Below are 144,179 nucleotides of genomic sequence, written 5' to 3'. Positions count from 1 at the left end.
TCTTGTATATGCAACATGGGAAGCAATGTGGTTCTTTCCTGAATGTGGTCAACATTTGGAGTCAACAAATGACCTTTCGCACCGGGACAGCTTACAATGGCATCCATACCCACAATGCTCAGGAGAGAAAGAAGGCTCAGGTAAGACAGCTCAGGTCCTTCAGGATTGCTTAAAGTATGGCCCTTGTTTTCTCTCCAAAAACTGCAGTAGCAACGCGAGCAAACCACTGGAAGGTACTGGAAAACAAAGTCACTATCCACTCTCCCGTGTCTATTGTAGTGTTCCCAAGCCCTTCACAGTTCCAGAATGTTCTACTATCACTGGAACAAAAGATTTTTGATGAGAACTGATGAAATTATGCGGGGCTCTTTTTATGCCCATATACATACAGGCTTTGAGGATGATTAGCTGGCAAACAAGTGAAAACACACACACACACACACACACACACACACATACACACACACCTACACTTGTTGGATGGCTCCCACCAATAAGAATCAGTACTTATTCCTCTGAAGTTAACACAGCTTTCAGCTGTCTGTCTCCTCACTCAGTCTTACAAGTTCTGTCACTTATGGCAGCTGCCAAGGTCCCCACTCCCAGATGGAGAAAAACAAAATTGAATCGAGTTTAGAGAATTTCCGAAAGCCACTATTAATATTAATTGTCTGCTAGTTACTCATTAGCAGGCCATCTGAAGGAGCTTGGACTGCAAAGGTCCCTTCAGTTTGATAAAATGAGATGCAAATATTTTCAGTCAATGCTCAGCTGGAGTAAACATGCACCAGGCAAAACCAAAATAAAACAAAAACAGCACACTCAGGAGCGCAGGCCTCAAGAGTCATGGTTTTTATCTGATTTGGACACACACCATTAAAGAGTGAAAATACAAGGTAAGTGAAACCGTAGGTGAAGTCTGCATCCAGAGGAGTTACATTTTTCCAAGTGCAAAATCTTTGTTTCTAGAAAGTCCCGTCTCTCAAGCCCATCTCATTCAGAAATCACAGGACCAACTAGTTGAATGGCAAACCCATCACCTCTTTGTAAGTCTCCTCTGAGTTCATGGCCCTTTACATGTGGGAAGTAAGAAGGATAAACATTTCTAAAAATAAACCAGAACAGAACATTAATATTGTGTCTTTGTTCATGAAGGGCCTCATGTGGAAACAAATAAATGCATAGGTTGTTTGTTTGTCTTACATAACCATGGGGGTTGACATATTAAAAATACTATTGAACAGCCTGTTGTGTGTTTTATAAATAAAGTTTTATTGGGACATGGCCCATCTATTCATTCATTGGTTTTCACTGTATGATGATATATACCATCTACAATGCAGAAACCCTACTTATTATCTGGCTTTATAGAGCGAGGTTTGCAGACTCATGCTGCATAATGTGCCGCAAACCTCAAGAGAGAGTAGCATCCTGGTTAAAAATATGGATTCGGCAGGTGGTATTCAGTGTGCAATTCCAGTACTCTGTACCCAGTAATGAAACATTTAAGCAAAACCTTAGGCTTCTTTTGGTGGTGTGCCCTTCTACAACAGGAACATGAGCATTGTCTGCCTCAGGGAAGTGTTGTAATGATCAGTTGAGATACTACATCTAAAGGGTTCAGAGTATTTCCTGGTATAGTCACCATTCTCATTGTCACTCTGGCAACGGCTGCATAAAGCAGCGCTCCCCCAGATAAGCTTCAAATGGTTCTAAGCATTCCTTGTAAGGATTTCTAAGACTTGTGGCTGAGCTGTTCAAGGAGACTCTCCACTCGTTTCTAGTGACAAGTGATGGGCTGCCATAAATGACAGCTAAAGGACAACCATTTTCTCCCCTTCCATTGCTTGACTCCCAAACTGTGGCTCTTGATTCCAATAGCTTCTGTCAACATGTGTCCAAAACAGTCTACGCAGATGTTCGAGCTTCAAATTATTTGATTCTCAGTCTTGTCAGTCTCCCTGTTCTCTTTTCTCATCTGAGCTCCGTTATTTGTTTTTAAGTCCCAGCATCTGTTCCTTCCTATTGGTTTTGTAGGATCCCAAAATCCTAGAAGCTGTGGAGAGTGCTAATGGAAAAAAAAAAACAAAAAAAAAAAAAAAAAAAAAAAACCTCTCCAGTGGCCACTGAGCCAATGATACCCAAATGTCAATGCATTGATTGTCCCCAGCAAGTCAACTTAAAATGCAGATGCAGGGGCTGGAAAGACAGCTCAGCAGTTAAGGGCATTGGCTGCTTTTCTAAAGGACCCAAAGTCAATTCCCAGCACCCACAAGATGTCTCACAAAGGTCTGAAACTCCACTCCTAGATGTCTGATGCCCTCTTCTGGTCTTCAGGGGCATGGCACATGTGTGGTGTACAGCTATGCATCAAGGTAAAACACCCATCCTCACAAACAAAATGGAAACTTTCTAAAACATAGGTTCAACTTTCCTACACAGACCTTAATTCCACAGGGCTGGGATCCACATGGCAAAACTACATTAGTAGAAAGCAATAGAATTCCCTCCTGGGCTAAGCGGCTCATGATTTAAAAACTGCTACCTGGCTCCTCCCCTTCCCTATGCTAGTCAAAAAAGTACTTCTCCCCGCACCTGCACTGATATGCCCTTTCTCTACGAAAAGCTGGTTTCTATTGCCACGGACCACTGCAGCCGGGTGTGGGGGTGCCTGGGATGGGGGTCCTAAACCTTAGGTGAGTAAGGATTCAGCGATGACAAACAGAAACAAACACAGACGCAATCTGAATCTGAAACTGGACAGATTGGGAATATGTTCAATATTTTTATGGATTTCCATTCATCCAATACGTATAGAATAAATGGAGTTAGTGAAAAGAGAGTGGGATTTCACCCCTGCATGTAGGGACAGTATAGATTTTTCGGGGATGTGTAGTGATACATTCCATGTACCAGAGAATAAAATTAAGAGAGACCTTGCAACTCTATTTGGTACTTGCAAACATGAGGGTCCTTACAGATCAATTTAAGATATCTGGTTGAACTATTGGCTTTAGGACTTACAGGTAGGTTTTTTTCTTCTTCTTCTTCTGACTTTGCCAATTTCAATTTGTTACTCTGAGTCTGAGGGGAAAAAAAAAAAAAAAAAAAAAAACGCCCCGAGTTAAAGGCTGGTTCTGAAAACCCTTCTGTTCACCACCCCCTCCTTACCCCCTCCTCAGCAATGTAATGAATTATCAATAGTATGCTGAGGGCGTACAACACTGCCAAGATTTACTTCCTGTTTCCACTCGGGTTGGCTTGGTATTATTTTCCAGTGTTCCAAAATTGCATGTCAGGATTTATTTGAAAACATAATAATTTGGAAATGGATATCTTGCTAATTAGAGCATCTGTCTCCAGCTACAGCTCTTTTCTTCCCAGCTCCGTCCTGATTTACAATGATCATCTCACCTTCGCAGATACCGCGCGGTGTTCAGGAACAGCCCGGAGCCCCTTTCTGCCCACAGAATAACAGAAAGTCATCGCGGGCTATGCCACTACTCTGCTACCTATGAATTATCGCCAGGTTTTGTTCCTTATCAGTTTGGTTTCTCGCCAAAGGGTTGATTTACATTCCCCCGGCTCCTAGCCCATGGTACCGCAAAGCTCTCACACCTAGGGTGAGTGATTATGCTTTCTGTAGAAAAGATCAGACGCGTCACTTAACCATGTGTGTTAAACAGTTCCTCAATTGTTTTGCCCTCCTCACGGCTTCCTTCTCTGAAGTGGGATAGGGATCTATGGTCGCTAAAGCAAAGACTTTGACCATACCCTCTGGTTTCTTTTTAAATGAATGCGAAACATTCCTCTGCCACCCGGTAAAGAAAATGCCTGTGACGATTCTGGTGATTGGAGGTGTTAGCTAAACATCTGTAAAAACAAACCTGATTTTGTTTCTGCTCATTGCTAGTATACAGACTTTATTATGTTCAGCAGGACATATACAAGCGATCTTACTCTTATGGGCTTGGGTCCTGTACTTTGCTTGACTTGAGAAAACAGGTCGTGACCCAAAACAAAACAAAACAAAACAAAACAAAACAAAAACCCTCTTCTGGCATTTATTCTCACACAACAAGCCCTTAACCAGCACCCTAACTGAAAGCCACTCAGTGCCCCTCCCTTACCCCCGGGTTACTTTAAGGATGAGAACTTAGAACTTGCAACACAACTGATAGACTGATTAGTGTTTCCAACTACCCCCATCTTCTTCAACAAGATGCTAAGTCTTGCTTGAGACAGCCTCCACACTCTAACATCCCTTTTCTGGATCCTAAAGCAGCCTCTATGCTCTCAATATTTGTGGTCCCACCTCCAGTTCACAGAGCAAAACCTCAGTCCCCAGCATAACCAGGTCCAGGGAAAGGTCTGTAGGAGATGATTGCGTGATCAGGGTGGGGTCCTCAGGATGAGACCCCGCGCCTATAGAGCAGAGCTTCTCAACCCTCCTAATGCAGCAAACCTTTAACACAGTTCCTCGTGTTGTGGTGACACTCCCTCCCCAACCGTAACATTACTTTCGTTGCTACCTTCTTAACTGTAATTTTGCTACTGTCATGAGTCGCCATGTAAATACCTGCTTTCAGATGGTCTTAGGTGACTCCCTGTGAAAGGGCCATTTGACCCCCAAAGGTTTGTGACCCCCAAGGTTGGGAACCACTGCTAGAGAGATAAACCTTAAAAAAGCCTCTTTGTCTTCACTCCTCTTTCCCTAATGAAGATGACACAGGCAGATCTCGCCACACCAAGAGAGGCTCTTCCCCAGTCACTCAACCCTGCTGCCAGGAAGTAACAGTCTTCTAGCATCTAATTTTGTGAGGAATAAATATTTGCCATTTAAACCACCTTGTCTATGCTATTTTGTTGTTGTTATAGCAACCAGAACCACCCAAGACACCACTCATAAATGAATGTTACACAGCAACCTTTAACAAAAAATAAATAAATAAATAAAACTGGCAGGTTAGCAATTCTCTTCTTTCTTCCTTTAAATAAATTGAAACAAACCATCTATTAACTTTGGGAAGTGGGGGGACGAAACTTTGGACAGCAATAGAAAAACAAGGATTATGTAACAAATGATATCCTTCAGCACAGCCTTATACAGATGTAACAATGTGACAGTACCTGCGGCTGTAACCGAAGTCTCTACATAGCTAGGAAATAAACATGGCGGGAAGCAGTTGTGACTGGATGAATGGCAGCTAGGAGCAGAACTTATTTCATTGTAATTGGTCTTTATGCTTAAGAATCTCATGCGCGTACACAGTGAAATATGACCCTATCACTCCCCACCATGAAGCCCCATCCTTGGACCTATGCCAAATATGTCAAACTTTCCCATCATAGCTACAGGTGGGTTTTTTAAAAAGATTTTAATTCTGGGGTTCAGGTTATTGGGGATGGTTTTCCTTTGTTAGTGTCTCTCCTTATGAGCCCCTGGCCAGGAGATGCTGGATCTTTCACTAGTGTCTAGGTTGCATCACAAAAGATGCATGTCCCTAACCTTCTCAGTAAAAAAGTAGAATTCTATACAATAGAGTAAAGCCACAGGGGGAGTGAGGGGAATCCAGTGTAAAAACAAGACAGCAGACAAAGCGCTCCACAGAACTCCACAAAATGAAGAAAACTGTAAATAGCATGTGCACTTTGTGTATAGTTCATATGGAAACTTTTATCTCAATGTAAACACATAAATGCGTGTATAAATATATTTCACAATGATTAATGCCTTGAATTTCCTATTTATTTCCTTAAAGAATGGCCATTAATAATCTTATCTAAAGTTGAAGTGATAGAGCCCAAATGAGACTCATAATTGTTGTAAGGAGATACATGATGGGCAGTACCCGCTGGGTTTGCTTATTTCAAATTTCTATCTTTTCTATCTCTGGTGACCATTGCTTATGCAAGTCTTTGGGGGGGCAGTCATGGCAAGAGCTAATGTTTTTAACTGATAAGTCATCTGATTATGATGTATTATGTTTAAGATTGAAGAAGCTTAAACTCTAGGTATTATAAAACCCGGAAATAATATTAATATTTTACTACCATTTAGTACAAAAGACTGCCATGACTGAAGGAAAATCCTAAGAACTTATCTTTGACCCTCCAGTAAGGGAGGGTTAGAACAAAAAAGTCTCTCTCTCTCTCTCTCTCTCTCTCTCTCTCTCTCTCTCTCTCTCTCTCTCTCTCCCTCCCTCCCCCCCCCTCTCTCTCTGTGTGTGCTTGTGTGTGTGTGTGTGTGTGTGTGTGTGTGTGTGTGTGTGTTTGCGCACGCGTGGATGTGGGCAGGCATACAGAGGTCAGAGGACAACTTGAAGGAGTTGGTTCTCTCTTTTCCTCTAACTGGTCCTGGGGATTGACCTTAGGCTGCCTGTCCTGGCAGCCAATGCCCTTTTCTGCTTAGCCGTCTATTTCCTATTTTCTTGCTGACCCTAAATCTAATTCCTGTGGAACACGAAAGCAGAAGATAGCCCCGTACAGAGATGTTAGGCCAGGAAAGTGTAGCATTCAGCTTGCCATCGTTGCAAGCATCCTCGGGTACAATTGCCAAAAGTAGCTGCTTGAATTGAGAAGTGGGAAATAAAGGCACTGTGGATTGACCCTGGCTAACTGCCTGTGATGTTGGCAATTTGCTGTTCATTTTCTTCAGTACCTTTTCAGAGGACTACGGTATTTAAAAACTAAATTGCTGACACATTGGAATCTGAGAAAAAAGAAATGCCTCAACTACCCAGATTACTTGAGGGAAAAGTTGCCTGTAGTCTCCAACCAAATTAGAATCTCAGTGTCGTGGCAAAGTTCTGCAGGGTCGTCCGTTATGCATTGTGTGTGAATTTACTATCTGAGTATGCAAATGATCCATATTATTCTGAGATAGTTGCCTGCTGGACAGGAGCTTCTGCAAACATTGATTTCTCACAGTTAACCTCCTAACGTCCCCAGACGATTCTTGCTCTCTCACAGTTTATCTCTTCACCCAGAAGCAGACAGGTGAGTTAATATCCAGCGTGTGTGGCTGTATCTGCTGACACAATGCACAGACCATCAGTGGAGAGTCGGGACAGGGCACAGGGTATGCAAGGTGCAACCGCAGTAAAACGGTGCAAAGAATATGACGATGGATCCTTTTCCGCAGCAGTTGGGTGTGCTCACGTACCTTCAATTACCTGCAGAAAACCGCTAAGCCACTTCAGATGTGTCACCGTTGGCGCTGTGTGCGACTTAGCCCTGTCGTTCTTTTCATGTGCGTGCTAAATGAAAATCATCATCAGAGGAGGAGAAAAAAAGAATTCTGCATTCCAACCTATAGAAGAGAGTGGACAGTGTGTGCTTGCCCTTTAGTCAATTTCTTTTACCATCCTCCCAGAAAATTCTTCTATAAAGTATGCTTTATTTGTCAATAGAAACAAAAATCTTGCCAGATGCCATTTCTAGTTATAGATTTTTGAGACCTGTGAAGACTACATTATCTCTTTCTGTTAGAGACAGACAGATGACAGAGACAGAAAGACAGAGAAACACATGAAAATGCCAGCTTATACAGAACCTGGTCCCCTGTGAAATTCCTCGTCTTAGAGGGGTTTTGTTGTTGTTTTGTTTATAAAATGGAATGTTCTAGAATCTGACACAATAGAGGGACGTCTTTTCAGAAGAAAATTGAGGAGATGTTAAACTGTGTTCAGGCTGATGTTCAAGCAAAGGCCAATAAGAAAATAAAGGGGGCCCTTTATTTTATTTTATTTACCACCTTAATGGCCAGATTCAAATCAACTACTCTTTTTCCTTTTTCAGTTTGATATGCATGCTCATGTGTGTCATGTGTGCACATGGGCATGTGTGTTTATGTGTGGTGTGTGTATATGTGTATATATGCATGTACATGGGTTGTGTTTTGAGTGTGGTGTGTGTGTGTTTGTGTGTGTGTGTGTGTGTGTGTGTGTAAGTGTAAGATACACTTTGTATGTGCATGTGAAGGGCAGAACTGATGCCAGGAATTATCCATAGTAACTCATATGCCTTCTTCATTGAAGCAGGGTCTCTCAGTGAAACCCGTGTTAGCCCAGTATGACTTGTCTCCACAGCCTGCTTGCTCTGCGGAATCCCTCGTTTCTGTCTTCCCTCAGAGACTGAGCTACCATGTCCACCAGGCCTCAGAAATAGTCATCTTCATTGTGTGAAATGTCTCAAAAAAAAGGGAAGAATCTTTCAAATTGTGCCTTAAAAATAAGTCTCTCTCCCTCACTTTTATTTAGCTCATAGGTGATATATTAAAAAAGAAACCAAACAGAAATGTGCATCGGACTGGCTACAGATAATCAGAAGGCAATGGGCTGAATTTCTCGTGAGAGACCCCAAGCTTCAGTTTATTACGGTTTGGGGGTATCTAGTAGATGTGGGGGTGACCTTATCAAGCCATTCGATATGAGGAAGGATGAAAAGGGTTTAGGAATGATAATAATATAAAATAAATAATAATAATAATTCATGTCATCACACCCTGAATAGCAGAGTAGGCCTTCTAATATTAAAAATCATACCAAGGGCCAGTGAGATGGCTCAGCGGATGAAGGCCCTTGCAGCTGACATTAGCCCTGTCTGCTGGATTCACATGATTGAAGGAGAGCACTGACTGTCACAAGCTGTCCTCTGACATCCACTCTCACCATGAGATGCGCATGGCCACATACAAATATATATATAAATAAATTAAAATGTAGTAGAAAAATTCAAGAATCATGTTGAAAATAATAACTAACCCTTTCCTTATGCCCACAAAACAAATGGAAGATGACTAAGGTTCTAGACCAGGAAGTTAGGTAATTTATTTGTGGAGAGCTGGGATTAAAATATTTAATAAATCCTACACTTCTTTCCTGTTGGGAGCTTGGACAAACTCCCCATATGAGCAGCAATTAATATAAACTAGTATTATGCTTGGGAAAAAAATCACCACAAGCATTGTTGAAAGTCCCTACAAGAAATCGCTTCTTTTAGATAGGGTTGAGAACAAAGGTGTGACTGAAAGTGTTGTCATGGGTCTTTGTGTCTGCCTGACCTTCCTGAAGAAGAGAGAGCAATGCCAGATGTAGCTACAAACAGAAAAGAGATTGCTTCCGGTACTGTGTGTCTTGCATGCTCCCCAGTCACAGTGCTTTCTTTCCAGAGGCTTTTTTTGTTCACCAGTTTCAAAGCTGAGAGGCAAGAAGTGCCAATTGGAGGGGAAAAAACAACAACAACAAAGGAGCAAGGTGTGCCCTGCTTCACCTGCAGGGCTTGGTTTGTGGTCCATGAATTAGGCTTTTCCCTCAGTCAAATGAAGTGCGCCCGAGTCACAAGGAAAAGGCTTCTCAGGTGGAACAGGTTTCGGGTCCCAGTTCTAGCAATAAGAGTTTGCAACACAAGGCCTGAGTTTCAGGTTTTTATTAGGAATGGAGCCGGTGTCCACTGCCAGCGGTAGATCATGTGAACTGGCAAACATTTCATGTTTCCAAAGTGGTGTAGAGATCCCAGGAAAACTTCCTTTCAAGTGTATATCTGAATATATACTTTCAAGCAAGTCAGAAACACCACTGGCCTGAGTTCAAGTCTCTCCTCTTTGGCTCTTCTCTCTTCTGTCCACTTCTCTATCTCTTCTTCTCCCCGTGCTTCGTTCTCTCTCCTCTTTCTTTCCCTCACTCTCCCTTTCTTTTTCCCTCCATCTCATTATTTACCTTGCCAAGTCCTTTCCAGAACTTAAAGTGGCATGAGCAAACAGCTCCTCCTTTGTGTCTCTTAGTCCTCCTCCTCTCCCTTTGAACTCGCTTGCCGAGCATCCCATGTGCAAACTCCCTCCAGTACGGAACATTTATGTAGTCCGTCTAAGTGGCGTTTTGAATGAACAAAATTTTAAAGCTAGAGTTTGGGGAGCTGACTCTATAGTTAAGAGCAAGACCTAGGTGCAGCTCTCAACATTCACGCGGTAGCTCACAAGGAACTGTAACTACCTAACTACCGTTAGAGGGAACCTGGCACCCACACATGACCTCCTCGGCGGGTACTAAAAAAGCACAGGAAGAGCCATTAAGACTGGAAAACCATAGTGGCCAGCTATGCTCATGCCTCACCTCCCCACCAAGGGGTAATGGCTCCAGCCATTGGCTTCTGAGATGAAAAGGAACCACGTATAAACTTCTCTCTGGCCACTCTAAAGAATGACACAAGAACTTCTCGCTCTTGTCGCTTCTGGAACAGAGAACAGTAACACGAGGAATGGTTAATGCCTTAGCTCCATTAAAAACATCACAGGTCACACAGAAGCATGCAAGTGGAGTGAGCAAGTGAACTCTGGGAGCGTAGCATGGAGAGAATTCTAGAATCTCATTCTTGAACATCGTTCCTGAAACCAAGACCCAGAGTGTCCTGAGCACACTGTTCACACATGCGTTCATACTCAGGCCTGCACGCACCCGACCGCCTGCAAAGTGTCTGGTGCCAGGAGTAAGTCTTTGTCTTTATTGATGAAAGGCTCGCGGGGCCTGAGAGCTAGACGTTCACCGCATGAATGATCCCACGCTAGCACTCGTTATACAAACCCTTCCTGTCAGTAGCTAAAAAAAAAAAACATTCATTGTCACACCTGAAAATAGCAACAATATTATAACTAGTCGTCAAGAGGGGGGCAGGGGAAAGAAATAAACAGATTTCAGCAGCCCTTCTGCATCCAAACCATTGCACATCCGGGACCTCCCACTCTCTGTTTCTAAACAGATCCCAAGCATGGCCTTGCTGCTCCACCATCTCAGTCCAAACCTCACCGTTTCTCCCCTGCTCTCTCCAACACTTCTCTTCTGTCTTTTAAGTCTCTGCTCTACACAGCAGTGAAAGACCTGTCTTCAGCAAAGTCCTGCCTTTAGTTTTCTCCATCTTCCTACACACTGCCTGGGTGAGCTCCCAAGCATCCTAAGACTTTTGTCCTCTCTCTTGCCTTTACTCCCTTAGGCAGACCCTTGATCCCCCAGCAGGTCCTTCACACACCTGACACACTTGCTACAGGCTTTCTTTGGTCTTCTGCCATTTGGGGGGGGTCACAACCTAGGGTGACATTCCCCACAGAGTCCTTTGATGGGTTCTCTGATTGCTCCTCAGTCATCCATCACATTGGACACCATCCTGATCAGACATTTCTTCTTCTTCTTTTTTTTTTTAACCTACTTACTCTCTGCACCCTACACCTCCCCCCCCCCCACACACATATAGAATAAAGTGTCTGTGAGAACAGAGAGCTCTTTTTACTTGCCTCCAACAGCACCACCTCAATCTCTTGTTCTGTGTGGACAAATGTGATGGTGGTGTCTTTAAATGGTGTGTCTGATTTAATACTTCTCAAAAGTTATGAGATTGGTACAAATAGTATCTCCATGTACCCAGAAGACATGGAGTTAGTTCGTTTGCCCAGCCATGCAGCAAGTGGATGGTGGTAGCCCTGCTTTAAAAGTGCAGCCTACTGATGCACGCCTTAGCAAAGTGTTCCCACTTTAAGCGTGAAGGTGACTTCAGACAAATGTGTGCACCTGTAGGGCCACCATACCTATTAAGCGGAAAGACAGCTCAGTCACCCACAGAGGTCACTGTATGCCTTTCGCACAGTAACCTCCCACCTTCAGAACCCTAAACCTAGTACTAATGATGGAAAACAGTGTGCACTTCCTTGTAGTCCATATTTAAGTTCACGTAAAGAACTGTGCTTAGATACTTGGTCCCTAAGGCCATCTTGGTTTCTCCAATTTTGCTGGTACACGAGATTCATAAATGGATGACAAATTGCTAGATCTTCCAAAACGTTTACAATAAAGGTCAGTTATGAACATAAATGCATAAAAGATAATTTCACTTAAAAAATATTCAGCAGCTGGGCCAACTAGTTTCGAATTCTTGCTCTCTGCCTCGGTTTTGTGACTTTGGGTTAATTTCTCATATGCTGATGTCAAAAGGAAGAGAAGCAACTGTAAACATGTGCCGGAGGGAGGGAGAAAACAATGTCCTTTCAAAGGTCGGCATTGCCTAGGGACACCCTGGCAAGCTATGCTTCCAGTCGTTGTGCAGGATGCAAGGGGAGGAGGATTCAGAACTCAAGGCTGTCAATAATAATAATAATCTCAAAGTAGTTCATGTCTATTTTCCATTTGCCTCTATACTCCCTCCAAGCCGGTATGATTGGAAACTGCCACAATCACGTTGGTGTTGGTAAGTGGGCGTGTCTGAGACATGGATGTGTTACACGCCCTGCCAGATCACTCATGCTGAACAATGACAGCGGTGAGAATTACTTTTGCTAGTTCCTGGACTCATGGCTTTTTTTTTTTTTTTTTTTTTTTTTTTTTTTTTTTTTTTAACCACACGAGTTGAAGCTGGAGCTTGCTAAACATGAATTGCTGGTCCTCACACTAAAGGAGGGGAAGAGAAGAACAGGCCAGAAGAAGAAGAAGAAGAAGAAGAAGAAGAAGAAGAAGAAGAAGAAGAAGAAGAAGAAGAAGAAAAGGAGGAGGAGGAGGAGGAGGAGGAGGAAAGAACTCTTCAGAAATCTGATGATGGTTCATGGATAAAGGGGAGCGACAGGAATTCTGAGCTCTGCCTGCTATGTTCTGCAGGAGTCAGAAATTACCCAGATGAATCGGTGGGACTCTGCTGCTGAAAGACAGGGCAATATTCCAGAAGCATCCTTGATAGATCTGGTGAACAGAGAGTTATCAAGAAATTTGTCTCTGGGATTGTGAAAATGTTACTACTCCCACCGTGATTCAATGATTACCAAATTCTTCCTTTGAAGCTACACACATAGAGAGAGTTACTGGCTTGGTTAGGAGCAGAGAATACAAACTCAGAAGGCAGAGGAAATCTTTGTTCCTTTTTAGCTAGCTCCGGGCTTGCAAAAGAGTGTTATGGTCGTTGGCGAAGAAGCGCATCCTAGAAAAAGGAACATCTGCTGGCAGTGCAGGACAGCTAGTGATATTTCCGTGTCTAAAAAGCAGCGTTTTCCAGCACTGTTTAAACATTAATGGAGTAGTTATGTTCTGGAATTCTGAGCTCTGAAGACTGAAGTGCAGAGGAGGGGAGAGCTGGCGTCCTGGGGTGTGTGTGAAGCACCCCCTGAATGTGTGCACTAACTTACTTCCTTCGCACCTTAAGAAACAACAAGATAAAGGCTCCATCTCCTTGACCGAGATCTAGAACTCCATTTTTCAGAGAGCTATGCTGGGTGTTGCTCAGAGACCGGCTTCCCAGGAGGGTTAATGAGCACCACAGGTGCACCCGTGTCAGGGCAACTGAAGCACAGCCTGCTGGAGGCAGAATGGCAAATCTTCTGGGGAAGGATATGAATTGGGCTGGAATTCAGAGTAGTCAATGATTCACTGGAATGCCTGACTCAGTCCCTTCCTGCCCCAACCTCTCAGAAATATTGAGTGGAGTCAGTCAGCCGCCATGTTTGTCCCTGCTTGAATTGTGTGGGCTCCTGAGCCTGTGTCTGCCTTCAACATGAAGACTCTGTTCACTCATAAGTGAAACAACACTCTCGGTGTTCATACTCTCATGTTTAATTTTTAATCATTGGTTTAAAATAGAACTTAGGCCTTCAGCTAAATCTGAGAAGCCAGCTAATGTATTTTTATGGGACTACAGCTATACTCTTTCCTTAATGTGTGGCCACAAGATCTCTTATTAGTGTTTAATTTTCCTCATCCTGACTATGATAAATACCCTTTCCACTTTACCTATATAGTATGGCATCCCACCCAAGAGCCATATGCCAAAACTTTCCTGTGCTTTTACCAAAGTATTGACAGAGTCCTTTCCCCTTCAAGGCTCAATAGCATGTGACTGATGAAAGATTTATATTGCTCAAAAAGAGAAACAGTTGACAAAGTTTCATAAAAACCGAAGCTTTTAATCCCTTTATAAGTGTTTGCTCCTCTCCTTCTGCTCCTGGGTGACACTCGAGACTTAGAGTCACTGGGTAGTGGAAAAACCATATTATTAAAACTCTGTGTTTGAGGCATCAGATCGACTCAAGTTTCATTCCTTCTTGATTAATAGTTGGCCTTGTTACCTTTGGTGATGGTGTCATTTAATCCAATAAGCAACACCAACCTGATCAAGAACACATAATAGGGGTTCAAGAGATAGATCTTGGTTGCTCTTTTGGAGCTCAACCAAAATTCCATTCACGGCATCCACATGTCAGCTTACAACCATCTGTAACTCCAGTTCTAGGATACCTGACACCTTCTTCTGGCTTTTTTGAGCCACATGGTTCATAGACATACATGCAGGCAAACACATAATAAGATAGTAAACTTAATTGAAGGCGGATAAATAAATAAAAAGAGCACAGAGTGAAGTGTCCTGCAGAGAAGTCTGCTCAGAGGTCTGCAGGTCCATGTTCAATAAATTTGCTGGAGAAATAAGCAACAAAAACTTTGGCTAACCAGCTAATGGTTTCATTCTAGCAAGCATGTGAATTTAATATGTTCTCTGTTCTTTTTACTTTGAATTTCAAAAGGGGGGGGGGTTCTTGTGGGTTGGTCTCCTGCTGGTAACACTGTTTTGAAAGGCTACGGAAACTTAAGGAGGTGGAGCCTCACTAGAGGAAGTGACTAATTGGAGAGGGCTTTTATAGCCAGGGGCCATTCCCTGTCTTCCCTCTGATTGTTGACTGTAGATGCGATGCCATCATTGCTTTACATTCCTGCTGGGATGGACAGTATCCCTTCTGTAGCATCTGAGATAAGATACCCTTCCTCTCTTGAGTTGCTTCTTGCTGGGTGTGTGGTCACAGCAGCAAGAAAAGCAACTGATTCAGCAGGTTTCATTTAGCTGCTTAATCATTTAGATCTTAATCATGTCCTGCATATATCTCTCCAGTTCAGAACTTCCTGCTTAGGGAATGGCGCCACCCACTGTGGGCTGGGCCATCCCACATCAATTAGTTCAATTAAGACAATCCCTTCACACATATTCTCACAGGCCAATGCAATGTAGACAACCGTCTGCTGAGACCCTCTTTCCGGGTGATTCTAAATTGCATCAAGTTGACAATTAAAACTACCCAGCACCAGGCATTACCTTACTTAACAGTAGTACAACCTGAATTCTCCCTCTTCCCTATTTCTCAAGGAACACAAAATAAATTATCTATTATTTAAAGTAATATGCAGCCTTAAACATTCCATCGGGTGACTTTTTAAACTTCCTAGCTGTTCTTTATAAAACCAGGTAGATACGCAGTGATAAAAGAGATTTTAGGAGGAGAGTTCATTGATGTAATTTTTCTCCTAAATAATAACAGAAGAGCTATATCGTCTTTTATCTGAAATTTGGCTGTCTTCATTTTCTCCACGACACAGGGCCCAAGATCCACATTATTGCATTATGTTTTTGCAAAGCCATTGAAATGCCCTTGAGTAAGATTCATCATCTTGTCCTAAATTCTCTGCAAACTCCACTCAAAGCCTGGTGGCAGACAGAACGGATTGTCAGAAAACATAAAAGACAAAATAAAAAACTGTATGCTCTTTCAGGCAAGTGAGGATTCGCCCTGTAGCATTTTCTGATATTAACTCATTAATCCTCGCAAGCAATCCAAAGGAAAGGTTTAAAGGAAGAGAGCCCTTAGCTTTGCATTCACTGAGAAGACTTACATCAGAACAGGATCCCACCCTAGGCATAGACTAAACCTCTTCTCAGGGACTAGGGCAAGCAGGAGACAGGGATGGATGGATTCAGAAACATCTCTGTAGTTCTCTCCCTCCTAGGTCATCAGGACAGAAAACCACAGGGCCAGCCCTGAGTTCCAAGAGATGAGGTCACCATTTTGAAGATCATAGGGAGTGTGGACCAAACATTCTTGAATGCTCAGTCAGGTTTCCAGTCCTACCTGGCAAACATCTTAGCAGGAAAGACCTCGATGGTGTGTAGTGTGTGAGTCAAGACGCATCTTTGTAGTCATAAGCTGATTCCAGTTACGCCATCATGAAAGTCCACATTTCTCTCATTATTGCATGAGATTTTCCATATTTGTATAAAAATAAACTAACCAGGTACTTAGGATTGTACCTAAAGAATATCACTGTCAACTGGACTCTTCGGTCTATTTATACCACACTCAGTTCATGTGGGCTTGTCTGTAGACCCTACTAATTGTCACCATATTACCCCATACCTTCTTCAAAAGATGCATCTCAGAAATGTGCAATTTCTAATAGTCAGTATGAAATCATAACTTAGGAAAACATTGCTGAGCTAATTACAACAGACTATCAAAATAAATCCACATCTTTTCTGGGCCACAATCCATATCCAAATCATAGTAAGTGCAAAAATGTTTACAAATCATTACAAATTTTCCACATAGTTTTACTGGGAGTTAGCAACAATGGCGTCTTCTTCATCATTTTTGCTGACATGCTGGATCATCTCCAGTGGGAGCTCTGATTTTAGAAACACTCACTTTATTAGCAATTAAATACAAACACAAATAAAAAGACAGAACTAAAATAGACTTTAAAGTGTAGAATATAAGGAACAGTCTTCAGGAAAGTATTTGAATTCTTTCATAAACATAATATGTTATTTATTTTGAGGGAAACATTTCTTGACATTTTAAAGACAAGAAACTGAAGGATACATGCCAAGAATTTAAATTGTTTTGCATATTCTAATAGTTTACATATTAAGCAAACTAGGATGTAGCCTAAAAATTGTAGTGAAGCAATTTGTTTATAACAAAAGAAAGAGGGGGGATTTGCCTAGTCTGTTCATGTGTTAGCATGGGGCTGTTCTCTCTGCATATAAGGCTATTGGTGCCCCTGTGCACACAGGATTGGAAGAGTGAGTTAATACTTTGCCCGTCTTACCCCTCCTGGAGGCCTGTCTCCCTTGTCTTACTAGAAATATATTCTGAGAAACAATGGAACCAGCTCTTTCAAGTCCCTAAAATTATGCTTGTGGCAAGCCAAATACCACATCTTAAAATTCAAGGAAGACATATTCAAATTTGCATTGTGATAAGACTACTATTCTTGTAGATGCCTATATGGATGTCTATACAAGTAAATTCTAGGAGTCTGTGAATCCGTAAAATGATGGAGGGGTATTATTCTTCTGTGAGCTTTTTTTTATCATCCCGCTCTCAAAGAACTGACAACTAAAGGAGTGGCCCACGTGCTCCATTCTTTGAGGCTACAAATCTGCAAACTGGGGATTCTTTGTAAGCTCAGAATTCATCCTATTCCAAAGAAGTCAAATGTCTTACTGCAAAAGTTTCTTGACTCTGAAGCCACTGTTGGCCTGTGCACACTACATCCCATGATGATCTTTTTCTTTGGTTGAGATGTGTATTCTTCACTGGGAGGCCAACTACTTTGAAACTGTGATTATTTTCAGCCTACCACAAGTTGGATGCCTTCTGTGCCCTCAGAAACCCATATGTGACTCACACATGGTGTCAAAATAGAGAACACAATCTTTCTTAATAAGATTTTTTTCCTAAAGAAAATTCAGTTATGTGTTCATACAAAATACTGCCAATAGTCTCTTGTCTTTGGATTTGAGGCTTCAAACACATCCCTTCAGATTCAGAATCCCAAGATGTTCTAAATAGCATTCAATGTAACTCATCTGGATCTCCTCCTCCTCAACAGTACTAGAATCTTCCACGATTCACTTCTTCTGGAAGAAACTGAGAAAACATGAACAAAAATATAAGCAACTCCTTTGGCGTATTATAATAGGTTGGTTGTGACCCTAATGATGATTTTAACCCTTGCAAAAGCAATGTGCGTCATGATGTATAAAATAATGGAAGAGCTGTAGTCACCACTAAGTGTGGTTTTTTTCACTTTTATTGAATATCTATGATTTACATGTCATGCACCAAAATCCCTCTCCTCCCCCCAGTAAAATAAAACAAACAGACAAACAAAAAGTCTTGTCACAGAAGCTGTAATGTATCACACAGTATAGCCTTTTGTCCACATATGTTTACTTTCAACTGTTCACTGTTAGAAGTCATGGGTCAGGTTTGAGGCCTACACCAGCATTACTAGGTCCTCACTGGGACTGCTATCGGATATCCTGTTGTTGCCATGTGTCAAGGATATTCTTAATCTTTTAATCTGCAGGTCTAGCCCCTTCATGTGTTTCAGTAGGTCATACATGGGGTAGATGTTGGGGTGAGGTTCTCTCAGAGCCCTGGATCAGGGCCCACTCCCTTGTCCTCAGGGCAGGGCTTACTCACCTGCTCCCATGTTATCAGGGCAGGGCAGGCTCTCCCACTCCCATGTCCTCAGGGTGGGGCTGGTTCTCCTGCTCCTGTGTTCTCAGGGCAGGGCCAGCTCTCAGGCTCCCATGTCCCCAGGGTTGGCTCACCTATTCCCCTGTCCTCAGGGCCAGCTCTCCTGTTCTTGTGTCCTCAGGGTCAGCTCTCCTGCTTCCATGTCCTCAGGGCCAGCTCTCCTGCTCCCGTTCAATTCACCATATTGTTGCTGGACATCAAGGCCTGGATGGCCTTCTACTCCTGTGGGTACTGCATCTTGTGGGCCATCAAGCAGGTGGCAAGTGGAGGCCCTTCAAAGTCTTCATTGAGTAGCTCACAGAAACTATTGACGTTGGCCCAGCTCAGCTTCTTGTCCTGAGGAACTTGTGGCTCTGTTGATTCGCGCCTCCTGAATCTCTGGTTCCATCGCATGCTCCATTTGCCATGGGCCTCTGCCTCGGCGCTGTCCCTAGTATCCACTCCTGCACAATCCAGCTCTGTAGGTGGTGCAGTCTCGCTCAGGCTTGACTTGAATAGCATCCCGTCCTCAAAAGCCATCTCCTTGGCCCACACTGAGCCAGGGCTGCCTGAGAACTCACCAGGGTGTGGTCCCATGCTCCTGTGGCAGGAGGGCATGGACAATGCACATGACAGGATTTCCTTCTTTCTGGGAAACAGCAGCACTGTGTTTTGGAGCTCTCAGTATGGTCCTTTGGTGGCTGTGCTGTCACTGCTATTCTGCGGATCAGACACAGTGTGCAATTGATGCCATCATGGATGATCTTGGCTTGGGTATTTCTAATACATTGCGCTAAGTGTTTCCTCCCAATCAGACCACTCTCAGGGGTGAACATTTCTGTGTAACTCTGGAACATAATCATCCTCCTCAGAATGCATTGATGACCTCATCTTTTGAACTCTGCGGACCCATGCCCACCACCACTAAGTGTGATCTTAAGACGGATATACTTTGGAGAGATAAGTGGGCCACTTTGTTCTACCTACTGTGCTGATCGTCTCTTGATAAGCATGCCCTAAATTTTTTTTTGTGATCCTGTACTTCCCAACATAGCACTCTCAGCTCAGGAGAAGTTGGGAGGACACCGTCCCAACCTAAACGTGGTTCCTGACTGACATATCAGCACACCCTTTCTCCCACTGAATGGCCAGAGGGAACCCAGTGAGAGGAAAACACAGAGAGACCTTTGAAGGGAGTTTCTAAAGGAATTGGTTTCCATCTTACTCTCTGATAGCTGAGAGGAGAGAGCTTCTCTTTTTCATTGCTTGGTAAGAATTCGGAACCAAGTTTTCCCTCTCCAAACCATTATTGCAATGAAGCACACACACACTGCTGGAAGACAGGAAAGATGGGGAAAAATAAACAGAACCATGAGTAACATGGTTTCTGGGTGGCCAGTCAGTCAACTAATTACTTTTGGGTTCCAGGTTTTCTGTCCCATTCCCAGGTGCTCATCACAGAAAGCTCCTGGTCTATAAATCTAGAAGTGTTACAATTATAAAATACGTGGTTGGGTGTAGTAACAAACTGTATCTCTGACTACTATAACTATCAGTGTTTTTGTTATATGAGATGAAAAATGCTTTTGAAAGTGGTAATTAAGCCCAAAATTCCTTTCCATATTGAACTGTTCAATGATGGTTTATTTGACAATATTAACAGCAGTATTGACTGACCACTCACTTTGCTCACAGAGATGAACAAATGCTACCTTCCTCAGCAGGAAACTGAGATGTGTGGTAATTGACCTGCCAACTGTCACTGGGCATCTGGCAGAACCAGGAGGGCAGTCCACACTCAGCACATAGCAAAGCTCATGCTCTGAACCCAACCTTTACCCAAACTTTAACAGATGGTCAATAACTGATCAAAATTGACAAAGTGATTGGATGCTTTGAGACCTATGTAGGTACAGCATGGCTAAGGCAAACTGGCAAACATATATTTATTTACATAATTATTATAGATTTGTGGTAAGAATATGAAAAATCCAGGCTGGAGAGGTGGCTCAGAGGTTAAGAACATCAGCTACTCTTCCAAAGGTCCTGAGTTTAATACCCAGCAACCACATGGTGGCTCACAACCATCTATAAGATCTGGTGCCTGCTTCTGACTTGCAAGTGTGCAGACAGAACACTGTATACATAATAAATCTTTATTTTAAAAAAATATAAAAAATCTACTCTCATGGAAAATTTCCCATATTACAAATTGTTATGTATGATTGTCACTGTGTTTGGAAACAGATCCTAAAGATCCTAAAGACCTCCCAGCCAACCCAAGTCTTTTGGCCACCACCCCAGGTGGTGTACACTTCTGTAAATGCAAGATATTGGTTTCGACACATGTGAAGCCATCTAATATTTGTTTTTCTTCCTACTTTATGTCATTTAACTCAATGCCCACCTGGTTGATCCACATCATTGCAATGGCACACTCTCCTTTTATTAAGGCTGGATGATGTTCTATTCCGACAAACACTTAAGTTAATTCTTATGTTGGCTGAACTGAGAAAGGCTAAATCGAATATTGGCATATTAACTACTTTTTCCATTGCTGTGGTAAAATACCCTTATAAAAATTAAATCAAGATGAAAAAGCTCTTAAGACTGCAGAGAACTAGAGTCCATAATGGAGGGGACATCATATAGGCAGGAGCAGGAAGTTGGTGATCACATTTTGTCCACACACAGGAAGCAGGGAGAAGGACCTGGAAATTGGAGGGAGAAGCTCTAAGCCCTCAAGGCTCTCCTCCAAGTGACATATGTTCTTCAGCCAGGCCTCCTCTAAAGGTTCTATAGCCTTCCCAGTAGCGCCACCAACTGAGTGCTATTTTCAAGCACATGAGCTTATGGGGGAACATTTCTCACCCAAAGCGTTACAATAGATATGCCAGAGCTCTCCAAACCATTTGTTTCCTTTAGATATCCATACGGTTCTCAACCTGTATGTCGTGACTCCTTTGACCATTAACCATCTCCAAAAATATTTACATTATGATCCATAACAGTATCATAATAACAGTTATGAAGTAGCAACATAAATGATTTCATGTGTGGGGAGGGGAGTCACCACAACATGAGGAACTGTATTGAAAGGTTACAACATTAGGAAGGGTGTGAATCATTGCTCTAGAGAGACCAGTGAATCACATGATGGTTCTTCTTGTAAGTTTCTGAGGAATTTCCTCGACATTTTCATAATATCTGTTACTACAGAACAATATATCCTCAACAACAGTATGCAAAAATTTTTTCCTCCTCATGTCTTTACCAACATATTTCTAATCTTTCATCTTATCTGTAATAACTATTTAAATCAGGAAGGAATCATACCTATATGATTTAGTTGGATTCAAATTCTAACGGTTAATGATGGTGAGTATTGGAACCTAGAAATTCTTAATGTCCTTCCCATTTCTCAAAATCTGGTGATGTTTACCATGGAAAGTTACATGTTCAGTCTCTAAATATGCAACTGAAGGCATCTCCTTTGGATGAAAATTAACTATATCTTTATTTTGCAATTTCACCATAGAATATTCTGAACCCTAGTTAGGTCATTTCAATCCCCAGTTAAGTTAGCCTACAAAATAATACAAACAGGGGCAAAACTAAGATTCTGTACAAATGAAAATAACCAATTTTCCTCCAAATGTGTCCCACTATGTTGTCTAATTCTGATTTTCTGATCGGTTGCTAGTTGGCCCTGGTATGTTACATTATGGAGATTGTTTAAATATGTTGACTCTAAGGCTGGGAGTTTCCCTGCCATCTCGTGGCTTTTGAATTTCCAATAGGAAAATCAGGAAAAGGATGATTAACGATCACTGAACCTTGTTATTGTAGTTTTAATTCACTGTTACCAAATTGACTCAGCAGGTATAGGTCAAACTCAGACATTAAAGAGAAACTGTCCCCTGATTGATTGCTTTCAAAGGATGAGAATTGAATACTCCTTCCCTGTGTCCCTCTGCAGCTGATTTTCAGATGAAAAGCTAATTCAAAGTCACCGAATTAAGACCGAACTCAATGTTTGTAATCACAATAATAGTCTATCTCCTTTAGGTGCCTAGCAATTTGGAATGAAAAATGTAAAAATGCATTGTCTATACACCCTCTGCTCCCCAGATCTCATGCCCCGACCCCCCTCACCCTCCTGAAAAATACCAGTGGGTGGCCAGTCTACAAACACTCAAAAGGAACATCGATCTTCAGGAGGGAAAACAAATCTGAAATATTTTTACATCATCACACAGAATGACACAATCTGACAAATTGGCCATAGATGTTAATAAAATGTTTCCATGAGGCAGTAAATAAGCACATTAAGTCTGTGAGTGGTTGGAAGTCACTTGAGTAACTTCTAGTCTCTAGCTTCCTTTTGTCCTTTCAAGAGAACAGAAACAGTCTTTCACTAAATGGATCTTTGACACATGGGTTCAAGCAACAAGCACCATAGTGAGAAAGGTGAGCTAGCTGAGCCCTATTCATGCCAATTTAATGAACTTTGTAGAATTCAAAGATGACCCAGTGAATAGGAGATCTCTAGCAATGTACAAGCATGATATAATTCCTCTCTAAGTTAATTTTCCTCAAAAAAAAGTACCATGTAACACAGAGATATGTTGAGGTAATTAATAGTAAGAAAAAAATTGTATCGGCCTAAGTGGCGTTCACATATGTACAGAAATAATATCAGAATGAGAGCAACCTATTGTACTGCACACACAGTTGTGTGTTCATTATGCAAGTTAGATGGCAGTTGCTGGATAATTACCTCCGCAGAAGAGACTAGCCCCTACCCCCACCCCATGACCTGGGAAAGCATTCGTGCAATTGTCTTATTTATGCTAAGGTAAACTTGGCAACTGTAAGAGCCTAGTTACTTGGCATCCATTCTGATGAGAAAGCTAGTTACCATATATTTTGAAAAAAAAAATATAGCTAAATACATGTGTCCTCTCTGGGAAAACACTTACTGAATAAAGCGCAAACCAGATGGTTTTCTGTGCGTTTCTGTGTTTACTTGTACAGCTCTCCCTTAAGAATAGTCTTTCTTGGTCGTATTGTTTCTGTCAGGCAGATTTTACCTCTGTCCATTGTTCACCTACAATACGCTAATCTCTCCCTGGCAGCTGTAGCTCAGCCTCACCGCGTTGGCGCCAGCCTCGAAGCACAGCTCTCATCTTGCAAACCAGCCTTCTTCCAACCACAGGAATCTGCCTTTCACCCTAGCAGTCATCATCCCAGTGACCCCAGGAGCCTGGATGACATCAGCAGTGCTTCCACAGGTACTGCTGAGCCGGTTTTATTGGACTCTATAACATGTGTTACATCTCAGAGGCACCTCAGCGGGCCTCCATGCCAATTATTTTTCTATATGTGGACTCTTCTCTTCAAGTCATTCGTAGTCAACTTGAAGATCAAAACCAGGACAAACTTGTCTTGGCGACCTCCATAGTATATAAGATCATTATTATTATTATTATTATTATTATTATTATTATTATTATTACTATTATTATTATTATTTTGCAATCTTGTATTATGATTTAGGTATTGGGAGACCAGCATAGAGAAACAATAACTTCTCTTTTCTAATTGATTCTCAATTGCAAGTTGCATATATCTCGAGACTGTATATGTCAACAAAGTGACGGTCATTCTACCATGCTATGGTCTTTAAATTAGACAGGTGCAGTCAATGAAACGGCCCTGTTAAAAAGTGTGGATATGAAAACAAAACAAACAGAATTGCTTAGTGAGTAAGCTGGATGAAGGAAAACTTCTATGTCTTAGGGACAAGGCTTGAAGGTGCATGAGAGAATTCATAGGATACAGATAAGAGGGCAGTGGAGCAGGAGACGGTGTGGAGTGGGGCAGACTCGTCCTGTTGGATATACTCTAGAGAATATAAAAAGGGGTGGGATCAATTAAAGGGGTCTTGTGAACCTTTTAAAATTCATATTTTTTACCTTGGGTGCAATCCACATTTTCATGAAAAAAAATTATACGTGGGTGCCCATTTGCGCTATAACACTCCATACAGAGATGGTTGATAGCCAATGCAGTCATTGGTGGGTATTTAAGCACGTGTTGAGTGATCCACACCTGCCAGACACCATGTCAAAATATTCTTATGTACAATGTTGAATTTGACTGCCACCATAACAAAATTTATGGTGTGTTTTTAACCACAGATGTTATTGAATAAGCACGAGAGGCTCAACGCTTATGGAAAAGTTCTGTCATGTGGCAGTATGCTTCAACTTATTCTCATCAATGTCCCCAGCGCCACTTAGAGGAACTGAAGAGATGTGTTTATATGGTGACTGCCTCCAGAGTCACTCTCTCCATGGAAGCTCCCATGAGGCATTTACGGTGCTGTGCTGAAGTTGTACTAAAGCAAATGAATCAGTACATTCAATTCTTCCATTGTGTGATTAACAGAGGCACAGAACATTACACACAGAACATCACACTGTAGCGTGCACAGCACCAGGAACCACAGCCTTCTCTCACCCCAACATACAGGGGCCAGAAGTGTCCTGCTGTTTAGGGGGAACCAGGGTGGGCTGGAACAAGAGTAACAAACACAAGTTCCCATCTTGATGTATGCAAAGCAAAACGGACCAAGAAATAAGGGCGCGGAATGAAGTCTCATCGGCCATAGGTAGGAACACAGACAGTGCTGTTTCCAAGGAGATGCTCCCTTCTTCTTCTTCTTCTTCTTCTTCTTCTTCTTCTTCTTCTTCTTCTCCTCCTCCTCCTCCTCCTCCTCCTCCTCCTCCTCCTCTTCCTCCTCCTTCTCCTCTTTATCCTCCTCCTCTCTCTTCTCCTTCTCCTCTTCTTCTTCAAAAACAATTCTGTATTACTGTACTTGAAATGATGCTAAGACACAAAATTTAGATTTGTTTTCTAAATGTATGTAGTCATGGTCAATGTCAAATATTTTTCATATCCATGAAAGTGCTCATGAGAAAAACCTCCTTCTTCTATTTTGAGCTTCTGATATTCTATTTGTTTGTTTTGTTTTGTTTTTTAATTTTTATTACAGTTTTTATTATAATTTATTCACATTACATCTCGATTATAATCCTCTCACTCTTATCTTCCTGTTTCCACCCTCCTTCCTTCCCTCTTCATTCCTATTCTTGCCCCTAGACATCTGCCTGCTGGGGTCCTCCTCCCCCACTGTCTGACCACAGCCTATCATGTCTCATCTGGATAGCCTGCATCCCCTTCCTCTGTGTTTCCACAGGGCCTCTCTGTCAAGGGGCAGAGGTTTGTGTCAGAGGCAGCCGCCTCTACGGCCCCGTCTCCCCCATCCCCTCCTCTTCTCCATGTGGAGAATGAGCTGTCCATCGGCTACATCTGAACAGGGGATCTAGGTTTTCTGCTTGCAATGTCCTTGGTTGGTGCATCAGTTTGTGCAGACCCCCTTGGGTCCAGATCCCCCAGCCTATTAGGAATAATGCTATCTAAAGACCCAGCCATACCACTCCTGGGCATATACTTAAAAGATGCTCCACCATACAACAAGGACATTTGCTCAACTATGGACTCACTTTGTAGATCAGGCTGTCCTTGAATGCACAGCAATCTGCCTGCCTCTGTCTCCCTCCCGAGTGCTGGGATTAAAGGCATGCGCCACCACCACCCAGCTAGCCTTTTTTGTAATAGCCAGAATCTGGAAACAACCTGATGTCCCGCAACCAAAAAGTGGATAAAGAAACTGTGGTACATTTATACAATGGAATACTATTCAGCTAAAAGTAACAAGGAAATCTTGAAATTGTCAGGCAAGTGGATGGAACTAGAGACAATCATCCTGAGTGAGGTAACCCAGACCCAGAAAGACATCTACAGTATATAACTCACTTATAAGTGGATATTAGCCCAACATAGATATCCTCTGAGAGGCTCCACCCAGTGGGGGATCAGGACAGATACTAGAACTCACAGCTGGACTCTGTGTTAAGAGCTGCAAATTGTATGGAAGAGTTGGGGGATGGAAGGGGGAAAGTGCCAGGTAATGCCTTCTTAAACAAGGTGCTGAGATTTTATCTGGGATCATACATGCTCATATTCAAAAGGGCATTTTAAAGATAGGGACGGAAGGATGGTGTGTGTGTGTGTGTATACATGTGTGTGTGTATGTGTGTGTGTGCATTTCTCATGCTTTTTGCTTCTTTTTTCTCCTTTTTTTTTTTTTTTTTTTTTTGTTAGTTTGATTTTTTTTTAAGTTGTCCTTTTTTAACTTGCCTGTTTGGTTTCTTAGGAGAGAAAAGAAAGTGTGAAGTGGGAATAGTGGGCTGGTGGGAGGATCTGGGTAGAGATAGGGTAGTGGAAACCAAGATCAGAATATATTATATGAAAAAACTTTATTTGTATTTAAAAATAAAAACAACTATCATGTTATATATTAACGTTTTCTATACTAAGCACTACCCGTGTTTTTATAGGTTGATAGAATGATGAATGTTTAAGGACATATTATGCATGTGGGTCTAGACGTACATATATATAAATGTATCTACATGCATGTACCTACACACAAATGGTGATGTCATAATGGCGTCCCAAACTTCAATATACTAATGATTGTTAAAATTTCAGAAAATGTGTGGGTCAACGGTTTCAAAATATATAACATTACAGTTAAATTATACTGAAAATAAAGGAAATAAACGGCATTTATTCCTCAATTTAAAAAAGTGCTGTCCTCACCTACATTGAAATTAACTGTATATCTTTGGCTCAGTGATCACAAGCATTTGCATTGTAAAATCACAACTCAGAAGTATTAGTCATACTTGAGTGCTTACACCTGGAAATGAAGCAAAACAGATCTTCTTAGGAAGACAATCTATGATGTATTCCATATTGTGCAAATGGGGAATAGAAACACATGAGAAGGCCGTCTAAAGTCAAAGAATCATGCCTGAAATGGACAGTGTCTCATCAAAAGTACTGTCCTCATGTGCATCGCTGACCAGTCAAACACCCTAGATTCTCCCCAGGTCATGAACAGCAAACCCTGTCTCGCTTCACACCTCACACACATGGGCCAGACTCCTTGAGCGAGAACCAGGGCCTGGAGAAGACTGAACAAGGCAAAAGACAGGAGTCTTCACATGGACAATTGCTGGAAAGCATTCCAAAAAAAAAAAAAAAGAAAAAAAAAAAAGGAAAAGGAAGAAAAAGAAGAAAGATGATGATGGATGTAACCAAAAAAAAAAAAAAAGTGTGTGTGCATGCATTTTGCTTTAACTCACAGAGATTAAGTTACAGCCAGATTTTATATTCTGTTCTGCATGCACAGATTATTGAGGCACTGTATCTACCCCACATCCATAAATAAGCGTAAATGAAACAAGGCAGATTCATAGCTGACATAAATTATTCCTGGATTACTGCTTCTCTGGACATTGCTGCCTTAGTTTTTGCTCTCTGAAAGCAACACACATACACATAGAGACAGAGAAAGAGAGAGAGAGAGAGAGAGAGAGAGAGAGAGAGAGAGAGAGAGAGAGAGAGAGAGAGAGAGAGAGAGAGAGAGAGAGAGAGATCATAACCGTAAACTTAATGGCTACATACTTGCGGTAGACGGACGTTAAAAAATACTCACGCTAATTGATATAGACATCATGCTGTTATGTGCATTACAATGTAAAGAAGGTTCCCGGACTCATTTATAGCTCTTTTATTCAAACTTTAGTACTAATACTGTTTTTTTTTTTTCTTCTTCTTCTTTCTTTCATGCTTTGGAAGGTTCTTCTTAAGGCTGTGGGATTAGTTTTTTTACTGCTGATTTTACCCCCCTTGGAATTGGACCAAGGGTACCAATTTTTAACTGAATTTTTAAACACGTGCTCTGCAGGCAGAATGGGGAGGGATAATGGGAACCACATTACCAAAAGAAAACATGTAGAGGAAACTGATTAACAAATGTATGCAGCCAGATATTTGGCCTTATTAAAAATTGAATGATCCTTTGCATTAAATATATACTATCACTCTTCCGGTGCTTTTGTCTGAGGGTACGAAGGAAGGGTATCCAACTTAACACCTTTCTCTGCTGATGTGTTTTTGAAAGGTGGGGAAACATCCATCTCGAAGGCATCTGTAAGCTTAAGCAATTTTTCGGGTCATAGGAAAGATCCAGGAATCCGACGCAGAAACTCTGAACTTCCCCTGCAGTGTTTGGAAAACGCAGCCAGAGTTAGCAAAACCTGGAAGGGAAACAGGGCCTTGATACTCTGCCCAGCTTTTCTTTGGCTCGTATTTATGATGATTCACAGCAAGACCACATGGTTTCCCTGTGTCTCAGCTCCTTCCTTTTCTAAGAACTCATGTTTCTAGAAAGCCTCCATTTCTCTGTTGGACACTGGAGAATGCAGAGGGGGAAAAAAGGGGGAAAATGCAGAATTAGGGTCTTGATGGAAATGTGAGGAATTGCTTCTCTTTCTTTTCCTTTTAATTTTTTTTCTTTAGAAGTGACATTGAAGAAGGTCAATCAATAATATAGTTCAGTGGTAGACTCTTAAGCTGGAGAAGGCTAATTTTTCCCTGAGTTTAGCTCACTGGGTAGAACATTTTATGCACAGCAGAATTGTGCATGCCGATCATAAAGCCTACTGTGTAGCTCACGGCCTGGATGCTGGCCATAGTGAGGGATAGAGGGATAGAGCAAATGGATGGTGGGTTTTAAACCAACAATAATGTAGCCTCCAGCAGAGCAAAGAAGCAATTCTCGCTACAACTTTGCTACTGAAAATGAATTTCTCAGGTGTTACGTTCAGATCAGGAATAACGGAAGCATTAGCACAAGAAGTCTGCTGTGATGACCTCACCCAGTGACATCACCACAGCCTTTTTTTTTTTTTTTTTCCCTCAGTGCAGTAGTAATTTGGCAGGGGGTCTCCTGTTGACAGGAGCTCCACAGGCTGCTTTGCTGTGTGCTCCCCTTGGAATCCGCATGGACAGTGCTAGGCTTTGTGTCCTAGTTCAGCCCAGGTGGAGGAAGGGCCACCCAGCTATTAATATCATTGTCTAAATTACCCTGCCTGTTTAAAGTTTACAGTACAAAATAGCTGCTAATGTCCCCAAACTCGGCTCTTATTTACCATTTACTCCCTGGAAGCAGAGGAAAAAAAAAAAAAAGCTAACAGACCATTCTCTAAGGGAATCCAAGAAGTAAAAAAAAAAAAAAAAAAAAAAAAGCTTTCTTAACAGCTGGTAACCGTACACATGTCTAGAGTGCTCACCCTGTAACCACGGTCGGCAAACCACCTCAGCAGAATTTTTAACCTACCTTCCCACCATTATCAAGACTCTCCAGCACATATGCTCCAGCTTGGTTCTGAGCCGGGCATGGTGGCACACGCCTTTAATCCCAGCACTTGGGGGGGGGGGGGGAGGGGCCAGAGGCAAGCTGATCGCTGTGAGTTCGAGGTCAGCCGTCCAGCTTGCTTCTGAACTAGCCAATCCCAATCTCTTAACATGATGAGGGCGGGGTCATAGGTTATTTCCAGCACATAGATTTTTGTCAGAGTTAAGGCTCATGAGAATGAATCACCCCTGCCAGAACTTTCCGATCCCCGTGAAGTCATCTGTTTATTTAACTGGTAGTGCTGGTCTTCAGGTCCGAGCACTGGGGCGCATTGAAGGGGCTTTGTTCAGGGTGATGTGACAAATGCTAAGTAAAGTGTGTTCGCTCATTTGTTGTTTTGTTTTGTTTTGTTTTGTTCTTTTCGGGGCTTTGAAAGGGTTTACTTTTTATAATATTGCAAGACCTTTTGAAGAAACCAGTATGCTAAGCAAATTCATGGGCTGAGGACAGAAAGGCTAAAAGTCAGATGTGAGCTATGATCTGCTCATAAACACAATGTTAAGATAACACATTGTATCCTGTGTGTTTTATAGGTGAGAGTGACCCCAGGATGAAGGAGCACTTACCTAATATATCTTCATGTGTGTGCATGCCTGTGTGTGTGTGTGCGTGCATGCTTGTGTACATGTATGCATGTGTGCCTGCCTGTTAGATCTTTTTCTCTCCACCTTATTTTTTCTGTCACGATCTGCAGCTGTACTTGAAGTTCACCGCTTAGGCACAACTAGTTCGATAGAAAACTCCAGGATCCCTCCCATCCCCATCTCCCTGCACCAGCTTTGTGTGCAGGTCATGTGGATGTGAACTCAACTCTTGATGGCCCTGCAGTAGCACTTTTTCAATGGAACCATCCCTCCACCAATCCTTTTGGCAGTTCTTAGTAGGATTTTCCACAGGGTGAACGTTATTGTCAACAAATTACTGAAACATTGTTTAAAATACAGTCACAAGCTAATTTGCCCATTTTCCTGCCCTGTAAGCACGGTCTCTCGTTGTCCTGTCTGCGTGGGCTTAATTTGTATGTCCACAGCGATGACTATTCCCTCTGCTGCCCGCATTTCTACCAACCAAGAAGCGTAAGAGTCCAGACCCCTGACACAGCTCATGGCTGTAACCTCTATGAGCAATTTCTTAGTGTGTGTTATTAGAAAATTTCCTTATCATAATTCTATTGTTTTCTGTCCCTCCAAAACCAGCTTTCACTCATTAATTGTTTGTTTTATTTATATGAAATGTATTCAGTGGCCAGAGCACTTCTTCTGGGCTCTGCATAAAATTTAAACTAAAACCCAGCAGCTAAAATCCCCCTAAACTATAATGGAATTACCAAGTTAATGGAGCGGCACAATCAAGCCAGAGCCAATAAATATAATGTGGCCTAAAATATGCCACGAGAACAAATGTCAATAAATATTGACAGTTCTCCGCATGAAAGCCTGGCATTCATTACATTTATGCTCATGTTGTGCTGGCTTTATTATTTTTACAGTCCAGTTATAGGGAGCGTCTCAGAACCAGTCTCGGGTAGAAATAAAAGGTATAGACAGCATTTCACCTTCCAAGAGCATGCTATCCAGGGTGTTTAAAAAAAAAAATAGCACACAAAGTCCTCCAGAGGGGTTAGTCCATCAAAGTGCACAGACACCCACTAACACACAGTGTGAAGGATGGGCCTTTAAAGCATTGGGGAAAAAAAACACAGGACTGCGGAAGAAAGGTGCTAAGCTATAAATATACTACAGGGGACACTCTGAATCTCTCTCTTTTATTCTTCAGAGGGAAAATATTTAAACTCACGGAAGCCTGTATTTTTTTGGATGTAAGCCCACAATTCTTTGGAGTGCATGTAGCTTTTTAACTTCTAGAAGCTTCTTACAATATCCACTTGCATAAAAATGTGCTATACACCAGATTCTGGATTTAAGAATGAAAGTGCTCCTGGAAAGGATGGCAGGATGACCCTTCGCTATAAGGGTGTCATGCCGGTTTCTCCTCTGATCCTCAAGCTAGATAAAGAGAGATAGTGGTGTAAGAGGCCACACTCATGTCCGCCATTACAAGATGGCGTTGACAGCCTGTGCCCCAAACGGATAAACGGATAACCTGCGCGTGAGCAAAGGGACCTTCCACTTGTTGCGCTCTGCCTCTCCCGTGGCGTCATCTCGCCCGATGAGCAACAGCCAACCAGGGACTGACACATCCTAAGCGGAGGATGTTGTCCTATATAAGGGATGGGTTTCTTCAGTTTGGGGTCTCCATTTTACTCGCTGTAAGCTTATGCTCTCCCTCTCAAGATGCATTAAAGCTTTGCTGCAGAAGGATCCTGTACGTGTGCCGCGTCGTTCTTGCTGGCGAGACGGTTACGCGAGTCACATAGTGGGGACCCCTACACACGGCCACACCACCTTTAAATGCTACCACCCACCTGCTTCTTGCTCATGTATTAAAAGACCTAAGAGAAACTTCCAGAAAGCAAAGAGATGGGCTTTGCTCTGGTTTTAAATAATCGTATTATTTGATCTATTGTTATTAACAGCACTAAAATAATTTTAGCTTTCCTCTCCAAATTTTGGATGATGAGGTCAGTACTTTGAAAATAGTATCTGAGCTACCAAGAAACAAGTTGTGTTTTTTTTTTTAAGGGAAGACATGAAATGTATTGTTAAAAAAGAATCACAATGAATATGTCATTTCAGGAAATGTGAACACAATGGATTCTAGCTAATTGAACTTCTTTCAATATTTTCTCCTTAAGAACTACAGCAGAAAATTGCTGAGGTGGAATTAGAGACACATAGGAAGTCATCGCACCACTCTCTGCACTGTTCCCAACTTTGAAAAGTCCTACCGCAAGTCAAAATCACACTGCATATTAATTACAGAAAATTTGTGAAGTGCAAATAAGAAAAAAAAAAAAGAATCTCTGGTAGGTAGTATTTTTAGGCAACATTCCTTTAGCTCTCAGAGAATAACACGCACATGTACACGTACACACACACACACACACACACACTCACACACAAACACGCACAGGCAATATCATTTTATAGATGCACATGCATAAGCCCTCATACTGCACTGCCCTCTCAATTTATTATAAATGATTTCTCAAGCACCCTTCTTTGCAACCACCTGAAATTTCATTTTATGAATCTAAATTCATTTTCTATGGCATGCCCTGATTACCAGCTATTAACTATCACTTTCCATTACAATTATTAAGAATTTTACACTAAAATTGAATCATAATATTTTAGGTAATATAACTATGCCTTCAAGACACAATTGAGAAAATAAAATTCCCAGGTCTAAGACTGGGAAATAATTTTTTAAAAAATTTTTTCTGCACATTTCCTCATAAGAGGATGCAAAAATGCTATTTATTTATTTATTTTTTGTCAACTATAGATGGTCACCAGTGTCCACATCCCCACACCTGTGTGACTGTCAATCTTGCAAGCAACGAATTATGAATAACTTGAATTTTTTCCATTAGTAAGATTGTTAATAGTTTGTGATAGTTAATGTCAATTGTCAACTTCACAGACCTGTAGTCCCCTGGGAGACTGGCTTCTGGGCATGCCCATGGGCACATCTTGACTGTTTTCCTCGCAGCAGGAAGGCCTGCCCACTGTGGGTGGAACCATTTCCTGGCTCCAGCATGCAGAAAGGGACCCAAGTGCTGAGCAGCATACATTCCTCCCTCTCGGCTTCCGGCTTCCAGCTTCTATGCAACCAACTGCTCCGAGCCCTTGTGTGCCTCAACCTCCCCACCATGAACAACTGTACCTTGAACTGTGAGGTAAAATAAACCCTTTACTCTTCAGTTGCTGGGCTATTTTACCACGGAAGCAAGAAAAACAAAGATAGCCTTCCCCTTCAGTTTTTAAAACATTTCTTCTCTGGGTGTCCCTACCTTTTTTCTAAGTGAGAAGGGAAATCACTGCTTCTTATTACCTTATGTTTATTTTCATAATTCCTCTTATTCAATGTTTTCATTTCCCCGCATTGGGATATGATTTCTATAGGACCACAGCCATCCTCATCATACTAACCAACCTTTGAAAGTGTCTATTTACTGTTCTATTGTTGTAAGGCACATCATGGGCAAGACAATTTATAAAAGGAAAACTGCAACTGAGGACTTGCTCACAGTTTCAGAGGAATAATGTTAATCTCTCAAAGAGAAGAGAAGAAAGACCATTAGCCCAAATAATAATGGCCAAAATAATTAAAACAAGGGTTTGTGTGTGTGTGTGTGTGTGTGTGTGGTGTGTGTACACTGGCTGCCTTCCCCCTAAAGTGAGGTTCAAGAGGTCAGCGTTGGATATGCAGCAGACAAAATCATAAAGACATATAAAAGCTCAGGGGTAGGGAATTTCCAAATGGGAGATTTGGAGGGCAAAATATGTGGGGCTATAGGAGTAGCATTGTGTGCATAACAAGTTAGTCCTACACAGGCTCCTGAACCAAAGGCATGGTTGCTAGGTGAGCATAGCAAGATAGTCACAACAATAGGTAGTTATAACAAAGTGGTCATACAAGCTTTTGAAATAAAGGTAGGTTAGCAAAATGGTTGTAAACAGCTTTGGAAACAAAGACGTGACTGCCGTTTCTGGAACAGGCAGTACAGAACCATTTATAGTTAAGGTTACAGGTGGGACATAGCTCAATCCTGGAAACCAGAGGTTTAGTCGTAAACAGGAATGAATCTAGTTTGCCTTTTCTGTAAGAGGGCTTTTAAGTCAAGTTGGAGGCAAAGTGGTTCTTCTCTGGTCCATGACCGTCATGTCAGGGAGCTTGACAGCAAGACAGGCATGGTGTTGGGGCAGTAGCTGAGAGCTCACATCTGATCCATAAGATAGAGAGAGACAGTACAAGAGGGCAGGAGGAGGGTGGGGAAGGGAGGGAGAGAGAAAGAGAGAGAGAGAGAGGGAGAGAGAGAGAGAGAACAAGACTGTGCCTGGCACTGGCTTTTGGAACCTTCAAGGGTACCCCCACAACAAGGCCACACCCCCTAATCATTTAAACAGTCCACCAACCAGGAATGGAGTCAAACATTCAAATATATGCGCCTATTGGAGTGCCACTCTCACTGAAACCACAACAGAAAGCAACACTGTGTATGAGTCTTTGCTTTTGTGCCAGTACCATGCTGTTTTCATTCCTATAGGTGTGTAGTATAATTTTAGGTAAAGATAATACCTCCAGCAGTTCACTTATTATTATTTTAGCTATCCTGGGATTTTTGTGTTTTCATAGGAAACTAAAAGTCACCTTTTCAAGACCTGTGAAATTTATGTTGGGATTTTGGTAGAGATTGAATTGAATCTACAGATTGCTTTTTTACAGGATGGCTATTTTTACTATATTAATCCTACCAGTTTGTAAGCATAGGAGATCCTTCCAACTTCTGATATCTTCTTCAAGTTCTTTCTGAGCTTTCTTGACCATCCAGTCTAACAGAATCAGTGAACTCCTGGTTCAGAGTAAGACACTGTATCAAAATTAAGGTGGAGAGAAATTTAAAAAATCAACCAAACAAGCAAAACATAAAAACACCTGAAGCTCTGTCTTCCATGTGCAAGCACATGCTTACACGTATGCAGCACACATACACACACACACACACACACACACACACACACACACACACACACACACACACAATCAGGCTTTAGCTCATAAAATCACCAAGCAGCTCAAATGTCCAGAGAGTGGAATCTGCTGTGTTCGTCCCTGTAACAAATTCAAATCACCTGGAATCACTGACAACTCATTAACAAGAAAACCTATGGCACATGGGTATGGTGTCATATTAAAGGTCACCCTACCATTGCCTGTGCTGTTAATTTTAGATACTATTATTACTGTGTGCATAAATAGCTGGTGATCAGAGGTTGATCGCAGATGCTTTCTCGGTTATTCTCCAACTTTGTATTTTTAGACAGACTTTCTCACTGACCCTAGAGCTGCCCAGTTTAGCTCAACTCCTAGGGAGCCTCCTGTCCCCACCATCCCATCATGGGAATTACAAATTGTTCCCCTGCAGCCCTTGGCTTTACTCCTGGGTGCTGGGAATCTAAATTTACGTTCTCACATTTGCATGGCGAACCCCATTATCAACTGTGCCATCTCCTGAGCCTCATGCCTTTTGGTTTAACCATGAAAAAAAAAATTGAAACATTTATACATTTTTCAAAGGCACCGAGATTGGATTTTTAAAAATTACACGCAAGCAAAACATCTCTAACACTTAATTTAACAGATGGAGACCCTCCAGTATGTTCATGTGTGGATAATAGTATACTTCGGTACATGCTTTTAATTACAAATTGAAAACATGACTAACAATAGGTACTTTAAACATGAATATCAAGTTAAATATTAGTAGAACCACAGACTGCTGCATGCACGCTATTGCTCTGAGTCACAATACAGTGTATTGTAACATGGGCTCTTAATTTGATAGTCTTGAGTTTAAATTCTATCACCTCCACTAAATAGCTCTGTAATGCTGGGTAAATAATTAACTCCTTTAAGCCCCAGCGATCACATCTGTTACGAGGTTTAAAGGAGATAGCGCACAAAAAGCAGTTAGCTAGAGTGTTGGTCGTGATAAGCTTTATTTGGTTGACATTTCTTTTCCTCTCAGGCTTGCCCTGTCGAGGACTGAAAGCTGCAGCCTGCTGGATTTCTCTCTCAGTCCTGCATCGCTGAATCCCTCAGTGTGTCTTTCCCCTCCCCGCACCCCACCACCAGCACTCCTCACTTTTTAAAGAAAACTGTTCCATCATTGGTCAGCGAGTACAGTTTCCAGTTTTAAAACACTGTGCGTGACACTCGGCTCTTTGTGGGTCTTAACTACTCAACATACAGACAAATGCTTTCCAAACTAGTAATTAAGGAGAGGGACCGGCTTCCATCTTGAAACGGCACCCGGGCTCACAAATTCACATGCCAGAAATTTCTAGGAGGGCAGAATATTTTTCTTTTCTTTTTCTTTTTTTTCTTTTCTTTTCTTATCTTTTTTTTTTTTTTTCCTTCTTTTATCTAGTTTGCTGGTGAAACATTTGTGACAATATCACCTAGCTACAGGTGAGAGTGATTTGTTGGACATTTCTGTAGGCGTGCCTACTGAGAAAGCTAGGACAGAGCAAGGTCAAGGTCAAGGTTATCCTGGGCAAATTAAGGAACTGCCTTCCTACATCCTGTGGTAGGGTTTAGATCCTCTCCGACTGTGAGGGCCATACCTTTGTACTGGTCTTTTGTCTCTTGCACTCTTTGTAATATTATCACTGAGTACACATCGGTGGATGTTGAGTTAAACCTGACCCTTAGTATTGAGTTTATCTCTCCGTATACAGAAATAGCTCAGAAGTCAGTTGTCATTGCCGCCTTCCTGGCTTGGGCTCCAGGTGAGATGCATTTTTAAATGCCTTCAAGGTGGGCTGGAAAGGGTTAACACAAGTGTTAAGTAAAAAATAATACGTGGATTGTGCTATTGTGTTGAGAACTGGGAATAAGCCTAACTGCAAGGATAACTTCTATTGATTAATTAAATTCTCATCTCGACTCTTTAAAATATTTATTGGAACATTCTGCAGACGGTGAAAGAAATCACAGTTGCGGCCCTGACTTGAGTATATGGAATAAAGCATATGAACTAAGGTCTAAGAAGGCTTCAGAAGGGTTTTCTATTCCCACGGTGTAAACCCCAGTTTGGAAATCCTCTGCTGGAGTCTCACTCTTTCGTGCTATAAAATAATTGTCCATCTTCAAGAGTCTCCTATAATATACAAATGCCCACTTTCAGTAGGTGCTGGGCTACACCGTCTCATACTTTCATTATTACTGCGTACTAGGGTTGCTAATCTACCAAGAGAAAGATGCTCGCTGAGTTGCCATTTACTATAAAAGCACCAGGGAAGGTAGGGAGAAGAGGAGGTTACGCAGAAAAGAAGAGGTGGAAGGATCCAGATAAAAATTCCATGTACTCATCTCAGCTCCAGAGTGTTCCACATGGCTGGGATGAGGCAGTGAGAGGGCCACAGAATCACGGGAGCGCAAATGTTCCAGGTCCATCTGTCTGTCCCAGTTGTAGCCATGAGACACAGGAAGTCAGTTTGCCCAAGCCCTGGGAGATCCAGCGCCCTCATCTGGCTACAGAAATTCTGGTTGAGCAGCTGAGCCAGTGAGGTGACTTCGCCTCCCCACATTCATAAACACCATGTTTAATAACAGTCACACTGTGTATTTGCTGCAGGGAACGGCTCAGGCAATGAACGCTTGGGGAAATTATATGGTAATAGAATTTTCGGAGATGAAGCCTCCTTAGAGATTATCTGGTGGTTTTGGAAACTTTTTAAAGCTCAAAAATCCTTCCTCACAGAATTTGCATGAAAGCTATTATGTAAAACAGATAAAACAGGAATGCCTATATTTTTTTTTAAAAAAAAACGGGATGAGTTGAGAGGTCCTGTGGAGAAGGGGGCAATTCTTGCTCAGTCAAGGCACTTACTGGATTCCCAAAGGGACGGCTGCTCAAAAATGTATTTGAAAAGCAGAAGAGTTTCCAGCACAAAGTCACTTCTAGGTATTTTTGGAAGGGGTAAAAGTAATGAAAGTGCCTTTATTATATTTTTATCTTTAGCTATGTGTATATGTGCCTGTCTGTATGGCTACGTGCAAATGAGTTCGGTGTCTGCAGAGGCCACACGAGAGCATCTGGCCCCTTGGAACAGGAGTTACAGGAGGCTGTGAGGCTCTGTTTGTAGGTTCTGGGAACTGAGGTTAGGTCTTCTGCAAGAGCAGCAGCTCTTACTTGCTGAGCCATCTCTCCACTACCCCCCTCCCCAACCCCCCCCAAACCATCTGGTCGTATGTAGCTGGCTAATTCAAACTCATCTATGACTGTCAATATTTATGAAGGAGGTCAAGAAGAGCTAGGCAAGCTGCAGGGAGGAGTCATCACCCTTAGGTCTAAAATGGTAAAGGGAGAAATAGTCACCCACACTTGGAGAGCATGCAAGCACAGAGGGATGAGCTGTTGCCTTCAGTATCTTTGGTATAAGAACCCAATAACTGTCAATATGTTGTCCAGCGGGGAGGGACTTGCAAGAATACTCTGACCTCGTGTCTCTACCCTTCAGTGTCCAATTATTCGAGCTCTCATTGGCCAGTTCCAACCATAAGCCAGAGGCAACAGGAGTGGTAGATCCACATTTCAGAGTCTAGAGAGATGAGACCGCTAGTACACAAGACCTCGTGGAAAAGCCTAGATGGGTAATTGATCAGCAAGAGGCAAATGTCCACATACCATGAAGGGCAGGACCCAGGGGCAACCTTTGAGGGCACAGCATCCAGAAAGCAAAAGAGGTACAACTGCAGGACTTTGGGTGGCTAGGGAGGGGAGATGCACGAGGGACAAACTTTTCAGTAAGTGGAACAGAAAGAAAACGGCATGCTTTACAGATTGTCTTTTAAATATCCACGGGACAGGCAAAGAAAATGATTCCCGATTTAGAGGAAGGGACAGAATGCTTCTCAGAGGAGCAGAAGAATTCAGCAGACAGAAAGGATGAGGGAAAACAGCTTAGCCCCACCTGGGAAAGTAGAGCCCCACCCAGCCTGTTACAGGAAGCCACTCTTAGACCGTATACCACCACAGCAAGGTTACTCTCTGCATTTGTCACCGTGTTTCCACTGTGACAACATACATGAGGGAACAAGTTTCCAAGAGGGATGGTTTGTTTTGGGGCACAGTTTCAAAGGGTTCTCTGTTCATCTTGGCGCGGAGGGCATGGTAATGAAAGGCTGTTCATATCATGGCAGGCAGGAATGCGGAGAGAGTGAAGGGAGCACTGGCGCCCTCTCTCTTTCCCTTTGATTTCCTCTGGACCCTCAGCCCAAGGGATGGTGCACGTCACAACCCTCAGCCATCTTCAGAAACATCCTCATGTACACACCGGGAAGTGTGCTTCACAAATCTCCTAAGCGATTTAAACCCAGCCAAGCTGATAATGAAGGCTACCCATCATAGGCCACTCCCCTTTTTTCAGGTTAACACCCAAACAGGTCACGTTAAGGTATATTTCACTTCTAGTCTCCAATAGGGTCTTGATACCTTCTAATATAAATTCTATATCCAGTCCTTCTCCGTAAGCTTCAGTGGCCTTGATGCTTCTAATATTGTTCCAAAATGCAAGTCTGCAGTCTCCTTTGAGTGACAAGCAAACTCTTAGATCCAAGGCCTTATAAAAAGCCACCCAACAGTTTACATGATTCCAATAAGCAATGGCACAAAGGAGACATCCCATCCAAAAGGGAGAAAGGAAGGAATAGAAAGGTCACATTCTGACTCTGACTTGAACTCTGATGCCCCATATTTGACCACTTCCCCTTGGTGGGGAGGCCTGGTAGCACTCAGAGAAAGAATAGGAAGGCTACCAAGATGACACTTGATAGGTTGTGACCATAAGGTGGGGAAGGAGGTCCCCTTCTGTCACAGACCTAGGAGAGGGGAATAGGGTGAAAGAGGGAGGGAGGGAGGAACTAGAGGAGACAAGCAAGGGGATAACAATTAATATGTAATCTGAATAAATTAATAAAAAAAGAAAGGTCACATCACACCACTTGCCCTGCATGCCTGTCAGGGAAAGCATTCTAGTTTGCATTCTGTTTCTATGATAAAACTCTTTGAACAAAGCAAGTGAAGGGAGGAAAGGGTTCCTTTGGTTTACACTTCTAAGTTACAACTCACCACTGAGGTGGGTCAGGCCAGGAACTAAAGCAAAGAACATGGAGGAACGAACGCTACTTTCTGGCTTTCTCTCTGGCCTCAGTTTTCTTCTTACAACAGCTCAGAACCACCTGCCTGGGGATGGTGCCGCCCATAGTGGGCTGGGCCCTCCTCCCACATCAACCATCCACCGTGACAAGTCTTCACAGACAAGACCATGGGCACGTCTTTAACTGAGGTTCCTTCTTCCCAGATAACTCTAGACTGTAACGAGTTACCAGTGAAGATTAACTAGTACAGAAAGTAGTTAATCAATTATGAAACATTTAAAATTTTCCAAACCACTACCTAATCCTCGAAGCTCCTCTTATTTCACTCGTGTGTCTTAAGGGTTTTCACTTATGTAGGTAGATACCTGGTGATATCTTATCCTGATAAAACATGCCTAGGAGATGACAAGAAAGAAAGAAAGAAAGAAGGAAAGAAGGAAAGAAAGAAAGAAAGAAAGAAAGAAAGAAAAGAAAGAAAGAAAGAAAGAAAGAAAGAAAGAGAAGAAGAACGAAAGAAAGAAAGAAGGAAAGAAAGAAAGAAAGAAAGAAAGAAAGAAAGAAAGAAAGAAAAGAAAGAAAGAAAGAAAGAAAAAGAAAACTGATGATCACTGTCAACACTGGCCATCTGTGAACTGCTCCATGTGACCTCTGGCATAATATTCAGGCTAAGCTCATGGAAACAAGTGTTCCTGAACAGAGTTCTCTGAAATCTTAAGCTGAAGGAAATAATTCATTCCTTAAGTTGCTTGAAGTGGGTATTGTTTTCACAGCAACAGTAAAAGGAACTAACATAGCAAATCATTACCAGAGAAGTGCTGTTTCCTTGACTAATCCTGACCCCTTCTAGAACCTGTCTCTGTAGTCTGGTGGGAACCAAACGGGAGGCCATTCATGGTATATTCCAGAAAATATTTGTCTGCAATTTGTCTTTTTTTCTTGAAACTTTGTGGAAGGCTGGATTCAGACTTGAATTCCAAGTTACTTTGGCAGAAAGTTTCAAAACAGCCTTGCATTCAGCCTGTGGCAGGTCATTGGTGGCCATTTGGAGCCATATTTGCCTTGAGAATTAGGAGCAAAAGGCTTTAAATGACCAGAATGTTGGCAAGAAAAGAGTGGATGAGAGGGATATGGGCTAACAAGAGATCAACACCGCTACAGAGAAGCAAAGTGCTTAGCACTAGGCCAATAGGAACGTGTCAGGCCCCACCCATCACTTGCTTTGGAGTGTGAAATGTAAACTTATTTAAAATACCTTCCCTGGTGACAAGCACCTTGCTCCTGAAAAGATACCTACAAAGTGTTTTCCCAGGCACTCAGAGCCTGTTGTGGCTGTGATCCAAGGAAATCTGGCTTCCATCTGAGCTGGTAGCTGACTGCGGCCTTCTACATAGTGCTGATTTTGTAGGTATGGATGCCGCAAATATTTCAGAGCCCTGGGCTTGCCCATTAAGGTTTCTGGAATGCCTGCAAATCCAGGTAGCGTCTGATAGGATCAGATCCTTAAGGGGAGTCAACGTGTGAAGCTGTCAAGCTGAGGTCTCTACGCTGCAATGGAAACTTCAAGGTATTGTCAACTCGAAGAAGGCAGAGCATGCATCCTGGACATCTCCATGCAGTGAACAGAGCCAGACTACAGAGCCAGAAGCAACCAAGGCACTCGCAGGTCACAGCACAGCACGGCGTGCCCCATGTGCCCTATGTAGAGCTAAATTCCATCTCTAGAACTCCAGATTCTCTTCCTACCATTTAAAGCATGATCGTGAATGTTTCTGGCCCGATCCTCTAAAGAATTTCCCAGATATCAATTACTCAGTCAAAAACTTCAGGAAGGATAGTGTATGGACTCCTAAGACACTGTGGGTCTCTGTTGTGACATTATTTCATCAGTTGTCCAAGAACTTGACTGATATTTAACATGAACCCGGAAGGATGGAGTCATGAAGAGTGAAGTTGAAATGTTTAACCGGTATAGAAAGGAGCCTTGCGATCTCAGGATCACCATGTTTGGTCACTTATCGCTGTACAAAATCATCAGTGTTCATCACCAAACTAGTTTCTTCCTGTTTCTGCATGTCTCTCCCGGGTTTAAAAGCACATTTTCCCTCCAACCTGCAGCCTATACTTGAACTAGAAAAGGTCTGAAAATACTCCTTGCCACAGGTATAGAGACTGGGACACTTTCATTACAATAAGGGTCTAGTTAAATGACCAAATCATCCCACACTTTGTAAATGTGCCAAAAGTCAGAGACCATTAAAATCAAAATAAATAAATCGCTGCAAACCCCAAAATCGATGGTTTTTTTTTCCCTTTCCAGTACTAAAACAACAACGCAAAGCTGAGAAGTGGCAATCTGCAGGCCTCACTTAGAAGACTTAAGTCCGAGAGGAGCCTGAACAGGAGGCCTTAGCTGAGCCTGCCTTGATGAGATGTCCTCCTCACCGGCATGTCTCTCTCAAAAAAGTGGGATGACACTAAGGTCCACCGAAACCTCTACAAGTTAAAAAAAACCTTCCAGCTAATGGGCTTTCAACAGTACTCTATACCGGGACAGGGTGAGGGTGAGGAGTTGGCATTCTGCCCCATAAAATTAAATGGCTGCCTCCAAGCTCACTTCTCTGTAAACTATAACATTAAACGTGTTAAGGTGAATTTTGAAATTTTAGATTTCCTGAGGTGGCTTTCCCGGCATTGACTCCATGTTTAATGTAATATTCCATCTGCTTCTGAGGATTCAAAACTAGAAAAGTGATGAGGACCACTGTCAAATTGCCAAAGAAAGGGCAGACCAACCAAACAGCAGCTAAATGTGTCTCATCGTCGAGGAAACCACAAACTGCTCTTAGGAGAAATGAATGTGTTTGCAGTTTAGCAAGCACTAAATTGCAGGAAGGTGAGCCAGTCTAACCTCACAGAAGGTGGCTAGCTGCATTTCATTTCTTTGGAGTAAAGATCAAAAGGGAAAAGAGGGGGGGAAATTAAACACTTTAATGAGTTTTGAAGTAGGTAGCTCATGTTAAGTCTGGCAAACACTATGAATTGACTGTATTTTCACTAACACATTCTAATATAGTCCTTTTTAAAAATGGGGTTGGAAGGCACAACAACGTTGCTGAGTTAATACTTTTTACTGAGAACTCAGCCAGTCCCCTTGAAGAGTAAAAAAATCTAAGAAAAAGCAACATGACAGCCTGCCTGAAGAGATGGACCATATGTCAACTGCGCTAGAGAGGACTCCGGAACACAGGTGGACTATACCAGGAGTTGGGTTGTTTGCACTGTGAAAACACTTGAAGGAGAGGCGCAGCTACATAGCTACGTAAGACAACGTGTTAAATTTGCTCTGAGCAGTAACAGGAGAGATGCACACTGTTTTGGTACTAATAGCTTTGTACAGGATGGACCCAATCAGGAAAAGAATACTACAAACACCGGGACTAAGAACACTAGGAGGTGCCAGGAGCCCCCTGAACATTTCCAATGCGCTAATCTGTCCCATGTCCTTGAGAAGCTTTGAGGCCTGTAGCGGTTGCTGTTTTATTTTATGTACGGAGGACCTGAGCCCACAGTTTTTGAGTTTTTGTATTCGCCAGTAAGTATCTTGCGTAGCAACCTCCAAGCACGTAAATGCATCGAAACACCCAGGGTCGGATTTATAGCCCAGGGGGTTAGAGTGCTCAATCTATGCACTACGTAAGATGGCTATGGTGCCCTTGGCCTTGATTGTAAACACTTGGGAGGGGGAGGTAGAGAGGATCAGGAATTCAAGGTCATCTTCAGAGAATCTTTCAAACCAAACAAGCATGGTGTGTACTAAAGCTTTTCATATTCCCAATACAATGTATAGTTGGGTTTTTTTCAGGTTTTTTTTTATTATGGAAATTTCAAATATGTGCCAGAGGAGACTAACTCTGCCTCTAAGGGCAATCTCAATTCACAAGTCGCTCCTCCTTCCTCGGTATTTTGGAGGAAGTTGCAGACTATCAGCTCCGTCACTAGCTAAATATGCACTTCCAAAATTAGGGTCAGTTTTCCTTCTAAAGATCACAGTGCCACGATAAGACTTTTCTAAACGTCACAGAAATTGCTTAGATCGTCAATAGCCAAAGCCCCAAATCGTTTATCGCCTCCTTTTTATAGTTAGCCTTCTGCGTCAACACCGGAATTGCTACTTAAGTAAAATTCTCAGTTTCCACTGTAATTCGAGCAGCAGGTGGCCTCATAGGTCCCATGATGGGCGGGGCCTGGGTTCCGTTCTGCGCGACACTGGGTCCCACCCCTGTTGCCTAGGTGACGAGGGCTGCTTCCTCTAGAGACAACATGGCAGGGTCGTCCACCGGAATAATCCCAGGGGGAATGACCCCCGCCGTGACACCAGCAGGCAGCACCGCTAACTCTGAGGTATGCACCCCTTTCTTGTCTGGGACTGCGTCCTCTGCTAACGCCGAGGTTACTCAAGGTCAAGGTCAGAGTCGCAGGGGTGCAACCTGTGATGGCCTGCAAACTGCTCTGTGTGGCTAGGGAACCAACCCCCCACCCCACCCCCCCCCCCGACCCCTGAAGCTCATCATAAATCTTGTGAGCTTACTCCGGAAAGGTCCATTGCGCTCGCTCTCTTTCTCTCTCTCTCTCTCTCTCTCTCTCTCTCTCTCTCTCTCTCTCTCTCTCTCTCTCTCTCTCTCTCTCTCTCTCTCTCTCTCTCTCACACACACACACACACACACACACCCTCACAACCATGCAAATCTTCAGTTGGAAAAAAAAAAGTAATCTCTAATCTTAAAGGGGACCAGACCCTTTTTACAATTGCCAATGATGGTGAACATCAGTCACAACTGATCAAAAGTTGTTAAAGATTGCTGTTACCTGCAGTTTAGTTTCTGTTTTCACCAGGCCCTTTGCCGGGAAACAGGACCAAACACACCCTGAAGCTGAGGGTCTCTTCTCTGCCTCTGCTTCCTGCCTCATTGGGAACTTGTCCCTGGTATCCCAGGGGCCTGTTTGGTAACACAAGGTCTGTCACCTTAAGATCCCCTCCTAGACCAACTATGGGTGTGTGGGGAAGGAGACATTAAGCCATTTTGCCCAAGGCTTAATGCTTGAAGGTTTATTTTTATTATATTTTTACTTATTTGGGGGTGGGTGGATGAAAGCCTAATTGCTAGCGCTCACTGTAGAGGTCAAGAGACCTCTTAGATGGTGTCCCTGTGGGTCCCCATGGCGAAGTTCAGGTATTCAGCCTTGACAGCAGGTGCCCCTGTCCTGTGCTAAGATTTTAACCACAAGCGCATCAGCTAAACCATCTATTTTTTTTTTTTTAATGTTTAAGTCTCCTCGCTTCGTCTATGAAATACTGTTTCAAGGATGTTATTTTTTTTTATTTCCTTTTTTTTTTTAAAGACTCCGAAGAGTGAATAATGAAGTGTTAATTAACACAGCTTTGTTCAGCCTCCATATTAGTCTAAACAACAGTCTTTGTGAAGAAGATAAGCATTCGCTGCAGTCTCAGCAGTGAGGGAACACAAAGCCAATAATTTCATGCCTGCTTCTCCGACAAGCAAGCCAGTCTTTCCCTCCCTCTCCCCACCAGGTCCCCCAATACTGCAGGCAGTCCGCTAAGCCTGCAGGCTCTCCCATGAGCCTTTCGAAATAAAATTAGCATACATTAAATGCACATTTTAACATGATAAACTGAATTCGAAGCCCATTCCTCCCTTGTGATCACTAATGTAAGTTAACATAATTTTAAAACCAGCATAGGAAACTTTCCAATTAAATTCTGTGTCATTTCAACATACACAAAACTTCCAAGACTATATAGTCTCCCTGTGCACACACGCTAACGTACCAGTGGATGTAATGCTGCTTATAAGAACATTTAGTAATTTGAGGCTTAATGAATCGGAATTTAAGAACATGCATGCATGCGTGCGTGCCTGCGTGCGTGTGTGTTTAATAGAAAGTATGAGCTAATATACATAATGTATACACATATGGACCTATATATTTCAATTTTTATTAGCCCAGTCTTTTTATTAGTAACAAACTGAAGAAGCCCAGTTCTACCAGGGACTCACTTAGCAGCACTCTTTGACAAAGAATGACAGTTAATATACGAAGTGGTGGACTTTCCATTTTCCACACCTGTAAAACCGAGTCCTTGTAGACCACAGCAAGATAGTCCACCATCAGGACTGCCCATCTGCCTATGGACTTTGAGGTTAGAAGGAACACATGAAAAAAGACAACCCTCTTAGGCCATTCCCAAGGCTGCTGCAGGGAAAGGCCCTTGGGTCCTTGTAGAGTTGACCCCCTCACAGTTTTCCACTTTAGGGTTTCTTCTGGTAAATTCCATATCTAAATTGTCTTAGCCAGAAGTCCATCTCATCGTCTGCGGCATGCAAGAATGGAATATTTATTTTCTGGCCAAGTCAATTGGAAATCAAGCACAGGCTTCAATCACTGTGGTACCCCATGTGTTGGCGATGGGCAACGTCTAGAATAAAATGGTTTTCCTGTTCAATTATGGTAGCATATTAAATCACAAGCAGCCTTCCATGTACGAGACAAAGCAGGCACCAGAAAGTATAATCCACACTGGGGTGCCCTGAGCAGAGGAGAGGGCACCGAGGCACAGAACCAGGAGAGTAGATTCTGGGTGTGGCAACCCATGAGCTCTGCTTGCTAGTATCTGAACAATTCAACCCAGTTTCTTCAGTAATATTGGACAAAAATGCCTTTTGAAATGCAAGACTAAACTTTCAGCCTTTATTTGTATGAATGTGCATGGGCAGAAGAAAAAAACAAACAAACAAAAAAATTGAACCTATTGCCTCTGAGAATTCAGCAGAACACAGGCGTTATCTTACCGGGAAAGATACTGATGTTTATCTTAGTGACTGCCACATGTCTGGTAAGAATCTGTAGACAGACTCCATCTACAATAGGTGGTCCTCTAAAACACCCTGTTAGTAATCTTATGTTATATATTTATACAAGTATAATATATAACTTTTATATAATTAATTAATAACATATAATAAATAATATATTATATATTATTCACAAATTATATTCTTATAAAGATATAATTTATATATTACCTATATTATATACATGTTACATACATCTGTAATTATGTATTATATTACATATAATCATACAATATATAAATTATATCTAAATATGTTATTATAAATATAAATTACATAGTTACATAATAGATAAATTATATATAATGTATAAACTATTTAATAAATATATTATACATAATTGATATAGTATATGCACTATATATGCTTATATGTAATACATAAATTATGTATAAATATATTATATATAAATCATCTACATACAACATATAAATTATATACCAAATATATATGAATATATTATTTATAGAATATATTTCATAAATAAAAATCTATTTGAAATATATTTTTGAGTATGCCAGCCTGTCTCCTCCCATTACACACATAACAGGTGGTGGTAAAATGAGGGGCCAGTCATTGAAGCAGAATACAGATTTTCAATGTGTTTGTAAATTATGTATTTAAGGTTATTGCCAGATGCAGTGGGGCACGCCTGTAATCCCAGCTCTAGGAGAGGCAGAGGCAGGCGGATCTCTGTGAGTTTGAGGCCAACTTGCTCTACAAAGTGAGTCCAAGGCAGCATGAACTACACAGAGAAACCTTGTCTTGAAACACACACATACACACACACACACACACACACACACACACACACACACAAAACCCGAAACAAAAACAAACAAAAAACCCAAAAGCCAAAAAAACCTGTTATTCTTTTCTACTGACTGACTAGTGTGTGTGTGTGTGTGTGTGTGTGTGTGTTTACATGTATGTGGAAGCCAAGGGGGCCACATAGGATGTCTGCCTCGAGTCACTTCCTGCTTTCATTTGTGAGGCAGACAGGTTCTCCTGTTGGGATGTGGACCTCACCAATCCCTCAAGTCCAGTGGTTTTCAACCTCCCTAATGCTGTGACCCTTTAGTAGAGTCCTCGTGTGCTGACCCCCCAACCATCAAATTCATTGCTACTTCATATCTGTAATTTTGGAGACGGAGTGAAGGGGTGGGAGTGAGGGCTGGGGGGGGGGGCCGAGGGGGTGTTTCCCGCAAAGGGGGTCATGACACAGAGGTTGAGAACTGCCTGTCTCAGCCACCGCGGAGCTAGGATTATGAGCACGTACCCCCTGGCTTTTCACGTGAGGTCTGGGGATCTGAACTCGAGTCCTCGTGATTTCGTGGTAAGGCCGTTACCCTCTGAGCCATCTCCCTGGCCCTTAGCCTGTCCATTCTTTATCGGGTCATACCATGTTTTACTGATCTTTTACATCTAATTTGGGAAGGTCCCTCCCACCATCTTAACTTCCAAATGCTAATTCTTATGGGAATTCTTCCCATAAGAATTTGAACGGTATCTTGTAAAGTTCTAGGACAATCCCATCGGAATTCAGAATTGTCCTTGAGTCGCATTTATTATCTGAGAGCAATTTCATGTCTTGAATCTGAAGGAGCCTCTAATATATTTCTTTTATCAATTTTTACCCCTCAACGGCTGACAAAGTTTTAGAATTTTGTGATAATTCTTATGCCTTTATTATTCTCAGAGCAAAGTATAATTTAATCAAGTCTTTGGGCATTTCCATTTCTAATTAGTTCCTCAAGCAGAGAAAAAGAGTCTGGCTTTGTGTATGTATATGTGTATGTATCTTAGCTGAGTCTTAGTACAATGTCAGCCTTCTTAAGGACACTATGATGTAATCTTCAAACAGAGGCCTTTGTGTTCCTTTGTGTCTAATGCTTAAACCGCATATTTCGTTTTCTTATCATCTTACCGTAATAGAGAAGAATGACTCTAAATGTTGAATTACAGTAAAGTTGCTAGCCTGGACCCCACGCTCCGCTCTTAGTTCCACAGCACCGTTAGAGATGACGGTGGCTGTTCGTTTTGGCAAACAGGCTCCTGCCTGGTGTTGTTTTCTTCCCCATTTAAAGTTGCCAGTGTTTTGCTGCTCCATTTAGAAGGGACCTGCTCGACATTTACATACCAGTCACAGTCACAGAATTCATGCTGAATTAGACGAGTAAGCTTACGTTCCCTCCAGGAGTAATGGTTCTGTCCAGGTGATGGTCCCTGTCCTCTAATCACAGTGGATCTCACATTTGTCCAGATCTATTTTTAACTCAGACGACAGCCCAAGTTCACTAGTGATTTCGGTTCCTGTATTCTCTTTGTTCACCTTTGGGCTTTTTTTTTTTTTTTTTTTTTTTTTTTAATGTACATTGCAGCTTTTAAAACCCGAGCTCTTAGCAGAATACCATTATTAACATACGTTTTGGCCAGGTATAATAGCAGACGGGCAAATTAGCTTTACAACATGTAGAATCCAGTTTGGATCCTGTTCGGTAAGATGTTTTCTCCTTTATCCCTACGAAGAGTTGACGATTTATATTTTCCTAGGAAATCATTCGTCCCCTGTAGTTTCTAATGTTTTTCCACCTGCTATGGCAGACATTCGCTTTTCTTATTTTTTAATCATATTTACCAGAGAGTTGCTTTTTTACCCATATTTTAGGTAGCTAATTTTTTTTTTAATTTTACTTGTTTTGCTTTCCTCTGGTTAGTTATTTGCTTCTAAAATAATTGGCTTCTAGGGCCCCGTAGGAAAGTCACAATGAGGGGGTGAGGCCCCACCCAGCTCAGCATCCAAGAGGTGCCAGCTAGTACCTCAGCAATCCAGACAGGGGATGCTTCAATGGACCATGCTGATAAAATCAAAGTGGGGGGGGGGGCAGAAATGCTGGGATGGCTCAATTTTTAAAATAAAGATAGCATCAATATTCCTGATTTTTCTTTTGCCTCAGACTCCGATATGGCTTAACAAAACACTATTCCTTAGTTCATTTATTTTCAGGCTTGAAAAAAAAAAAACTTTCAAAATCTGGCATTTGTAGACAAGCTCATGTCTCTTCTAACTGGGAAAGCCCTCTTTCCTGATCAGATAAATCTGTTGTCTTTCAATTAATGAGATTTTTTAGAGGCAGTCCTATATGAAGCACTATCAGGGTTAGGTGTGGACATGGCTCCTAAAGGATTGAGTTCTGGGGAGAATACATATTTGCAAATGTGGAGTGTTTAGGTGGCACTGTAGGAAGAGAGAGCAGATGAAAATTAGCTGGTAAATAATAGGAAGCTTAAAGTGTTGGTTTTGGAATAGATGCTAACATCCAGCAGGTGGTGGGGTGAGATGAGTTAGCAGTGCTGTGTAGCCATGGAGCTTCCAAGCTGGAGACACAGCGACACAGAAAGCCTCAGAGACAGGTGGGCGAGTTTAGCCTGTTTATGAATCGTTGTTGTATCTTTAGGGTGTTCAGATCAGAATATGTGCGCTGAGAGATCAAAGGTTTTTAGTCACCTGGTACTCCTTCTAGTGCAAGGCAGCACAGAAATACAAAAAGAAAAATATAAAAGAAAAAAGAACGGAGGAAGGGGAGGAGGCCTCATTTAAAATAGGCCTAGAAATATGTATTTGTTTAAATGCTGCTATTATTAACACTAACACGAATAAGACAGGCAACCTCTGCTGAGAGCTAATTATCTTAAACTCACAAATTTTAGTAAAACCAGTGACACTGATATGGACCATCATTGCTTGAGCTCTGGCTGTCAAAGGGTTGATATTATTGGATTCTCTTTCATATAGTTCTTTCTAAGTGACCTAATTTTTTTTTCCTATCCTGAATCTTTCTTGTCAAGCAAATTGATCTGTATGTCTGTGTCGTTCATTTTCCATGGCCTTCTTTCTCATTCTGACTCATCGTGGCTGTCCTGTGAGAACCCAAACATAGAAAGTGATTTTGTTTTTAAATTCCGAATCTGAACTTAAGATCAAATGAGTTGACTTAAGTGATAAAAATTAATCAACAACCAAACCGTCACCTCATCTGCAGTTCTCTCCGAGCCAGCACACCATTGTGGTGGGATGGAGACAAAACTCTGCCATCCCTTAGTAACTCATGTTGACCCAGCAGGGTTTGCAGCATTCTAAACAGAAGGGAGGATGGAAGGAGTGTGTGGGAGAATTGTCAGTATAGGAGCAAGTATACTTTAGTTCTAATAAAGCGTGTGTGAAGCCAAAACACACCTAAGCAAGTATAATACCATGCATCTGACTAAAATGCTATCATGTACCCAAACCCATCGATTTGATTGGGTGTAGAAGCATCTGAGAGCCCAGCAGTTTATCACAGTAAGGTGCTAAAATATCAGTTCCAATCAATCATACGACCTGGTTGAGTTTAATTTACTCACCCTGTATGAATAGTGCACCATCAGTATAATAATCTAATATTAAGCTATAAACACTAAACCGATAACGATTGTGCTAGCTCTGGAATTTTCCGTCAGAAAGCAGTGGGGCTGCTGCAGCAGCTCAGTGTGTGAGGTGCTTATGTAGCAGGCTGGAAGGCCTGGAAGGCTTGGATTTCTCTCCAGCATCTCATGAATTAGCCATGGTATGTGCACACTTGTAATGCCAGCACCAGGAGATGCAAACAGGAGGATCAGAAGTTCAAAGCCCTCCTCTGCTACACAGTGAGTTCCAGGCTGTCTTGATGGGGGGGGCGGAGTATGATAGTTGCAATGTAGCCTGGTTATTAGCTACAGTGAGCATCACCTTGCTCTTACTTAGTGGATCTCATCACGTAAACAGCTCCATCCCTGTTTGATGAATTGACAAGCATTTACTGCTTGCCCATTTCCCTACAAGCTTAGGTCTCTGTGCAGCCACCTTCATGTCCTGGCTGGATCTTGTCTCCTTTTCCATCTTGATTCACAACTCTTCTCCTCCTACTGTGAACTGGGACGGTCTGATTCCTTAACCAACATCTTCAAACCTGATCTTCCTGCCATCTTTAATTGACTTCTTAATACTTGGACCTTGCTCCGCACACCCCACTGTCAACTCTACTGTTGAAAGAGGGCGTGCATTACCATGAAGGGCCCTGAAACACCTGCCTTTGAGACTCCATCAAAAATGTGTTTTTAAAAAAAGAAAAAGAAAAAAAAAAGAAAAAATATGTTTTAAGACTGTTTTCTCTAATCCCTTCTTCCATATGCTTGCATTGCCCATTTTCCCACCTCTGCCCATGCCCAGGGTTATGATTGTGTCCTGTCAGTTCCCTACTCAAACCTTCATGTGTCCCCATCACCTGTGTTAGTGATAGAAAACTCCATAGCTCACGGTCTCTCTACTGGCCAGTGTCTAAATTGTCTGTGATTCCACATACAGTCGTAGTACCTTCTAAGAATTTAGGAGGCATATACCATCGTCTTAAATTTAGGACCGCCCACAACTTGCTGCAGTGAGCACAGCCCCACAGGTCTCTCATCTCATTCATGGTGCCTGCCCTAGGCGCCACTGGGAATTGGTTCAGGGACCTTTTCTGTAAGGTCCACCCATGTTCCTGTCCTTGCCTTTGCTTCGAGAAGGAAGGCCCCACTTATTACAGCTCATCTGTGGATGTCAGTTTTTCTCTGAAGTGTCCCTTTTTGTTCTCTGAGAATTTTGTACACGCAGACTGTGTGCTCTGATCAGTCACCCCTCCTCGCCCCCCCCCCACCCGCCCACCGCCATGTTGGGTTCATATTTCACTCACCTGTGGTTCCTTCCCCTGACTCCATGTTGAGCTCCTTGGAGTGAACAAGTCTCTCCTCGCTTTTCTGCCTCTTGATCCTGCAGTTCAAGGGGGACAGTGTAAGACAGTCTGTGATTGCCGAATCATAAAGCACCCCTCAGTTGTGCATCTGGCCGAGGATGGACCATCTAACTGTGTGGCTTCTCAGAGGAGAGCCACTGCCGCATAACAACCGAAAAGAAAAAAAAACGACTGAGATTTTTTTTTATATATCGTTGGGGTTAGTATACAAAATACACGATTCAGCTAACTCATTGTTTTCTGTTTTGTTTTGCTTAATGGAAAAATGCCGAATTCCAGGAGAATGAAAAGATCCTGTCTCCAGATGTTCTCTCAACTGACCAGATCATTGACCTGCTGGAAGAAGAAGACGTGGACGTCGTTCAAGAGTAAGGGCTTCGGAAAGTCTGTCAAGTAGAGAGCGCTTCCAGGCTCACCGCTAAGCATCATGGTGCAGTGTTTACACATGTTAAAGCGTTTACTTCAAACTATATCTACACTAAAATATACCAAGTCTTGGGGGCACACACACACACCACAAGTGCAAAAAATAACTGGCTCTTTGCACCGCTCAGCAGCCATTGCTGGTGAGTAACAAGCCTCGGGGACCTATTCATATTGACCAAGAGCCACCTGTTTCTGCCCTGTGTCCTCTTCTCTTCTACTCATGAAATTGTCAATATGTCCAAATAGTCTAAAGAACGTCCTTTTGTAACATTAATTACATTAGTATAATACAGTAAATATGCTAATAACATTGAGCGTTAATTAGGTTATTGTCTTGGTTTGGTTTACTATTGCTGTGATCACACACATCATGGCCAGTGCATTGGGAGGGAAGGGTTTCTTTGGCTTACACTTTTGTATCACTTGTTCATCGTCCAAATAAGTCAGGACAAAACTCAAACAGGGCAGGAACCTGGAAGCAGGAGCTGATGCAGACAGAGGCCCTGAGGAATGCTGCTTACTGACTGGCTCAGCCTGCTTTCTCCTAGAACTCTGGGGTGGCCTCATTCACTATGGGCTTCCCCCTCCCACTGCCCCACCAATCATTAATTAAGACTATTTCCTATAGGTGGGACTGCAGCCTGATCTTAGGGAAACATTTCCTCATTTGAGGGTCCTAGATAACCCTTGTGTCAAGTTCACATAAAACTATCCAGCGCAGTTATGATTTTGGAAATTCTCTATACTAGCCATTTACCAGTGATATTTATCAAAAAAAAAAAAAAAAAAAAGATGCTCTACTCTAGACTCTTACAGCACGTGTTGTTTTAAAATGTGGAAAAGGCTGAATTTGTCACAGTATTTCTAACATCGCACTGTCTTGGGTATTCAGTACTAGAGCACGTCATTTATTAGCCAGATAAGTCAATCAACATGATTTCCATAAAGATGCCCATTAGCAGCTGGAAAGGTGGTTCAGTGGCTGAGAGCATAGGCTGGTCTTACAGAGGAGCCAAGTCCTGTTCCCTGTGACCACGTTAGGAAGCTTACAAGTAACTGCTTATAACTCCAGCTCCAAAGGATACAACACTCTTTCTGGCCTCCATGGCACCTGAATCACACATAATACCCACATGCAGACACACACACACACACACACACACACACACACACACATCTTTTATAGCAAAGGATGTTTTGTCATCACCCATTTCAAGAAAAATGATCCCACCTTGAAGTGGAAACCTGCTTGGCCTTGGAGGGTGTAGTGTTGGGTCAGTGTGATGTACCCTTGAAATCTGGTGATTGCAAGCCAATACTCAGGCCGCAAGCAAGGTGTCACAGACCATAATGGATGCATAGAAAATGACTCCGTCATCGGTGACCACAGATAGATTTTACAAATGCTATGGCATTGACGTGATTCCCCTTTGAGGAGCCATGACAGATACTCTAGGCGGGAGAGGAATCTGAGAAGAGGAGGCTCATCAAGAGCGTGCAAGTAACACTGACAGATTTTTTTTCCCAAGATGCACTTCACCTCCAATGCTTGCAGAGTCTTCTGGAAAGTGATGGCAGTGACTGAGCCATCATTGTCTACTGTCTGCAGCTTCCCAAGAATTAGTCAGACAAAATAAATATTTATTGGGAATTCTGATTCTTGAGTGTAGGGATTGATAACAAACAAAACAAAACAAAACCACTAGTCACAGATGGATCCTGATGCCTGAGTTTAAGCGCTGACCTACATAGTGGAAGAAAAAACTCAACTCCAGTAGGTTGTTTTTTCTGTTGTCCCCACATGTGCTATGGTGTGCAGACACACACACACACACACACACACACACACACACACACCATAGACACAAACGTAAACAAACTCAAAACAATTTTAAAAACTGATTTAAAATAAATACTCATGGCATTACTGAAACAAAATGTGGCTTTATGTAAACTGTTTTTCCCACGTGCAGGCCACTATATGAAAGCAATGTTTGTCATGCAAAGTAATACTCAACGCTAAGTGAGAGTGCTACAATGCAAGTGACAAAGTGACAGGTATTTAATCCAGCTTCCAATTTACTTGTAATGAATAGTAAGGAAAATGTCAACATTAAAAATTTCAAATGTCTAATAGTAATTAATATTAAATAAAATGTTAGATTTTAGAGTTGTGTGTTTCCACCATAAGCTGTGCTTTACTTATGTACCCTCCATTATAGGACACAATGTTTTTTCAATTATTGACCATCCTTCATTGTTAGATCGCCAAATTCAGAAAATAAATGTAAGCATCAGGAGTGTACATGTAGAACAAAGCACAGGACACCACAGGTGTCACAGCAGTCAGGGACAGAAGCGTAAGCTCTCCACCACTTCACAGCCAGCCTAGTTTCTAGCACATAGCCAGGACAGCCAGGGCCACCTGGCCAGAGTCTATCCCAGAGACCCAAACAAAACAAAACACAACATAAAACATGGCAATATAGGAAATACGTACAACAGCTATACAACATTTCCATACAGGCAGGGTGTCATGTCCAGAGACCTGAACATCGAGAGCACACAAAGGGGTATCAGATCTTAAGACAGCATTATCTCAGGAGCCATTTTTTTAATTTCCTCATGCTTTTAAATATAATTTCTGCAACAATAATCTACATGTATTTGCAATTATTTTCCATGGAAAACAGAATTATTGTAAGTAATGGTTATATATTTTTCAAAAAGACAGTAGTATAATTTAATTATTCTCTCCCGGGTGACCAGAATAGTCCCAGATCATGCAGCTTGAAAAGCTATACACTTATTTAAATAAATTACAATGCATCATCAAATTTCCCTACATTTCACAATGATGAATTTTTCTTTATACCAACAGGCAACCCGAGAAATATGGGGGATTATTTAAGATACATTTTGAAGTAGACTTCACATGTTGTTGTCCTTCTCGTGACTTCTGATTTCAATATTTTATTTATATGTAACTCGGCAGTACTTACAAGTCTACCCCAAACTTTTATGGAAAAAAAAAATCTGCGAAAGTGGCTCAGCAGTTAAGAGCATGGCTGCTTTTGCAGAGGGCTGGGGTTTGATTCGCAGCACCCACCAGATGGGTAACAACCATTTGTAACTCCATTTCCAGGGGGATCAGATGTGATCTAACAGCCTCCATAGATACCAGACATACAAGTGGTGCTCAGATACACACACAAGTAAAACACTAATACACCTAAAATAAAAATTAAAAGGAATTAAAAAAAAACCTTTAAAATTATAGAGGCTAGTTAAAGACAACTTTATAAATAGAAATGACACTGACCCTTGCTTTTTTGTTTGACTGTGTTTTTTGGAAACTGAGTCTTACTACGTCACCCAGGCTGGCCTCAAGCTCAAGAGAACACCTCTTCTCAAGTGCTGGGCTTCGGGCTGTGCACCACCACACCAGGTCTACCAAGATGCCTTTTATAGCCTGCTGTAGCCAGACCTCTCCAGAGCTGCCTCCACGGTCTGCAGAGTTGGTTTCTGGGTGAGGATTCACTTCAGAAGGGAAAGGCGTTCCAAGTTCAGAATGATGCCGGTACTTTTGATGAAGCAAAGAAGATGGTTCCATACCTCCTGCTGCCTCACAATGTCCTGAGATGCCAGTGAGCCCCTTCCCCCTCGTGTGCATCGGGCCCCACTAGCTGTGGCTCTCCCTCATGTCTCCCTTGTGCCATCCTCCCCTATGACCAAACCAGCCAGTAGAAGACACAGAAACTGTGTTCCAGGTGTGGCAGTCAGTATCTTGCTATACATGACCCCCCCCCGCCCTCACCCCTTTGTCACCTCCTTTGGAGGAAAATGATCAGGAGAAGAGTAGAAGGAGCAAGCCAAGCGAGCAAGTCCACTTGGACTAGGCAAAGTTTGGGGGGGGGGGGGATGTCGGCCAAAGTTGAGGTGAAGGGAGGTCAGGAAGTAGTCACCAAAATACACTTGAAAAAGATGTTGAGTTCCTTCAAACACAGGCACTGAAAAGTAAAAACAAGAAGCAAAGAGCATGTACAATCAGGTCAAATATTTACTTACGCACACACAGATTGCAGATGGCAGACGAAGCAAAAGTTTAAAGAAAAGTGGACAGGAGTGAGAGAAACACGAACCGAAAGCTCATGACTAAAGACTGGACCAATTCCACAAAGCGCGAGATTAAAGAGCCTGTAATATATGCACATATGAGTGTCTGAGCTAAAAGAAGATATCAAGGATGATATCTGCCTTGCCGAAAAGGAAGCCAGTGACACAAGAAGTTAAAGGTAAGAAAACTCACAGCAGTGCGTGAGTATTAAGGCAGTAAGGGCACAATGGTTTACACATCTAACACAACGGCCAAGAAAATAATTCAACTTCAAATAACATGTGCTGCACTTTTCCTGTTTCGGTGGACGAAAACTTCATTACATCCAGCAGAAAGTGGCCCAGGGAGGACAATAAGTGGGCAGGCCCCACAAGGTTCCCTGTCGGGGCTGGACAGGCGCTGTCTGGAGGGAACAGATAAGCCATCACACTCTAGTTCGTGAAAAGAACATGACTTCAGAATCAAACTCTAGCAGAGACTGTTCAAGACATTTTTAGGTAAAGAACTAAAAAACTATGGTGTCCTGTGGTTTAATGGAAAAGTCCACCTCTTGCCTCCGGAGAGATTGTCCAACTCACCAATGCATCTAACAGTAACAAGACAGTAGGACAAGAAGAAGACACCTGCCAAAGAGAAGCTGTGATCTAAAAAAGTAAAATAATTCCCTGGCAGTAAGCACAAGATTCATTTGAAATTAAAATAAAGGCAAACAGGATAATTATAAACTAGAACAACTATTCTAGAACATTCTGGCAAAAATAAGTATGTGCATGAGGGGGAAATAACCCAATTTCTTCCTTTTGCAAAAATAAAACCGAATTTCAGAATGCTTTGTAAAAAATGTATCCCAAATGTGAAGGGTCAATATTCCTCATTACACACACACAAAAAAAGTTCTTAAAAAATTATTTGTAAAAGTCACCAATAGGGTTTGAGGAGATGACTCAATGGACCAAGTGCTTATCCTGCACCGGGGACTGGAATCCGGATCCCAGTGACCATGTTAAAGCTGGGCATGTGGAGGCAGACAGTGGAACCCAGGGCCAGCTGGCAAGTTGTCCTCTGGCCTCCACACATGTATAAATACACATTAAAGTGTTTAAGTGGCTGAATATACATAAATATTATACATATGTAAACACATAAATATGTATAAACATAGGCATATATTGTATATAATGTCACTATCAAACTCAATTATGAAGTCAAACTGCCTCTTAAGTTTTCTGGTACATGATATTTTAGGTAAAGATTACCAGATGGCTGCCAGTAGCAATCGAAGCTACTTATTTACTGTATTTTATCTTTGTACAATGGAAGAAAAGCTACCTGTCCTTGTGGGTTAATAAATAATCAGACGTCTACAGCAAAGCCTTTCTCCCAGACCAGTTTCAGAGGCTGAACAGTATTGTGAGGCATGACGAGAAGGGGAGGAGAGATGTAATCATTGCTTAAAATCATCAGGCTTGTGATTTCCCCTGATAGGGCTGCACTTGAGTGTAACAATCAGCAAAGATGCTCTACAAGGCTGCTTGGGGTTCAGGGCACGGAGGCCATTCTTCCCAGCTCTGTCAAAGCTTCATTATGTCCTTGAGTTTCTCTCTTTCTTTGATCATCCTGCATAACTCAGTTACCAACACTTGCAATGGACATTGACTTGTTGCACGCACGTCAAAAAATATTTTATTAACTTCTAAACTTGTTTTAACTATCACACTTGAATATGCAAAGGACCAAGGCTCCCCTTTTGAAGATGGTGGGGTGAATTGGCCACAGGTACCGTCACCCAACTTGTCTCAAGAGGTCACATATAAGCAACAGGAAAAACCAACTAAGCCTTTGTCAGGACAAGAGAATGCTTAAGGCCTAAGCCATGATCCCCCACAATTATCACAGACAGTTTGAGGGAGATACACACGGCTATAAGTCTTAGGAGGAAGAAAAGGTACACGACACTTCCTGGAGGAGAAAACCCTAGATGCCATGCCATGAAGCCCAGTTTGCAGTTGAGGACCAGGGTATGCAGAAATGGAGCACACATATTTGCTTTACAGACAGTTTATGTACAAGTAAAATGACCTATACATTTTCTTTCTCTTATCTCACTAATCAAAACAGAAATAAACTTTAAAAGAATTGACAGAAAGTAACTGCACACAGGAAATGCCTAGGAGTTTGTTATCAGAACACAGGAAGTACCAAGTAGTTTGTATCATGGCACAGGAAGTGTCTACCAGTTGATACAATTACACAGGAAGCATCTAATAGTTTGTATCAGAGCCAGGTCTCCACATCCATTCCCACAAGCAGCTGCCCACAGACATAAACTCAGTCTGTTCAAAGATAACTAACACATGAGGAATATGCATACAGACACAGCAGCAGAACACAGAAGCAGAACAGAACAGGAATAGAACACAGACACTACAAGAAAGATGTAAGCAGGACACACAGAAAATACAGGCAAATATTGTCACAATTTTCAAAAAAAAAAATGTATAAAGCAATTGCAGCAAGAACGTAAAACAGATTTACAAAAACTGTAGGAAGAGATCATGAAAAAGAAAAGGTTATATGCATCAGAAGAAAAATATAGAAAAAGAAAGATTCAACAACAGCTCAGGGAAGGAACAACTGCTAAACACATCCTGAGAGAGAATAAGTAATAAGAAATAGACTCAAAGAAAGGAAGTATGTTTGAAAAAAAATTAAATGTACCTAACACAAAACAAGTGAAATATATACTACTTCTTTTCTGCACAGAGAGAAAAGGACAGAATATTTAACAGTCTGTTTTCAGAAATAAAACACACTTAATCAGTAGGTTGATTTGTAGAGAGATCTGCTGAGAAGTATGTGTGGCTGGGTTGGTAGGGAGAGCATCTGGAGCTCTCTTGAACCTCACTTGGCAGGCCTGCCTCTAATCCCAACAAATAGCAATGGGACTGAGGCGGGGGCATCAGGAGGTGGGAGGTCAATCTTTGGCTGCGTAGCTAGTTCTAGGCCAGCCTAGACTGCGTGAAGGCCTGTAGTGAACTTTGAGTCTCAGGTGGAAAAAATACCAGGTAAGAAATGGAGACTGGGAAGAAAGAAAAGAGAAGAGAAGAGGAGAAGAGAAGAGGAAAGAAGAGAAGGGAGTCAAAGAGAGAGAGAATGAGAGAGAAAATCAGAGAGAGAGAGAGAGAGAGAGAAAGAGAGAAAGAAAGATAGATAGAGACAGAGACAGAGCAAACCCCTCTCCATTCTTTTTCTTCCTCTCCTCCTCCCCTCTCTCCCTCCCTCCCTCTGGATTCTGACATGACTGAGTACTTTAAGATCAAGAAACACTCTAGAATTTTCATTAAAGTATTTGCTTTTAAAACTTCTAGATGCTGTTCAGTATTAAATCTCATTCAACATGTGCGTTTTTCTTTTTGTTACAGAAAAATGGGAGTATTTCTGAATTTTAAAAATCTTCAGACTTGCCTAAGAGACGCCATCCTCTTAGACTACTATGTGTCTGGATTCTTATGGGCCAAACAGATGAACTTTTCTATCAACCAACATTCAAAATTTATGACTTTGTTGGGCATGTTACTTCATAATCTTCAAAGTAAGTGCAGTCCCTCTCTGTTGTTTTAAGGGGAGAAAATGGAGTCTGTGTAAATTAATATTCGGAAGCCAAGATGCTTGCTTCACTGTGATTCCTTCGATCAGAACTGTGGGTTAGTTTCCTAGATACAACAGTAGCAACTTCTTTCTCATTGATTGGCAAATCCTCAAAGAATTCGTAATAAGACTAAGGTTCTCTTTGTTGATTTGCCAAAGATATTCTAATTGGTATTCCCCGCACCAATCGCACTCCAAATATCTGAGGATAGTCTCATATCTTTCTGTATATCTGAAACAATATTGGGATCCAAGTATTATTTAATCTAGCTTTAAAATGGAATACTATGTAGTTAGAAAAAAGGAAAATAGAGGAAGCTTTCTGGGTATTGTATGAAAGGACCATGTATTACTAGGGTTAAAAAAAAACATGAAGAACCATGCATTTTTGTTTATAAAGGAATGTTTTTATTTATATACATACAGGAAAGCAGAAAAAATACAGAAAAAAATCATAATTATCTGTGAAGCCAGGCATAGAAACACGCACAGGAATCCTAATACGTGGGAGTTGAGGGGGGAATTGAAAGTCTAAGATAAACTTGACACACAACAAGAATGGGCCTTTAAAAAAAAAACACTTTCTGGGGAGGATGTGGAAACTAGGGTGTGAACCGCAGGGGCTGGAAGAAGCCTTTTCAGGCCAGATCTGCATATAAAGCAAAACTTGAATACGTCAGTCAGACAAAAATTAAAGTTTCAAAAAACGTTTGATGAGGCTGCCCTGAGCTTTGCAACTTCTGGGCAGAGTAGTCATAGTCTGAAGAGAAGAGAAGCAGGAGACCGCTTTTCAGAGCGTTGCAATCCAAATCTGAGTGGATATTTCCGTTTTACACCTTTCCCACACCTCCCAGCAGCCTCCAGGTGGCCCTTTAGTTGATCTTTGCATGGTTGCTATCAGTCAAACTTGCATTTGCTGGTCTCATCCAGCTAAGTCAAGAGAGAATGAAACTATAAATTCAAAATGAGGGGAAAACAAACAAGGTCATTGTTACCTCTGCTCAGACCACAATCTCCCTTCAAACCCTTTGATGTAATTGGACCGTGACAAGGACTACAGCTTTCGTTGGTTTACAAAGCAAAAGGGTAAAGTGTATTCACAGTTAGGCCAAGGGCCCATGGGGTTCCTCAACAGGAAGTCATCACGCCCCTTTCCACCATGGCTCCAGCCTTGTTTGTCCAGTGGCCCAGACCACAAAACACCCCCTTTCAGACACCTGGGTTCCTGGCCTGAACCTTGTCTGAAACCTGTTGTTGCGTTTCTATAAGCCAGTCTGCAGAGAGCTCGCCCCAAATCAAAACAGATCATCTCAAAGAAATAAAATGCAATGTATAAAAACTTATCTGAAGAGCATGCTTTTGTGAGCTATACCCACTGAAGGCAGAAAATATATCTTTAAAACACACACACACACACACACACACACACACACACACACACACACACACACACACATCTATTCAACAAGTTCAGACATCTCGTTCTTGTCAGCATTCCCTGAACAATAGATGAGGGCAAATAATTTATATGCTGTTATTCAGATAGAGACAAGTAAGAGTCAGAAAGACTCAGTTAATTCTTTAAGGTGACATGAGGTCAACCTCAGCAAACAAGAGTCTGTCCCTTTGATGCCACATCAGACACGGCAGGCATGAGTCAGAAACCTAGAGGGAAGAGCAAAACTGAGAAACTGATACACAGTAGAATGTTAAAGAAGTGAGCATGTGATAGATGAGAAATGATACACGCTAGAAATGACACATGTGTCGTGGACCAGAAACGGGTACATGTTAGGATGGACACATATGTAAAGGGCCAGGAAGCACCGTACACTATGAGCAGCATATATAGAATATGCTTGAGGCTGGTTCTCTGTAGAAATAGTACATGCATAATAGATGAAAAAATGGTACACCCTATGCACCCCATTCACGGATGAATACAAACTGGCATGTACTAAAGTGGTGCACATTGCTATCCAGAAGTTTCCTGTGAATTTCCTATTTGCCTGCCCCAATAGCCTGTTCATCTTAGATGCAGGAGTTTATTGCTTAAGTGATGAGACTGGTGACCTAGCTAGCAAGCATCCCTCTACTTGGTTCCCACCCCCAGGTTTTCTTACTAATTAGAAATCTAGAGTTTCCGTCCTAACCTCGGTTTCCCAGAATACATTTGGTTTAGTCACTCTAGGTATTCTCCCTTCACTTGTGGGGTTTCAGTCAGATAAGGGAAAAAGGAACACCTATAATTTTCAAGGCGATCAGGAAGGCTCCCAAAACCAGTTCTCCAGAGTCAGCCATGGGCCAACATAAGCAGCTGTCATAAATAGATGCATTCTGTGTTTAATAACAAGAGTTCCATCCCAGTTTCAAATCAACAATCTAAATTCCCATTTTCTTAGCTTCTTGAATTAATGAGTTTGATTTTTCCATTTATTACGGGTCGCTCTCATCCTATTCATCTTTTCTTCCTGAATTCCCTTCAACCGTGGGGTGATTTTTAAGGTCTGTTGTGAAGTGAGAAATGTACAGTTGGAGTGTGTTTTACCTGAGATGAGAAACAAGAAGCCCCTTCCCGCAGTCCCGCGTGCCTCACGCGATCGTCAGACCCATAGGAGAGCGTGATTGCATAAGGATTACCCCTGGTAAATTCTGGGTACTGGGCTTTCCAGGGCTCCTCCCAACACCAAATATATTTACTGCAATGCTCAGCGGGGTTCAATTACCTTACATTTCTTTCTAATTGCTATAGATAGAAGAAAAAATTGAACTAAAAAAATTGTAGGCTAGTGTTTGCCTGTAATGCCTTCCTAAAACATGTATTAGTGATTTTGATATCTGGTGCTTGTTGAATGTGCATTCCAAAGAACCAGGGTAGGTGGCTGCCTCAGCCACTCTAGGCATGGAAGAACCAACTCTCTGTATATTCTCATGTCACCTTTATCCCTGTCCTCATCCTCCAACATTCCGTCCTCATACAGGATGGAGGAGGTTTACTGATGGTTTCCTAAGAGATCTTCAACTCTGGGCTGCAGCTTTCTCAACTGGCCCCTCGGGCCCCTCAGCTGTGCACCACAGCTGACTGTCACCCACCCTGACACACAGTGCAGACACATCTCTGAGACCTTTCACCTCAGTCTCCAGCCACCTGCTTCGCGTGCATGCCTGCCCGTTGGTGCCAACTCTGTACATGCCTACCCACCAGGGTCGGGAAAGATTCTCTAGACACTCCAGTTACCGGCATCCATTCTCCAAGATGGGAGGGGAGAGGGTACACGGACTGCAGATGCTATTCTACCTGCCACAAGAAAGAGAAAAACAAATACAAGGCACCAATCCAAAAGGGTGGTGGAATTTATATTTTCACAGAAGGCACCATAGAGTTAAGACTGAGGTTACTGGTAGTTGTTAGTCTTGTTTTTCAACTGGCTAAGTGTCATGGGAAATAGCCTGTGGAGGCATGTCGTTGTTTGGTTTTTGTGCCCATGTGTTTTGTTGGTGTCTATTTGTAGTTTTCTGGGAATCTTCTAGAGCCACCAAGCTGTTCCTCGTGAATTTGTGGTGAGGTAGTTGTGTCATTTCCATCCAGATCTGATTGTCCCACCAAGGCACATTTGACAAGCAGGTCATATGTCTTTGAAGTCTGTAATGGTGGTGATATTTCATACAGAAGTTCCCATTTTCAATATAAATATTTAAAGGGCTTGCAAGATGGCTCAGCAGGCAAAGGCACCTGCCACCTAGCCTGATGACCCAGGTTCAGTGCTTGGGGTAGAGAACCAATTCCATGAAACTTTACTCTACCCTATGCATGACCTGTGTGATACATACAGAGACACAAAGTAAATGAAATGTAAAGATAAGGATATAAAATTTGAAACATCCATATATTTGGCTCCTATCAAAAGTCCTCAGGCCACCCAGCCAAGAAACAGGAGACTCTACTATTTGGCCATCCCTCCTGAGTCCAGCACTGATGCTCACAGTGGCTGCACCCATGATCTGGGTCTCTTAGCCACCCATGATGGCCAACTTTTCTCTAATTCTTTTTTTTTTTAAGATTTATTTATTATGTATACAGTGTTCTGCCTGTTTGTACACCTGCAGGCCAGAAGAGGACATCAGATGGCATTATAGATGGCTGTGAGCCACCATGTGGTTGCTGGGAATTGAACTCAGGACCTCTGGAAGAGCAGTCAGTGCTCTTAACCTCTGAGCCATCTCTCCAGCCCCCCCCCCTTTTTTTTTAAAGATTTATTTATTTATTATTATGTATACAGAGCTCTGCCTGCAGGCAGAGAAGGACATCAGATCATATTATAGATGGTTGTGAGCCACCATGTGGTTGCTGGGAATTGAACTCATGACCTCTGGAAGAGCAGATAGTACTCTTAACCACTGAACCATCTTTCCAGCCCATCTAATTCTTATATAACCACCTTCTTCTTCTTCTTCTTCTTCTTCTTCTTCTTCTTCTTCTTCTTCTTCTTCTTCTTCTTCTTCTTCATCTTCTTCTTCATCTTCTTCTTCTTCTTCTTCTTCTTCTTCTTCTTCATCTTCTTCTTCATCTTCTTCTTTCTTCCTCTTTTTCTTCTCCTTCTTCACTAAAAAATCTATTTTAAATATTTTCTTTTTATTTAAAAGTAGTATTTAGATAGATATTTATGGTTTTGTTTTTGTATTTTTAATGAAAATGAGCTTTCCAGACAACCATTTGTATCTATGGTCACGGCGATGACTAGCCCAACCACTACTAATACATCCGAAATGCAGTTATTAACTTGTTGCAAAGAAACAGATTTGTCCTTTCAGTCCACAAATGCTGGACCAGGTAAGTTTGGGCACATTTAGGACATCATGGACTATTGTACCCCCACAATAGCTATCAAATTAAAGGAAAGGCTCCCCCGGCTTTGGTTTCAGCACTGCATATGTCCTTAGAAGACAGCATTAAGTGGGTCGGGGACGTGATGGCAGAAATTGGACCAAACCATTCACCGAAGAATGAGGAGCTGCACACCTTTGATGTCAAAGACGCTAATGCAATCATCGATTACTTAAAAATCAGGTAGGACCTGTATTCCTCCCGTTTATCTCCTACTCCATGACCTCTAGAACACACCCATTAAAGATAACATATGTTTTAGTAAATTCAGATGTTATAGACTGTGTGCAAAAACTACTCAACAAGCAAATAACTGGTGGGCTGCAGAAACGGCTCAGTGAGTAAAGGCGTGTTTGCCACCAAGCCCCGATGACCTGACTTCCACCTCCCACAGAGTAGCTGGAGAGAATCAGCTAACCCTTCCAGGCTGTTCGTTGGCATGCAGGAGTGTCACAGACGCACCCACACCCACATGAACACGAAATTTAGTTTCTTTCACATTGGTGCTTAGCCTGCATGCATGTCTGTGAGAGGGTCTCAGATCTTGGAGTTACAGACAGACAGTTGTCAACTGTCATGCGGATGCTGGGAATTGAAGCCCAGTCCTCGGCAAGATCAGCGCTCTTCACCACTGAGCCATCTCTCCAGCCCACCAAAAAATACTTTTTAAAAAGTAGAAAAGACTCAACTTTTCCATCTAACAAATGAAAATGGGAACTTACACATTTGTCTCACTCTGTGTTGCTAAATTGATCCCTGAATGAAACTGTGATTTGATCTGGCCTGTAATCACCACTGGGGACAGCTTTTTTTTTTTTCCCTGAGGGTGTAATTAGCAGCATTTTATCAACAGAACTGAATATAGTTATACTGGATCTACAGTTTAGGTAGCTGCTTTATCCAAGGAGCCATGCTTACGTTTTAAAGAGTAACATTCATCTCTGCTTAAAAGTTGATTTTACATGACTTATGTTTGCCATGAAAAAGTTGCAAGTCCTTATGGCAGAAGCTTGTAATCCCAGGTAGGGAAGGCTAAGATACTGGGGCGTGAGTTCAAGACTAGCCTAAGCAAATTAGTGAGACCTCATCTCACAAGTATTTGCAAAGAGGCTTAGGAATCCAGCTTCTTGGCAGAGTGTTTATCCCTACCAAGCATGAGGCTATATGCTCAATCTACAGTATGGAAAAAAAGTAAAAAGTTCACATATTTCATCAAATTTATTAAATACCCTAAGATATTTTGAATTGATGGCCAATTTAACTCATTGTTAAGTTTTTTTTTTTCTTTCAGTTTTTCAAGACAGGGCTTCTCTGTGTTACCTGGCTGCCCTGGAACTCTCTTTGTAGATAGGCCAGGCTGGCTTCGAACTCACAGAGATCTACCTGCCTCTGCCTCCCAATTGCTGAAATTAAAGGCAAGTGCCACCACTGCCTGGTTTTATTATTAAGTCTTAGTTTCTACTTAGAAAATGACGGTGGATGGAGTGGAAGTATTTTCATACCACAGTGACCCCATTACCGAAGCTAGACAGCTGTCACTGTGTTTGCCTGTGTGTGTGTGTAGTATGTGTGCGCGTGTCAGCTTATAGGGGGCATACATGTGCAAACATATTTAGAGGCTCAAAGTTGGCGTGTCTTCCTCATTGCTTCCCAATTCATTTATTGAGGCAGAGTCTCTCTCTTGAAGCCAGAGCCCTCTGAGTCAGCATATTCAGTTAGCCAGCTAGTCCCAGGGAACACCGGCTCCACCTCCTGAGCCATGGGATAAGTGGTGGTGGTCGGTCCACCATGCCCACCCAGAATGGGTGCTGAGGACCCGAATTTTGGTCCTCAGGTATGCGCCGCAAGTGCTGAGCCGTCTCCCAGCCTGAAATCCGTCTTTATAGAGCCTGTCACAAAGTGTGTGTGTGTGAGGCATGCCTCTCTCCAAAGAGACATTTCACAAATACTTGAACACTGGTAGATGAAAGTTCCCTTCCGACTAAGATTAACTACATCTTTCTCCACAGTCCCCTTGCTCTCTCTCTCTTTTCAACTGCGTCTCTGTTTCTCAACATTACATCTAGTATTCTTCAACACAGAGGGCCACCGAATGCCCTCCACAGCTTCAAGGCCCATTTGGCAAAGATCCAGGTTGTTGTCTGGAAGCTTTATAAACATTAGTGCGTTTAACATGTTAAAGCTTATATACTGACTTCCAGTGTGGCACAGTACTTTTTATAAGACAGCATTTAATATGGTGGGATTTTTTTAAGTACAAAATATGTTTCCTAATGTGTTAGGCTCACTGAAAAGGCATAGAAGTTTCCTTATCTCTTAGAGCAAGACAAGTCCTTTTAGTGGGGGAAGGGGGACGTGGGCAGAAACCTGCTCCTTGGGGCTGGTAGATGATGGCTCTGTGGGTAAAAGGCTTCAGAAGCTTGAGCACCTGAGATCCAATCCTTAAAAGCCACAAAAAGCCATGCGTGTCTATAAGACCAGGACAGACACATAGGGACCTAGGAGGATGCTGGGAGAATCCCTGGGAGCTCCTGGACCAGCCAGCCTGGGCCTATCCAGTGGTGACCAAGAAAGACCACATCTGCAAACAAGGGGAAAAGCAAAAGTGAAGACCTGAGGTTGTCCTCTCACCTCTACCACCCAGCATGCACTGCATGCACCTGAACTTACACACACACACACACACACAGACACACTCGTGAGAATCTGTGCTTTGAGGCCCTTCTGCTCCGACAGGATAACTCGATCATGCACCTTGGAGTTGGCTTCCATCTTTATCCCCACACCAGTGTGCTCTGGTGGGACATATATATATATTATATAGCTGAGCCCTAAGCTGAGGTTTATATGGATATGGCATCCGCTAACCACAGCATCAAAGCCACGCCACGATGACCCTTTCCTGACAGTGACGGACAAGCTCCCTTCCCTGTTTCAACTCGTCTCTCCAGGACATGCTTGTCACTGTACATCTTAACAGCTCCACATGCCCGATCTTAGATCTCCTGATAAAAAGAGGGCTTAAAGAGATTAGTCCAGTACAGAAAATCCAAACGTAATGCTGCTAAATCTCTACTTTGTGACTACAAAGTAACTATGCATGCAAATGTAGTTATTACACAAAAGATAAAATATCAGTTATTAGGGTATCTGGAACCAATAATAATGTATGAAGAAACACGAGCCTTCCCCCAACTGATCTGAATCCTTCATGGGTTCACAGATAGAGATTAAGTGGCAGTGAAATTACGTAGCGTATTCATTTCCATGACTGCTAGGTTTTATAAATACGACGATAAGCAACTATGAAAACTATGTGCATTTCAGTTTGGTCTCGTAGTCTGTTGACCTAACCACTGAACGCCATACTCAACTTAAGGGAAGGAGTTTTTTGACCATGGCCCATGGCATGTGCATTACATGACAATCCCTGAAGAGATGGACAAAGTCCTGTTCCCCCCAGAGAATGAACAGGCAGGCCAAAGAAATAATTCTGCCCTAGTCTAACTTAGTGAGATAATGAGCTTGTTAGACTTACTTATGGGATCATGGATAACTCGAGGACACCTGAGTCAACCCACCCCACCCCCAGCCTGGGTGACGACTCACGAAAGCCATATCCTCTGAGCTTCCTGCACAGCACGGCAGGTGGCTTTATCGGGGACTCTCTCCAACCTCTGTGTATACAGCCTTGGGTGGGACCTCTGAATCTTGTCACTTTCTGGACTTTCTGAACCCCTGGTTTCAGCATCTCTCCAGCCTTGTAAGATTTATTGTCATCCCAACTCTTATAAAACTCTCCCTCCAGGAGGGCATGTTTCAGTGAGGAGGAAATAGTCAAATGATGTAAAATTTAACTTTTCAGTAAAGTTGCATTTTTTCAGATACTCTCACTTTAGTCTCTATGGTATATTTTTAACCTGTGGTCTGGAAATATTGCTACCAAAATTTCTTCTCCACATGAGTATGGGTACTGCTGCTATTTGCATAGGCAATTATCTAAATAAGGACACACACACACACACACACACACACACACACACACACAGAGCTATCTGTTTATGCAATATGTATAATATATAATATATGACATGCAATTATAACTGCAAATGTTGCATACTCCTTTTTTCACTGAGTGTTCTTTTTCCCAGAGAACCACAATACATCCCCACTTTGTGCACAGCAATACAGGATACTGATCCAGGCAGCTCAGACCATTTTTTTTTTTTAATTCCAACTTGCTTCAAGGTCTGACCTGAGAATTGGATGGACAAGAACATCTAGAAGTGTGAGTCAGAGAGAAGTCCAGTAGAGGAGACAGAAAATACATTCCCATAACTGAGCTGTCACTTGGTTCTCAGGCGAGGTCCCTATTAGCTCCCTGGAGACCCTGAAAGGTGCAGAGATTCAGGGAGGGAACTTGGTCTGTCTCTTAGGAAGTGTCCCCTCAAATATCTTCCTGTGGGCACACATCCTGTTGCTAGTCCAGGACCTACTTTCTTACTGTATCTTTGACCATCATATCCAAGTCCTGGATACCGTTTTCATTGCTTACGTTTCCTCTGGGCTGACATGGGACAACCTTACATGTAACAAGGGCACAGGGACTGAAGGATTATGACATATCAGAGTGGAAATATTTTACCCTAGGTTCCGTGTCTAGCACAAGGTTTGCAAGATGGACAAAGTGGGGTTTTTCTTGTAGTTCATTTAGAGCAGTGGTTCTCAACCTGTAGGCCAGGACCTTTTTGGCACGCCTCTGTCTCCAGAAAAATTTGTATTACACTCCATAACAGTAGCAAGATTACAGTTATAAAGCAGCAATGAAAATAATTTCACAGCGGTGTCACCACAGCATGAGGAACTGTCCTAAAGGGTCGCAGTCTGAGGAAGGTTGAAAACCTCCGATTTAGAGGGTAGCAAGCTAACCCCCAAATATGGCATTTGTTTTTCACAGCCCCAAACCCATTATTGCCAGGGCGATGGCATTGACCCTACAGTTCTCTCTAGGTCGCTAACATGAAGGAGGGGGAATCTGCATTATCGGTGTCCACTAATCTTCCTGTTTTTCTAGCCCATACTTCAGAGCAACGTCAAAAACCAAGCTGGTCTTGTGAGTGTTGATGAGTAAATGCAATATTCCAGGTCTGCAGAGAAGAAAGGAAACTTGACTGGGCCCACACAGCCAGCACTCTTTAATGGATTGTGCTCCTAGGGAGACCCACTGCTAATGTAACTCAGAGGGGCCCAGCTGCCTGAGGATTTCCTCATTGGTTTCAAATGAATTGAAACTTTGATCCATTACAGCATCCAGAAGAAGCCATTATTACACATGCTCTGTAGCTACATTTTTGCAAATGTTAATTTCTCAGTTATATTAAAATCAATTTTCCTAAATAGCAGAAGGCAACAGACTGAAAGAGAAACCACTAAGATATCTTTTTTTTTTTCCTTTTCTTTCTTTCTTTCTTTTTTTTTTTTTTTGTTCTTGGGCGTTTTGCTGTATTATGAGTCTATTAATTTTCCCAACCAGCAGGGAGAGAATTAGAAAAGTTCAAATATTATCACAAACAGGATATTAGAAGTCAGCCCTTCAGTAACATATTTAACTCGCAATGATACACTGCCAAGCTCTTAACATGCTAGAAATATTTGTTTATAAGTGCTTGTGACTTTGAGCCCCTCGTAGTCCATAGTCAACTGACCACTTAGTTTTCGGGTGAGAAGAAAGGAAGTGATCTGCCTTAACGTATGCCAGTCTTGGATGTGTGACGACACATCCCACAGGAAGTCAGAAATCTTAAAAAAAAAAAAAAAAAAAAAAAAAAAAAAAAAAAGCAGACCTTGCCATGCCATTTTTCCAGGATTCTTAGAGATTGATTTAATCTTGAAACATTTTGGCGATATGAGATGTTATGTGTTTCTATACAGAAACACAACTCCATTCACACCAGGATCTAGAGCTAAACCCAGCTAATGCTGCAAAGTCGGCAGCTGCCTGAAAGCATGCTATGTTTCAAATTAGGAAACACACTCTATCTAGATCCGTGGTTCTCAACCTTCCTAATGTTGCACCCCTCTAATACATTTCTTCACGTTGTAGTGAACCCCCCCAAACCTAAAATTATCTTGCTGCTACTTCAAAACTGTAATGTTGCTACTGTTGTGAATCATAATGTTAATATCTGATATGCAGGATATCCAATATGTGATGCCGGGGTGGGGGTGGGGTCGCGACCCACAGGTTGAGAATGGCTGTTCTGGATGCTTCTCTACCCTAGACGCACATGCCTGGTCCCTCTGCTCTCATGTCACGGATGGATCTGCTGACACTGTCAGTGTCTCAGAAAGCAAAATTTGAATCTCCCAGCATCCCTAGTCTGCTTACTTTGGAATGAAGGAGATGGATTTCTGTACCGCTGTGGACTATCTCTAGCTCGGCCAAAGCCCCTTTTCCTTTGAGTCACGCCTTCGGGTATTTGCTCTTCTCTCCTCCTGTTAAGGTGTGCTAGTGGTGTGTTTGTTTTGCATTTCAGCATATTCCAGCACTACAGGCTGTACGAGTTTATGTTCTATTCGACCAGGGAAGAAATTGTCATTGGAACCGAGGTAAGTAATGGGCAACGGAGTGGCTGAACCACTTAGTGTATCTGAATCCAGAACTGCTCAAAGCAACTCCAGGTCATGATCTTTCGAGAGTTAATACAACCTTGGTTGGTACAGCAGTTTGTGCAGACCCCCTCCCCACCCCCACCCTTACCCCCAGGTCTAGATACACCAGCCTTGAAGGTCTTCTTGTAGGGTTCCTAGACCCACTGGGTCCTTCTATCTCCCCATTCTTCTATACCACTCTCACCTGGGGTCCAATAGTGAGTCCCAGCATCTGTTCTGATTGCCCCGCTCAGTGAGGACTCTCAGAGGACATCCATGTTGGGCTAGTATTCAATTATAAGTGAGTATAGTACTACCATGTGTGGTTTTCTGAGTCTGGGTTACCTCACTCAGGATGATCACTTCTAGTTCCATCCACTTGCCTGCAAATTTCAAGAGTTCCTTGTTTTTAATAGCTGAGTAGTATTCCATAGTGTAAATGTACCACAGTTTCTTTATCCACTCTTCAAACTGCTGTACCAACCAAGGACAATGCATGCAGTAAACCTAGACTCCCTGTTCAAATCTAGCCAATAGACAGTGCATTCTCCATGGTTGTGTGGAGAGTGGGGACTGCCTCTGACATGAACTCTACTGCCCCCTATTTGACCACTTCCCCTTGGTGGGGAGGCCTGGTGGCACTCAGAGGAAGGGGAAGCAGGCTACCTGGATGAGACCTGATAGGCTGTGATCATATGGTAGGGGTAGAGGTCCCCTTCTGTCACAGGCCTAGGGGAGGGGAATAGGGTAAAAAAGGGAGGGAGGGGGAAAAGGGAAGATACAAGTGAGGGCATAACAATCGGGATATAATCTGAATAACACAACTAAGAAGTAATGAAAAAGGATACTTAGGCCAGATGAGCTTCCAATTAAGTAAATAAGCTGTCTTTGTGTGTTGGGAGCACTGATGAACGCATATTTAAGGATCTAAGGATCGTTGGACAATGCTCTCTTGAATGGGGCTCTCACGCCTCCACCCAAATAAAATCAGGGACTCTGAGGTGAACGAGTCAGGTCCGTCTCTTCTGGTTTTGTGTTCCTTCCCCTTTGCTCCTTTTTAAGGCCTACTTCAAACCTCAAAAGTCTTTATTGAAGCAAACCTGCATTCAGGGCCTTGTATTTCCAACAAAGGATTTGGGCTCATTGACTAAAGCATCTGAAGCTTTTTCTCCCCTTAATTTCAACTGGCCTCTTCTTGCTAAATGTTGGCTCCTCTTACACAAATACTCACCATCCTATGAATTTCTCAGTCTTTCTCCTGGGTTCATATAGTCAAGCAACTCAGCAAGAATGCTCCCTAAGAAGAAGGTCACAGGCAACTTTTTTCTAAAATGACAGCCTGTAGTATCACACAGGACACATGATATTCTGAAAGTAGTCCTAAAGAATCATTTGGCTGATAAATGGAAGAAGGAAGGTTTTTAGGGTAAGTAAATGGTCTACGGAGAGGCAAGGAAGCACCGTCAATAAATCACACAAGTGCAGCTACTGAGAATGAGTCCTGAGCGGGGAACCATCTCAGTGAGGTGAAGGTGCTACGGAGAGTGCTCCAGACAAGTCTCTTCCTCCTTAAGCAGCTCCACCATCTTCTAGAAAAATAAGGGGCAGGTGCAGTCATTGCCAGAAACAGTGGAGAGGGGACCCCACCAAGCTACCCGCCTTTCCCTCAGATTAAGCACCAAATGGAACATGACTCAACTCTGAGTGCACTCTAACAGCTTATTTTGAGGACAGGGTATGATGTGGGTATGGCTTAAGTGTGCCCATCAGAGACACGCACTGGCTTCTTGATCTCCAGTGTAACACTGTGGAGCTGATGGGACCTTAACAGGGCAGCACCCAATCACAGGATATGCCATTAGGGGACCATCCCCAAAAGGGACTGTGCAACCTAATGTCTCTATGACATCTTGAGTCAAGATGAGAGCTTTTCCTCCCGCACGCCCTTGCCATAGTGTCCCTGTCTACCACGCCCCATGAGGACCTCTCCTGTGCACACTGAGTAAGCAACTTGCCATTTAATCTCTAGGAATACAAAGGAAATTAACCTTTCTTCATTATGAAGTTAGTCTGCCCCGAGGATTTTGTTATAGTAATGAAAAAACAGACCAGTGTGCCCTAGTCCAAAAAAACCATGGAAATAACCCAAAGCATAAGCTCGGTTGAGAGATCTCTGGGTATCTGAACACCAGCTAGCTGTGTATTTGTTAATGCCTGTGTGCTAATTCATGTAACTGTTTTCAATGTTGAAAGGCCTGCAAATTTCATTAAGTGGAGGAATTTGAGAGGGAGGCGTAATTATTCTGGATAGCTCAAGTGGGCTAAAAAATGATCATTAATTACCTCAGAAAAGAAAGAGAAAGGCAAGAGATTAATGTGGAGGGAGGGGTGGATTGAGACAAAGCACCATGGCCTGGAAAGAAGAGGCTCACATTCAGTCAAATGTCCTGACATCTGTTATGGGACAACCCTGTGACTTCTCAGCATTATGTTAAGTATTGTTGCTCATTATCTTTATTATAAAATTTAGGTAGAAGCTGTATGTGTAGGTTTCTATCACATGGCATATATGAGTACTTAGGAAAACATTATTTAATATCAACTGGAGGACCTGTCTGTATGCCAGATTTCCACCTTATACAAAATTATAAAATGAGTTCAATTCACCCAAGGTCTCTTTACCAGTGGCAGACACATGCAGTATCAGCAAACTATAATTCACCTTGCCCTAACCTTTTCGCTGCTAGAAAAACAGGACAAGATATGTTTTTAACTTAAGTGTTTGAGATCTCAGCTATCAGGTCAAAAGCATTATGAATCTGAGGCTGGAGAGATGGCTTAGCAGTTAAGAGCATATTGCTTCTGCAGAGGACATTAGTTCAGGTCCACAACACCCATATCAGGTGGCTCAGAATTCTCTGTAACTTCCGCTCCCAGGGGCTCTGGCTCCCTCTTCTGGTCTCCACAGACATGTGCACTCACCTCACATGCACATGCCCACACACATACACATAATTAAAAATAATAAATACATCATTTTAAAAAGTATGAATTTCAGAGGTAAGCCTGGCATTTAGTTATGCTTTCTTCCTCAGTGTCTATTTCTGAAAGAGGCTAAGAGACCTAGAAAATAAAATGTGGGTCTTTGGGAGACACTTGGAACAGAAAAACTGAGTGAGTGAAAGGAAGAGTTTAGGTAAACCCAAGAGTTGAAAGCCAAGCCACACCCCTAAAGGATCGCCTTTGAGGAAGGCAGTTCTTTTGTGGGCTGAATTCAAGTTTAAGATTCTCTGGAGTATTTAAATCAACAATGTGTGATGCTAACCTCCCCAACCCAAAATTGCACTGCACTCCAGAAGGTGGTGACAATGTTCCCATAACCAGTACCCACCACACATTAAAGTCCCCCATCACAGAAAATGTAAACAGACTGCAGGAGGTTTGCACAATGGGGTAGTCCAATCCAAATAATTATCCTAAATAAAAAGATGCTCTCCAAAAACTACAGGATATTGAATTTTGGCAGAAATGTATCTTTAAGACTGGATCACTTACTGGCCTAGATATCGCATTGATTAGACTGGGCTGGGTGACCAGAAGGCCTTGCAGCTTTGTATATCCTCCTACAGTCCTGGATGAATGGGTCCCGGGGCCCAGCTTCTTATGTGCTTCTAAGGATCGAACTCAGGCCTTTAGGCTTTGGCAACAAACCTTTATTCTCTGAGATATCTATCTCCTAACCCCCCCCCCCCCGCCAAAGATTCATTCTTGATGAAAAGTTTTATTCTCTGTGGTATTCCAGGCTGGCAATTAGTTGCCTAGCACAATTTAAAGTCACTCCATTGTCTTCTGGCTCCTATAGTTCCCATAGAGAAGTTGATTGTCCATCCATTTCCCATTGCATCTCTGAAAGGAAGGCCCGCCCCCTCTATTGTTGGTTGCACCAGCCTCTCCGGGGCTAAGATTCAATGTACCTAGGTATGGGATTTGCCAGCGTTGGGGAATTTATTTTTTAGTAGTTTTAAAATTAAGTGTCTAGGGAAAAGCACTGGGTAAATATGAACACTGTGCTAATGAAAGAGGAAATAGACAGTGGAATTGAAAGGACTCGGTTTGAATTACAGAACTATTAAAACATGAGAAATGTGCAGAAGGAAATTTTTTTTTACTTTAATGTGGAATAAGACACCTGATTTTTCTACATTGTATTCAGGACAGGGTCTCACTGTGTACCTCAAGCTAGCCTTGAACTTCAAATTCCTCTGCCTCAGACTTCTTACTGCCATGGTTATACACTGGCAGGACTTTTTTTTTTTTTTTTGGAGGGGAGGCAAAGGGAAGGGAAATCGGTTTATGGAAGCAGGGTCTGTTTCACTCTGTAGTCTAGGTTGACTTCAAATACATTACAGCTTTCCTGCCTTGTCCTCCCAAGTGTGATTACAGGCATGAGTCACTATGCCAAGCATTTCAACTGTTTGATGAAACAGATCGGTTTCTTTAAGTCACTTGAAGAAAAACACTTGGAAATTCCTAATGACGTTTAAAATACTTTACAAGTAGTTCATACAATAAAGAAATGTATAACGAAAGCCAGATAGGGGAAATATGTGTAAGGAAAATGCAAAGTTTATAGCAGCTAAATTTTGTCAAACTGGGGTCTGCAGAGGTGGCTCAGTGGTTAAGAGTGCATCCTTCTCTTGCAAATGACCGAGGTTCAGGTACCCCTACCCACTGCAGTGGGTCACAGCCACTTCCAACTCTGGCTCCAGGATATGATGTCCTATCCTAGACTGCCTAGGCACTGTACTTATGTGCACATACGGACACACATATACCAATAATCAAAACTAGAACATTTTAACTGTCACGTCTGAGGCTAGGGAGCTGGCTCAGCGGTTAAGAGGGCTTACTGCTCTTGCAGAGGACCTGGATTCAACCCCCAGCTCCTTCCTGGAGGCTCACAACCATCAGAAAGTCCAGTTTGAGTCTCTAACCACCCTTCCTGGCCTCTGGAGGTGGCAGGCATGTACTTAGAACACAGACACACATGCAGGCAAAACACCCAAATGCATTAAATAAGAACTTATTTAAAATCGCCAAATCAAAAGGGATACTTAGGGTGCTAGGTACAGGTATATGAGTGACCCTAAAAGGACATCGTGAGTATTGGAGTGAAGAATAGTATGGACAGTGTCCCAGGAATTATTTTAAAGGCAGGTAAACATGAAGATGTATAGACATGCACATGGCCGTAAAAGAACAGAAAGACTCCACAGTAGACATTGCTCTGGCTTGCCTCCAGGTAGCAGGGTATAAGTGGGGATTGGCTGGCAAGTGGAAAGGGGCATTTTGCCCTGTCTGTTCCAGATTGATGCTGGCACTTAACAACGTGAATGGCTCTGAGTACCACTTGCAAAAGAAGCAAATAATTCCCGGCTGATTTCTGAGAAGGCACATTTTGCAAACTAAGGGCAGGAGTATGTTTACACTCACCATCAGCATCTTGACAGACAGACAGTCGGTCAGAGAGACATTACCTGGAGTTTCGCAAGATGAAAGCTAAACGGGAAAATAATTGGTGCATTCTCGGCCCATAAATTTAAATGTTTTACAACTGTTCTGCCATATTTAACTTTTAACTACAAACTGGGTCTAGCTGAAGAGTCACTTATAGAGTAAAAAAGCTGGCAATTCTACTGTTAACATCCCAATTTTTCCCCCACAAAAATAAAATGGGCTTCATGAATCACGAGCTGTGCATCACATCTTAAAATGTTTATTCAGTTTAACTTAAGCAATGTGACGACAAAACAGATCTTGAGTCATGGGCACATGCAAAGGTTATCATGCCTGTGCATGTACACGCGCGTGTGTGTGCACATGTGAGTGTGCTTAAACACACACAATTCATATATACACATGTGCGCTTGGGAGATGAAAAATTTCATAAGATTTGGTCTGTTCCGATAATTCTCCCTACTTCTGAACTGCGATGAAAAGGGCAGTCTGAGGGCTAGCCCCGGAACCCGCAGGCTTACTATTCTGCAGGAGATGCTCCGTCATGCGGATGCTTCCCCAAGCCCCCAGTGTAGCTGCCTGGAAACCATTCACACTGTAGCGTGTGTGGTTACAGTGCAGGCCATAGCACATCCCGTGTAGCCATTGGCAGAAACCTTGTTTTTACAAGTAGTACTGTGCCACGGGTATGACTACTATACATGTGATAGATGTGCATACAGAGATATTTAAAGAGAATCATAAATACACCTAAGTGCCTGCCTTGCCTGAAGTTATACTTTGGCAGGCTTTCAAATCCCAAAATAATAGCACTTAAGGTCAGCAAACACAGGTATTCAGAGCCCTTCCAACTCGGCAGATGTCAATGGGATATAATTTCATGTTCTGAGCATACACTCTTAAGCAAAAATAAGATAAAAGAAACATTTTTTAAATCCCTTATTTCAAAAGTTACCTAGATTATGGGTGTTAATGACATTGTAGTTTAAGAAAGAAAATAACAAGACTGGAACGCAAGTTTTCTTTTATTCACTTAAAGTATAAAGTTGGATAAACAAAATGGAAAGCCTTTGTAACATCCACCGTAGCCACTGTCTTAATGAAGAGAGCAGTGTAAACAGCATTCAAGTCTGGGCAGATTGGAAAAGAAAGAGACAATTGAAAGGTAGCTACTGATAGCTTTTCTCCCCTTAAGTTTACCCTTAAAATGTATATCCTGAAATCACAATACCTTATAACTCCAACTCCAGAGTATCCAACGCCCTCTTCTGGCCACCTCCAGCACCTGCACTCATATCTGCATACCCTCACTCAGACACATAAATATTTACACAGTTTAAAATGAAGTAGGTCTCTAAAAATTATATCTAAACTTGCACAAATGATGTTTTTTTTATTTCATCTCGAAAGAGGTTTCTACCTTGAATTAAGCCATTAGCAAGCCGCTGGAAGGGAACACCACACAGCATGTAATTTGTCGTTTGACCCAGTGGAATGGGTTATACTGAGAAAAATCCATCAGAAATTGTTGTGTTGAAACAACTTTATCTGCTCTCCCTGGCATGTGTGACAAAGTGACTGGAGAATCTATCACTTAAAGAAAGTGGTCGATGTTCTAGCCTACAATTCATCAAACTTCACTCTCGCCCTTTTCCCTCAAGCTCTGAAAAATAATCATCCTCCCTTAAATATCAATCTTTTCAGAGAAATTTGGGCGAATTTGTCTCTAGCCAAACAATTGATAAATGGCAGGTGCATAATTTAAAGATGGTTTCCATAGCAGCTCACCTGGCGTCTCAGCTCTTGAGCCTGTCACTCAAGTGTTCCTGCCCTCCTGGACCACTGGAGCATCCATCTCCACATGTCTGTGGCCTGGTCTTTGAATGAACAAGGCTTGGCTTTTGGTAATTACATTTCCCCACTCTCCTCTACCCGGGTATGTAAGGCCTCAGCTGCTGTTCCCTATTTCTTTGCCAGTCTAATCTGATTATTTATTCACTGTTGAGCTTTAGAAATGTTTTTACTGAAGGAAGGTAGAAGAGAGGGAAGGAGGGAGGGAGGGAAGGAGGGAGGGAGGGAGGGAAGACACAGAGGGATTTTTTTTTTTTTTTTTACCAATGCTATGTTTCTTTCTTCAGCATTGATTCCCTTGATAGAGATCACGATCTTCTTTTTCTGCCTTAGAAGCTGACTTCTAAAACTATAGCTCTCCATCATGGGGCACCAGCCATTATTACTTTTCTTGGTTTGCCCCCACATAGGCCCAGCTACATTCAACCAGTGCTCAAAAGTTTACCAAATTAAGTGATGAATAATAATAGAAGCAGTATTTCATTGCCTGATTTGAAAACACCACATTTAAAAACCTAAGTCAATCTTTACATTATAAAATGACCATCCACTAAGTCCTTTACCTAGGGCTCACATGCTGTCTTGAAAAGAAAATGTGTTTCCTTTACTCATGTTTAATTATCAAAATTTTCTTTCCTATGCAACACTGTAGTAGAGTTCGTGGTTTTCCTCCCAGACCCAAGCTCCTGGAATAAGGACTCACAAGACTCAAAATATATTGACAAATGCCTAGGTCATATAGGTAGGCTCTTCTCTGACTAGGTCATAACTTGAAATTGGCAAGGTATACTAATCTGCATTCTGCCATGTGGCTGGTTACCTCTGCTCAGGTACCATGCATCTGTCACCCTCACATCTCCCCAGATGAATCCTCCACACCTGACTTTATCCCTGAATCTTTTCTGCATGCCAGATGTCTCACCTTCTCTTCCACCCTTTCCCATAGGCCATAGGTTTTCTTTTTTCTTTAATTGATAGGCAATGCATCCACACAATACACAAGATATTTTCTCAACAGAACACCTTGTGAAGTGGCAAAAAATACAGCTCATTAGAAGTCAACATTCAGACACCAGATGTCTTTGCCTACTTCAGAATTGTAAATTAATACTTGGGGATAGGAGGTAACTCGTGACAAATATAAAACTCAAGTGGCTAAAAGAAAGGGAATGGTCCTCTTGATGCTCTCTGTAATTCCAAATTGCAAATTAATACAAAAGACTTGTGCTTGTTTATGGGGCTACAGCGGTGACCCTGCACTTAAGAGCCTGCACTGTTCTTGCAGAGGACCTGAGTTCAGTTCACAGCCTCCATGTCAATTGGCTCACACACCTGCAACTCCAGCTTGTAGGTATCTGATGCCCTCTGACTTCTGCAGGCACCTGCATGCATGTGCACAAACTTTAATACAGACACAGGCACACACACATATTTTTTTTTAATTAAGGCATATCTACACAAGAAGATGCAGAAATGGCCAATAAACTCACGCAAAGAATTTCACCATTTTCAGTTCTCAAGGAAATGCAAATTAAAAGCCCTTTGTGGTGGGTATGGCTTGTCACAATTTTAAGGCCAGCCTGGATACACAATGAGTTCCATGTGAGTTCATGGTAAGCCAAGGCTAAAGGGAGGCTCCACCTTCATGGTGGCTCTCCCACCCTATTCAAAACTCCTTCATCCTGAAAAGTTTAAACTGCAGCGCCCTGTCTTGTGAGAATGTGGTGATAAGCACCTCTACAGTGGGCTGGCAGGAACTGAAATGGGTCAGCATTCCAGTGACAACCAGGCAATTTTGAAACATGATCAGTCACCTTTCATGCAATTCTGTACTTTGCCAAGTTTATCTCAAGTAGATAGTAAGACGAGGGGCAGGAATATGAGTGTGTGTGTGTGTTTTCCTGCAATATTGAAAAACAACTATGAAATAAATTGTGATATACCTTGGGGTGGGGGCCTATGTGTGGGTATGTATGGTCCCTGTGTGCAGGTGCCAACTGAGGCCAGAAGAGAGTGTTGGATGCCCTGGATGTGTTATAGGGAGTCATGAGTGGCAGAACAAACTCAGAACCTCTGGAAGGGTAGCAATTATTCTGAAATGGTGCGCCATCTTGCCAGCACCTGGACAAAATAGAAGAGGGGAGGAGGTAAAGAAAGGAAGGAAAACGTTTTTTATTTATGTTCTTTTGTATGCATATAGGCAAGAATATTCACTAGTGCACACTTGTAGAGGTCAAAGGACAAACTGCCAGAGCCGACAGTTCCCAGAGATGGGTCCTCAAGCTGGGCAGCACGAATCTGCCTTCTGAGCCATCTCGCCTGCCATGTCTTAGGTGTTTGGAACAGGGTTGTATTTATCCCAAGCTGGCCTGGAACTCGGTCTTTCTGTGGATGGCCTTGAACGCCTGTTCTTCCTGTCTCCATCTCCTAAGTGGCACCAACAAAGAACCAAGTGTTAAGATGTGTTCGTGGAGTGAGGTCACTATGACAGAATATGGAACATCATCCATATCATGTCCATATAGTCTAAGAAGACAACCAATGAAACGCGCCTATTGGAAATGCAGTTCCTGTTTCAATCTCACACGTCTGTGTATTACCGTAGTTACCTTATTGTGGGACAAGACTTTCCAGCCCCCAAGAAGCTGCTTATCATGGAAGTAGGCTTTCTATCAATTCTCTCCTTAGGGACCCTGACTTGACACAAATCTTGGCCGCTTTTGTCTTTGTGTAACCCAGACAGACCACTCCCTCTGCTTTGCCATGTTCTCATCTCTACATTGCTCTCTCTCTCTCTCTCTCTCTCTCTCTCTCTCTCTCTCTCTCTCTCTCTCTCTCTCTCTCCTCTCTCCTCTCTCTCCTCTTTCTCTCTTTCTCTCCTCTCTCCTCTCTCTCTCCTCTCTCTCTCTCTCTCTCTCTCTCTCTCTCTCTCTCTCTCTCTCAAGATTTATTATATTATTATTTATACAGTATTCTGTCTGCGTGTTCACTTGCAGGCCAGAAGAGGGCACCAGATTTCATCATAGATGGTTGTGAGCCACCATGTGGTTGCTGGGAATTAAACCTGGACCTTTGCAAGAACAGTCAGTGCTCTTAACCTCTGAGCCATCTCTTCAGCCCCCCTACATTGCTCTCTTGCGCTATGGACACTCTTGACACTGGTCTGTTGTTACGATCTGCCAAAGACTTTCCTGCTTAGAAAGATCTTGCCCCAGCAAAGGGCTCAGCGAAATGGTTCAAACTACTTCCGGCCTTCAGATCCCCCACTGGCCACTGGATCCGTCTTTTCTTTAACCCCTCTGTAAGCCTAGTTCTCTCTGGCGCAGTGAACTGCAGCTCAAACCCCCTTCTCTCATTCTATTCTCTCATGATATCCATTCTCTCAAGGGCATCTATCCCTCCTTTATCCAAACCTTTCTATTTGTGAGACCCTCAGATGAAGATGACAAGGTGTTCCTAATGACTGATAAGTGCAGCAGGGGCTGATATCACTCACAGTTCCTCAGGTTATGCAGCCTTTGCCTTAAGAGGGTGTGTGTGTCACATGACTCAGTTTTTCTGCCCCCGCAGAAGTCAGGCTGGTCCCCTTGTTCCCATGTCCCATAACCTCACAAAGCCAGCCTGCAACAGGCTCTCTCTCTCTCTCTCTCTCTCTCTCTCTCTCTCTCTCTCTCTCTCTCATTTCTTGCTTAAAATGTCTCCCCTAATTTCAGAAGCTCAAGTGCTAAGCATTTCCTGATCACCCTGGAAATGCCCAGACCACTGTGAAGGCTCCATCTTTATGTTGGATCGCAATTCTTTTTCTTTTCCTATTAAAGGTCAGACCCTCAGGGTATGACCTTGGTCTCCGTCTCTGTCTCTGGGTTCCGAGTTCTTGGATCCCAGTTGGGTTTTGAGCATATATCTAACTTCTCTTTTCTTTCTGGCTCCCATGCCTTTAAGAAGCTGCAAGTCAACATCTTCTCCTTTATCTAACTTATTTGCCAAATCACAGGCTAACACGGAGGATGCAAACTGAATCTCCCTTTCTTCTTCCAATTTCTCATTTACATAAACCAGTTCCTGCTTTACACAAATGAAACCCAATTGGCCGCCATCTTGGCCACAGGTGCATTTCTAACGACACACAATGAAAGCCAGACAGCCTCTGCCTCTGCTTGACTAACAAGTCTGTAAAGTTTCCTCTAAAACTTTAGCTGTTTTCAGGGCATCTCTATGATCATGCGGTGGACCCCACTCATCAAGCAGGCATAGATGAAGTCTGTGATTCCTCCCACAGACACTCTTAATCTTGATGGCTTGGCCTTAGTTGCCCTTCTCACTACTTATAGCAAGACCCGTGCAACTGCTGTCATAGCACAAATGCACACTAAGCCACATCACTCAGGAAAGGGCAAGTCTATCACAATGTCCTCCACAGATGCTCCCCCGACTCCCCAGGCTCCTCAGCCTCAGGTGCATGCTTTGCTACCCATAGCTGGGACCATATACTCACTCCTCTCCCCTCTCATCTTTGGTTCTGCTCTGCCCCTGTTTGGACACCAATTATGTTGTGTGACAAAGCTGTTTCCAGGAAGAGACAACTCACATGTCTATTCACCACAGGTAGGAAGCCCACAATAGACCCAAATATGGATACACCAAGTTCCAGCTTGGTGAACCAATGAGTTTTATTGCGGTTACTTACATGAATATGGGTGAGGAGTTACTTACAGGAATACAGGCGATGAGTTACTTACAGGAGCAGAAATGACTCAAAGGCAGCAGCATCACCAAAGCCCACCCCATGTGGGTGACAACTCACAAAGCTGAGAATCTGGAACATACTGCAGAGCCTGAGGGCGGATCAACAGTTTGGAGAGTCTTTTCCCATGTGACTGATCTAAACCTCTTGCAGACATCTTGCCTATTTTCTACTCCTTCAAAGCAGCTGCTCTGGACTCAGTCTTCTTTGAAGCATGGCCTGCCTCTCCTCTAAGGCAGACTCTTTTCTTTTATAGTTTAGCCACGCAGGGTAGGGCCTGGTGAGTCTGGTCAGTTTTAGGAACTTCCTTTAGCTATTTTGAGTTGTTTACCTTCCCGTTTAAGGAGCATTCCCTGCAAGATGGAATATTACATATTCCAGTATTGCAGGAAACTGTTATACAATATACCTAGAGGATATTTCAAGTTGCTGATAGCCGTCACTCTTTATTGACAGGGTACCAAGTAAGTCTGGTTCTCCTTAGCTCTTGGGTCTGTATGCTAAGATGGTTTTCAAGCATCAGCATGAGGCTGTTTGATTTTAAGAGTACAGGCGTCAATATCAAAGTTTGACTTCGGTCTCTTTATTTTCACTATTCAGCATTATGTCCTCCTTGCTTTTTTTTTTTTTTTTTACCTCAGAGACTTGCACACCATGAAAGCGCCTGCATTCTTTTGAAGGGCTATATTTTATCATCACATGATTAGGCTGCATGCTTTTCTTTTCTACTGCAGATGAAAGTTCCGTAGTTATTCGAGCAGGAGAGGTGTCTCGCTATTTTCAAGTTGTCTAAATCACACAACACAAAGAATGTCCAGGGCAAGAAAAGTGAGATCTGGAAAGCAAGGACTCTAGCCACAGAGATTTGCTATTTAAAATCTTATCTGGCCAATAGATGGCAGGCCATAGAGGAACAGATGCAATTTGAAAAAGGCCAACATGTCTCTGTTCTGTGATCGCATGCCCACAGAATCCATTAATAATCCCAGATCCAGTTCCCAGATAAAGCAGCCTTTTCAGTGTTGTCTGAGGCGTCCAGACATGCTCAAGGTAGGCTGCATCTGTTTGCATAGCCCAAGTGTTAAAAGGAACATTTTCAACTGTTTAAGGGAAAGCAACCTGGGCTTCTCTCTGAGCCAGCCGCCTCCGAAGAATAGGAGGTTCCATTCGGTGCAGTAACAAACACAGAAAGGGATCAACCTGGTCCACGGAGCTCCCGAGGACAGACCAAAACCAGTGGATTGTCTGGGAGCAGGATGTGGGCTGCATAAATGTTCTTATTTAAATAATGAAATTATCCAAAATTGGAGGGGACAGGCTGGAGAAGACTTGAGCTCGGGCCTACCTCCCTCTTACAGTACTGACTCTTGGCCCAGGCCTTGGCACACAGAAGGCCTCAGCAGTTTGTAATTGATTGCCTATTGACCAGATCTGAAGCTTCACAATGCTGCTCACTCTGGAATATTTTGTCCAGCTGTTCAAGGAATCAGCTAAGATGGCGTTAGTTGATTTATCTACAAGTACAGCGTCACTAATCCCAGATTCTTCTAGACAGTTTAAGCTATCCTATCCTCGACAAGTGTTCATCTCGTTAGTAAGGCCCAGAATTTGCACTGTGCCGGTCCTAGCCAGGGTAGCGCATGTAACAGGATGGTCTGGGCTCCGGGGGTGGGGATCAGAGAGAAATGGCTGTTTACACAGATATCCCACACCCAGCTCTAAATTGCAGGTCTGTGTTAACAAATATAAGCAGGTACAAGATCCTAGGATCTGGAAATATATATATATATATATATATATATATATATATATATATATATATATATATATATTGGTGGCTTTCTTTAGAAAGTGCTCAGTCATACTCCTCTGTGGTGTTTGTAGGTGTTCGCATTTGATGACCACCACCTTTAAGGTTTAGTGCGTACTTTACATGTGCCTGAGAACCAGCAATAAGGATTTCATTGTGCACAAAGTACAAGCGAAGGGCCAGTGGGTGTGGGAGGGGATAAGAAACAGGTAGAAAGAGGCTGGCTGCCTTGTTGGTATTCTTAACTGTGAGCACCAGCAACGTTCTATGCAGATGACGACTGGACCGGAACAAAGAGGGAGCACCCTGCAAAGTGCTCTGTGGTACAGCAGGTGCTGCTCAGGGGCAGAGGGAGCACCCTGCAAAGTGCTCTGTGGTAAAGCAGGTGCTGCTCAGGGGCAGACATAACACACACATGGATGATGGATGAAGGAGAGGGGTGGGTGCTTGCGTTCTGAATGTGGTATCCCTCTTTCTTCTGCTTGGAACTCTAGTGACTGCAGCAAGAGAGGCAAGATTAGCTTCTAGACTTGGAGGGTTGGAGTTCCCAGCCCCCAGCATTGGCATGATGACATCACAGAAGGCAGAAGCAGCCATGTGCCCTTGTTTCCAGATGTGTGTGGCTAGGACACACAAAAAGTTTCATCCATTCTCTCTCTCTCTCTCTCTCTCTCTCTCTCTCTCTCTCTCTCTCTCTCTCTCTCTCTCTCCCCTCAACAGCAGATTATTTTAGTACTGATAACTTAAAGAATTAAGGATTTTCAATGGAAGAGATGGAGGATTTTGATGGGAAAATGTACCTATGCTGATGTTTTAAGGCTTGAAAAATAGAGAATGATCTATTCCTTTAAAAAAAAAAATCAAACTGCCCTCAGTAAACAGTGTGTATTAATATTCAATTGGCAAGTCAGGTGTCTTCTCTGTCTTCCTAACTCCGATAACCCTCACTGAGGCAACATGGCCCCTACAGGCCACTGCCGTTATGTGACCAGGGTGTTGCCCCTTACAGCATTATCAAATGTGTATTCTGACCAGAGCTGGCTTTAAGCCTAGCTCTTCTACACACACACACACACACACACACACACACACACACGCACGCACGCACGCACGCACACACATACGCGCGACTCAGTGTGGTGTGTTTATGTTTTAGAATTGTATCAATGGGTTGTTGGGGGCCGGGGTTGTTTCTGGGAGTTTGGGGAAAGTAGCTATCTTTTACTATATGTATCTCTTACATTACTTTTAAAGTGAACATTAAAAAGCACGTCTCCCATAGGGTCCAGACTTGATGTAGTCCCTATGTTATATTTAAAAGTCCTCCTGCTCTCCTGCCCTCAGGCAGCAGAGCCCATGGCCCTGCTCTGAAAGAGTGAGTACTGAACTCATCAGTGGCTGGCTTCTGGTGAGCACCATGGGGTGGAAGGGATGAAATGCCTCCTTCAGAATTAGTCTGTAAAGAAACCATGATGTCCTCTTGAGTGCACTCCCTTTGTCCCCACTTGGTCCCTACTGTATATTAATTGTGAACATTATAGATTGTATCCTCACATTTTTATGCATAAATAATCCAACTTTATTATACTCATGATATTTATTTACCCTCCACCTCCCAGCATGCTGCCCCTCCTCATTTCCCAGATGGTGGCCTTCTACCTCCACGTCTTCATTTAAACCCTAACTTATACATGTAAGAGATAACATACAATATATCGTCTGCTATGTCTAGCTTTCCCCCTCTTAACACAGTGGTCTCCTTGACCTAGGAACTTTTCTTAGAAAATGTATGATTCCACTCTCTGTAATGGCTGAACAGGGCTCCAGTGTCTTGTTGTGTGACCAAATATTCCCTGGGGGGGAGGGGGGCTGCAACACACACGCCTACTCACCACAGATAGGAAGCCCGAAGTATGGATACCACCAAAGTCCAACTTAGGGAGCCAATGAGTTTTATTGGGACTATTTCCACACGAGTATGGGTGAGGAGTTACTTACCAGAGCTGAAATGACTCCAAAACAGCTGCGTCACCAAAGCCCACCCCAGCATGAGTGGCAGCTCACAAAAGCTGGGGACTTGGAGCACACTGCACAGCCTGCAGGCAGCTCGATAGGTCAGAGAGTGTTATTTCAGGCGGCTCAGACGATCTAAACAGTTTTTCCGGGCAGCTGACCTAGTCTCAGATTCCCAGCTTGACTTGTCTGCTGAGAGTGACCCTCAGCTACGCTTCTTGCTTACTCTGGGAAGGAAAGGGCCCAGTGAGTCAGGTCAGTTTCAGGGACTTCCTGTAGCTACTCTGAATTGTCTACTGTGTCTTAAGGAGCTTCTTTGAGATGAAATGTGTCAATTTTAAAGGAAGTCGATACACAATAGGTATGCATGCTGGCTTCCTTGACATCTATGCATTGTTGATTCTTCTGTGACATGGGGACACCCAGGAGCCACTGCAGAGGTCCCATGACATTCCACAGTGTCATGTGCATAGACTTGGCTGAGCCCAGCGAGAGTGTAGGTTTGGTTGATCGCTTGGTCACAGCCTTAAGAGTGCTTGAAGAAAGGCCCCTGGTAGACCTGTCCTGAGGTACCTGTTCCACAGGACTCCATGTCCCTAAACATTCATTTAAGTGGTCAGGTTCAGGGCAATTTATTACAAAGCCCTAGATAACATATGTCTGCTCCCTTCACTGTGTATACGAAGCACCCCACCCACAACTGCTCAGTCTCATCTGTGTCACTACATGTCTCATCCTGTCCAGTCTGTCTTGGGGGGACACTCTTAAAACAATGCTATAACTCTGGTTCAGATAGCCAGTTCAACACTACTGTTGTTCAGCAAACATCTACACACAACTCAACCATCGATTTCTTTTGCCTTATGCGAAGAGACAACCATCCCTTGATTGATGTCTTAATGATTCACACTAATGTTCAGAGAGATGCACTTAAGTGTTTGGAGCTAATCTTCCTAGAAACAAGGCTCTGCCCTGGCAGCCAAAGCACTTCCCCTCACATCTGAACCCTTTAGATACCCAACCAACTTGCACGCTCCTTTGCGTCTGCCATGGGAGCCCGTACACACCTCTGCTCCCTCACAGGCAGAGCTGTGGTACAGTGAAATCCCAGCAGGGGCTTCGATGTAAGAGGCAGTCTCCAAGTTGACCTACGCAAACATTTCCAAGTCTGGGTATTGCATGAGACCCTTAGCTATGCGGCTCTCACATCTACTGAGCAAAACTGGCTGGGTCCAACATCCTTACATGTGCTTTGGGGCTTAGTATCTAAGGCCATCAATTTCCTGTACAGACCATACTTTTACCATGAGTCTCTGATGTCAGCTTGCTCTACAGCCCTGGTTGCTCACCACCCGAACACTAGCAACACAAACTGACATCCGTTAGGTAAACCACTGAGGCTGCAACTTGCAGCCAAAGGAAAGATTCGGGTTAGTAGAACAAGTTGGATCAGAAAGCTTTCTGGTGATCTTTGAATGGAAGGAATTGACTTGAACAGAGATCACAGAATAAAGTGTAAAAACTGGGCAAAAAAAAAAAAAAAAAAAAATGCAAGGCCAATCAAGATAGCTGAGCACTTACCATCTGCCTGGTGCCTCCATATACGGTAGCAATGCTCAATCTATGCACCCTTCCAGGCAGCCGTAGGAGGTAGGTGCCACTTTAATGCTTATGGGACCCAGGAAGATGGCTGCATGCTTAACCACTGTCCCAGATGCCTTTCAGTAATGAAGGATCGTGGGGCCCGCTTGTAGGGTTGAGCCTTATGTGACATGTTGATAACCCTCGGAAGTTTCAACAGTTAAAACACAAAATGGGACCTAGTTCAACTTTACTGCCTTCCAAACATACATTCCTTAAAAAATTAAGTATGGCATAAATAACATCGTAACAAAGTTATTTTAAATATTCATCACTTTTACAACCCTCTCAGCTTCCTTGTGCTTTCTACCCAAGAACCTTCTGATGGTCTCGTTCACACAGTAAATAATGCTAATCTATTACGTGTGCTTCCCTTAACACACAGTGTGTGAAAATGGACACGCTACGTGCATTAAATTACAGCCACAGCTGAGGAGAGAGAGGGGGGTACAGTTCATCAGCCTCTGATAAATAATGAATGTATTTTAAATAATATGATCATTAACTACAAATTAGCATAAGTACTAGAAATGCACATTTTTTTTTTCAAAAAGTTGAATGTTTTCTTCAGATAAACTCTTTGGCTAAAGTTCCGAATATTTAATTGTTCTGTTTTCACAAAACAAAGACAGACCAGCAGTTCAACATCATGAACTGTCCAGGGAGCTGCAGCAACTACCACAACAAGGGATGCGTGACAGGACATAGTTGGGTGTCTTCTGCTGATTCTCCTAGACTCACCTATACCCTCTCTTACTCTGCCCCATTCTCCAGTTCCACTGCAAGGGAACCCTTACTATATGGGCCCCTATCTGGGTCACTGGTGACATGAAACAGAAATGTGAGTGAGAAGTGGTTTTTCTCTCAACTGCCTCACTGCTGATGTCACCGTCTTTTGAGACTTCTCTCTCCCCACAGGCAACTACAATAGCTATGCTGACCTCTTCTCTCTGGATAATGGCAACCTGGTCCTTCCCCAACCCTGATAACCCCAGAATTAGCAGATGCACAACAAACATATCGTTACTTTCCCCTCCCCAAGCCAGACTTTTGCAAGTGGCCCCTTTCCTCAACCCACTTCAATTACTGTTTTTCACTGTTGGTTCCTTTTTTCTTTCTTTCTTCAAAATTTGACTATAATAATTGATACCAGGAGAGCGGCCCATGAATTGGCCTTCAGAGTGCCATCTTGGATTGCATTATATGTCTGGATATTTGTGTGTGTGTGTGTGTGTGTGTGTGTGATCCAGATAACACTGGGCAGGAGTGGAGGAGAAGCTGTGAAGCTAGGATAGAATCAGGTTCTATGACGGAAGAGAACCGAGTAGAAGCTTGGGCAGGATAGAAGCGCTGGTGCTCATGTAGGACCTGAGACTGTGGCTACATCACCCAAAAAAGGAATCACTAGTCTGCTCAGTGGGTCGACTGACAGCTGGACTCACTATCGTCTAACAGACAATAAGGACGATGGGCCCCAGTGTTGAAGGGAGGGCCTTGACAGCTCAAGAAGTTGAATTCACATATAAACAGTTTGCAATTTCCTGACCATAACTCCTTTCCATGCTCTTGTCAAGACACTAAGAATACCTTGGAGGTGGATCGCTGTGAGTTCGAGGCCGGCCTGGTCTACAAAGTGAGTCCAGGATAGCCAAGTCTACACAGAGAAACTCTGTCTCAAAAAACCAAAAATAAATAAATAAATAAATAAATAAATAAATAACACCATGGAGGTTCCCGCCATCACTGGCCATCATGGTACTTACCATGCACTGTAAGCCAACTCCTTAGTATGGGAAGCTTAGAACCATGTTTGCGAAGGAGACCATGCTAAGGGCAGCAGTCTCGACTCACCAGTCCCTGGATGTATTTGCGTTTTCCTAATCCCTGAATGGAATTCTATGCTATTAATGAGGAAGATACTAGGATGGAATGCTTCTGTGTGTGTATGGGTGCACATCTGTGTGCAGGTACACCCGCACATCTACAGTCATTCTTCAGCTAACATCCACAGAGTCTTTACTGAGAGAGTGTCTCTCACTGAGTTGGAACTTGTTGAACAAGCTAGCCTCTAGACCATAATGCCCCAGACATCCATCTGACTACACCTCCTCTATGCCAGAATCGCCCCATGGCCTAGCTTTTTAATGTGAATTTTGGAGACCAAACTCAGATCCTTATGCTTGCACAGCAAATCCTTTATCTGTCTTTCTTTCTTTTTTTTCCCCCCGAGACAGGGTCTCTCTGTGTAGCCTTGGCTGTCTTGGACTTGCTTTGTAGACCAGGCTGGCCTCGAACTCACAGCAACCCCCCTGCCTCTGCCTCCCAAGTGCTGGGATTAAAGACATGTGCCATCACACCCGGCCTGTCAAACCCTTTATCAATTGATCTATCTCACCAGTTCACAGTTAAACATTTTAAGGGAAATTGCCAGTAAAATCTACAGCAATCACCAATGAATGTACCCTAGATACATAACGTGAAAATGGAGACATAGTCTTTAAATCAGGCACAAGGCACAGGCACACACAAGCTGATGGGAAGGCTTGGGTCAAAGGTCAGCACTCCTCACACATCCCCATGGTAGTTTTCCTAATCTCTGCAATTATTTTATTTCACCTACAAAACAAGAGGGATTCTGTCCTTTTCTAGCCTCCCATGTCACAAGGATTAAACAAAATGGGGCCTGACTGGGGAAGGTGACTAAATAAACCCAGCAAGTTAAGCTTGCTCCTGCAGTGCCTGTGACCCAGAACAGGAGACTGCGCTACAAATCTGGGGTAGAAAAAAAATTATCTGTTATCTTGTTTCATACCCTGGTTCCTGATCCAGACCAGCACAGAGCAGATGCTCCTCACCATGAGTTGAGTGCAACTGTGACTGTGTTTGAGGACGCCACATTGGGGATGATCCCTTTCTTGTCTTTTCCTTTCCCCCAGCTGAACCTCCTCCCTCCTCATCACAGAGTGTCTTTATAATCAGAGATACGCTCTGGAACCACCACCTTGGGACATGCCCTCTGTCTCAGTCCATATATGCTGTTGTGACAAAAAAAAAAAAAATCTGTTGGGTGGCTTAGAAATAACAAAAATATTTCCCACAATCAAAGAGGCTTAGTAATCCAAGGTCAAAGAAATAGGCAACTTAGTGTCTCAAGAATGTTCACTTTCTCCTCCTTAGATGGCACCTCCTTCAGGGGTCTTCCTGGAAGAGAAAAGCTCCCTGCAGCTCTGTTAATAAGGCACTAATCTATATGGGCAGGAATTCTGTCCTCAGGACTCACTCACCTGAAAGGCCTCACCCCAATACTGCACACTTGAATTAGATTTCAATATGCATATTTCAGAGGAACACACACTAAGACCATAGCAAAATTCTATCCTGGAAGGAGTATTACAAGACATAAATTACAGAGCGATTGAAATATGTAGAAACTCAGAGTAGTCCATAAATCTTGTTTCCCTTGCTCTCGTCCCTTTAGTATTTCAGATGCTGAGCGCGTTACAGGCTCTGAACTAAGCATCCGTGATAGGCCGCTGGACAAGGCTCTCATTTCGAGAGCCCATACGCTAGTCATTGCTTTTATGAAACTCCTAAATATCAGATTACTGCCCATGGGGTTGCAAAATACTTCTACGCCTTTTATGGTTAAAATGCTCCAAGAATTTGGACTTGATCCTACTTGTGAAAGTCATTGCAATAAATCCAAAATGAACAGACACAGAAAATAGTTAACATGCAGCAGTGAAAACTCTGAAGAGGCAAGCTACACAGTCATTTCTACATCCCGTGTCTCTGCAAATCGTAAGAGACACTTTAAAGCATGTACCCCCCCCCAAAAGAGGCTCACCTAATCATCTCTAATGGGAGACATCAACTTGTGTCATCCAAGGATTATTCTTTAAAAATGCACACATTGTCTGACTTGACTTGGAATAAACAAAAAGCTTAAATTAGATTATTGCTTAGACATGGAGTCATTAAAATTAAAATAAGGCCAGACATTTGGAATTAAGTCCATTTAAGAGAGTCACCTTGCATTAAATCATGACTACAATATTTGTATTGTTTTTTAGTTTTATGCCTCAGCCATAAAAACTCAGTAAAAAAAAAAAAAAAAAAAAAAATCGTAATAGATGCGCACAGTAGGTGCACAGTGCTTTTACTTAAATTCCAAACACCAGATGTAGCCTTAAAAGGCGTCTATTTTACATCCAACAGTCAACACAAACACCCACCGAACCATTAAAGGCAAACACTCTAAGGTTTCAAAGATCATTAAAACCATTAGTTTCCTGACTTCTCCTTTCAAATTAAAGCACAAAAAGTACATGTCACAAGCGCAGTTCAATGGCATCCTTCCTTCACTCCTTTTCCCTGGAACTCTAGCATTACACCAGGGCCTGACATGTAACCAACCAAGCCAATGCGGGGGGTGGGTGGGGGACTTTATTTATAGATTTTTGTGTGCTCAGCGGCTTTGCAAAAAAAAAAAAAAAAAAAAAAAAAAAAAAAACCCTCATTTTTTCAGATGAAAGGAAATATTTGTGGCGGGGGTGGGGGGGTGGAGGAAGGGGAGAATGAAAAGCTGTTCTCGTCACTCCAAAATGAGGATGTAAGTTAGGCAGGGGTGGGCATTCGTCACAGCCTGTGGGACTTGATGTGCACGCACCCTGCAGTTTAGAAAATCAGGTTTCTGCACCCCAAACATGCAATGCAGTTTAAGTACATAGTGCATTTACTAACCATAAATGAGAAGAAATGTGTCTGATCGCTGTTTTTTTTTTTTTGTTGAGCTCTTTGTGTGTGGTTGGTGCAAACTTTGTTTTATGCTACAGATATCTAATGCTAATACAGTGTTCTGACTGGAGAGCCAAAATGCTGAAAGTGTGTGTGTGCATGTTCACGTGTGTGCCTGAGTATGTGTGTCTTCCTATGTGCATATTCATATGTGTGTATATGTGTGAATATATGGTATATATGTATATGTGTATGTCTGTGTGTCCATGTTTGTGTGTTTATATTTCTTTGTATGCATATGTATGTGTGCATGCCTGTGTGTCTGTGTGTATCTGCATGCTGTGTGTAAGTGTCTGATCATGTCTGTTTGTGTGTATATCTCTTTAGGAGTGTCCCTGTCTATCTGTGTGCACCTGTGTATGCTATGTGTGTGCCTGTGTCCTATCTGTGTCTGGATGCTGTCTATGTGTATATGTGGTGTCTGTCTTTGTGTGTCTGTCTTTGTGTCTGTGTGTCTGTCTTTGTGTCTGTGTGTGTGTGTGTGTGTGTATTATGTGTCTGGGTGACTTTGCATATGTCTGTGTCTGAATGCTCACTTCAAAAGGTGTCTGTGATTCTGTGCTGTCTGTATTCTGTCTGCCTCTGTGTATGTGCTGTCTGCCTATGTGTATGTTTGTATGTGTATGCTGTCTGACTGTGAACATGTCTGTGTAGCCGTTGCACCGAGACAGTGATGATAACCTTGTGATTGCTTCTTTAAGAAGCCCTCAGAGGTCACTGGAGAGACTGTTCGTTCCTGCTGCACAGTCTGAGCCTCATGTAGTGGTGGTGCTGTTCATCTTCATTGACTATGCAACCAAGGCAGAGGTGTCCTCACTCTCTCAAACAGTAGGAATATGTTAACAATAAAACATAAAAGTTTACAAATATTTCCAATCATATAAAAAAAAAACTTCATTCAAAATGCAGCCCTTTTGGCTTGTGTGTCTTGTATTCTGATGCTGTACCTAGACCAGAGGACTCTTTAATTAGGGAAAGTAGAAAGGGATGATGCCCAAGGTCCATCTCAAGGCCTGGACCTTCCAGGACTGTCGGGCCCTAAGGTGCTGTCTTAGCTTGGGTTTCTATTACTATGATGAACCATCATGACCAAAAACCAAGTTGGGGAGGAAAGGGTTTATTTGGCTTACAGTTCCACAGCACAGTTCATCATCAAAGGAAGTCAGGGCAGGTACTCAAGCAGGGCAGGAACCTGGAGACAGGAGCTGAAGCAGAGGCCACGGAGGGATGCTGCTCCCTGGCTTGCTCAGCCTGCTTTCATATAGGACCCAGGAACACCATCCCAGGGATGGCTCCACCCACAATGGGGCGTGCCTTTCCCCAACACCCACTAATTAAGAAAATGCTCCTCAGACTGCCCAATCTCGTGGAGGGATTTCCTCAATGGGAATTCCCAGCTCTCAGATGGCTCTGGCTTATGTCATGTGAACATAAAACTAGTCAGCACAGATTCCAAAATCTCAGAGAGATGCAGAGACATCTGAGTGGCCCAGTACTTATGTGCTATCTTACCCCTGTGCACTTACAGAGGTCTAGGAGGGAACTAGAAAAATAGGGGAAGAGCCCTACAAAGCAGAGAAGCTAATAGAACGATTGACAGCATCCTGAGACCAGAAAGGTAGAGTGCATGTTGACTTGCCAAAGCAGCAAGGATCAGGTGACAGAGAGGCAGGAAAAGACTGCATGTGCAGGAACAAGGTCACATGGTCAGCGTAGCAGAAGTGCTCCATTGCAGACACTGGCTGGTCCCAAGCTGAGACCAGCAACTCACTCATCGTGGAAACAATATATATATCAGAGTGGATGCTTTAGCAGGAGTCAAGCCACAAGATAGGAAAAGTTCAGAAACCAGAGGTAAGCAGGTCAGTGGGCATGACCTTGGAGCGCTGCCTTGAGAGTCAGAGGGGTCAGTGGTCAGCACCTCCCCTCAGCAAGTTTGAAATGTATGACCCAAGTCAGCCTAATTCCTACATAGCTGGAAGGAAGTGATCTGCTCCTGTTCCTAACTTCCTGGGTGAGGTAACAAGTTATCTATGGAGGACCAAAGATGAGAGCTGTTGTTGAAGACGGTAGACCACAGACGGGGAACAAAGTGTCAATCCAGACTGTGTATACCCGAAAGGTTTTTGTGAAATGCAGGTGAAATAGTCTCCGGGGGTACAAAAGCTTGAAAGTTCGTCATGGGCAGACTCATATCACAGGAAACGTCAAGGGGTGTTCCTCAGGCAGGGGAAAGTGGTACCTTATAGAAGTCCACAGCTACACGAAGAAATGGGAGCAACACAAACGGGCCCCAGTGTGGATCGATTCTTAATTAATAAGATGAGGCATTGCAGAAAGTAAAAATAAAAGCAGTGTACTGTTGGATTTATGTCATATAGAAACTAAAATGTAAGATAGCATTAGTTCAGGCACCAACAGGAAAGAGATAAGAAAAAATGCCATCGAAAGTGACTTTGCACAAACTGATAGACTATCATTTAAGGTAGAATGGATTAAGTGGAAGGTGTACAGTGTCCCCACATAAATACTTAACCAAAACTCATAACCAGGAATCAAATAAAAGAGGGGAAATTGAAATTCTTTTCAATCTTAAAGAAGGCGGGAAAGGGGGCAATGGGAGACCAGGAACAAATAGATACAGATGGTGACACCGTGGGTTTAAACCCAACTCAATCAGTTGCCACTTGAAATGTACCAATCCATGTAACAGGACCAAGGTTCCAGGACATGCACTTCAAACACAAGGATGCAGGCACATGAAAAGTGAAACGAACGGGGAGGTGGGTATCAAGTGTCTACTTCTTGTCCTGTTGCGGTAATAAAACACCCTGACGAGAGCAACTTTGAAGGGAGAAAATGTTTCTTCTGACTCAGAATGTAAGATTTCAGTTCATCATAGTGGGTAACTGAAGAGCGCAGGGACTCTAAGCAGCCACTTATATCATATCCTCATCCAGGAAGAGGACAGCGATGAACACTCACTGTTCAACTCCCTCTCTCTTTGTAATTCAAGACTCTGGAGAGGGAATGGTGTCACCCACAGTGGGCAGGTCTTCCCACTCAATTAACATAATCAAGAGGATCTTTCACAAACGTTGCTAGATGTTATCTTTAATCTAAATAATCCCTCATAGATTTGCCCAGAGACCAAATTCCAGGTGATTCTAGTATCTGCCAGGTTGACAATCAATACTAACTATAATACCTAGTTAACAGTAGTAAAAAGAAAGCAGTAATAATGTCATAGTCATCATCTGATGTCAGGCCTACCCAATTGTCAGTGAGAAGGTTACTCCACAGTGACAAAGAGGCCAACTGAACCAGAATCCACAGCCATTCTGTTCACACATGTACGTCATAAGAGACACTCAAATTGCAAGTAAAAATTCAACAGAACCATGAGAAGTTGATAAATCCACAAAAACAGATTTCAACACTTCCTCTCAATAACTGATAGACTAGGGAGATAAAATTAGCAAAGACATAAACAATTTGACTAAAGCTAGCAAACGAGTCAGTGTAATTGACATTCATAGGACGACAACACAGACAACACAGCCAACTACGCAAACAAAGGATCCTGAGAAAGCAGCCCACACATTCTGCACTATGACACAGGTCGTGATTTTTTACCATATACAAAGTTTTTTTTTTATTGAAACTGCATTAAGTTAAAAGTCAGTAATAGGGGCTGGAGAGATGGCTCAGAGGTTAAGAGCACTGGCTGCTCTTCCAAAGGCCCCGAGTTCAATTCCCAGCAACCACATGGTGGCTCACAACTGTCTATAATGAGATCTGGTGTCCTCTTCCAGCGTGCAGGCATTATATGCAGGCAGAACACTATATACATAAAAATAAAAAATAAAAGTAAAACACATTTTAAAAAATAAAATAAAAGTCAGTAATAGACATCAATCATGTATAAACAATAGTTCCCAATAACATAATGATACAAGAAATAACAAAAGAATCTTGAAAGATATGAAAACAGAAGCAAAGCAAAACTTACATTACAAGGCTAAATCGGTAAATGAAAGGGGTAGGTCAGTCTTTGTTATGGGTGTGGTGACTAGTAAGTTGGCCATGCCCCAGTGGATGCCTCACCCCCCACCTCCATGTGTTTTTAGACAGGTTAAACTCATTGAGTTATGAAAAGGAGAAAAAAGAAAGGAGAGAGAGAGGAGGGGGAGGGAGGGAGGAAGGAAGGGAGGCAGGAAGCTGGGAGGAGAATCTAGGGAGCTGGGCAGAGTTGGAAAATGACTATGATCAAAATGCATTGTATACATGTATGAAATTATCAAAGAATAAACAAAACTATTATATTTTTTAAAATCTTAACTTCATGGCTTCAACCTTTAACTTGAAATTCTAGCAAATGAGAGAAGATTAAATACAACCAAGCAGAAGAAATAATAAAGAACAGAGATCAATTTTCAAATAATGAGGCTTTTTAAAAACTCATTAAAACTGGTGTCTCTATTATGGATGAGCAGGAAACAAATGACAGGAGGAGAAGGCGAAGCCACCAATATCAGAAATAAAAGACAGCAACAGCTAAACCTCTACAGATGTAAAGTCTAAGAGGAAGGACCCGGAAGGAACGCAGCCAGGTCTAAGATTTTTACCTCCCTTCTGACTTTATGCATCACTGAGTCATAGGCTCTGGGAAAAAATTTCAAGATTCCTGGCTGCTTCTTGTAGAGGAGCAAGGTTGTACATGCATGTGGCTGCTCACAACCATCTGTAACTTTAGCTCCAGGGGCTCCAGTGCTATCCTATGGCTCCCTCGTGCACCTGCATATATGTGGTGCGCGCGCACACACACACACACACACACACACACACACACACACACACACACACACTCACTCACAAAAGTAAAGCATGCTCACATACAGAAGGCTCATAAAGACAATTTTTTAAAACTGAAAAATAACAGAGTGAACGTGAAGGAGGGGACATGGAAGGAAATGAAAGCCATGAGTCGAAATTAGGTTTAAAAAAATACAATAATAACAGTAGTAAGCTTTGGGATGGTTCTTTGGAAAAACTAATGAAACTGAAAAGCTCCTGATAAGGTTGTTTTTTTAAAATATAAGGATGGCAAAGGCTACAATATGGTCAACAAAGCCAGGTGCCTAAGGATCAGAAGACACTCAAGGATAAGCATTTCCACTGATTTTTTTCATACTATGTAAAAGTGATAAAGTTTGGATCATTTAATAGCTATGTATCAAATAAACTAACCCAAAATCCTGCTCCCAAGGAAAGCTCCCAAGTCTGTGTTACTTAATAATTAGGAAAGAAATGAAATCAATTTTGAATGCACCTGCAGGGTATATAGAAAGAGATCAGGATGATTGTACTGGCCAGACTTGACCAGGAGAATATAAAGAAAGAAAAAAACTCTGTATGTTCCCTCCATTCTGAGAATGCATGAAAAAAAAAAAAAAAAAAAAAAAAAAACGGAAACAGAATATTAACAGATCAAACCCAAGAATGTAGCACCTAATGGTTCCCGCGACTGCTGCGGCAAGTGTCTTTGCAGAATGCAAGAACCAGTCAAGGAAGCTGCCCACACTAATAATAATGAGGGATTGTCCTCTTCCTTGGGCGGTGCAGAGCAGTTTATCTCATAAATCCAATGCATAGTCATTATGAAACCTATTAGCAAATGCAGAATGACGGGGGAATCTCTTACTGTATAACTAGACTTTAAAGGTCGCTGCAAAGCCCACATCAAACATTGCCATCAACGGTCCCCTACCAAAACCTAGCCTCCTGAGAGTCAGGGAGAGGCCATCTGTCACCAGTGCCTCCTCTATACCGGCAGCTCCATACAGTCTGGAGAAACAGAAGGAAGAAGCCTGGGAGTATAGAATGAGAAAAAGTGGGAACTGAAGTGCTTGTCACACGTGACACTCTTGCATCTGTAGGCTAGGAAGGAATTTGCAGAAAAATGATGAAACCTGTAAAAGAACTTGTCAGCCAATTGAGCACATGGCAAATAGACAGGGTAACTTTTCAATATGCCAGGCAGAGGCAACTAGAAAAGAAAACAATGATATGGCATTAGAACAACATAACAAAAACATTAAGTGTCTAATTACAAACGTCTGAGGCATACTTGCATGCAGACAGTGAGTGCTATGAGCAAAACTGAAGATGTACCTTGGCATTTGGCCTTTTAAGTGTATGAAGAAACGGGGGGGGGGGGGGGCTTGGCAAGTAGATCAGTGCTTAAAAGTGAGAAATGCTCTCGCAGAGAACCCTGCTTCAGTTCCCAGCACCTGTAACTCCACGTCCAGTGATGCCAACATCCTCTTCTGACCTCCAGAGGCAACTGCATTCATGTCCACATGCCCCACCCCCACCCACCCACACATGCACATAATTAAAAATAAAAACCAATGCTTAAAATAAGTGAAAAAAATCAGTGAAGAAAAGCAAAGAATAGATAATGCTGAAGATTCAAATTAGAGGACATATTACTGTTCCAGGATTTATATGTTGATAGTGATTTCAGAACACTGATTAATGTGTCCTGGCATAAATGTGGGCAGGTCACTGGAAGGAAATAAAAGAAGAAAAATACAGCCATATTTACATAGTCATTTACAATATGACATTACATTTTAAAGAGAAAGAAGTGATATTTTTCATAAATGATTAAGGGTTGAAAGAATATTTTTCACAAGGAAAACAAGAAATTTGGACCTTTATTTCACAATATAAGGAAATATCCTGTCCACATAAATTATAAATTTCAACATGAAGGTAAACTACTCAATCTTCTAGAAGACTGGCAGGATAGCCTTCAACAGTGCTCGCGCTCTCTCTCTCTCTCTCTCTCTCTCTCTCTCTCTCTCTCTCTCTCTCTCTCTCTCTCTCTCTCTCCTCTGTCTGTCTGTCTCTCTCTCTCTCACACACACACACACACACACAGAGAGAGAGAGAGAGAGAGAGAGAGAACTAACTGTGAGAGAAAAGTTGATAAACTGGGATGGGAGAAAGGCTCAGTGGTTAAGAATCTAGACTGCTCTTACAGAGGACCCAAGTTCAGTTCCCACAGGCAAACTGGGTTACTCACAACTCTAGCTCCAAGAATCCAACATCCTCTTCTGACCTCCTTGGGAACCTGCACTCAGTGCACAGACCCGCACGCACATAGACACATAGTTAACAATAAATGTTTTGTTTAAAACTGGAAGATGAAATGTGTGACAAAAGACATAGTTACATAAATAAATGAGGAGACAAGCCCCCCACCTTGAAATGGGCAAGAGCTTGACTGTGTAGTCTATGAGTGAAGATCTCCAAAGGAAAGATTTTATTCATCTTTGTTAGAAATCAAGAACCCACAAACTGAGCAGCCCATTGACTCTCACTGTCGTCTCAATCAAGAAGCTCTCTGTCCGCAGCTGAAACCCACCCGGCAATGATAGCAGGCTCCCCAAATGAAGGTTACCCAGGAACAAAGCAGAAGCCAATATCCTCTTGGCCTTGGTCCAGATCTACACTGGCTGCATTGCTGTGCCTCCTACAGAGGTCCCTCAGCCACTTAGAACCCTACGGGAGCAGAAACAAAGGCCACATCTCAATGGGAAGGTTCCAGAAATTCTGCCGCCATTGTATTTCCCTACCTCCCTCAGTGTGCACTTGTCCAACGCTAGCTACACCATCAAAGTTCCTTTCAAATTTTCTCTCTTTCCTGAATGACTAATCCCCTTGCCAGAAAAAGAGCTCCTCCCCTGACCCTCACACCCCTCTAGCCCTGTCCTCACTGCCACCCAGGAACCGCCAAGTCAGTTTGACTCTACTTTTTTGGGGTGGGGGCGCTCTTAAACTTTAAACCTTGAATTATGCGTATACATCTCATCTCCTCTATTTAGAAATAACCTTAACTCAGAGGAATTAGTTTAGGGCTGATCACGCCAGCTCTGCAAACGGAATGCCAACTAAAACCCAAACTTGCTAATAGTTTGAAATATGTTTTCTCTCGAGGTTATTTGGCTCGTTGGTTTCTCCTTTATACTCAATCATATATTTTAGCTATAGATACACAAAATAATGCTAAGTATTTTCCAGGTACATATTGGAGGGGGAAAGCCATACTTAATAAGGAAAATAGCACAGTACAGCCACTTGCTGAGCTCTTAACTATGGCTAGGCTCAGCTAGAGCATTTAGCTGCCTGCAAGGTTTGGAAGGAAAAGAAAATAGCAAAATAATTAAAGTCAAAGACAACAAAAGAGCCAGGAAAAAATTATCCTGTAGACTCTGACCAGCTCCAGGCCAGGACACTCTGCTGCACTGGGGAAGAAAGCGAGGCTCCAGGAACACACAGGTGGGAAGACTTCAGAAGGAAGGGGTGTCCTTGCTCTGAATTATTATGTACCCTTTTCATATTACCCACAAAACCATCTAGTTCATAGATTCAATTTTTGAAAAACACATCAATTTTATGCCTGTTCGAACTTTGCAGGGTTCAATTTACTTCCATTTTCGTAATGTTAAAATCTTTAAATGAGCATTTAGGAAAAGAAACCTTAATGGTAACTTGGTTTAGAAAAAAAAACATGTTCTACATGGAGGAAATTGTACACTAGTACTGTTGTGGAAAAAAATAAATCAAATTTATGATGCTTTCACTTAGCAGCCAAATCCATTGGGTGTCCTGTACAATACCTGATGACTGTTGAAACGGTAAAATGGGTGGACGGAAGAGTGGCATTATGTAGAACTTGGCATGAAGGAACTCTGATGTGTTAAAAAATAAATAAAATCAAACATTTAGGAAATTAACAGCCTAAGTTAAATCCATAAAACAAAGCCAAGAGGCTAAGAAATGGAGGAACCCATGTGCAACAGCAAAGTAAAATTATGTCAAAGGAATTGAGAGTGGAAGCGGCCTTTCAAGGACAGAATTTAGACAGGTTACCCCAGAACATTCCCAGATTCAGTTTTGAGAACGTGGAGATCTGTGACAACGTAAACAAAGATTTAGAGACCAGAAGGGAGCCATGACCTTTCAACCCAGCAACCGGGGAAGGGACTGAGCATGTTCATCCTGTCTGTTTTGGAGGAACAGGAAAGTCCAGATTATGAAGACAAGCTAGTTCACGCTTGTAGCGCATAAGCTAGCTTAATGGTCCTCAGCACGGTGCAGGCTTAGCCCAATAAACAGCCTGAAGCCTTTGGCTGTGCGAATATACATAGTGCTAAAGGGGACTTTACTGAGGCTTATTTGTTTTCAATATTTGGAATGATCTCTTTGGTAGTGTTATTTATTTTTGACATTGTATTTTAATTACATTTCTTCCTTCTCTTTCTTCCCTCTAAGGCCTCCTACACACTCCCTTCTCCTCAACTCTTCTTCAAATTTGCAGCCTCTTTTTTTTTTTTTTTTTTTTTTAACTGAGTTTTGCCACTGGAACATTTTCCCCAAAGTGTGCCTGAAATGAAACCTCCCTACTTGTTTTCCATGAAACCGGCTTGGTTTTCCATAAAGAGAGTATTATTTTTGACACGAAGCAAAGGTTAGACTCTGGGTGTGTGTTTGCATCTACAACATGATGATTTGTATATGTGTTTTAATTTCCAAGGTCAGGGAGAGAAGGCAAGTTAGAGCAATACACAGTTATGGCAACCAGTCAAGTTGTTGGTTCAGTACAAAAATAAACAACAGGCAGTTCACTGGGGAAATGTCTGCTCAACTACGTTTAAAGTAAGTTATGAATTATTTGTGAAAAATAAACAGTTTTCCATGCAGTAATTATTCTTTGAACAAAATCAAAGGTCAGGGCCTGGGGAGATGAGTTAGCAGTTAAGAGCCCTTATTGCTCCTGGAGGTGAGGAGGGACCAGAGTTGTATTCTCAGCACCCAGAGATGGTAGCTTAGCGCCACCTGAAACTACAGCTCCAGGGAATCCAACGCTTTCCTGCAGGCAAATGAACTCAATAGCATATATCAATATATAAACACATACCATACACATAATTAAAAATAGTTTTTTTAAATAAACAGAAATCTGAGCATGTGTAAGAAAGAAAGAGAGAGTGGGGGGAGGGTGTGTGCACACGTGCATGTGCATGTGTGAGTGTGTTACTTTCATAAACGGAGACCAGGAAGTCATTATGACAATAGAGTCAAGACAACCCATCAAATTGTTATTCCAGTCCTCAAAGAAGAAAAGGCACTAGGAACCCTTCAAGCAACTAAGTTTATGATCAAATATTTACCAATTAATTATGGAAAGTCACAGTGTCTATCGCCACATTCAACAACTGGAAACTTTGTCACACATAACTAAGTTTGATTAAACGTCTGGTACTATTTCTCACAAACCCATGTTCATTTCTGCCCACCCCTCCTCAGTCCTTAGAAATTGATTTCCAATTCACGATTAAAAAAAAATAAAAAGTAGTTTAGCAAAACAGGTAGATGAAAGGCTCAGGGATGAGTTTCCATTTGCTTCTGAAACAGTTTTAGAGAAAGCCACCAGGTTAGAGAAACCCTGCTTTGGAACCCTCAGTGGTGGAGGAGAATTATTCCAGGACACAGTTTGAGGAAACAGTACTATGACTCTGATTTCCTGTGTCATAAACCAAACAGCAAATTCTGTCATTGCTCTCCTGTGTCTCAGGTAGCCGACTTGTAACAGTCACAGTTGTCCTTCTTGGGATGGTAAGGATGTAAGGGTGTGTTTATCAAATCACTTTGTTGGATTTTCAACTTAAGCTGAGGAAGGCAAAGCTATTTAAATGGTGTTAAGGGAACCAAGATTGAACTCCCCAGATATGAACACAATGTGGGGTCACAAGTGACACAACAGAAAATCCAAAGAGCAAAGAGTGCTTAGTTTGGACGAACTGTGGAAAGGTCTCTGTTCTTCCCCACCTAATGACAAGACTGAGAGATCGTTGGGAGTACCACCTCCAAACAGCGCCTGCTGCGTCTGACCTAGCCTTCCCCCTGAGAGCAGCATCACATCACATCCAGAACACAGTAACTCAGATGGGAGGGCCTTCCTTCTTCCTGCCTTTTCTCAAAACCTTTCAAAACTCCACAAAGTGGAGGTGGATTCTCTCTGTACGAATTTAGTCTACTTTGTGGCACGGCCCTGAGCTTCTTCATATAGAAGTTAGGTGATAGACAGAGAGCACTAGGCCATCTTCATTAGGTCTGCTTCATTAAAACTAAGTAATGGTTTTTAAATTAGATGTGATAGCAGTGCCAAAGCCAGAAAGAAGGAAAAGGTGGAAAGGATAAGGGAAATACAAATAAAAGTAAAATGGAGACAAGAAGAAAGAAACAAAGGAAGAGGAAGGGAAGAGAGAGGAGGAGAAGAAGGGAAGAGGATTGGAACAGGAAGAAACAGGAGGGCAAGTGTAGTGAGAATTCTGAAATTTTGGTTGCACGCACACACACACATACACACACACACACACACACACATCATAAGAATATGTTTGTGTTTCAGTCCCAAGTGTGGGGATATAGGGCTGCTTTGCAGCAGCTGACTATGATTTGCCTCGTGCTCTAGCAGAGGAATGGTTTTGCCAGCTACAGGTAGTTTCTGTGATTGTATGACATTTGGGTATATAATGATAGAGCCCTGATAGGTGGGGTTGGTGCTTGGTGGTCATTCAGAGGAGTTGGTTGCGGTTTGTTAGTAGTCGTGTTTGAAAAAAGAAAGAAATCAGATTCAAGAATCTCTACCTCTCTCTCTCCCCCTCCATCCCTCATTCTCTCCTATCTAGTGGTAGGGGTGAAACCCGGAGGATGAAGGGTGGGAAAAAGAGGAACCCACAAAATAACAAAAGCCAGTTTCAGGAAAGAATAAATAGAATCAGTAGAGATAGATGAAGATTTACTTAAAGGAAGAATTTTAACATATACACGGTTTGGACACGTGAATAAATTAAAGGGGACATTTATGTAGTGGAAAGCAAAACAATGTAACATAAGGGTAGATGGATGGTGTCATTAAAGGACTTAAGAATATCTAAAATAATATTAAATATGATTTAATTTTAATATAAAATGTTAAAAACAACCAAGTGGGGAAAGCAAACTGACATGCAGAACAAGTTCCAGAAAACTGCACAATCAATGGGAAGAAAAAGACAGACAAGGGTCCTGGGGTTTTAATGGGGATATAGTTCACAGAGCCCCACTATCTCCAAATACTAGGAAGAGAGGAATGGTGATGTGCCGTCCAAACGTGATGTTGAAATACTATTTCCAAAGTGCCTGAAGACAGCTTTAAAGAACAAAAGGTATGATCATTCTGGAAGAGGGCAAAGAATGACAAACTCCAAGGCAGAGTTTAATAAAGATATTGGTATTCAGTGTCAAAGTGCCCATCATTAAATGATCCACCACAAACAGAAGAGGGGAGAAAGAGGAAGAGAGGAAAAGAAGGTGGAAGAGGAAGAGAGGGAGGAAGATGAGGAGGAAGGTAGGAGGAAGGAAGCAGGAGAACCCAAAAAAACTTAAGAATTTTGATTAGCATCATTAAATGCAGTAGATCTGTAGGAAAATATCAAGTACATTCTAGAAGTCAAGACATTTATTTCTAGAATTGCATAGCCAAGTTGATATTTAGCTGTTCGCACAACAGGAGGTAAGTTCAAAACTTGAAGAAGCCTATCCATTGCTTATCCCTGAATCATTGATGAAAAAAAACCCTCGTCAGTGAAATCCAACCAACACTCCATGTTACAAGCTTGGTTTCCCATAATCAAATGTCAAGATGGAGTTCAGAATCAGTAACTGTGAAGGGGAGGGGGAGAACCAGGAATGCAGAGAAAAAGATGCTGACACACAATGCAGATGATGAACTACTGACTCAACCCCGCCCATGTCACATCCCTGCAGCAACAGCAATCCATCCTAGCAAATATATAGGGTCCAAATGGTCACTCCTGTGCCCATCCCACAAGCCCCCAGAAAGCTGATGGAGAAGGCTCTTTGATGTCAACTGGTTGCACCATTTTTTCCACTTGTTCTTGGCAGTACATGCACACACATGCACATAAACACCTTTTATCTACTGGCCCATGGAAAAGATGTCATCTGAAGTAGTTGTAGGAGTTCGCCAAGTATTACACTTTCAGTTCATAAAATAGCCTGCGATAAATTCCTATATTATACACAGCACGCGAAACCCCATCTGACAAGATTGATTACAATTAGGGATGAAAAGCATGTGTACAGAATCAACACAACAGAGGCAGCTTGAAAGCATCTGAATTCTCTGGGGCCGCTCCACAGCCAAAGAGTGAGCCTAAGCAAACACGGCTAGAGAAAAGCAATCCATGCACAGAGAATGGTACTTACCGAAATAACGAAGTGTAACCTTTGACCCATTGCCTTCAATTAGATGATAAGCTTCCTAAAGGTAGGGCTATTTATTATTTATTCGACACTTCTACAGATCTAAACATAGGAAAATACTCATTAAACATTTATTGAGTCAAACCAATTGCATTGCGTTTGTGAAACCGATGAAAATATCATCATTTTAATATCTATCTGAGTGCAACTGGAATTTATAAACACTTTAAACCTTCCAAGCTCTTTAGTTGCAATGAAGAAGACCCATAAATTTTCTGCTACATAAATCTCAAGGATAATTTTTACAATAGTGAGGTTTTTTTTTTCCAGCGATGTTCTCAGAATGCTGAAGAAAGCTATTTAAATTGCTTCAGGTTAATTATCGCATAGCTCAAAAGGTTCTAGATCTCAAAGAATGTACAGCCCAAACCCTTGCCCACAGCATCTCTCCAGTCAAAATCAAAATAATAAGTAGATGTGTCTGTTTCATCCATAACTCTCTTCAAATAGCACAGGTTGTTTTTTAAATAATTTTCTCTCATACATCTAAAATACAAGCAAAATAGGAATACCTTCCAGTCTATCTTTTTTTCTCTTTCTTCTGCAATGTATTTTTTTGTTAAGCAAGACCATTTTTTTTTCAAATGATCGGAATGACTCAATTTAAAAAAAAAAATCTAAAATAATTTTGAGTGCCTAACCAGTGATATTTTAAAATATCCTCAGGGATGAAATAATTAGATGTCTGAACTCTGAACACTGATGCAGGAACACTTCTCCCTGTTCCACAGTCATCTCTCCATATAAACTATTTAAGTCACAGTGTAATTATGGAAAACATTAAGAGCAGGCGGGCAAAGCATTTTGCCAATGCCTTCATGCATCATTGACCTTGGAATCTGTTACAGACTCACATCTAAATCTTATTGCCAGAGCCTTAAAGCCAGTGGATCACTGACATCAGTGTTCTTTAGATTATGTGGTCCTCAGACTAATCAGTTTCAAAACTCCATTTGTTTCAAGAACATTTTGGGTGTCTCTAAAAATATGAGTGAGTTGCCTTTCTGATTCTTTTAAAGTCTTTCTTCATGGCGTCCTTAATTCCTAAGTCTTTTAGTGTGCTACTGTCTTTTCTATTTTTCTGTTTTGTTCTTGTTTTAAATATACAATGTTCTGACCTGTGTTTACATACACGTCTTTAATACTTGGCATGTCAATTTTCAGATGTTTGACAACTAAAGTCTCTCTCCTGGACATATGGACAGTACCACAGTTGGCCTGTCCTAGTCACAAAGCAGTGCTGTGTGTCACCAGGCAATGACAGATCTCCAGGGAAAGCCATAGCAATAGGAACTCGCATCATAAGACCATTTGCAATCCCCTTGCCAACTGAGTAAAGCAAATAATACCTACATACTCATATCACATTTTTAAAAAGAAAACAACAGCAGCAAGTTTTGAGCCCTGGAGATTATGAGGAGAGGAATTGGGACAACACCAGGTTCCTTTTTGTGGTTATCTGGTTAACCTGATGATGTCAATTAATAGTAAAAGATCCAAAGAAGTCTGCTTTTGAAAGTAAATTTCCAGAAGACTTGGCCAGGCTAAGAAGTCTCATCTGCACAGAGGTCAGGAACCTGGACTGCTTTCTCAGCCCCACCCAGTCCTCAGCCATTAGAAGATGTAGTGGCTGCCCTGGGACTCACAGGGCCAGGAGCAGGTCTCCTGGGTCCTGTTTGCTTCCTCTTTTCTTTCTTTCTTCCTTCTTCTTGGAGACTGGACAGGATGAAGAGATTTATCTAAAATAAGAGAATGCAAATCTGGAAGACATTTTATTAGCACTCTCCTGTTCACTCTAGCTACAACATATACTAGTTAAGAAAGGGTGACCACTAGCATCTACCAAGAGATTGATTGATAAAGCAAAAGTAGATACACAGTGGAGTCCAATTTGATCTTTGAAAAGAAAAGCATCTTACAACATAGATCAACCTTGAAGACATCGTGCTAAGTGAAACAAACCAACTACAGCAAAACACTTATGAGAGAAACAGCCTAGTTACACAGAAGGCAAATTCATGGATTCAAAGAGTAGAATTAAGGTTATCAGGGCTGAGATAACGATGGAGATGTAGGGTTGATGTAACGCGGTACATAAAGTTTCAGTCACACATGGTGAATAAACTGTTGAGAACTCCTTTAGGACACTGTGTAAAAAAATACACTCTTCAAAGCTTGTTAAGAATAGAGAACTCAGGATGAGTGTTCTTGCGTGTTGTGGTTTGAGAGTGAAATCTCCCCCAAAGGCCCAAAGCTTGTGTTTTTGAGCCCTCTGGCCCAGCTGATGACACTGTTTGAAAAGGCCAAGCATCTCTGGAGGAAATGGGCCACTAAGAGGTGGGCTTTCAGGCCTTACAAGAGACCAGCCTGTGCTTTTTTTTTTTTTTCCTGAATGTGAAGGCAACATGACTTCACAGCTTCCTCCCCTCATGCTCACACATCCCTATGTCTTTCTCACACGATGAACTGGGTTCCCTCCGGAACTGTATGCCAAAATAAATCCTCTCTTTCTTAAGTTGCTTTTATGAGTTTTTTTTTTTTTTAACCACAATATGAAAGTAATGAAGACATTGCCACAACAAAATAAGCACATCCAGCACCTAGCTCCTGACTTATAAATGTCAGAGAAAAGGAACTAGTATCACCTGTCTCAACTAATAAAAATAAATTATACAAATAACACTATACTTAAGATTTGAACTCTGAGCTACAGCAATGGAGCTAGTGTTAGTCTGCAATTTGTTTCAGTGGTTGATCAGACCACTAAATATTATTTTGGCAAGTTGTAATTACCAAAAAAAGCAAAAGGTAAAAAGCAGTTTAAAATGTTGACCAAAATACAATACAAGATTATTTAAGTCCCAAGGTCAGCATCATAGGGTCATGGGGCAGTTCATGTCAGCCACTGAGGGACTAGGATGATGAATCCTAGCTACTAAGGTACCATTTCCTTCCCCTGAAGAAAAAGCCAAGGTACAATCCAGGGCTATGGCTTTCTGATTTGCTATTTTCTCATGTTAAAAGAAAAACAGTAATTGCCTCTCAAAATTGATTGTTTTAGGTGAGTCAAACTTAGAAATTAAATGTAGTTTTTTCACAGCAATGTTTCAATTAGTGCTTAAGAAATGAAACATTTTGCTTTCATCACAATTTGATTTCATTTTTGACTTTTTGTTTTTCCTGAAGAAATCAAAAAAATCTCCCTTACTTTGGAAAAAAGAGGAAGGAAGGAAGCCCAGAGGACTATGTGTGCACATGTCACAAGTTCCTTCACAGGGCTGCTAAGTCCAGCACTGGTCACAGTGGGTGAGGTGTGGTACCAACCCAGATCCTCAACAGTAGAGGAGATAAAGAAACCGAGTTGTACATACACGATGGAATTTTGTCCACCCATAAGGAAAACTGGAATTACATCATTTGTAGAAAGATGGATGAACTGGAGATGGACTTAATATTGTCATATTAAGGGAGTTAAGCCAGGATCAGCAAAACAAATATGTGTTCTCTTTATGGTTCCTAGACTTTACATTGGCACATAAATCATAGATGTATATATACATAAAAGGAGATATGGAACTGTCTTCAGGAATGAAGAAGACCAGGGCTATGGTCGAAATACATCATATGCTTGTACAAAATGTCCTTTTGAAGTGCATTACTATATATTATGAATATATGCCAGTTTTTTAAAACTAAGAAAATACAGCAGAGAAAAGGTATTGATAGCATTGCTAGAAGTTAATTCAATGCTACAATACTGACCTTCCAGGCAAGATGTGCCCACTTGTCCAATAGTGGCATGGGGTTAGTGGACAACCGCCACTTTGGGATTGGGTTTGAGGCCTACTTGACAAGAAGGAATTCATACCTGGACATGCAAACATGAAACTCATGGTTTGGAAGGTCACAGGCCCCAGGGGGGAGAGGTGCTATTTCTGTTTGTTGTGTTAAACAGGTATGTTGTCAAATTGCTTTCTATGTATTTATGCTTACATTCATAGGCTAGTGTAGCTCTCAGGCTTGGTGTTACTCTCAAAACACACACACACACCTACATACACACGTATGAATAACAACAATGATAAAAATTTTTAAAAGAAAAGAAAAAAAGGATAAAGAGAAAGAAACTATAAAACAAAATAAAATGTTATCAATAAGACATTTTTTTTCAATAAGACATTTTTGTGTGCAAGCAATATGCCGATATCTCAAAATGGTACAAAACTCTAGGGAAAGCTGACTTAGAAGTTGAATTAGTTTGACTTCCTGATATCATGGCATTTCATAACAATGAATCTCTTAAGATTTTGAAGCAATAAAGCATCTCATAAAGGTTCTGATTGACTAGACTCTGGATGGCAGGGCTGGAGGCATAAATCAGTGGTAGAGCACTGACTGATCTCCATCACTGCTCAATAATAAAATATTATGAGATATACAATAGAATAAATCTCTAAAATAAAAAACAAAAAAATGATTAAATGCAGTTGAGTTATTATTTTTTTGTGTGTGTCTTTTTCTGAGATAGAGTTTCTCTGTGTAGCCTTGGCTGTCCTAGACTCTCTTTGTAGACCATGCTGGCTTCGAACTCACAGATACATCTGCCTACCTCTGCCTTCCCGAGTGCTGGGATTACAGGTGTGGGCCACCACTCCCAGTTGTGGTTGAATTATTAAAGTATCTGACTATATAAAAGTTGCCAAATCCACTTGACAATATTTTAAATAGTATTATGCATAAACACATATCCAAGTCTTTTTGTATTTTTAAATCTACCTTCTGAATTATTTATTGACATAAAGGTCTGTCAGTGGGAGCTAAAAGAAAAGATATTTAAATTGAGACAGTGTGTCTAGATTCCCTGAGAAAGCAACGAGCTAGCATTTTAATTACTAACAAATTTAATTATTCAAACCAGGTGTGAACCACCAAACGTTAACCAGCTCCTCTATTTAAGCAGTGTTTTCATCTGTATGGTATTTTTTTCTGTTTGTGTATGTGAAGTATGTGTGTGTGTGTGTTTAGGTCAGAGGACAACTTTCAGGAATAAGTTCCATGTACCATTTGCTCTGAGATTGAATTCAGGTTGCCCATGGCAAGTGCTTTTAACCCACTGAGACATCTCTCCAGGATCATTTGTATGAAATCCTGATAGCATCGGTTTTTAATAAGGAATGCAGCCTCCAGTAGATGTCAGGTTTATGCTGCACTTATGTTACTTGGTTTCAACAACAAATTCCTAGACTATCAAACCATCATTTGACAGTAAGTCAGTTGCATCCCCACACAGAGGCTCTCAAAATTCCCAGCGCCCTGACCCCTCCCCCCCCACACACACTGTTAGGATTAGCCCACATGAAGTTTTTGGGCAAAAACTATAATGAGATGAATAGTTTTCTTACTGAAAATATGTATGTTACATAAACAGTTATTGGAACCATATAATCTATATCGATATCCACCAGGCCTGTTACTTTTCAAATTTAATGAAACTGTCTATTCAGTGCAGCTGGCTTGGTCTTACAAGGCTCTGTTAGTCCTCAGGATAATAAGGCCAGTCTCACAAAGACACATGGCGACTGCCAAGATCATAATTACTTTTATATCGATTTAAATCTAGTAAAATATTAACAATTCTTATCTCTTGGAGAATGGTTTGAAAATATACTACTGAAGTTGTGAGTTAGGAAAAGGGACATTTTTAAAAGCTCTATATTTAGGCCAAATATCCACCATAAACACTGTAGTAGGTATTTCCAGAGTCTGTATGGCAGTAGAGTGAGGCACTCTAGAATTTATGTTTTGATTTTGTTTCCATGTTTGCTAAGATTGATTTACCTATCCACCATCTAGTTAGCTAAACATGTCACCATAAGTAGTATTTATCATTTGAAAATAATGTGATCTATGCAAACAATTTATAAACACATCCCAATGATAAGCAATAAGTGCACTTTTTTTTGTAATGTCTTCAGTTTTGATTAATTAGCTTCCCGGTTCTAAAATATACCAGCCATTTTTAAAGCATGCTGCAGCTTTGACCTGTTTAGCTTTTGCTTTGTTTAAAGCATGCGTCGGGCCCATTTTACTGTGCTTTAAGATAAAAATTTTACAATCACTGCATGCCTCCAAAGAAAGATTAAATTGCTTACAGTCATTTTTTAACCGATAGAGATGCACAGACTCACATGAAACCTACTATCCTGAGTTTTGACGACATAGAATTTTCCAGTTCAGGGACTGCGCAGTCTATTTGAGACACTCCATCAAACCCAGGATGAGGACAGAGTGGACCTCAGCTGCTGCAGCTTGAAGCAGAGTCACGTTATGGTGCCCTCCTGTGGAGGTTTGCTTAAAGCTCCATTTGCCTGCCCTTAAGAAAGGTTCGTTTCTTCCATAGGCAGTGGCAAAAATTAAGGTATTCAGAATTATGGAAATTCTATCCAGTTGAGTTACTTCTTCGATTTGTAACTAGACATTAAGCTGCTTTTCAAATCCAAAAGGCATTTACAGTTCATAGGATTTGCAGATCAACACGCACGAAAGGGGGAACAGCTTTTCATCTTTACGTCTTAATTATTTCATTGAAGTCACTTTTCCCTTGATTTTTAACTTAAATAATTAAGTACTAAAGTGGGAACCAAAACCTCAGACCCTGAAGTAGGAAGATAAATTCTTCAGTAAAGACATTTTTCAGATTTGTTCAATGAAAACTGTTTTCATGTTATAAGCATCAAGACTATAGATTTGTAATGACAAAAAAAAAAAAACAAAAACAAAAACAAAAAAAAAAAAAACCTTAATTTAATTACACTATGAACTTGTGTTCCTTAAGTGTTTGCAAAAGGTGCCTATTAAAATTTCAAGCCATTAAATTTTTAGCCCCACTAGAAGACTTACGTTTTTCACCTGGAATAAATCATTGTCGCTTATTAGACATTTGTCTCAAAAATCACTCGTTTATTTATATTTTCTCCCAGCACTGATCCTCCTCTTATGGTCAATTTTCTGGATCTGAAAGTGTGATCTGTGTCATATGAGACAGATACACACATGCATAGACACGCACTCACATAGACCCCGGTATCTCTTCCCTCTTGATACAAATTTCTAAGTAGATTTCAAAATATGCAAAATCCTCCAATTGGTGGACTCAGATGACCTGTATTTCCTGTTGTGTTTTCCTGCACCAACACATGGATTTCTTATGCAACCTTTTCAAATTCATTGATGGTGCAGACACAGACCCCCAGTAACTACGCAAAACTCAAAGCCTGCTTCTCTCCCCAACATGTGTTAAGAACCGCCAGACCCAGTGGTTCTCCCCCTTCCTAACACTGCGACCTTTTAATACAGTTGCTCATGTTGTAGCACGCCCTAACCATAAAATTATTTTTGTTGCTACTTCAAAACTGTAATTTCACTACTGTTATGACTTGTAATGTAAATCTCGGACATATTTACATTAATGCAATATTTATGTAATGTAAACATCTGTGAAATAATATTTTGACCCCCGCAAAGGGGTCACAACCCACAGGTGAGACCCACCTCACTAGACCCTAATGGAAATTCTCTTTAAGAAGGAAAGGAGGTGACTTAACAGTGCTCAGGGGGACACAAGAAAAAAATAGGCAGCATTTGACTTTAAAATACAATGGATTTTTTTTTTTTTTTTTTTTTGCTCTTCATGTAAATCTCTTTAAATCTGTCTCCTGCAAATGGAAATGGGAAAACACTGGATTTTCAAAGTCTAAACGTTGGTAATTACAGACTATTAGGTTACTGCAGAGCTCAGAACTTGAGAAGTGAGCTCAGCTCCGTCTGAAGCCTTAGCCCTGATCAACAGATTAAGAGCAAGCGCATCCACACTAGAACTGTAGGACAAACAGAAATCCTCAAAACAGAAATAGCATAAGAAAACGTGTGGCGGAGTGCAGCTTCCTTTAGCAAAAATGGCTTAATTAGTAGGACCATATTAGATTAGAAGCCTAATTGAGAAATTCAGCCTACCGACCTACCCTTCCCCCCCCCGCCCACCCCCCCCCAAAAAAAAAACTCAGAAAAAAGACATTAGGGAGCTACGGGGTTGAGATAAATTATGTTCAATGCATAATACACACTTGTATGAAGATGTCGTGTATAATCCAGGGCTGTATATATTGAACATACATGATTAAAATTAAAATAAATAAATAATGACAAAAATTAGGTGAAGAAATTTTAGTGCTGGGCATCTTTTGCCTTCTGGGTTTAAAAAAATAAAAATTCTAGAAAAAAAATGGTATTTGCCAACAGGGGTGATAAATAAATAATAAATAAACAAATAAGTAAGTAAATAAGTAAATAAGATAAAATAGGTTTCCTCAAGTGGATTCATCACAACCCTCACACCGTCCCATACTTCAGTGTGTGCCCTCTCCGGAAAGGTCACCATCAGAGGGATGATGTCCTAGACCCCAGGCTAGACCCCAAGATAATAAAGCAACCTCTGTCAATTTGGTCTGGGCAATGTCTCCAAAGTGAAATTGTCTAAAACTGGGTAACTGTGATCCTTAAATACTGAGCCTACGTCTCCGGCCAGCCCAACCAGCCTCAGGTTGTTGCAATCTCTCCTTTCTGATGGCACTAAGTCTCCACAGCCGCCTTCTGAGATCCCACTGCCCTCTTCAAACAGCAAAGGTCTTCTTTCCGCTGCACAAGATTCAGCTGGAAATGTCCATGTTGTTTCATCACCGACATCCCTTCGGGAAAAGTTTGTTTATCCCTAAATTACTTTTCTTCTCTCTGCTTTTCCTGTCACGTGATCTAGAACAAAACCTACTCTGGATGAGAGAGTCAGAAAAGCAAAAGAGAGAAAAAGAAGGCGTGGGGAGCCTGGGCTCAGACCTGACTCCTGAAGTTATTTTCCCTGAAGGCACTGGAAGTCTTGTGGTTCGATGTCCTACCAGGGGGTCCCTGTGCTGTCTGCAAAACCGGGTCACTGGCTTGAGTCCCATGGAGCACAATGAAAAAGAAAAGTATTGACAGGGGTCACAGCACTTCCTGTAGGCAGTGGCTTAACACCTTTAGCTTCTGGCTGACAAAACAGGAAAAAAAAAAAACAGCCAATTAACTATATTTAAATTGCAATCTGCTGTAGCTGGGTATGATTGGCTAAAATAAGTCTTCCTACCACCCCCTTCTCTGGTGATATAGGAATATAAGAGCTATGGTTTATTACTTCACAGTTGGGGACACAGAGGACAATATCTGGTGGTCCAGTCTAGGTACTGTCTCTCAGCATCCGTTTCCTGCTTTCTTATTCACGGAAGACACTTAGCAGGATGAAACGGAGGCCACATGACCTAACAGATTTTGCAGCAAGCTTTGGGATGGTTTGTTATTGTTGTTTGGAGGGAGAGATTGATGGGGGGGGGCAAAGGGGGGGGCAGGGAAGGGAGGTAAGTTTTTTTTTTGTTTTGTTTTATTTTTACTTGTCTATCTTTCTGTCAAGAATGTGAAAGAGATACCTGAAAGCTGAGCAGTCATGCTGGGTTGGTCTTTAAACTAGAAGCAGGCAGAGGAGCACCCCAAAAGAGACTAGGTCCCCCAAAGCTGAGCCACATTGGTGCCTTTGAATGGTTTTCTTCCTGAGCTTTCACGTGAAGACAAAATAAAATATTGGTTCCTAAAAGTCTCGTGGAAGTCAGAGTTTTCTGTCACTTTAGGAATTAAATGCTTTCCAAATACACCAAAGTCACTATGCTATTAACAAACACAGCGACCCTTCCCTACCCTGTGTGTGTGTGTGTGTGTGTGTGTGTGTGTGTGTGTGTTCTACATGCATATGTGTACACAGATGATGTCCTGTGCATTTATAGAGGGCGAGGAGGATACCATGTGCTTCGGTCTATCATGCTCAGCTTTATACCCTTGAGACAGGGTCTCTAGCAAACCCCTGAACTCCCCTGTCTCAGCACCCACACTGTTGTGGTGACAGACACATGAGGCCTTTCCTGGCATTCATGCAGTTGCTAGAATGCGAACCCAGATCCTCATGACTGCACAGTAAGCACTCTTACCTTCCAAGCCACTTCTCCTGTCTCCACAGCTTTTCATATTTTATTATTCTAAAATTTTGATTAGAGGCTCAGAATCAAAGCATCAGTTGTATTTTCTTCTCCCTCAGAATATTTTTTTTCCTGAAATTTTGGGTATAGCTCAGTAGCAGAGAGCCTACCTAACATTCATTAAGCCCTGCCTCTCATCTCCAGCAATCCCTACTACGCCAAAACCGGATAAGTTTTTGTATTACCCTAGCAGAAAATTATTTTAATAAATGCTATATTATATTTTAACTGCATTGGAAAATAAATTATGTAGTAGTTTAAGCCTTCTTACAAATCATGTACAGTAAAACTCTATTAATTTAAATCCAAATCATTTTCAATTGTAGGCAATCAGCCTGACTACAGAGATAATAAACGCTGGTCTATAAAACAATAAAGACAATTGCAATTTAGACACTACTACATGGAGGCAGTTTAATTTCACGGGTATGGGAAAGGAAAACTGTATCATATGTAGCGTGTGCACGCACACTCATGCACACACACAAACACATACACAAACACATACACACACACACAAACACACACACACATACACAAACACATACACACACAAACACACACAAACACACACACAAACACATACACACACACACACACACAAACACATACACACACATACACACACACACACACACACACACTTATAGATACCACAAGACCTCTGTTCTTTGGTTGCACATTTATGTCCTCACTCTCTTAATAAGATCAAATTTGAATCTGGCAACATTTGCTGTTTATATGCAAATGGCTATTGCTAATTATAAATGGCGTTCGTTTCTGTTCTGTCTTTTTGTTCTTCTCAGTCATCAAAGCAGCCTCCAGCACATCTACTCTTAACGCTTTATGAGTCACCACAGTTACTCTAGCAATCTCTTTCAGCAGAGGTTACAGAAGAAGCAGAGTCCTACAGAAATCAATAACAATTCTGAATTCTTTGAAGGCTAGTATGTACGCACCGGGAAGTTAATCCGTGGTAAGCAGTGGCTACCTTTGGTTTTGCAAATCTTGCTTGAGGATGAAATCATCCATCCCCCTTGAAAACATACACTGTCTGTTTAGAAAACATCCCACACTCAACACTGCCATTAAATCACAACTGGCTTACCAGGCCAACTCATCCAAATCCATCCATTGGGTAAGTATAAAAGTAGCCTTAGTTCGTAGGAGGAGAAGGGAACTCAGGTTAACATTCTGTCTGTGGTAAGAGCACTGCTGACAGCAGTTTAGCTTGTAGATTTGGAGTGTGAGACTGTCATAAGAGTGGAATTTTGAGGGAAGTAACTTGGCTCTGATGCACACAACATTTTGAAGTAGAAGCCATTAGGGACAGAGAGACTAATCCGCCAGATAAGAAAGGGGGGAATTTACAAAACATGGCTAGGGTTTGGCTGCAAGGATGGGAAGGTAGAGACAACTGTTCTACTGTAAAGAAACTTTGATGCCAAATTTAATGACCACTAGGGCGGTGGTTCCCAAACCTGTGGGTCACCTTTCACAGAGGTCACCCAGGACCATCAGAAATACCAGCTAGGAAAATTACAGTCATGAAGTAGCGAAGGAAATAATTTTATGGTTGCGGGGGGGGGGGGGGGTCACCACAACATGAGGAACTGTATTAAAGGGCCATAGCATTAAGAAGGTGGGGATCCGTGATCTAGGACTTCAAGATGAATCAAAGCCGGCCCAGTTCTGAGGAAGAGGGAGGTCAAACAAGTAATTACCTAAAAGAGTGATTATGCCATCAACGTAATTAGTAAAAATCACTTTTTTTTATAATGCTGAGAGAAGCTGCGATGGAAAGAGTTTAGTGTTAACTACATTAAGATCAGTGTATGGAGAGTGCAGCATTGTAAGCGCTGAGTCCTACAGACAATTAGTGATCCAAGGCCAGAGAAGCATAGTGGAAAGGCTGTTGATTCACCGTGAGGCAGAGGACTTGTACAGTAAACTTTCTGCAGCCATCTTTGTACAGGATTCTCCCCCCATCCACTGTGACATCGTTGTACAAAGGTGGCACCAGGTCCGAGATCACATTGCAGTGTGAACGTATACTTTTGTGGCCAGGCTCTGGACATGCATGAACAGTGGAGGAGAAACTAGCTCCAAGATGCATGAAACTAGAAGCTGGCGTGTGGAAAATTCTTCTAAGCATCAGCTGTGTGAAAAGCCAGTCAAGTCTTACTATGAGTTTAAATGACATTTTAAGAGCTCTAAAATATATTTTTGAAGACTTGGAATAAAAACCAAAGTGCAAATGAAATGCAAACATTTGATTCAATACATTTTGAGTATACCATTTTAACTGTAATTTGGACAGACTTTTGGAATGTTTTAGTTCAACAAGTGAGAAATGATTACCTCCTGACTTGGATCTCCATGCAAGACATCTTTTGTCATCTGAAAATTGGTTTACTGAAAAAAAAAAAAAAAAAAAACAGTGGAGAAAAAAAAAATCATACAATCATGAGAGATGAAGCAAGAGTATTAAAAATCATAACAAAGTTCTTCTAACAAAAAAAAAACCCTAATGTGTGATTTCCCCCAAATTCAGATCATGGGGGAAAAAAACAGTAAAACATGCTTAGGACCAGTGGGCAGCCTTCTAGAGTGTTTAACATCAGTAAGGGAGAAGAGGGACTCACGTGGCAGCGCTGGAGAAGCCATTTAAATTTCTTACATTTTAGTGAAAAGAATCCTAGCATCTACTAAGATCAGTTGACATGCGTGACGTGCCTCCCCAGTGAGGGCATCAGCACAAAATTGGATAATGGCTGTCATTCACTCAAGAATAAAGAACATCTCAAATTGTCCCTTACATAAAAGAAACTGATCAGAACCTTAAATCTGTGGCCCACATCTGAAGGAAACTTGCTAATGTCTGCTGATAGTTTGCGTCAATCCTAAAATGCACTGGTTATTACCAATGAGAACTTCTGAGGCTGAAATGGCCCTAAACTATCCGTGATTAAAAGCATTTCTACTAACCAGGATAGAGGAACAATTGAATATTTTGTCTATGGAAAACATTGCAGTATTGCTGTGTCTGGAGAGCTGGTCAGAGTCTGAAGCTAAAAAAACTACAAAAATGCAGTATTAGATATGGATAGAGTCATCGACATGTTTAATTTAATTGGTAGTTTTGCATTTTTAAGATTTGTTAGCTTTCTGTTATTTTGTTATTCTGTGTGCTCACATTTGGAAAATCTACATAGTGTGGCTTGAAATCAGGGTCCCCTGAGGGTGTAAGTGCCAAAGTCTTGGTCCCTGGAATGCTGCTCCTGGGATGTGACAAAGCCTTCAGGAAGAAGGGTCAGGTAGGGGTTGCTTCAGCAGGTGGGGATCTTGTGGGAGAGCCTTCAGTCAGCAGAGGCACACCCTTGAGAAGGGGTCCCTGTGGGCCTGGTTCCTTTGTCTTCCTATCTTTGCTTCCTGGCCAAGAGGCGAATAACTCTCCTCCACTGTGATGTGCCAACTCACTTTATTACAGGCCTGAAGCCATGGTGCCACTGGTCAGTCATGGACTAGAACGTTCCACAGCTGTGGGCTGAAATAAACATGAGCCCACAAGCACAGACACACACACAGCGCACACACACACACACACACACACACACACACCATTCATCTTTGTGTAGATTTTGATGACAACCTTGTTGTGACCCTTGCACAGTCTGCTTTGGGTGTTCTTGTCCATGGCCGCCTGAGGAAAAGAGGAAGAGCAAATGTTACCTTGGTGACGGCTGTGATTTCAGTATCTTGGAACAAAATGGAGGCCCAAAAGGTTGAAAGAAGTTATTTTAGATATAGTAGTCCAAAGTGGCTCTAGAAGGACCTATGGATCAATTGGTGGAAAAGTGAAGAGGATCAAAGAAACTTCTCAGGGCTTAGTTTGACAGCTGCATGGCTGTCAACGCTACGACCTAGAGCGATGGGCTGCACATGCTTATTGGGAAGCAAAGCAAAGTGGGTTGCTTTGTTTGCAGCTTGTCAAGTGTGTCGTGTTTTCCCCTCTGCCTCGCCTCACCCCCCACAGTGCTTGCCTGTGAGACACTAGAGTCCCCACAGCATTAGACTACAAGCACAGTGAAGGCAAGACTGACTGCTTCGAATTTATTGAATGAACCCTGGATTTATTTACAGTTGAAATTAAACCCATGCACTGTGTCGACTGTATACGAGCTGCTCTACTGTCTGAAGAGATCAAAGCTCTTTAACGACAAAAAATATTAACATGGATAAGAGCCCAGATTGAGGATAAAGACACCAGAATTAGCACCTTGGTTCTGTCCCTTGTTATCTGGGAGCCTTGCAATTAGCAACGTAGCTTCTCAGAGCTTCTTGCTCCTCACCCAGAGATGAAAATGAACACATGCCTAGGATTATCATAAGATAAAAAATAAAATAATGCATGTGAAATTTTTATCACGGTGTCCATCACACACACACACACAGACACGCTTAATAAAGGTTAGGATGCACTTGCGTTTAGTTGCCTGTCTGGTACATATAAGACCTTCAGCACGGATAGCACAAAATCAGTGTACTGGAAAATGGGAAGCGAGAGAAGCCACATTGTGAGCATAAGAACATATCTTAAATAATTTCAGGACAAGATAATGGGTTTCTTCATTCTTGCAGTCCTAAGGGGAGAGGGGGAGGACTAACAGGCACTGTGGGCAAAAATAGAATGAATTTACCCAGTTCTTTAGTGCACTATTTAACCTCTGCTTTCTTAATCATATGCACAGCAGGGGAAAGGATATGCTAAAACAATTCATGTGTCATGAACAAAGCAGCCACAGATTTTAGCTCAAAAATCACACTAGGAAAACCACCAGTTGGAAGTAAAGTAATAAGGCCAAATTTATTTTCTTAATTGAGTCTTGAGTTACAAGCAACCCTTTAATTACATTAATCAAGAGGCTTCCTCTCAGCAAATGATGAGGGAAATGCATTGTTCGAACTTTTGCTAAATTCATTTCTAAAAATTGCTGGATATTATTCAAACATATGGAAAATAGGCCCCTTGATTTATTTTTCTTCTGGGTCTTTTTTTTTTTTTTTCCTCTATCTTTTCATTGTAGTCATAACAAAAGAGAAACACACACTAACTTGTAGGCACGGTGGTAAGTCACATTTGAAGCATTTAAGACATTTACATTTTCGTGTTTTTAAATGTTAGCAGGCCTTGACTAGACTACATTCCTTTGTCGTTGTTAAACTCTTACAGCATTTTTTTTTCATTGTTCCAATCTTGGAATTTTTGATGTAGTTCCAAGAAAATTGCCTCTGCTGATTACATGACCAGAAGACCACTTACCTATGTGTAAGAGGTGAAAAACCTAAGGCTTATGGGCAATCAAACGAGTTTTCCCAAAGGTCATGTGACTATTAGATGTCAGAGCTTGGCCTGGACCCAGGCCTGATGGCTTCATCTCTCTGCAAACTCTGTGTAAGTCCTGTGCCCTGGAATGTTCTTCTTCTGTGTCTATTCCTCAATGTGTGTTGTTACCTCCCCTGTTGGTCTGCTGTCTTTCACCCTATCCAACCCTGTATTCGCACTCTTCCTCACCCTAACTCAACTTGGGCATCCTCCGCTCACCCATCCTCCTTGAACCCTTGGCTTTCTGCTCTCCTCTGCCAACAAATAGCTGCGTTTCTAGGATAGTCTTCATGCTCTGAGTAAATTTTTCTCTCTTGTCACCCTTAACCTCGCTGAATACCCACACACTGACCTGTGACCTCTTTGAAAGTAAGAATTGGGGCCGGAGGGATGGCTCAGAGGTTAAGAGCACTGGCTGCTCTTCCAAAGGTCCTGAAACCACATGGTGGCTCACAACCATCTATAATGAAATCTGGTGCCCTCTTCTGGCCTGCAGGTGTGCATGCAGGAGAAACGTGTCTACATAATAAAGAAATCTTTCATCTAGAGTCCCAATAGAGGGACTCATCTAGAATCCCTCTAGGAATGGGAGGATACAAGGGAGGGGATAACCATTGAGATGTAACATGAATAAATTAATAAAATAAAATTTTAAAAAATTAAAAATAAGTAAAAATAAAGAGATCTTGAGAAAGAAAGAAAGAAAGAAAGAAGGAAAGAAAGGAAGGAAAGAAGGAAGGAAGGAAGGAAAAGAAAGAGAAACTGTATTGTCCATTGCTGAGTCCCAGACCTGGGTGGCGTGGTCAGTAAAAACATCTGGAAAATGACAAAATGAATGAGAAGCTTTGTTTGAGAGAGGTCCTTGTTACGTAGCTGAAGGTCGCCTTAGGCTTACAATCCTCTTGTCTCAGACTCCTTGGCGCTAGCATTATAGGTATATGCTGATACGCTAGCCATAAATACGTTTGAAAAATATGGAGCTCCTTTTTTTTTCTGTAAAAGGAGAATATATTTAAGAAAGCCTTAAGAAAATGCTTCAAGTTGGACACAACCTTTGAAGTCCCATGGGACCTACAGAGATGGGAAAGGGGAATGTTAATATTTGAAGTCTTGAATTGAAATAAATGTTCACATTTTAACACCATATCAGGAAATATGAAAAAAATTATATTTTGTATTTATGTCATTGACAGTCACATTTTGAGAATGCAATAAAAATAATATCTCAAGTTAAGGCCCTTAAGAGTGCACATTAAACATCTTCTATTTTCCAGCCTTTAAAAACTATTGCTGCCATATCATGTCCATGGTGTCCAATCAAGCCTGAGAAATAGGGCGCTGCCTTATCAACATCATCAAGCAATTCAGAAACAATTTATTTGATCAAGTATTTTATAAACAAAACCTGGTCTGAGACAGGTGTTGTTTCTCAGAACATTTTTAGTTCAAGATGAAACAATTAATCTTACTGTAGATGGTGGACATGTGCTACACCGGCAAATCAGCCTTTTGCACAGTAGGAGGTGCTAAAGAGCCAGAGCCACTGTCTTCAAAAGGAGACACCATCACCTGCTTTCTCACACCTCCATAGCATCCCTTGATGACCTTGGAGATCATCTGAAAAAAAAAAAAAAAAAAAAAAAAAAAAAGCAAAGCAAGCAAGCAGACAAACAAACAAAAACAGAAATCTTACACATAAAGAATGAGTCTCAGGAAGTAAATGAGATCAATATCTCAAAAACAAAACAAAACACATGAAAAATACTTTGACCAGGAAGTGAGGCAGCATTAATTTTCATCCTAAATGCTCACCTTCATTCTGTAAACTTACATTTTAGGAAGATTTTCTATTTGAGACTCTTTTCTGGGATGAATACGTAGTCCTTTGGCAGTGTAACAACATTTAGGTGCTGACCCTGCATCTAAAGAGTCAGCCATTTACTGTGGACAGCTGTTGAGGAAAAGGACTATCTATTTAAGTGTCAATAGTTACCAGGATCTGGATTTGTGTTTTTTGTTTTGTTTGTGTATATTTAGCTGTCAAATGTGTTTTCCATAATCTATCACCAATTCTGCTAAGTATAAGCATTTTAAGTAAAAAATAACTATTAGCCAACACAATATTTCTCCTGTTCTCTATAATCAAAGAAATACGTACCAGAAATTAATAGTTATACACAAATTCCCTAAGAGACAAATCTGGTTTTGACACATTTTTATTTTCTAAGTGGTTTGTTGCTATTCATTTCTTTGGCTTCAGGTCAGATTGTGATAAAAAGCTGCCTGACAAAGGCGTCCCCCAGACCCCACAATGGCTTTCCCTTCCTGTTCTCCTCTGTGGCTATCTCTGACTGGCACATTACTCCACTGTCACTTACATAAAGGGTGGAATAACCCAGTGGCCCTTAACGGTAGCCATTTTGATTATATTTGTGTTATAATTGATTGTACACATGTTTGTTTCTCTAGCCTTCTAACAATATCTCTAGATCTCTACACCGTACCCCCTGTGAGGACAAATCTTGCTTATATCATATCTAATACATGACAGATGCCTAGATCATGTCTAAATATTACTGTGTATAGTACTGTGTGTAGTGGAGAAATTACTAGCAGAGTCACAGGGGGCCTAGCATAGTTTCAATTTGACATTAACATACATGTGCACATGCATGCACATGCACATACAAGCACATACACACACACACACCACCACACCAAAAAAATAAACAAATAAAATAAAGCAGAAGCAGGAAATAGTTTTTGAAGGGATGCAACAGGCGCTGGTGAGATGGCTCAGTGGTTAGAGTGCTTGTTTGCTACTCAATCCTAAGGAATGGAATTTGGGTCTTAGAACCCACGTGCACAACTCATAAATCCCTGTAACTCTACCTCCAAGGGATCTGACCCACCCCCTTCTGTCCTCTTTGGGCACTGCACTCACATGTGCACACATACACAGAGACACACACACATATGCAAACATAAATAAAATAAATCTTAAAAATAAAAACGGGGGAGCAGTGGGCATTGTCCATTAATGAATGTCTTAAAGACCGCCCAAGCACCATACCATGGGCGTGTCAAAATAAAACCAGGTTACTATACCCCGGCAATGCTACATGGAGAGCGTACAGAGTCCAGGCCTGTACTCCACAGCTCACGCCAGCAACATTAGCCCTTCACTTATGTCAGCCCTACACTTCAGTCTCGTTTAAGAATTATGACAGCAAATATAATAATAAAGCCTTGCTTATTTAAGAGGGCTGTCTTGCTGGAGCACTGAGACCAGTAGAGCTCCATAGGGCTCAATTTCCACTCTCTTCACTGACTTAAAGGCAATAGCTTAATGCGATTCACCTACTTCTGGATTTTAATCATATGACACACGCGTTTTACATTCCTTGTAGAAGCAACTCGGTTAAAACCAAGTCACCTGGACTTGAGTTCCCAGACTGTCTGTGAATGGGACACGCCTTCTATGCAGGGAACATTTGCAATTTCTCAGGACTGGTTCTGGGCCCGTAGATTACAAGTTTACATTGTCGGCCCCGTGAAGTAAAGCTTCGTTGTAGATCAGGTTGCTATGCAATTATTTCCCATTCATGGCCTCTAAATCAGACTTGGCCTCCAGCAACCAGAAGCTTCCACACAGCACGCAAAGCACCAAGGTTTTGTATTAACTGTGCTGTGCAATGCGGCACCTAGAACAGTGTGCCACTCCTGCTGCCCACAGCTTGGAGAAGAAATGTTCCTGTCACTAGAACCTATTTAAGGGTTAGTCTGCATTCTCACTCTTTTCCCCCCTGTGGAGCTATTCTGTATTTATGTTGAAATAATATAGAAAATGAATCTAAATAGAAACACTCCTCATGCCTTACCTCTCTATCAAGCAACAACAGCAACAAAAAAAAAAAAAACCATAATTTACAATAAATTATCGCGGCAGTTGTTGGTGCAGCCAGCTCCGCTCTGTGATCTCACACATAAGCTCGCGAGATGGCACTTCAGAGAAGGTAATCCGTGTAAGGTACCTCTAGAGGTGATTAAATCTGACAGATGCTGAGGGAATGGTGAAGTTCAGAGGCAAGCCTGCAGACACCTTAGAAAATTCTCGTTAAAATAATAAAGCGTCTTACGTAGCGATAGGAAAAAAAAAATTGGCTCCGCTAAAAGAGTGAATCAGTTACAATGTTACACTTTCGTGTCTGAGACCAAAGGAAAATTGTTCGCCAATAGGCAAATAGATGAGCCAATTACTACAAAATAGACTGTACAGAAGAGTGACTTAGAGATGTAGACTATTATCTTCCCAGAAACCCATGTTTACACATCACACCGTCCAGCCCAATGAGAACAAAGACGTGTGCTACACACAGGAGCTAAAGAAATGGAGTTTGTCTTTTCATAACATTTTGATAGGCTCCCTGCTCCCCAAAATACACCTTAAATACCATCTCCTTTAGAAGTAAAGCCTTTCCCTCTCTCCTCCCCCTGCGGTGATGCTGATCAGATGGCTGGTGTTTACAGCAAGACTCACAATCAGAGATATGTTAAGGCTTAATTGCAGACTGTATAATTAGATTAACCCAATTAATGAGATAGCTCAGTTTCACAATGCACCTTTATTATTTGAATGGCTTTTCGTCCCGGTTTCTTATTTCTGGCAGGGGAATCTTGAAACAGTTGCTTTGTCCTTCCTCAGTTTTGGTTACCGCAGCAATGTTAGCTTTTTTTTTCCAGATCGATAGGGCAATGTGTGGAAGCAGCCTATTACAAGATATGCTGTTTACTGGTGTTCTTACATAAATGTAAGTGTCCAAACGCACAGAGTTGGTTTATAAGTACCAGCAAGTTCCTTGAATGGAGTGAACTGACATGGACCAGATTCCACGGCCATAATGTTCACACAGAGTGAAAAACCAGAAAGACTTTCTAGGGTCTTCCAGACCTGTAAGTCCCACACCGGGAGAGCAGGCTCCTGTAGTCACAAGAAGAAATTTTAAAAATGAGTGAGCAACCCTGAATTTTCCAATAAGAAGCAGCCTGAGTCCAGGATGTGGATAGAGTTCAGGAGGGGGAAATCTTTCTTTTTTTCATTCATTCATTAATTAATTTGGTTTACATCCTAATGGAAGCTCCCCTTCTTTCCTGGCCTCTCACTCCCTCCCTCTCACCCTTCCTCTCCCCCTCCCCCCTCCCTTTCTTCTCAGAAAAGGGAGGCCTCCTGCGGATAGCAACACACCTTGGCATATCAAGTTGTGGGAGGACTAGGCACATCTTCTCCTATTGAGGTTAGACAAGGCAGCATAGCTAGGGGAAAGGGATCCAAAGGCAGGCAACAGAGTCAGAGACGACCACTGGGACTGAATCTTAAAACTCTCATCTTTCATCTCTATCAGGGATGATGTTGTGCGATGGAGACTTATCGACCATATGAGCTCACACAATGTGTTCTTAATATTGTATAAATACAGTTACTGTCCCACTACCAACCACTTGCTAGCCACACACACATACTCATGTGCACACGTGCACACACAAATGAATGCATACTTTTAAATTGTCCTATACACCAGACATACTACAGGTACTTTCTACACACTGACCTGAACCTCACTTAAAAGCCATGGGCTGGACAGCTATTGCATCTCCATCTTACTGGCTGCCCTGGTCCTGGAGTCAGGGAATAGCAGGCCTTCTCCCAGCTGCTGTGGCTCGTGACGGGGACTCTATGTCAACACAGCAGATGACACAGTCTATGGTGCTGGATTGTTCCATACAGTCTGCGGAGTGTTACAAACTTCTCTATTTCCCACTCAGAGAAAGGAATGACTGGAACAGTGAAAAAGGCAGTCTGAAATCCACAGGGCAGAATCAATACCACAGTCCCCATGGTACAGCTGAGACAATGCAATGATGCCCCAGAGGTCTCAGCTGGGAGAACATCTTAGTCCTACCCTTGGACTCCTTCCACAAGAGACATGAATCAGCTCTAGAATTAGGGGCCAGGTGGACCAAAAACTTACCCAAAATGGAACTAATACTTCATTCACCCAGCTTAGACTTGAAAATCATATCAACCATGAAAAAGTTATTTCACCCACTGTCTTCCATCCCAAGTCATTGGGCCATATTTAATTTTAATCATTAATATATAAAAAATAATAAAAAGCCGCCAACGTAGCCCTTAGTCAATTTTCTGATAAAGTAAATTTGCTCCCCCTACCATCAACATTTTGATTTAAATGGCCTCCAGGAAGTTTTTTTTTTTCTTTTAACTAAGTGTTAATTAAAAATATGGAAATAGATTCAAGTGTATTAGAACGCAGGGTGTGAGAGGTCGGCTCACACAACCATAACGACTCCTAAAAAACGTTTTTACTCTGTCTAGGTTATTGAATGGTTTTCCACATCCTTATTCCTAGAGAAAACTGATCCCGGTTAAAAACAATAATTACAATTACAACCCATAGGACAAATGACTGGTTGAGCAAAGCGTGCCGCTCGCTCCATCACCACTGACGCCATTTTTTCAATTACACCACAGATTAGTCCTGTTCTTGGGCTTTGGAGTAACCCCAGTGCTTTTCACCTAGTGCCATATTAGAGAAAGTTTAAGCCCTCATGCCTTAGGCTCAGGGCTTGGTCCGGGGACAAGTTGTCTTTCTGAATTTACTTGAGAACATTCCTTTTCAGATCCTCTGTGTGTGTGTGTGTGTGTGTCCTTTTATTCTTCTGACCTGCCATTTCCTCACCCATAAACTACAGACAGATATTTTATCTGATCAAGAACTAGTGTAGTCCTAGAATTATGCCCCTCCCCCAACCCCAAGGATCAGATAACACCAGGTTTACTGTCAATGTAGATTCAACTTATGACTAGAATTCACCATTTTCCACCTTGGCTCAGTCATTTAACATCTCTGGGGTTTAGTGGGGCTTTTTGGTTTTTCTGTTTTGTTTTTGTTTTTTTTTGCGGGGGGGGGGGGTTTCAAAAATAATGATGTCACTAAATCCTCGCCTTTCAGAGCGTGCTTACGATGTGCTTGTAAGCCAGCCCTAGCTTGGGTCTCATAAATGAATGCTTTACCTCCTTAGAATTCTTCCTTCCTTCCTCTCTCCCTTTGTCCCTGCCTCTCTCCCTCCCTCCCTCCCTCCCTCTCTCCCTCTTTCTTTCTTTTTTTCAAATGGTAGGTGGCACTCTACTGGGGGCTCACCCATTCCACAGCTCCACCCCGTACATTTCACAGGGCACTAGGAGTGGGGTGTGGCAGGGGTGCAAAATGGAAAAGCAGTACAAAACCTGGGAGCCGTGGTCCTGGAGCACATCTCTACTGCCTTGTAGACAGGTTCTGAAGCTGCTGAGCTCTAGATGAAGGTATGATGGCTCTTCAGAATTTGAAAGCACACTAACACACACACACACACACACACACACACACACACACCTCTGTGTCCACTCACATGCAAACACCCATGCACCACACGCAACAAGCAAAAACACCACCACTGGTCAATTCATGCGAGCTTAATTGTCAATCAACAACATCCTTCAATAGCAGCAAACCAGTGATAAGCTTCCACATGGGACCACTTCTCACCACACCTTCATCACTCCAAAATTTGCTTCTCAAACAAAACAGACCACCGTCAAACAGAAGTTAGACCACCCTGACGTGTTTTAAAAGAATGCCTACAACTCACGGCATGCCCCTGACCTAGGGGGGGTCACTGAGAGAAGCAAGCCACGCTCCCTCGCTTTCTGGTTACTTCCATAGAACAGGACAACATGGCTCACACACAGCTGCAACTCCAGGCCATTGTGACAAGCGCCACCCTAGAGAAGGAGGACAACGTCATTGTAATGAACGGGTGGGTCCAGAGGGCCAGCTAGAATAATGATGCAGAGAAAAGGCCGTCCTCAGAGGGCACACTCTGGGAAGATGGACGTGAACAAGACCCATCCCTCCATTTCCTTTCTTTAATTTTTTTTTGTTCCTTTGATCTTTCTGTTCTTTAATGTTTTGGTGGTGGTGGTGGGCATGTGTGTGTGTGTGTGTGTGTGTGTGTGTGTGTGTGTGTGTGTCACACATAGAGGTCAAACTTCTATCTAGTAAATACGTATGGAGCACCCACTGTGTTTCAGGCACCTTGTAGGCTGGAAAGGAGTTGGAAAAGGCTGGTAACTCATTACAGCTGCAGCCCAAGGTCTGAAGGCAAGAGCTTGGACCTCAAAGATGCAAATGAGCAAGGTCACAAAAAGCAAGGGGGAAAGGTATGGCGGTCCCATCAGCAGACATCCTGGACCTGTCTCCAGTGAGCTTTGGGTCCAGCTGGCGGGAAGCTGTTGATATCAGTCAGGGAGAGAAGATGGAAGGAGAAGGGAGCTTGAGAAGACAACAAAACAGTGTAAGTGGACAAGCCCAGGCCTGTTCAGTAAAACTCCAGTTAGCACAGAAGAATGTAGAGTTGAGGATCCTACATCACTGCAGGAAAACACTGGGTCCAGGCAACTTCTGTCTTGTGTAAACAGAGCAAAGGTCGCTGGAAATCCAGCAACGTGGAATGTAATTTCGGTAGCTAGAACAGAGATGGCCTAAGGACATCACAAAGAAACTGTTCTCAAGGGGAGCAGGAAGAGCCACGGAGGATTCCAATATACATAGGGCAGGGCAGGGTGGAGTAAGGGGGGTTTGGGGAGGGATGGTGGAGGAAGATTTCTAGAACCTTCCACCTAGAATCAAGATATCACCTAAATATTTCAGACATATATTTAAGACTCAACTGTCATAATTTGCTAAAAATAGGCATAAGGTCTTTTTTTTTTTTTTTTTTTTTTTTTTGCGAACTTTGTGTGTATAAACAGACAGCCTGGCTTCTATTTAATTTCTAAGATTTCTTGCTTGATTAAAACAACAACAACAACAACAACAACAACAACAGCAACACTCCAGAACCTTAGGGTTCCTTCCAGTCTGTTATTTGCAAGGAAACTCATGATTTCCCCAGATGCTTGCCATGCATACAAACCCTCTATATAAAATAAAAGGCTGAACAGGGAAATGACGGGCCCAGGCTCCTCCTCAGCAAGCCTGAGTTACAGTAACAAGCTCCAGAAAGTGATCCGAAGCGATGTGTTCTACACGGGAAACCCTTTCCCTGCCAGAAGACAGCACTTAATAGAATTAAAGAATCAGCCAGCAGAGATTAAAATGAGGAACAGGGAGACCAAGCAGAGCTAACCAGAGAGGGAAATATTTATAGCTATGACAACATGTTTTCTAGCAATAATTTATGAGCCTATTGGAGACGAGGGAAGCACACGAACTATGAACAAGGAAAAAAAAAATCCAAAATGTAAACATCATGCCTTTGGCAAACTTTCTTTAGTTAAAAAAAAAAAATGAAGGCTGAGGTTGACTAAAGCAAATGGCTACATTTTCATGGTCTCTTGCTTCCTTGGATGCAAAGGGTTACCGGCTGATTTACAACTTCCTGTGTTGTTTTTCAAATCTATATTTGTCAGCACATTTTTTTTTAATGTCAGATTGCTTAAAATAGATGTCTCGGGTCTTCAAAGTCAGGAACAATAACAGCATTGACCTCTCTAAGTTTCATGGCACTTTATAAACACCCTAAATGTTGAGCCTCCCAAATGTTAGATTTCTAAATGAAATTCATTTCACTGTGGTTTTAAGAAGGGTTTATTTTTTTTCCCCCTTCCCAATTTTTCTGACTACTCTAGAACCGAAGTGGAGTTCACTCAGAACTCTTTGGGAATTATGTGATGGCTTCATCCGAATAGACTCAGCCTCCTCTCACTCGGCGATTTTTAAACTGTCAAAATAACAGAAAGCAGCCCTGATCAGCACCACCCCCACCCCCGAAAAAGAAGAGAATGCTTTAATATCTTCATTGTTGTTTCTCTTCTAACCATGGTAATTTGCTGCCTCCAATAATTTCTGCAAATTACACGTAGTTAGCTGTTTAAAAAAAAAAATGGGGAGAATATTCTAAAATTCGAAAACCATGAAGTAGTTTCATTTGTACGTAAGCCCTCAGCAGGGCCAACGCCAAAAGGGCAAAAATCAAGATTCTGAGTTTATATCTGACAATTCAAAACTGTCTTTCTACTAAGATAATAGCCTACCTCACCTTTCTGACTCACTGACTGATGGTGAGTCAGACCCTTAAAAAAAAAGAGAGAGATAATTTAACGTGCTTCAATGTTCAATCCTAAACCCCTAAAAAATAATATATTGTCCTAAATGAAAGCCAACAAATATGAATGTATGCCTATAGGGTTTTTTTTTTAATATTTCATATTGTTTCTGAGTGCTTATCATAGAGTGTAACATGGTTGGGCAAACAAGCATACTGCAGGTGGTCTGAAAACTTATTCTGAAAACGCATTCGGTGTTTCCCGGCTATTTATAACTGAGTTCTCGACTCTCACTCTGAGGAAGTTGCCAGATAGTCAGGGTAAGAATTAAAAGTACAAATCCAAATTTAGTGCTTTCAAGATCACTGAGACTTCATTTTCTCAAGCAAGACCTCACAAGCCTGCCTTGTAATGTCCAAACTCTTTACTTTTGATTTAAAAAAAAAAAAAAAATGTCTCAAAGGGAACAAGTGAGATCTAGGCCACCACAAACCACATTTGACACAGAAAAACAAAAGATAGACTGATAAATCAGGCAAGGAAGAGAGTAAATACCCTTTTCTCTACTAAGCGGATGAGCTGCTTAACCTTCTGATAACGTGACACAGTTGTGAAATACCTAATAATACCAAAGAGAATGTCACTGGGCCCAGGGAGCTCATCCAATGAGCTGGCATTGGGTGTGTTTGACATTTCACTCAATGGAAGCACTGTGGTAGCACATCCTACTGAGCTGACCAGTTTGCCCACGCAACTTTAACAAAAACAGATAGCATGGACCCATATTGTCAAATACGGCTGCTGTAGCCTGTCTTCCAGTGATCCCCCCCAACAAGATGATCCTTTGAATAATAACAGTCATTATAAATAATAATAAGGTATAATAATACCTCTCCCTTTGAAGAACGCCCAGCATTTTTATCCGCATTATCTAATTTGTGCTTGAAACAATTCGATGTAGTAGCCAGGTAGCAATTATCATTACCCTTGTTTTATAGATAAATAAACTGAGGCCTAGGGATTTTCTTCGCATCGCACAATTAGGAACAGAGCCAGGCCCGGAGTCTATAATTCAGCTTTCCATCTTCCAGATTACTGCATCCTCAGAAAATATCTGGGCATCTGACGAACAGTTCTATGCCTCAGGAGATGTTTGCACCAGAGCCAGAACAAAACATCTTTTGCCTCTAAATTTCATTTACACTAGAGAAGTTAGGTCTTTTTCGAGTCATTAGCAAGGCCCTGACCATTGGCAGTCCAGAGGAGAGGCACACCCAGGTCCCATGGACAGAAGAACCCGTGCAAATCCCAGAGGTCTTTAAAAGGTTCTAGAATCAGTTTATTTAATTGTCCAACTTAAAAAAAAAAAAAAAATTTCAAGCCTAAGACAAACAAGACCGAGTCGAAGTATATTCATAAAAATGGGCCTAAGGTGTTAACTGGTGTACCCTAGCCAGGTTGCAAATTGGTTTTCTGGGGCTTGCCAATTTAAATTCTTCACTGCGGCTTCAGCTGAAGTGGGGCGTCTTCATTTCCTGCCTCGGCTTGTTGTACACTGTTACCGAGGTCTCTGTTTAGGTGATTAGCGTGTGTGTGTGGGTCTGCCGGTCCCGAAGCTCTGTTAAGTTATAAATGTTCAAGCTACCAGTGTGCTGCGGGTAAAAATAGCACTTGTTATTAGATGTCAGCTCATAGCCTGCAGGAGCCTGGCAACGTTTTGAACCTTTTCAAAACGTAAATACTGCATATTAAGCATAGGAGAGAAAAATTAATCTGCTGTTTCTGCATTTCCAAGTCAAAAACCCAAGGGAGGAAGAGGAGGAAGAAGACGATTGGGCGGGGGGCGGGGGGGCCAGGGTGCAAGGCACTTCCAACAAAAGCGATATCTGTAGCAATGGGCATAGGACTAGTCTGTAACAGCCGGAACACAAAGAGAAAACGATTCCAGAAGTGGATTGCTTACTTTCTCTGACCATCCCAGCTTGTGACTTTTCTCTTTTCATTTTAAGCTTATGGCCTCCTTGTGACCTTGCAGGTGCCATTCACAGGCCAGGATTTTAGTTACAGTATATTGTGGGTAACCAGGCTCCATGTGTTGTTGTTAACATTTGTCCAGAAGCACATGAGCACGTCTTCATTAGACTTGCAAATGAGTCATGCCTTTCCGTTGGGGAAGGGGGGGCCAGGGACTGGGTAGGAGATGAACAGTTAAAACTTTACAGGAATTTTTTTGTGAGTGCCTTTTCCCTTCAGTTAATAGTGGGGAAAGTTGGCAATCAAGTTCGCTTTTTGAAACTTCTGACATATTTTAGTAAGTTCTGATTTACATATGAAGTCATCCCCCAACAATTCCAAACAAATGTCTTTTCAAAGCAAGCCCACTTTTTGTCTTTGGCTCACAACAGAACTGACTAGATTTTCTTTTCTCTTGCTTCTCAACCACTCAAAAGAGTGGAAAGTTATAATCTCGGTAGATACTTTAACATCGCAGAGGATCTAATAACAGATTTTAATAACTGCAAACTTACCACCTTAAGGAGTTGTTAATGGCACAAACATAATCCACAAACCATTTGTGGTTTAACCATTCTCCGAAGAGACGCAGTGGCTGGGAGTCAATACTGTTGGTACTGTTAGTTCGGAAAATCTAGAAGAAAGAATGGGGCACCACAACATGAACCATGTGACATCTTTACAGGACTGCTCAGACACACTAAGATCTGAAGATGGAGTCTGATTTCTTATAAGCATATTTTCAGAGTCAAAATGACCCCCAGTAGAGGTCAAAATTCCTAGCATTTATTCCCATGGTAGATATTCAGTTCATATTAAAAACAGGACATTTCAAAAGATTTCTAGTGATTTGATTTGGCTCATAAGTAAAGGACTTACATTAAAACACACACACACACACACACACACACACACACACACACACACAGAGTATTTGATGGTGAGGTTTTGTACTGATGAGTGCTAAATTATACCAGAAAGCCATTCATTTGATATTCCGTAAATACCGTAGCACAAGTCAAGCACAGATTACAAAGCATCTTAAATAACACCAATGTAATGCACACACAAAGAACAATATAGCCAGCTTCAGGTAATTTCCATGTAACAGATAACATCTGGGGGAAATACAGAAAGTAAGTTATGCAAAACTAATTTGCAAGTGACCACATCTGTGGACGTTATTTATCGCACGTTCATTAAACAATCCATTATTGTGTTTGAAAATCTCTTCTCCTCTTTATTAGAGCGCTTAATTTTTGGCCTGCTCATAAGCAGAATATATATATATAAGTGGTATTCACGTGGAGCAACGTGGCTGTTTTTATTACGTCTGTTTGTGTGGAAGCATCCAGAAATGGCCAGAGAAACACATTGATTGCTTTTACATCCAAAGTAATATTTAGGGGTTATTTGAAAGGCAAGTAAAACCAGTCATTTGGTCAAATGGATGTGTGTATATATCAGAAAGTCCTGCCTTTAAGCTCAGCATTAGGCCTGGGGCAAGTCATCCTTAGCATTTGCCCTTGGTTCTGAATACCATGGGTGCTGGTCTTCTGTGGAAAAGGGGTGGGGCTGTGAGCTGGTTATATTCAGGCCAAATAGGTTGGTTTTTGTTTTTTGCTTTTTTTGTTTTTTAAATAAGCTTACTTTATCCTTTTTCTGTTTTTATTTTTCCAGATTTAAAAGGTAACATATTAGACTTTTGAGGGGGGAAAAAACATGAGACAATTGCCATCCTACAGGAATGTATAAAAATAGTTATAAAACTGGCTTTATTTAATTTGCTTCAACTATTCATAGACTTGAGGAAATTATAATGTTCTCTCAGAAATTCTAACTCAATAAAGCTGACCATGCCTCTCTGTTTTAAATAGATTTTATTACAGAGCCAGTGATGTTGTAAAACATGAGGTTTTGTTAAAAAAAAAAAAAAATACAAAGGCCTAATTGTATTTTTTAAAGAAAGTATTGCATCAGAAGGTTTCATTTAAGCATGTTTGCTGGCTCCGTGCGCTCACCACAATTATTGATTCTAATTTCCCCTCGACTTGTTTTTTAAGGAAGGCGACCACTTTCCATAGGGAAAAACTCACTGTGGTACTTGGGAGCCTTTTGTTTATTTCAAACTCTGTATTTAAAACTGCACCTTCGTCTACTGCCTAACACAGCTAAATTTAATTCTTCGTGAAAGAGAGAAGCAGCTGTGGTTTGGTTCATTAACAGTATGCAGAGCATGCAAAGAAAAGAAATTCTCACCCCCCCCTCCTGTGCAGGAATTGAATCAATTTAATAGTTATATGAACTACACACATTTAAAAAATCAGGAGAAAGAAAACCTCAACTGTCAGCCATAATTTCAGCTTCTGGGAATAAATGCAAGCTTCAATCTACCAAAGAAAGGAAGTGTGAAGCCAGAGAGCTCCAAGAGCCCATGTGTATGCTAGGGTAATTACATGCACACACACACACCCACATACACACACGCACATTAACACATACATTCACACACATGTATACATATGCAGATGAAATACGTTTACAAACATAGACTCATGCACATGTGTATTCATACACATGCACATCACATATATGTGCACACAGATGCACACACACACACACATACGTTCATATACACACACTCATTCGCATATATACACATAGACACATGTATAGTTACACATCACAAGAAACATTTACACAAATAGACATTTACACAGACACATTTATGTACAAATACACGTACATACAGTCAAACATACACATAGACGTGTATACACACTCTCACATACATGCACACATATAGAAAGAGATGGGGGGGAGAGCAAAAACAAAAAAGAAGGAAGAGGAGGAGGGATGGCTAAGCGGTTAGAGTTCTAGAGGACCTGAGTTCAGTTCCAAGCACCCATGTTAGGCACCTCAAAACTCTACAGCTCTTTAGGGATCTGATGCCATCTTCTAGCATCCAAGACACCACAATACAAATGTACATACATACATACATACATACATACATACATACATACATACATACACGTCTTTTAAAAGGAACTCAGTCAATCAATCTAGACCACAGAGGTGTCAGGGAGAAAACAGTTTAAGACTTGAACACAAACATCTGTTTGCATTTAAGTGTAGAATCTAAGGAGGCCTGGGGCAGCAGAGGGCAGGCCATGGGCTCCGCTTCACCAAATGGCAAGGCTCTCTGTAAAGGATGTCAGTAGATGAGGTGAGGGCAAACAAACAGAAATCCCCCAGCCTGTATGCCTAGAGCACAGCAGGAATGTGGTGACCAAGAACAAGACAGCATTCTACCTCCTTGAAAAGAAAAGTATCTCCCCAACCCAAAAGCACAAGCTCAGTGCATCCCCACCCCCACCCCACCCCGCCAATCCGTCAGCGCATGCTCAGTATCAGCAGCCAATACAGTCAGCTCAGACTCTTCTTCTCGGTGTCCCACTTGTCATCATCAGCCCCCAATACACCCTGCACTATATGCACTGTGTTTCTCACCATATATTACAGTCCATGCCTCCGGGCTAACCCCCCAGTTCCTTCCCAGGTCGGTCTCCGATTCCCTCGGGCAGCTTCTGTATTTTACCTGAAAGGTTTCAGTGGACAATGCAGTATGGCTGTTCTCTTTTTTTCTTGCCTGGGAAAAAGTGAAAACCAATAGAAGAGTTGGGAGTTTGCAAGGCAAGCATGACAAGGGGCACATAACAGTGAGGAGGTAAGGGTCCTTTACCCTTCACTTGGCAAAAAGCAACAGCTTGTGAATGTGGAAGGAAGAAAACCCCACTGTCCTGATGTCTCCTCAATGTTCTGATGAACATTTAATCTACTCAGGATAAAAGCAGCAATGACATCATCCTATAGAATAAAAGCTAAATGCTTAGCAATATCAATTTTCCAGGATGGCCACTTGATGATAAATTATGGTTTACTTAAAATGGCCAAAGCTAAGGGCCACTGCCCCAGGCTTTAACTCCACCACGGTCACTAAATTATTTGATCTTATACTGGTGATTTTACCTCTCCATTGCCGAATCTCCTTGCCTGGATATATCTACAACTAAATAGCAACTTCCTATAGGCTCACACAAAAACTAATGATATAAATTCAGTTCAAATGCATACGCATTGGTAAACCCACAGAAACAAATCTTCCTCCAGCACTACCCAAAAACCTGTAAGGGAAAAACATTAATATTTAAATGATGGAGTATAACACAGAGACATTAGAAATGACTGTATGGTTCCTTCGTGATTCTTTTTTCCAAACGCATCCTAAGATGGTAGGTGGGTAGGGCTTGCTTTTCCACAGCTCTGTCTTCAAATCCGTGTGCTCAGGCCCAGCTCCGTCAGCAGAGCAGTGAGTGACGTCATCTCAGAGATTCACCAACAAGCTCATGAGAGTTTGCTATGTAGATTGGGACAAGTTATTGATTTATAGTGAGGGACGTAGAAGACATAAAAACTAGAACACTCAAGTGGGCATGTCTTTACAGAGCGACTGAGATGGGAAATTAAATTATGGTCAAAAAAGCATTGCTTGTTAAACACGGAATTGAAACAAGAGGAACTAATTAAATGATCCAGAGGTTTAATGCCGTTAGTGCCCTCATCTCCTCTTTCTCTCTACCTAGCGGTGGCTGGGTGGACCCTGCCAGTGTTGGCATCAGTGGCTCTCCTTGTCTTACACGGCCTTTGTTGACAGTCTTCCTCTACGGCATGTATATATACCCTGTTGGCAAAGTATCATCAACTGCTTCCAGGGGAGTCTGCCTGCCACGAGTTTTCAGTGAGTCCCTTTGCTGATTCACAGCACTCTGGTATTATATACACATTGAACGCCACAGATTCTCTTGTATTCACTGCTAGGTTCTCTCTCTCTCTCTCTCTCTCTCTCTCTCTCTCTCTCTCTCTCTCTCTCTCTCTCTCTCTTTCTCTCTCTCTCCCTCTCTCTCTCTCTGTGTGGTATCTGTGTCCTGTCTTGGGTCATTGGCAAGGCCAAGCCTATTGCCCTGAGTTGTTGATAGCCACACTGCTGGTATCTGCAAGAGCATCGGCATCCTGCTAAGTTGTGTCAGTCAGCTGTCGACTGGGTGTAGTTAAGTACCGAGCCCTCTGCCATCAGCAGAGAAGACAGATACACAGGGGTCTGAAGCTTGGCTCTCTCCCTACTGTCATAAACAGGAGTAAGAGGTAGGGCCATGATGCAGAGACCAAGGCAAACAAATAAACCCTCAAGTGCAGGATACAGAAACAAGGAGACAACGCTAATCATGAGTGAGAGACAGTGCTTGGCAGTGAAGAGGGCAGTGGTGTCAAAGATACAAAGCAGATGACACTTAAATAAGATATTAGATTTAGAAATATGCTGACCTGGTGAGGGAACTGGCTGAGACGGTGCCACTCACCAAAAGCTCTTCTTTCCAGCACACCATTGAGGTTGTCAAGCGTGCGGACTACCCTTTCCCAGCCCCCCTGGAAGAAGGAATCTCACTGGACATCTATTCAACCTTCATAGAGTCGCTGCCACCATCGGAGACAGAACTGAAGGTATGCTCAAGTGTGCCTTTCCTCGCCCAGCCAGGCATGATGAGAGCACAAGACAGAAGAAACCCCATGTTCTCCCATTGCCTTTGTCTCTGACTTCTTCCTGGTCAATATAAATATTCCTTTTAGAGTTGATTCACACATAGGCCAGCTGATGGTGGTCAGGTGCTCTTCTGTTTTTCTCCTCCCCCAAGTCCTACCCAGGCTCCACCTTTGAAGTCCCCCAAAGTCTCTTACGATCCCCAAGATATGTGGTAACATACAACCCCACTCTCCTTCCAGCTGGATGTTGCTCCTGGTAGGCCAATGGCACAGAGTACAAGTTTGAGGTTGCCCGGAAGCCTCTGAGCACTCAAGCTCTGGGTTGAATGTTGTTTCGTTTCGGTATCTGAACCCGTGTCTTCCCGATGTCTTAGGTGATGGATCAAGAGCAAGGTCCTCAGGAGTCCCTGCTGGAGAGTGAAATGGCAGAGGTGGATCCTTTACTTGGCTTCACTATTGATGATGTAAAGTCAGCACTGGCTCGAGTGACAGATGAGGTTCTGATCAACATTCAGGTATTGGAATGGGCCGTGAACTCCCCGTTGTGCTCAGTGAATTAGGCGGCATCCCCCTTAGCATCTGTAAGCACTGCTCCACTCTGGCCAAGCAAGAGCCAGACTTAACGGTTTGCACACTTTATCTCACAAGGCCCCACAATCCTCTGCTGAGTCTCGTGGACTCAGTAAGATGGTGGATTTGGTACGAAGACAAAAGCAAGGTTTGCCAGCAGCACCTCGTGTGCTGTGTCCTATCATCTCACTAAATCTTTTGACATTGAAACCCCAGCGGGGGGAAACACAGCACAGTGAAGACTTTGAGCCACACCACACGAAATGCGCCTTACACAAGTGTGGGCAACACACAAGGGCTTCTGAGGAGTTCACAATTCAGATCAATGAAGAGTTCATACTGCAGATCAATCCGTTATGCTTAACTAAGTCACCTCATCCAGTTTCAGGTTTGAAGTTCCTCTCAGGAACTTCCTGCCTTCACATACTACTAATTGCTAAGCCATTTGCACCAAGGGTACCCTGAGAATGGGGAGTAGGCACTACCTCTGGGCAGCTGCCCATCATCCCTCATAGGGTTACTTTGTGTTTAACACATCCCTGTTCTGTCCAAGAAACAAATAACAAGTACCACCTCCCTGTAAAGATTTACAGGGACCCACAGTTCCCTACGCCAGATGCTTAGAGTTAAAGAATTGCTTATCTTGAGAAAAGACCGTAAACCACAATAACGCTTATGTATCCGAGGGGAAGATTTAATTTTTTTTTTAATCTGAACTCAGGCCCATATATAAAAAGCACACTGTATTAATAAATAATTTGGGAAGGGCAAGGCTTAGGTTGTCCTAAGCGTACCTCGTTGCTTGTTGAATCATCAAGTGTTATTGCAATATTTACACGAGCATCTAATGATCTGGTGCCAACAGAACCAGCCAAAGTCCCCCACTTAATAAGGGGTGTTTGGTGTTTACCAGAAATAGTGGAAGAACACGTTCTACACAAAGGGCTATTGTTAACATCCCTGTGAATGTAATAACTGGTTACTGTGTAGAAGGGCAGAGTGCAGCTGAATTAAGCCGAGTTCAGAACATACCTCCCTTTTAGATTTGATAACATTTCCTCTAAATATAGTTTATGTATAATCATGGCCCAGGGCTCCTTTGCAATCCCACAGCTCTGAAATTATTGCCGAGGAACTACTAGACAAGCAAGAGAATTGTTTGCAGGACCCACAATTGAAAACATCTTTACCAAGGCCACGCTCCACTAAGGGAGCTGCGTGGTTTTAACCATTCACGGATGCTTTTCTTTTAAAGTATTGGAGTGTGCAGCATCGGTACCTCTCTTCTCCGACAGAAAGATTAGGGTCGGTATAAGCTCTTGTTATCTTCCCACTAACATGGAGCCATCCTGGAAGTTCAATAGCTTGTATAGCTAAGTGCAATTGTGCACAGAGAGAACATGGACCAGAGCGGGGACACCCAGACCCTGTAGGTACTGTGAGCATCTCTGTGCTGGATGGATCGAAACAGCTTGGCTCAAATTACTGCTGATTTTTTCCCCAATAAAATGACAAGATGATATGGATTCCTGTAGTGTCTCAAGATAGCAACCCAGCCTTCATATTTTCTCTCTGTAATCC

General features: G+C 42.1%; 1 protein-coding gene and 1 long non-coding RNA gene across 2 annotated transcripts in view; both read left to right on the top strand.

Annotated features, from left to right (window-relative positions):
* Window positions 1-44,760: 44,760 nt before the first annotated feature.
* Cabcoco1 (ciliary associated calcium binding coiled-coil 1) lies at window positions 44,761-120,910 on the top strand. Its single transcript, XM_051152495.1, has 6 exons — window positions 44,761-44,906; window positions 53,527-53,615; window positions 61,213-61,382; window positions 66,362-66,506; window positions 72,860-72,932; window positions 120,839-120,910. Exons 1-6 carry the CDS (start codon window positions 44,826-44,828, stop codon window positions 120,908-120,910), a joined length of 630 nt encoding a protein of 209 aa, XP_051008452.1. The 5' UTR covers window positions 44,761-44,825.
* Window positions 120,911-141,863: 20,953 nt separating this feature from the next.
* The window catches only part of LOC127195668 (uncharacterized), a 5,911-nt gene continuing 3,595 nt past the window's right edge, over window positions 141,864-144,179 (top strand). Inside the window, exons 1-2 of the long non-coding RNA XR_007831390.1 lie at window positions 141,864-141,989; window positions 142,403-142,543. This is a non-coding gene — a long non-coding RNA (uncharacterized LOC127195668). The remainder of the gene's footprint in view (window positions 141,990-142,402; window positions 142,544-144,179) is intronic.

Source organism: Acomys russatus, chromosome 11 (genome assembly GCF_903995435.1).
Source record: "Acomys russatus chromosome 11, mAcoRus1.1, whole genome shotgun sequence".
Lineage (NCBI taxonomy): Eukaryota > Metazoa > Chordata > Mammalia > Rodentia > Muridae > Acomys > Acomys russatus.
Note: the sequence above shows the minus strand (reverse complement) of the source record. Positions and strands in the feature narration are given on the sequence as shown.

Bases quoted from the DNA above. Each gene is read 5' to 3' on its own strand.
- Cabcoco1 (XM_051152495.1), top strand. From the start codon at position 44,826: ATGGCAGGGTCGTCCACCGGAATAATCCCAGGGGGAATGACCCCCGCC. The intron at 44,907-53,526 runs GTATGCACCCCT...GCCGAATTCCAG, and splicing joins GCAGCACCGCTAACTCTGAG to GAGAATGAAAAGATCCTGTC. The intron at 61,383-66,361 runs GTAAGTGCAGTC...CTTTGGTTTCAG, and splicing joins GTTACTTCATAATCTTCAAA to CACTGCATATGTCCTTAGAA.